We start from the raw sequence: 144,179 nt of genomic DNA on the forward strand, positions 1-144,179 counted from the left end.
ATTGGAGGCCTGAACTACTATAGTTCTGATGATGGCACAAATGGAAGAGAACTAAATCCAGGCTCCAGTTGCCACCATAGCTCAAGTCCTGACAACAAAGAGGGTGGCTGGGTATGGAGAAGCATGAGTGGGCACTCCAGGTCTTCCCCAAGTTTCCCATGAGGAGCCTTTAGGGGAGATACATGCTCTTATACACTGCCCTCTGTGAATGTGGAAAGTGACTATAAGGACAATTATCACACTTGTCTCCTTCCCCTGTGATAAGGAGCATCTCTAAGAGAGAGAGAGACGGAGAGAGCAAGCAGGTATCTCACTCAAACTTCTTTGTTCTGCTGCAGCCTGTATTTCCCCAGCTTTGGTGAAGCCAGTCCCAACAAGCACCAGCCCTGACCTCACTTCTCTCTCCATCTGCCCCAGGGGCTCAGCCTCACTCTGTGAGGAAAGTCAGGGCTGTGGCCCAAAAATCAGCATGTCAAAACGTCAGCCATTGTTTTTGTAAATAGAAAGGAAGAGCCCTTGGTCAGAGGCCAGGGTGATGCTCGGAGCCCACGCGTGCTCACGGACTGGTGCCACTAGTCCAGGTGGGTGAGCAGCAGGCAGCCAGGCAAACCTCACCTGCAGCCAGGCTGCCTGACTTGTGGAGAACAAAACCCTCCACCAGCTCTTCCAGAAAAGAAAACAAAAGCCTTGAACAAACCATCCCCGGGCCATTTCAGCCAGCAACAAAGCTAACAAGCAAATCAAACAGAGAAATATCCCAGCAGACCTCAACTGGCTGAACAAACAAACGGAGAAACTCAGGTTCCAAAGAGCAGGGGAGCTGGGTTATGAAACAAGATTTTGGATACAAAAGGAAGCTTACAGCTATCGCTGGTGATTAGACATGGAAGAGAAAGGTCGCTCTTGGGTGTTAGACCACACTTCACACACACACAGAGGTTATTCAATCAATATTTGTCCTGGAATCACATGTGGCAGAAAAAATTTCAAGTGAATGGTCAGCAGAATTTAATGCTTGCATTCATTCATGTTGTGCTCTTGGATGAACATGTGTTTTTATATCTAGTACAACCTAAGCTTTAGAATCCAGGAGGTTTTTAATCAAAATACAGTAAAATCTTGGAATTAAACACTACATTTGTATATGCCTTTCAATCACATTTTCAGCAGGACAGGAATACCTCATTTATGATTCTAGAAAGGGATCAGTGATAGGAGGGAGATTATTTGAATCTCCAAGTTCTGCAACTAACAGGAAAAATAATTCAGTTAGGGCTCCAAAAAGACAACACTGTCCACAGAAACCTCCCCAAAGCAGAAGGGAGGGATTTTTCCTGCCATCCCTGTGTTCTCTGGCCATGCTGCTGCGCAGGCATTAGGGGTTTTATTTAGGGTCACAGCAGTAACAGCGAGAAGATATAACCCTCTGATGAACAAGCAGCTGTTACCCCCTGCCTTTGTGAAAATAATTATCTCAGGTTGAGGATATTGTTGTCTTGAATCATCATATTTTTTTTATCCCCCTGTGAGTTTGTCACAGATTGTTTGCTTATATTCAGATCATAAGGCCATGGGTCAATTTTCTCCCCTCAGCAAGAGTTAAAGGAAATTTGACCGTAGGTGCCCTAACCATGGACTTTAGAATTTGGTTGCAAATAATAATGATTAAAACACAAACAAAGCAAAACAAAGTCAAACCCCAACTCTCTTGCCTAGTGACTTAATTACAAAATACTTGTGAGGCATGGCAGAACATCCAGTTTGGGTTATGGTATACCTGATGGGGGGCATTCAGAAGACTGCCACAGGGGCAGGATACCTCTAAGTCCTTCCAATAGTGTCATAGTGTGACTGAAGTGAGATATTAATGCTGTCTAAGATTGTATAGAGGTTAACTTCAACTGCACAGGGGAGGAGAGCCCCAGAACATCATAGAGAGAACAAAGGCAAATGTAGGGTGGCTGCTTCAAGGCAGCAGCTTTCTAGAAGTTAATTTTAATATCCTGTCTGGAAATTCACTGGAAAAACAGCTCCATTGGCCCTGGTCAGGAAGAATGAGAGGGTAGAGATTATGTTCCTCTGGCAGTCGGTCCTGATGAAGCACAGGAGAAAGCATTGCCACGTCCAGCATCTGACGGCTGTGCATTCTTCCTCACGCAGCTAATGCAGAATTTAAAAAAGCCGTAAGTTGGTCCCACTGTGTTAAGGATGGCTTTGATGGACTTCAGGCAGCGCTGCTGAAACCATCTGCTGTGCATGCCAGAGGAGATGCTGCAGGAGGGCAGGGCCCTGAGGGGGAAGCACTGCCCAGGTCAGGGACCACGTCCCATTCCTCTTCACAAACCATTTTTCTTCACCTGAGCACCTGCTCCCCTCTAAAACCCCCCTCGGGGAAATGCTGGTGACCCACGCTGGTGTTGTCTGCAGAGAGGAAACTCCCTATTCAAAGCAGGACACCCTGGCACAAAATCGGGTTTATCCTGCAAACGGGCTTGCAGGTTTCACACGGGGATTTGTTCTTTCTAGGTTTCACCCACAATAGGCTACTGAATTTATATTTTGTAACACTTGTAAGGGACTATCAAAGCAGAGAGGGAGAAGAAAGATTGTGAATGTGATTTGTTACTCTCAGAGCTTTGGCTCCCACTCTGCTTGGCACTGAGCACTGCAGTGCCCTGTCTCACTGGTTCTCTGGCTCTGCATTAGGGCAAAACATCACAGATTCAGGCACAATTAAAATGATGTTTCATGGGAATCACTCAATGCTCTGTAATGTATTTCCTTAAATAGCCACAGATTTGGCCTAAAATTACTTGGCTTGATGCCCTTTAGAAATGTCCACTTCAGAAACAATTGCAAGCTGAATTTGAGCATTTGAAGTTCTGGGACTGATGACTCTACATGCATTTGTCTTCCTCTTTCCTTTATGCACCATCATCCTCCTGCTTCTCTCTGCAATCCAGGTATGCTTTGTACAGAGCAATAAAAACAACATATCCCTCACCTATCTTGTTCTATTGCCAAGCAAATACTAAAGGCTCAAGACCAGCAGATGGCTGTTCAAACAAATTCAGGTCTTATCGAGCCTGGAAAGGATTGACACACCCATGTTTTCACTGTGTAGCTCTCCCGTGAGCTGTAAGGGTTAATCTGAAGACAGAAACTGCAAATTGTTTTTTCCAAGGGCAGAGTATGCTTCATGATATAGTATCAAATACTGCATTTGGTCCACCAAAATGCTGATTAGGTGTCAGATGGTTTAAAATTCCTACACATTCTAAGAACAAAAGTAGAGAAGTGACAACATGTCATTCCTGTTTAGAGCAGCATGAAATTTAAACCAGGAAACTTCTTGATGTTAGAAAGAGGAATTTCAACACTAATTGAAGTTCTGCCATTTTTAAACATTTCTCTACACCCTGTTCCTCCTCAATTTTTTTCTCACAAACATGCTTACGCCTCCCAAAATACACAATCAGTCAGGTGAAAGTGTACAGGGAGGTGGCACCTCATGGCCTCTCGTGAGTTGCTGAGGTGGCCAAAACCACCAGTACCACATAAATCAGTGTAGACAGCTCCTGAAATGTGCTTCATGTTTCTCAACACCAAGCGTCAATCCCACCACATCATGACCAAAAACCTCCTTGGATGTTTTTATTGGTTCCTTAAACATAAAGGTTTCTTGGGCACCTTTAGGATTTTCTTCTTAGGGCCTCCTCACCACCCTCTTCCCTAAGGGTGACAGGGGAAATGGCACTCACAAATGGTCCCCACGCCTGTAGCATGTTGGTGTCTCACCCTGGCCCCTCAGAACCTCATGCAGGGTGCAAGAGAAGCTGCATTGATGCGACAGCAGCAGTGAGGCAAACCAGGGCTATGTAAGCAGAGACAAGATAGAGATGAACCAGGAATAAGAACAGAGCTAGAGAAGATATTTGAGCAGTGGTTAAGAGGGGTCTTATCTTGGAGTGATAAGACTCTGATTGGAAGACACAGCTCTGACATCCTTGTTTCATTTACTTCATTAGAAAATTGGTATTGCTGCACTCCTAGTACCAGATGGAACATAATGAGACCACACTTGCCTTGAAATCTGAGTTCCACTCTTCCCCCTAACTTCCAGTCCATTCATTCATTACCTGCTGGCAAAGAACTGCAGGTGAAGTTCTGTTTCCCTCACATCACATAAAAACTACTTTGCTGGAAATTGTAGCAGCTTGGAGTTAAAGGCAAAGCACAGATACCTTTGATCAGCTTCAGATCAGGGAATGAACAGTCGGAATATAGATTCAAATAAGAATTCATCTAGCTGCAGCAATTGCTCTGGTCTCTGATAAACCGGTCAGATGAATGCTTTTCTTCCCCAGAATCCCTTCTTTTCAAGGCATAGCATAGAATTGCAGAATATCCCAACTTGGAAGGGACCCACAAGTATCATTGAAGTACAACTCCTGGCCCTGCACAGGACACACCAAGAATCACTCCATGTGCCTGAGAGCATTGTCCAAATGCTTCCTCAGGTCTGTCAGGTTGGGTGCTGTGACCATTTCTCTGGGGAGCCTGTTCCAACCTCTAGGTGTAGAACTTTTTCTAATATTTAATCTAAACCTCCCCTGACACAGCTCCATGCCAGTCTCTTTAGTTCTGGTCACCAGAGAGAAGCAATCAGTACCTGCCCCTCCATTTTCCCTTGTGAAGAAGCTGTACACTGCAGTGAGGTCTCCCCTCAGCCTCCCCTTCTCCAGGCAGAAAAAGCCAAGTGATCCCACCCACTCCTAGTGTGGCTTCCCCTCCAGATCCTTCCCCTTGGAGCCTCCTTTGGATGCTCTCTGATAGCTCCATCATTTTCATATGTTGTGGTCACACAGGGCTCAAGGTGAGGTTGTCCCAGTGCAGAGCAGAGCAGGACAATCCTTGCACAGCTGGAGACGCTGTGCCTGATGCACCCCAGGACCTGGCTGGCCCTCCCAGCTGTCTCATACCCAACTTGCCATCAACCAAGGCCTTCTTGTCCCTTTTCCACAGTGCCACTCTGCAGAGTTTCATTCCTGTCTCTATACAAATGCAGGGTTGCCCTGTTCCAGGTGCAAAATCTATCACTTGCCCTTGTTAAACTGCGTACATTTGGTAATAGCCCAGTTTGATGTCACCCCATTCACTTTGCACCCTTTGCACCAGACCCATGAGCAGCTGCTCACTCATCCCATGATGTGTTCATAATATTCAAGAGAGCTTTGATGTTCCAGGGTTTTCTTCTGTAAGCATTGTTCCTCCTATAAGCCAACATTAAGACAACATAAAACACTTAAAATATACGACTCGAGACCTTGTTTGCCATAAGAGATCAGCATTTAAGGCAAACATTAACATAAAGCCAGACTCCAAAGTGCTTCCTCCCACAGAACAGTACTTAAATCAAGCAGTAGTCTCATTACAGCCTATGGGATTACTCCTGCAGTAAGGTGCTTTTCAAAAAGGACAGCATCACTAGGCTGCAGCTCTGAGAAGTAACACTGTGGTTGCATGGAGGGTGAGAACAAGCTTTTACTACCTAGGATGTTCTAATTAGTCCTAATGATGGTTTGAATGTGACTGATTGCATCTTGCCTCATTGGCAGAGTAGAAAGGAACTATTTCAATCAGTTTTGAAAATGAGTGAATTTAATTAAAATATTGCAGAATGCTTCATATTTAGAGAATATTTAATGTTGTGCTAAAAAACAAGTTTTTAGCCAGGATTTATGTACTCTTGCTATAGAACCCTCTTGCTTTGAAGGAGCTTGTTCCCATAGGAACACAGTCACACTGGCCACATGGAGACAGCTCAAACATTTCCAAAATCAGCCAGCAGAATAATTCTGCTGTGTATTCCTTCTACTGCTCTGGTTTGAGTGTATATATTATGTCCTATTATATCTAGTTGGAATTACATGCCCACAGGGCAAAGTGAAATATATATAAAAATATATCCATATACATATGCACAAACACAGAGAACCAAAATCTTGGTAATTCTTTTTGCTGTGTATCTGAACTATTCCTTTTTCTTTTCTTTTTCCTGAGGGACTGGCCCAAAAACCAGCCATCTCAAAAGACTTTGAAGTAAATTAGAACAAAATTATTCATTTTTGCTTTGGAAGAAGGAATTACCAGTGTGTCAAACACCCCAACAGAGACACCTGCAGATGCACCAAGCATGTACCAAATGCCATGCCAGGAGAGCTGTACCCTACACTGCCATTTCTTTCCATTTCCTTTCTGGCCCCTAAATAAGTTTTATTTTCTCATAAGTCTTAGGATGGATCAGACAGATTCTTTCCAGGTCTTACTCTTTCCAGGTCTTATGTCTTCACAACTTAATGAATTTATCCTTTCCTTGGGGCTCGAGGAAGCTTGAATTTTAGCCTTTCAAGTTGAATGCCATCTCTCTCTTCCCTTACTTTCTTCTACACTTGAATGCTTCATTTATTTAACAGCCTCATTGATCTCAACATGAAAATTATTACACCGAGGTGGTATTCAATTTGAGCAGAGAAAGCAGAAGACTTTGGACCTGTCTTGCCAGGGGATTGCCTTTCCATTTATGCAATTTCCATTTGTTGCCTACAAAACTTTCCTGTCAAAACATTCAGAGCACAAATGTATCCTGTTTAGACCAATTGTTAGCAGCTTTAATTGATATCAGCCTATGTAAAACAAGTATGTGTCAAGCTGTGGTTACTGGCAGTAGGATTGAGCTGCTTTTCTCCCCTACAATGGCAGTAAGATATCCCACCCCACAGGCAGCCCCACCTGGTGCAGCTGGGGCACCCGTGGCCATTTCTCTGCAGGTAAATCTGCTGCTCCTCCAGAGGGTGGCTGGACTCCCTCCCCTTGCAACATGAAGGCAAGAGGAAGATTTGGGAAATGTTGGCAGCAGCACCACATGAGCGCCACAGCCGTGGCCCAGGGCTGCAGGGAGCAGTGGAAGACCTCTGGAGGGCTGTGGTGGGAAGCCTGTGACTTGACCTGGCTGTGATGAGAACTGCAGCCAGGCACATGCCAGATCAGAGGTGCACAGCCTTTGGCAGCTGACAGGTCTGGGGAGAGAGAAGCTGCCCATCATCCTTCTCCCACCCACCCTGCAGCTGGAGGCAGGACCCGTATTCCCCTGTCACCTAAGTCACTACCACTTCACCTTCCTTCTCAGGATCCCAGTCACTTGTGTCAGCTTTTCTGACCACCCTGGAACAGAGGCAGAGCTGACCTGGCTGGGTTTTATCATGTTGGAAATTTGCCCGTGGCAAATATTTAGCTGGGAATATTGCTCAGGGGATCCAGGCAGGATCTGTGCCCTATCCTAGGGGCAAGGTAAAGTGGCTGCAGACCCTTGGGACTCCCATGCAGGTGGCCCACGGTGACAGACCACAAGAATGCAGGCACAGGTTTTATTTCTCCCCTCTGACTGCTAGCTTTCCACACCAGCCTGCAATGAGCACTGCCCACTGAGGAACTTCCAAAGTTAAAATGGCTCTGAAACCTCCTCTGAAATTTTGGAATGAACCAAGTGTGGTGCTCATGGGATATCACGTTGCCTGCAGACCGGAAAATGCCACGCAGCTGAACGCAAAAATCCAGCTTCTGCCACCAGAAGTTTTCCGTTTGCTTCCTTCATTCCCCTTGGAGTCATACTCCTTGAATATTTTCAAGAGGAGAGAAAAAAAATCCTTTGAACATTTTTTTTCCTTTTTCTTGTATAATAAATATTTCCAGTCAAGCTGAACTTGTCGGAGAGTCTCTGAAACACTCCACCAGCATGTCCCTCTGGGAACTTTAGATTCTATTTATTTAGTGCTTTTATTCACTGAAGACCATGTCTGAGAAGGTGTCAACAGTGTTTTCCTTCTCATCCAGCTCCTTGGTCTGACTGTCCTGTGAACTGGAGGGCTTTCTAACCCTCAGCAACCAGCAACCTTGCCGACATGAATGTTTCAGAAACCTGCAGCCTGTTTTAAAATTATCCCAAGGTGATTAAAAATTAACAGACACTGTGACAAAGACGGATGTTCTTCCAGGCTTCCCTCTGAAATCTTAATGTCCAGTGATTCTGTACTTGATTCCAAATTGCCCCAGAATGGTAAAGAACAGGATAAATCATTGCTGTCACTTAGTGAAAACCTTAAAGCAGCTCTTCTTAGGAATGAGCCATTCCGTTCTGCTGCAGTTAGAAGTTGATTTTTATTTACACCACTGCCTAAGGTGATTTCCAAGCAAACAGAACATTTGCCCCTTCTTCATTTCAATAAGGATGGCTCCATTTTGAACCTCACACCAATGTTAACTTATTAGGACACTAAAAAAAACCCCAAACCCAAACTCTGATTTCAAAGAAGAAAACTGCAGGAAGACAAGGACAAACAGAAACAGGGGCTGTTTTCCGTACAAGTGCCCACAGTTTTTGTTTTTCAAGAGAGGGAGGAGCTATGTGGCCCTGTTTCCATTTAATCACTCCAGTAGGAGCCAGTAGGAGCCTGCAACAGCCACATTCCAGTTGCAGTTCCTATATGGCCACCTTCCTTGTTTTGTCTAGTTATCCTGCAAGCTCACTGAGACATGGGAGAGTATTTAGCAGCACCCAGTAAAATGGAGCTTCCGGTTCAGTTGGGTCTTTAAGGGATCCAATAATATATAAAGTGAAAAAACCAAAATAACAAAAAACAAAAAACCTCAAAGCCAGCTTGAGTGGAATGAGGAACTTTAAAACTTCAAGGATGCAAGAAAGAAGCAAGGAGGAATCCATGCTGGATGTGCAAGCCCTCAGCCCCCCTGCTGTGTGCATGCATCCCACCCGAGGATGACATTTTTTCCTCCTGCAGTATCTTCTTCCCTCTCCACACATGAACAGGCTGATCCTTCCTCCACTCCGTTTATCCACTCTGCACCTATGGTCCAGCAGCCACCTCCAGCATGCTCCAGAGCAGCTGGGAACATCCCTCCCAGTGATCCTGTAGCTCTTGGGGGCTGCATGTGGTCAGCCCCTTCAGCAAGGGTGGAAGCCTGAAGTTTGCTCCACGAAGATCTATCTTCACTGCACTGGCAGTTTTAGCTGCCTAGCTAAAGCCCCTAGCGAGCACATGCGAGGTATGATTCCAAAGGCTTAAAGCTGGACAAAGGTGGGTGGATTTTGACAGGAAGACCACACCTTCTTAACTCCCCAGCCACACCCCAGAGACAGAAGCCCACCTCTTGATTTCTTATCTCACTGTGGGGTTGCTCAGGTATTTCAAAGGAGAGGTCATAAGAATTTCTGTTGGTGAAGTGATATGTTTTTCATGGTCTTGCCCTTGGAGCTCGCATAACCATTTTGACTAGTTTTCCAAGAAATGCTTGGCCTGAATCAGATCTAGCATGGATCTAGCAATAAAAAATATGAAATATCTTTAGTGAAGGTGCAATAAGTTGGAGTAATGACACAGAGGCCAGTTTTGACTAAACTAGACTGCCCTAAATTCTTTAGGAGACAAACAACTATAAAATTAGCTCTACCAGCCGTGTGAGCACTACCAGCTTACCAATGATCTCAGGAACTCTTCAACGCAAACACAAACACCACGCATGCCGCAGCTCTGACATCCAAAATAATTGGCAGGTGGGGTGCCCTTACCATCCACACCTCAGCTGATCAGAGAAGACACTATTTTGTCTTTGCTGAGGGCACCTGTTTCTCTGTGTGGGTCCTGCCCCACAGTCACAAACACGGCTCCAACCGTGATGTTCAATGCTGTCAGATTTCTCTCACTTTCCCACTCCTGTATTTGAATTTGGGTTCATGTCAACTTGGCAATGTTGGCACCTACAGTGGAATGATGCAAGCAAAATTAGGTTCTGCGCAGAGAGGCAAGCATGGACCAATCCTACCCAAGGAACACTGCTTTTCCGAGAAGGTGACACTCTTCTTAGTGTTGAAATTGTACATTTCAATTAGCAAAGGTGACCCTTAACAAGCAAAACATTCAGGCTTCTGAAAAATCACCACTGAAAAGCACAAGTACTAGCACTTAGCATTTCCGAGAATCAGGCTAAATTTACAGCACACTGAAGGTTTGGGCCTGGCACTAAAACAGGTCTTGCTATCCAGATGCAGTATTAGTCTTTTGTAAAGAATTTGTACTGTCTTTATCCAATTTCCATTCTTAACTATGGCTCTCAGCGAAATTTGTTCAAACTCCCCCAACACTTTTTTCTGCCAGACACTCCTAAACAGAAGGATTATTAAATTCACATTCCAAATCTTTCTCCAATGTTACAATTACTTTCCCTTTTTGAAGTGCAATTCTCTTCTGCAAAGTAAAGGAAAAAGAAAGTATTTATAAAGGTTGGATTTGGATTGTTTCTACAAAGTCTTGCACAGCAAGATTAGAGTACTCACAGGCTGCAGGAACTCTGCCTGGCTATGGGGATCTGACAGTGATATCCAAGACCACTGGTCATAAAGATCTCTGTTCTCACCCACAGGAGCATTATTGCCAGACACTTTTGGTGAGCTTTGCGTAACAGCTTTACCTGACTGAGCCTCACAGTCAGAAGACAAGACTGTCAAAATTACAAGGAACAATTGCATTTACTCTTTCTTCCCCAAGCTGCCTAGGTCCTGCAGCTCTAACAAGTACCAGTGACAATACGAAACTTGTTTTTGTGCAGAGGCCAGTCAAGAACTAGCCTGGTGACTCACACTGGTGACTCAGGACCGGTTATTCCCGCAGAGTTAACTCTCAGTATAACACAAATCTTGCCTCTAATTCAAATTCTGCGTGAACTTTTCAACTCACCTGCAAAGATATTTTTAAGTTTACCCAACTTTACCTCAAGGTGTGTGGCCTTTCGGACTGGCTTCTCACATCCTGCTGGCCACGCACTTGCATTGCAGCAGGACTGCACTCACACCAGTTAAACTAAAGACAACATGAGGATTCTGCAGGTGTTAACTTTCCTCTGAGGGCAGGTATGTAGTGGCAATGTTTCTCTAATCCCATTCCTCAGAGTGGTAAACTGCTGAGCTTTTGTTTTTTGTCCAAACTTCCTCCATCCTCTTCAATCTCTACAAAGTAAGCCTCTCCATCGCCTGTGTTAACAGGCCCCCCAAATTCCATGCTGCCTCTCAACACCCACAACCAACGAGTCTGTCTTGCAGGTCTGGGTGCACTGGGTGAAAAAGCCATCACGCTCCATCACTCCCATTACCACTTGTCATCTAACCGGTTACATAAGCCTGTGACCTCTGAAATAAAAACATTTACTTGCACTTGGGTAGAGCTGGTTGGTTGGAAGAGAACTTGGAGAAGGAAATGATTGGAAAAACAGTCAGAGAAGCAAGTTTCCAGAATGTGCCTTTTTGGTTTTCCTTTCAACTTTGCTATTTCCTCTAGTCAACCACTGCTACCCCATCAAACAAAAAAGTTTCAACCAGCAAAATCAATTTGTTTAACATTTTCACATATCCTCCAGCATACAGGACTTCTATAGCTCATGTGATTGTGTAAAGTTTTGCTCAGCACAGATAAAGAGGACATAAGAAACTGGAAAAAAATCCACATTATGTTGTGCACATTAATTTAAATTTGCTACTAAATGTATAAATAGGTCTAGAGAACCAGGTATTTCTCATGTGCCTATCATCTTTGCACTGTGGTACCCTGCTTATTATCAAAAATAGCTTCACTTCAGACTGAAAAAGCAATTTTTTTTTCTTATATGTGGCTTTCTCAAATGGGTTTATTTTCACTTGCAGTAGAAGGTTTGTTTTAAACAACCTTCGCTGCAATTTTCAGAAAAGACAGTACTCTCCAGAGGCAGCTTGGGCATATTAGACCATGGGCACCTGTTTGGGTCCATGGGAGTATTTTGGCTGGTCAGCACAGACAAGCACTTTGCAAAGTGACAAAGTGAGCTCAGATGGATCAGACAGGCCAGGAAGGACCTACAATCTATCCTGACCCCTCCAATTTTGATGCAAGAAGGTCGATAGGCTCACATAAGTGTTCCTGATCCCAGAGACTGTACAAAATGGTTTTGTAGAATTCAGGTGTCAAAATCATTGGGACGCACATGTGGACAAGGGAAGGGGTAACATTTCCCTCTGGGTCAGCTGTAGAGGAGCTCTAAAAGAGAGTTTGTGGTTTCATTTAAAATAATGCTTTCAACAGAGAGCAATTTATCCCATCACAAGAGTAATTTTGTGAAAGGAGTGCACACTTCTGCACTCATAAAAAATGTCCTAACTTAAATCAACCTCTGATACCCCATCTGGCATTTTGGTGGTGATTCTCCCAGAGAGAAGTTGAATTTGGGAAATCTACACCAGCACTCAGTTGCCATATAGAATTTTTGAGCTGCAGAGGAAAATACACACTGTTGCTGCTGCCCCTCAGGAATGCAAGAGGAAAAAATCCCAGAATATATCTTACTTAGTTCTAAGGTGGGAGGCCTGAGTTTCATGACCTATTTACCATTTGGTAGCAGCCCCTGGACCAGGGGTCAGCATTCAGCAACATACCAACTAACAGGCTACAGAGATGTGACATTTTTCTGTGATCCAGGAGTCCTTCTCCAGAAAGTCCTGAATTCTTTTAAAAGTGGTAGTCTCAAAAGAAGCCTAGAACTCCCCCGCAGGAGCCAAGTGCATCAGTGCCCTAACATCTCACTGGTTGCCACTGCAGGGACAATGCCTTCGGTCAGAAAAAGGCATTGCCATCAAATAAAGGTGACAGGCCTGAAATTCCTCAGCCTTGCTCTCCAAAATAGAAGTTTGAAGGAACCACTTTGCAACCACAGGGGTACAGAGCATCCTTCCAACAGATGGGACATGTCAGTTAGGCCTTTCTGTGGGGAAGAGAGTTTAGCAGTCTGGCCTACCCACCTTCCATCCAAATGATCCATCCTTGACATGCCACAGGGACAGGTACAGAAGTGCCCTCTGATAAGAAAGACAAGATCAGTGTAAACCTCAAGAGAGCAAACTGAAATGAGAATGTCTGTCTCAAAACAGCACTCACCTACCTCTCTAAGAAGGTGTGATCTCGAAAAACATCTCTTTCCTCCATCATTCCCCGCTCCCTTCCTCACTGCTTCCTGCTCAGGATGCTGCTCATGCAGTGTCCCTACCACATAAATAACACACCCCAAAGACTTGGTGCCTAAATTCGCAGGTTGTGGTACTCAGTGTTAGTAGAGGCCAAAGGTTCAGAAAAAAATCCAAATCACAGAACTTGATTGTAAAATTTTTGAACCTTCAAAATAGCACTTTTTGAGAGGAACACATGCCTGGGTCTATAGCTTCCTCTAACAATGGGACTAGGTTCTCCTGTCTGATCAATCTGTTTTTTTTTTTTTTTTATAATCATCAAATTAGTCAGGTTTTGATAAAATTGTAGGGGACATCACAATATTTTTTGACAGTTTGGGATGGCTTGTGAATCAGCCACCAGCTATAATTGGAATGCAATACAAGCCATTGTAATGCTTTATGGAGAAAGCGCGTGTTGCTATCTTGCGACAACCATATGTTCCTCTGTTTGTATGTGTCTGTTATCCAACCCTTACATAAGCCGTTGATGAAATTATCATCGCAGGACGAGCACACTTGTAGCATGGTTGAGTAGATCACAATAAAGTAATGAAGGAATGAAGGAGCTTTATGCTGAGGTGGGACTGGCCGCCCGCCTTCGCAAGGCACAGCTGCAGACAGAGGCAGCGAGCAGACCTGCAGTCAGCGGCTCAACAGCCACCACTTTGGGGGCGACACCAATACAGATATTTGGGGCTTGGGAAAGGGCAAAGTAAACGTGCCTTCTCTGGTGCAGGGGAGAGGGAAAGGCTGGGGAGGAGGTTGCTTTAATGGTTTAGGGAACCCGTGAGATGTTACTTGCACACACAGGGGCACTCGCACGCCTCAGACTGCAGCAGCAGGGGCAGCAGGGGCAGCGGGGGCCGGGACAGCCCAGGCTTGTAGCATCGCAGAACGCACCGTCGACATTCAAGCGCATCCCCGGGGGCCGCTCCCCTTCCCCGACTGTCCCCCGTGCCCATCGGGCACTACCAGAGCCTGCCCCGGGCACCAGCCCCACCCGGGAAAACCGGCGGGCAGCGCCAGGGCCGCTTGGCACGGCACGGCTGCATCCCGGTGCCGCTCCCCGTGCTGCTCCCGGTGCCGCAGACGGGCCGGGCCGAGCCGCATTCCCGCTCCGGGGCGGTCTGTGCCGGGCTCCGAGGGCCATGTGCCGAGTACTACGGGCACAGACTCCACCTTCCCCGGCTCCCGCCCGCCCCCACGCATCCAGGAAGGGAAAAAGAGGAGGAGGAGGAGGAGGAGGAGGAGGGAAGGGGGTGAAAGGGAAGAAAAAAAAAAGAAAAAAAAGAGAGGTTGAAAGGAGGGAGCTCGCCGAGACCCACCCTTCTCCCTCCTCCCCCGGGCTGCTGGCCGGGCTTTTGTTTTCCTCCAGCGCCCCGTTTCCCACACGTGATTGCTGTGTTATTGCACAGGGCGCTCGGCGGCGCGGCTGCTGCACCTATAAATACGGAGCGGGCGGGCGGCGGGGGCCCGGGGCAGCGCGGCGCGCCCGGGCGGAGCGCACCCCCCGACACCCCCATGCACCCCGCGGGCACCGCGGCGCCCATGCCCCGCCGCCCGCCCGCCTGACGGGCCGGCAGCGAGAGGCAGCGCCCGGCCAGCGGCGAGGGGAGGGGGAGCCGGCCGACAATGGCGGCGGCCGCCACCGCCGCCAGCCCTGGCAGTCCCGCCGCCGGGCCCCTGCCGCCGCCGGCGGAGCCCTGCCCCAGGAAAGCGCCGCAGCCGCCGCCGGGGCCGCCGCAGCCGCTGCCGCCGGCGCGCAGCGACCCCCGCCGCAGGCAGGCCGCGCTCTCCTTCCTCACCAGCATCTCCCTCGACGGGCGGCCCCCGCCGCCGGGCAACGACGGCCCCGCCGCCCGGCCCCGCCAGGCGCAGCCGCCGCCGCGGCTGGGCAGCCCCCCGGCGGCGCCCGCCGAGCCCCCGGAGGAGGAAGAAGACGAGGAGGAGGAGGAGGACGCCTTCGCCGCGGTGCAGGTGCCGCCCGCCGCCTTCCTGGGCGCCGCGGTAGCGGGCAGCCGCGGCCGCCTCAACTCCTTCACGGCGGGGGTGCTGCCGGCGCCCTTCGGCCGCACCAGCCCCCAGGGCAGCGTCGGCGGCAGCGGAGAGCTGGGGCAGACCGGCCCCGCCGCCGCCTTCGAGCTGCAGCGGTCCCGGTAAGCCGCGCTGCGAGGATGAAGGATGCTCGGGATGCGGGGATAAGGGATGCGCAGGATGGCGATGGGCTCGGGAAAGGCGGGCACGGCCGCCGGGCGGCCGGGAGAAGCCGTGGGGAGGGAGGCCCGATAGCCGCGGGGCGGGAGCCTCCCTCCGCGGGGTCGGTCCGCTGCCGTCCGACCCGGGGAGCAGCGGCAGCGGCGGGGATGTGCGGGCGTGCAGGGGCAGGTGAGCGGGGGTGCCCGAGCCTCCCGGGCGGCAGCAGCCGCTCGGTCGGTCCCGCCTGGGCGCGAGTGGCTGAAAGTTTCTCTCCCGTCAGCAGTGCGGGCGTGCGGCTGCACAGCCGCCGTGCCCCGCCGCAGCCCAGCCCAGCTCGCAGCGGCTGTCACCCTGCTGTCCCGACTGCTGCTGCCTGTGCTGTAGACAGCAGGCTGGGAACCGGCTCGGAGTCAAGTGAGCTGTAGCCAGGTCTGGTAGCCCACAAGGGGGAAGGAAATCTTTGCATCGAAATCCACGGATTACGGTGCGAGCGCATGGTTTAAGCGGCGTCTCGCTACCACCCTAAATAAGCTCTTTATCTCCAAGCACTTTGTGTTCCTCCGGGTCGTTTCTTGCCGCCGGGTACTCTTTTGCCTTTTAATTCCCAAGGGAACCACCTCACCTGCTTCAGCTCTAGAGCTGAGACTTCTGGCTGAGAAGGTGCAATCATGTAAAAATGTGTGAATGCCTGTGGATACAAAATCACCTTCCTTCACTTCCTCAACAACATACTCGGATACCAAAGACAGAGGGGGGGAAGAAGCAGGGAAGAAGCTGGAGGAAATGAGGAAATGACTGTGCTCCCCAAGCCCACATCGGCAGCCACTCCCACATTCCCCATTTGCCACACTCCCTCCTTGTTTCTCCCTTGGACAAATAGGTAGACTTTGAGTCACATGTTATTGCAAGGGTTTATAAGGGTAATTGAGCATAGATCGCTGTAGAAAAGTCCCTTTCAAAACCAACTGGCTTGGAGGAATTGGAGGTATTCCAGCTAAGTTATCTTAGCTGCATGTCCCACTGTTGGTGTTTTTTTTTTGTTTGTTTTGTTATTTTTTCCCTTCCATCTGGGTTGTATTGGTGGCTTTTTTGAGCCCTTTTTCAGGTGCTGTGCTAGTGGGAGCCCCACCTTCCCAAGCAGAATGCCTGCTGGTGGGTTACCACCCTTCTTCTCCAAGTCATGTGCCTCTTAGTTTTCTGCAGTGACAGCCCTCTAATTGCTCGGTGGATCACCTGCACAGCTGTGTCACACACTCACACACGCGTGCATTTCCGTCTGTGATGTGATTCTGCCCACAACCTTGCAGGGAAGAAGTGACCCATGATTGGGGAATTGCTTTACTACTCTTGAACTTACTCAGCATTCAAGAGACTGGATTCTTCTCAACCTCCTTAGTGAGTTTATTATTGATGCAGGATTCCAGTGTTACTTTTTTGGATTCCCAAGGATCATCCTTGGTTTTCCTTTGTTGCATGCTTCGATCCTGTGCTTGGTTCTAGGAAGGATTCTTAGATCTCATCAGAGTCACTTCACTTAGCCATTCATCTTCCAGTTATTTCTTTTCCTTGCTCCTTTCTGTCACTTTCTGAATGTTTCCTTCCACATTGTATGTGGGGTTTTTTGTTGTTTGTTTGGATTTTTTTAAAATTACATGAGAACAGAATGGAGTTTAAGAAGGAAAGGTAATTACTGTTCTTGTTTACAACCTAGAAATCCAGAGTCTTGCAAGTTCAGCTGCCCTGCTAGCATGCAAACAAACTGAAGGGATAGCCCAAGTCCATGGCAAGAGAAGTCACCTAAGGGAACCTTTCCAGGATGCTCCTGCAGCCCTGCAGCGGCTGTCATTTGTGCTGTATATTTTCTTGTGAAGCATGCTGCCAGTAAAATGCTGGTTTTCTCATGCTCTTTTGTTGTCTTGAGAGCTAGATTCAACTGTGGTGGAGACTTTGAATTACCTCACTGACAAGTATGAGGCTCTCAGTTGTGGCACTTGCCTAAGGCTGACGCTGGTGCAGGAGAGCTCTGGGTAATATCCCCTGCCTTTGCTGGCTGTCCTGATGCTACACGTGTGCAATCCGGGCAGACTTTGGCCTGCCTTCAATAGATCTGTTTCTGTTCTGGAAAAGATACATATTTTTAAAAACCGGGAACAGGCAGCTGCAGACCAGGAGGTTGCACAGAACGTTAGCGCCTCATCTTCTTAATGAAAAGGTGTGGTAGGAGCTCTGATTGCTGGGTTCACCCTTGGCTGCAGAGAAGTTAAATCACAGGCACGCCGGGCTGGCAGAAGCCCAAGAACAGAGGGCTCCAGCAGCCCTTCTGCTGCTCTCTTAATGGAGAGAAAGGAGCCAAATCCCCAGCACACAGCCAGCCCTTCTCAGGGCGACAGGGTGAAAGTCACTGCACCTGCCCAGGGGCAGGCATTAGCTCATCTTAAGGATGATGCAGAGAGGAAAATCAGATTTTTTTTTTTTGGTAGTTCACGTGTGCACCGGCTGCCTTTCCTCCCACCCTTCTGCTCTCCTTGCAGTGAGTGAGCTTGAAATTGAGTTTGAGGAGTTGTTTGACAGACTAGTCCTCTGTGCTGAGACGTGTAAGTTACAACGTGAAACCTTTTTCTGTTACAGTATCAGACAAGACAGGTTGCCTTATGTTGTTATTTTTGTTTAATTTTCAGAAACCATTGTGAACATATAATCAGAGTTCCCTGGCTTTTTTGTTTGTGTTAGCAGTTTGTATAATTGCATACTAGTTTATATTTAACAAGGTTATCATTAATGTGGTTTGGGTTTGTGCTCTATGTGTATTCACGAGAAACAAACGCTACAAAAAAGGAACATGGAGCTTCTAGCTGCTTGGAGGCTTGTATATAATTATATGTAAATGGCAAAAAACAGGCTTGTTCAGAAATTGGCTGGTTGATGCCAAAGGCTCCTGTCTTCCTGCAGAAGGAGTTTGTTTCAATTTGTGGTAAATAGGTGGACAAGGACATGAGTTTAGTAGAAACTAGGGTCATGATTCATATGAAATCATAATTCATTTTAATAGCATAATCTGAATTTAGTGAGGAGTTCTGTGAAACCAGGTCTAAACAACACTGGTTTAAAATAATTTCACATCCTGTGGATTAGGTGATGGTCCAGGTAGCTGTTTTTGTGTATGCCTAGAATTCTTGTTGTCATTGTTTTCTTTATGAAAAATATTGCTGTTTCCATATGTGAACTTTTCTTTTCCAGAAGGCCAGGTAGTTGGAAACAAGTACATGCTCTTTTTTTATGTTGCTTGGGTTTGGATTTTTTTTCTGTTTTACTAAGGAAGCAAATTGGTGATTGGATCTGGAGTTCAAGCACTGCTTACAGTTGCATTTGTCAGTGTCACCATGTCAGGTTTGAAGGCAGATGGGCAGGAGAATTCCTTCTGGGAGCAGCAGGTGCTGGGAAGGGAGGAGAGAGGATCTGCTGAGTAATCACTGGGGAGAGGTCCACTCAGAAGGACTCTGAGGTTATCATGGTCCAAATAGATTTTTCTTCAGAATTTAATGACCTACAATAAATATAACTTACGGAGTAATTCTAAAATTAATTTACTGTTAGTAAAGCTTGTGAAAATTCAAATTATTTCTACCTATTAGAATGGACAGAACTGCATTTGGGCCTCAGTATTTATCTTGGAGAGATGCAATGAAGGGAGATGCTGGAATGGTTGACTTGCTTGACTTTTGTAGGGTTTGCAAAGTTCCATGCACTGTTAGTGCTGGAGGAAACCTCCAGCATGCTGTTTAGGGCTGAATCCTGCCATTAAGTATTAGTGGTGGAGAGCTGAGAGGTCAGAATCCAGTTCTCCACAGCCTTGGGCAGGTAGGCAGCACTGTTTCAGCCCACAGCAGAAGATGCCTCCAAACTGAACACGCAAGAGACAAAAGAAGAGTCTCTCAGAAACAAATGTCTTACAGGCAGAGTCCTGAACGAACAAAGAGTTGGGGGCACCCTCCACCCCATAGGGTCATCCCAACATCAGGAGGTGGCTTGTGAGCCACTGGAGGCACATCAGCCCTTTTGTGTGTGATGGACACTCTGCTATTCACTGAACCTAAAGCCCTTTGGGCAGCCTGAATTTCAGAATGATGTATACAAGCATAGCATGAAAACAGCGATTTAATGGTCTGAGAAATCAATGGGAAGTGCACATGCCAAACGAAGTCTTTTCTTAGGTGTGTGACCTTGTATGCCACTGATAGCTGCTGGCTCTAAAGAAGGGGATGCTTCTTGACCTCTGCTGTCACTTCAGGAGACTAAATGCCTGTGCCACCCCGAAGGGGCAGTGTCCAGCAGCAGGGTTAAGACTCAGGTTATAAGGACTGTTTCAGCAGTAGCACACAAGCTCCTCCATGAGTCCTGTAAGGAGCACTGGGCACACCCATGTCCTTCAGCACGAGCACGCTGGGAGGCTGGGTCCTCACACCAAGAGCTGTGCAGGGGCAGTCACTGATGCTGCTGGGTTCTCCAAGCTGTGCATGGCCAGCCCCATATCGCTTTCACCACCAACTGCTCTCTGCCACCATTTCCCTTGTTCAGGGCACAGATGTTTGTGACTCTGTTATTTTCTTTGAATCTGCTGGAAATGGGGTCATCTTCAAGGTGTTAGTTGCAGTTGACCAGTGGTTGAGAAGTCATTGGAGTATGGTGATACACAGATGGATGGACAGCATAGGTGCAGCAGCCTTATTCCCTTAGTACACAAGCTTTTAAAAACAAATCCCACAGAAATTTGCTCTGGCCTATTTTAGGGTCTTATTATACTATTTAGTGAGCATCTCTGTCATATGAAAGTTAATATTCATTAGTCAAGGAAAAAAATCCTTTGCTGTCAATTCTGAAGAGTAGAACAGTAGGACAGAACATGGTGTTCACGAGTACTAGGGACTTAATTAGAGCTTCACAGAAGGACAGATGCTGAGAGGCAGCTGTGTCTGCCAGAGCCTTGGGACTCTGCAGGTTTCAGAGTGAGGCAGCCTTAGAGCTGGACAGGCGAGAGATATACCTGGAAGGGTGCACATTAATGCCTGTGAGGAAACTTGGTAACACATGAAAAGTAATTTTTGTTTTGCCTGCCCTCACTGGCTGCCAATTCAAAGCTTTCTAGGTCCAGCCCTGCCATGGGATGTGCTGTGGTTATACCATGCAGGTGCTTGGCTGGATGCAGTGACCCCTCATTAGCTGCCAGGAGAGCAGAAGGAGCAAATTTCAGCAGATTTGCTTGTGTGGTGGGTGCATTTCCACTGCTTGATCTTTCTTTTCATTCTTTTCTTTACCAGCAAAGGTCCTGTGCAGGCAGCCAAACTGGCTAACTTTCCTTAGAAGCCTGCTACACAGCTTTCATCTGCACCATAATAGTGTTGAAAGCACCTTGAGATGATGAAGATTGGCAGCAGCTATGTGAGTCACTAGCCCTCCAGACCATCACAAAAACATAGTTCTGTGGTAGATAAATAGGATTATGACAGATCATAGTTTGATGATAGCTTTTGTATATTAAGTATGCTTTAGTCTGCAATTATTATGACTTTGAGAACTCTTCTGGAGGAAGATACCACTCAGCTTGGAACAGTTCAAAACACCTAAAACACAAATATGAGATTGCCAAGTGTGGTGTCTGAAAAGAAAAAAAAACAACACCCCAGTCCTTTAGTAATTCTGTCATTTCCTTGTTTCAAAAAAGTAAATATCAGGTGGGCTGTCTGGAGAACTCAGTAGTGCAGCTAGTATGATGGAAGGTAAAGATGAGAAGCAGAGCCAAATCTTGATTTATTTATTTTCTTTAACTTTTTTTCTCCCTCTGATTTCAGCTGCACTACTCTCGTAGTGCAAGCTCTTCACTACATAAATGAAAAGGCTGCTCTTTATAATTTAACTTAAAAATGCACAAGTTTACTTTTATATGTTGGGATTTGGGTACACTGAAACTTCTGTAGGCACCAGCTTGTCCCTTGAGAAGCGTGGGAAAGCAGATTTTATTTGCAAATGGGACAAGCTGGTGTCTACAGAAATCTATATGCAAATATCCACAGAATTCACCCCTGAACATTTGCCAGTACCTCTGAGGGTATACTCAGCCTTTATGACAAACTCTTTTCTGGACCCAGAATTGCTATGGATGGCTGTGGGGCTGCCACCAGATACCAGACTTAGCAACGCAGCAGGTGCAGCAAGACACAGAACTGGCTCTTTTCACAATCCAACTGAAAAACCCCTTGCCAGTTTGCTGTGAGAACTATTCTTTCTAGAAAATGGAAATGACATAATTTGGCATATGGAGAGTATCTGCTTGCTGGCCTGTCGTTTGCAAATAACATGCTAAGAAATTTAAGGAATGGTATTTGTTTTCGTAAGAAGGGCTTTCAGAAGTTTTGGATTTTTGTGGTTTGGGTGTCTTTTTTAAAATATTTTTTTGATTTTTTTTTTCTTTTGTTGTTTATTGATGGGGAGGTTGGGTGTTTTTGGTTTTTTTGGTTTTGTTTTGTTTTTGGGCTTTTTTTGCAGCAAGGGTAGGATAGAAAGCCTGGCATAGCGTTTAGGGGAAGAAAATTTAACAGTAGTTGGAGAAAATGTGATGTGCAAGTGGGAGACTTTTAAGACTTTTGGGATTTGCTTTTCAGTATGCAATATGCAGATTTAGGGGGATCCATACTTAAGGAACTGTGAGGTTCCTTTACAAGGGCTACTGTGTTATATTCGTAGCAACTGCTTTCCTGTCTTCAATGCTAAATGTATTTTCTGTTCTCATGATGTATTTCTAAGCCTGGACTGCTTTTAGCAGCAATGTTTCAGAGTGTTTGCCTAAGGAAGGTTTTCTGTTGTGGAAAATAGAGAAGTGAATGAGAAGTGAAACAAAGGCTATCTTCTTTTCTAGAAGGAGTATTAAAAAAAACCCAACATTTCACCTCATCTATGAATATAAAGCACAATTGCATGTTCTTAGCAAGCAGTGGTGTTTCCCCCTGTGTTGTTGTAGATCAGGTTAGCAGTTTTGTGAAATTGAGATTTGGGGAAAGATTCACTCACCACAATTGAAATATGTTTTCCACTCATTGTCTCGGATGACAGAGGAAGTTATGTCCTCTCTTACAAGGGATCCTGAAAAGCCTGGGCTTTATGTTTACTTATACATGAAATTGCTCAGTTAAATCAAGCACCAGTGTATGATGTTTTGCTAGTAAGTGAATCTCTGCAATATCAGGGATTTAACTCTATAGTATTGGTGGGATTAAAAAGTGGAAAGCTAGAGAAGTTTATCATAATTTTTCAGTCAACAATGGATTGTGTTTTGGTGCTCCTAGAGATAATCATATTACCAAGGTAAATATGATTAAGTTTTCAAATCTACATGCTGTCAAGGCAAATCAGACATAGGCACATCAGTTTGTAGGTAAAGGCATTCAAAAGAAACATAAATTTTTTTGCAAAGAAAAAAAAATCCCCTTATTGTGTAGTAGGAAAAATCTGTAAGGTGACATTATGATGACTTCTTTCTGCACCATGTAGCTGGAACTGAGCTGTATGAAACAAACAGGGATGAAGGTCTTGAGCTTGCTTTCCCTTTCTTTGGGCTTTGGGTAGGATGCTGGGTGCCAAGGATTCATCAGTGCCACTGGGTTAGCAGTCTGCTTGCACTAAGCTGGTTTTTTTTGCCATCCATGTGCTGACTGCTGTGTGTGGCTTCACCCATGACTGTGCAGGTCATACCTGCAGATTTTTTTTTGTGTATGCAAGGGACAGAGAAGTGATGCTAGGATGTGGTGGTGGTGCCAGTGCAGCCTCAGTAGGTACCAACCACAGGCACCGTTGCTGTCCTTGTTACTTGTGTCTTCTGCAGTATGGGAAGGCTGGTGATAGGTTTCTCTCTACCCTCTCCCCTCTGTGGGGCATTCCTTTCCCATTCCAGGATGAAGAAAGAGCCACTGCAGGTAGCTGACAGGGTTAGTAACTCCCAGTACAGAAATTGAATGGAGAAATGTGGAAGGCTCCGGCATTTCCAGCATTGTTTCTGGTAGGTCTGCCATGGGTGGAAGTGCAGGGAGGTGTCCCAGCCTTCCAACAAGATTGGATGACACAGAAGTTCATATACCAGAGAGGGGAGAGAACTCAAGAGACCCCAATCTGAGCTCTCTCTCTTTTTGACAGGAGATGTACATGCTGGCACAGTGGCATGGATTTAGTTTCATCACGACTGAAGGGTCAGATATTATTACCATTGCTTTTAGGGATAACTCACAGCACTGGAGCAGTCTGTTGCCCTCTGCAGCTGCTAGCAGAGAAGTGGATTCTACCCCCAGCCTTATGGTGTACCCTTAGAAGGGTGCAAGCAGCACAGCTACACCAACCTGCTTCAGAAAGAAGTCTGCTGAATTTGAATTTCCTGGGTGCATGGTGCTGAAGGAGGGTTGAGCAGAACCTCAGTGCCTCGAGGAGATGGGATGCCTTTGGCATTCAGGGAGGACCACTGTGGCAGCTGGAGAGTTGTCTGGTTTCATGCAGTACCCCCAGCACCTGTAGGGATGGAGAAACGGGGAGCCAGGAGGTGAATGTCACAAAAGGCCCTTTGCCTTCAGGCCTGTTTGATCACCTACATACATTTGCATATGCTAAAATGCAGCCCATACCTGCAGTTCATAAAGCTCTCTTTGCTCCCTGTTCACGTGTTCTAGGAACCTGCCTACTCCCTAGCCTACTGTACTCAGCCTGTGTGGAGGGTGTAGCATAAAGCAGAAGCTAGATGTCAGCTGTGGTCTGAAATGTGTCTGGAAAATATCTTTCTGGGTTTTTAACTCGCCAGCTTTATTCCTCGTGTTCTGTCAAACTTTTATTTCCCTGTTGCTTCTGCACCTCTGTTAGTACCTACAGATCCAGCATAAAAGAAGATGAATTTCCTCCTTTTCCAGCCAAGGTTGCCATCAGCTACACCTAGAAAAATGCAGGGTGACAGAAGTATTGCCCATGGGGTGTGGTGGATGTGCACAACAGGGAGTGAAGTCCTCATCAGGTGACAGCTACTTGGAAATGAAGACACCCATCTTGATAGCTGGGACGTGGGCACAGTTGAGGAGGTTTGGTAGTTACAAGCACGCTCCATAGTTCCCTGAATTCATTTAAGTGAACAATACCGTTTCTGACTGCAAAACACGGAGATGCTTCTGGCTAATAGGAAGAGAGACAAAACAGCTTTCAGGTGCTACAGTGCAAAGTGCAGTTTACGCTTAGGTAGGTGAGTCGTGCAGGTGCTGCACCAGGTTATGTAAAAAGGTGTGGAAAGCTCTCTGCTGTTAATAGTCTGTAAAGCACAAAGTGTTGTGTTTGTATTTTTGAAAACTGAGTTCACCTAACCCTCTCTCTTCAGTGTTGTGGAATGTCCTTAATTTTATGAGGCTCTTTTCCTAAAGCAAAACTGGGGTTGATTTTTAATTGGTGGTGTTCACTGCTTTGTAGAATCCCATCTTTTAGCATAAGCTAATCCAGAAGAAGTGGCAGCTCAGAGGTGGTTGCTTAAAAAGGCAGAATTATTTACAGCAGAGCACAAAGTGCCACTGTAAAATACCTCCATTGTGACCTTTGAGATTTGTTTGGAAAATCTGTATTTTTCCATGTGCATGACATGCCTAAAGATAAATTATTCTTCTGTTTTTGAAGGCACTCCAGGTACTGCAGAACTCGAGAGCAACCTTGCAAGTAGCGTCTGCTTACATTGTTTTAAGGAACAGATTTCATTGTCTGAGGCTTTTTGCTTTTGTTTGTTTTAAAGAGATTATTAGAAATACTCATTTCTTGTTTGTTCATTCATTTCCTTATTGATGTAAGGCTATTCAAGTCAAAGGTAATGCTGGGGTGCAATGGGGAGCAACTTTGAGCTGATGCGTTTGAAAATAAAGCTGGCAAATAGTATGTATTTTGCAGCACCCTTAAACAGGCACTTTCAAGGCAGTGTTTTCTGTTGCTGTCCTCACGCTCTGTGGGAAGGTTGAATAGATGATGTGAGTGGAAATGTGTATATTCTCGCAGAGTGTTTGTGAGCTCACAGGATTCCTTCTCCTGGAAGATGTAGCGTTGCAGCAGGAGCGAGGATGTTTTTGCCAGTGCAGTACCGGCGCTGTGCTCAGTGCTGTACAAAATGCCATTACTCCTCCATATTCCTTAGGAGCGAAAGCCCAAGACCTGTTTAGTGCAATAGGTCACTGCAGGAGGGTGTGGGTTGTAGCTGGAATTCACTCCCTTTGGGAGGATGGGCAGAGAGCAAAGAGGCTGGCCTGAAAAAGCGCTTGTAAGCCACTGCCTGTGTGCCGAGATCAAGGCATCTGAAAATGAGCAACCTCTGAATTAATTGCAGGGTTGCTCAGGTACAAATGAGAACAGGATTAGGCCTGTCTTTTCTATTTTAAGTGCAGAGGTAGTATTTCCAACCCTTCAAGCGATTGCATATCTTGAATATCTTACTGGATAAATGAATGTGATAGCAACAGTCAAGGGTGACATGGTCTTTTGTGTAACTGGTGCTTACCTTGCCATTATTGCAGTTCTTTGTTTTGTAGGGTTCCCCAGGAATATTTCAACATGGTCTTGTCTGGCTTTTTGTTTGTTTGTTTGGGGTTTTTTTGCATCGTTTTCATGTGTTAGAAGAAACTATCTTTTGAGAGGCTCTTGACCCTCACTTCCACTTTCCCAAGATAAGAGGTTATGGTAGTGAAGTCCCTGGTGAACTTGGGGGGATCTGTTTTCTTTTTACTGATTAGTCATGGGCTCTCTAGATTTTCATTGTATAATGTGTTAGATTCTGCAAAAATGGACATTACTTTTTTATTCAGTTGTTCACATTAACAGACATATTTCCTGTCTGTTTAGTGGAAAAGGTGAAACAGGAAAACCAAAATTTCAAAATTGTTTGTCACATGTTGATGGCAGTTTGTGAGCTTGATCAATGTAGAGGTCTGATGTCATACCCAGCATGGTTTTACCCTTGTCCAGGGCTTATTTTAGATGTGAACATGTAGTGACTGAGGAAGTAGTGGTTTCTGTTTGTGTGGCCTGGCAAGGGGGGCTCATTTTTTTAATCAAAAGAAAATAAAAACCTCCACTTCTATACAAAATATAGCTGATTTCACTTTCAGTGGAAGCAATAAGGCAAAAATTTGCCTGTGACTTCTAAGTAGCTAACAAATGAGCCTTCACATTGTATCCCTCCAGAGATTTGGCAGGGGGAACCACACCAAGGTTTTGCACAGAGTGGGAGGATTGTGGTCTTCTCTTGGTGCTGCTGTCTGCAGCTTCTCACCCTTGTAGGAAACACATTTGTTTTTCTTCCTTATCCCAGTCAGATGCAAGTGGTGTTTGGCAAGCACATCTCTGCACTTATCTGCTCTGACCCATCCAAGCACAAACCCATTCCACTCTTTCCTCCATGTTAGACAAACTCATTATTGTTCAGGTCTGAGAAGCCAAAGGGTGACAGCAGCAAAACAGTACAAGTTTTGCATAATTTCTGTTTTTTCCTGCTGCTGTAGGGGCCATGGCCCTCATATTGTGGCACTTAGTTCAACTTTCTTCCTTTGCAGAGACTTGTGGGAAGGAAGGAAAACCTGATGCAGGTTCTCAGGCAATCAGAGGGACAGCAACAGAGGTGTGGTTTAGGTTCCATATCTGGACAGATTATTAAGGTCCTGCTGCTTCAAAACAAAAAATAAAGGCATATGTCTCTCCTGTTTTCCAAATAGCAGTTAGCAGATCCTGCCAGGAGAGGAAATCTTGACAGTTCTGATTGTTTCTCTGTCACAGGTAGCTGAGTGCTGTTCTGTTAGCACCTGCATCCCTCATCTTACTCATTGAATTTGTGAAGATGGTTTCCTGCAGTCAGGATCAAGTATCCCAACTACTGCTGCTGGTAGCACTTCTCACTGCCCACAACAGCGCCTGCAGGGAACCTCAGCACTGGCTGCAAACCCCATGTCTGCTCCCCTCCCCACTCCTGCACCCTCCTGACACCTGCTTGCCCTGGAAAGCTTCACCACAGGCACGTGGTGGTGGCCATCCCATTACCTGACCATCCCTTTCCTTGCTGGCACTGTCCTGGCAGTCTGCAAGGCTACGCAGAGCCTGCTGGAGCGTGGCAGGGGGCTGGAGTTGTCGCTGTGAAGGCCTTGGATGTGCTTTTCTTCAAACAATAGCTGTGTGTCTGCATTATATTTGTTCTTATTAGTACAATCAAGGATGTTTATTCTGTATTCATAGCTGTATTTATTCTTTATGAGATGCATGAATAAGTTTTTCCGGGTGTTAAAACAGAGTTTTTCCTGTCTAGAATTGCAGCAGTTCTACTCCAAAATGTGGTTTTTGGTTTTGTTTTTTTTTTCTTAAAAACCTTCCAAGCATGTATGCTTGTTGTGGTTAGCTGAAAAATTAGTTCATATGTTAAAAAGAAGGGAAGGAATACTCACTCCTAGGGCCTCTTTCTCTATACCGCTTCTCTCTATTATGAATACAGAAAAAATTTTGTATGCAAGCAAGTTCGAAAGGATGCTGAAGAGTTTGTCTTCATGTGTTACTATATTGTCATCAGGAGACTATTTTCTGTGTATTGCTTACCCAGATATTACATTATAGATAATTTGAAAGCTTTAAATGACCAAAAAAACTCTACAAAAGTGTATATTTCATGGGCTCCTACTTAAAGCAAAGAGAGAGGCATTTACAGATGTACATTTTCAGATGATAAAACGTAATGTCTGGGGGAGGATTACTGAATCTTTAATTGCCTGTCTGATATCCTCCTTGGAGGATTAAGTATTTTTGGTAGCAGCTTTGTGGTCTGTACCCTGTTGGCTTAATATCTGTCATAAAGTGATGTAACTGTTACTGGCGCAGGTAAAATTGAGCTTGTGTTCGGCTCCCCGGGAGGGTGTTGTGAATGGGAAACTGTTGTATATACATAATCCCATTAGTCAATATTGTTGTTCAAAATCCCTTTTTCTTTTCCTTTCTCCTCTCACAACAAAGCTCCTAGGTCTGTGGTGAAGTGAGTGTTTTGTGACACATTTTTGAATGGGCCTTTTGCCCTGCATTCAGTTCTTTAATGCAAGAAGCTTTACCAGGAAACAAGAATCTCTTTCTTCTCTGTCTGTGTTTTTTCAGCTTGGGGCTGCAATGTTGAATATGCAGACAGATACACAAGTCAGATGATCTAAGATGTGTGATATTATGAGGTTATCCATTTCACATGATTAGTATCTGTACTGGAGTTTTTCAGCCTGCATTTCATGTCTGTGCCATCTAAATATGTCTTAATCCCTTTTAAAAGATAGATTTTTGTGTGTTTTAACTCACCCTCCAGGCTGTTATAAAAGTAAATCTTCCTTGTATTATATTTAGTGCCATTTCTTGGAAGAGGCAATTTTTAAAATTTGCTTTTGTCATTGATAAAAGGCTGTATAAAAATAGAGCCTGATCCTGCAAACACTTGCAGATCTGCTCAATCTTACTCTTCCAGGTAGCTTGTTGCCTGTAGCTCATAAAGACATTGCCAAAAATAGGCACATTTGAGTAGTTTTGTAGTTTGATTTGAGCATGAGCCCCATCAGCTGAGGTTTCTGCAGAAGTGCATTATTAGGCATGCAGCTAGTGCCTTGGTTAAGAATACTGGAGTGAGTTTTTATAGGATCTGAACAATTTATTGGTATAAGCGACTTCTTTGCACTACTAGGCTGGTATATTTTAAGACCTTAGCGGGAAAGTTTGAGATATTCTTGTAAATGAATGTGTGCAATTAGTTCTTGTAGTAACTGAAAGCTGAATGTAGCCTGTAAAAATACTGGACACTAAATCTGAAATTTGTGGCAGAAAATCGTTTTTATCAAAACTGGGGTTAAAATGAGATTTTTTTCAAGGCACTTCACATTTTATATTTTTTAAAATATACTTAATCTAAGAAGACATGATGAGCTGCTATCAAACTTTTCTCAGCTGGTTTTACATTTAAGGATTTTGTTGTCTGTGTAATGCTGCTTATTGAACAAAGACTTTTCCTGCCTGGAGGTGCCTCTAGGTGATTTGGGGCAATTAAAGGGATTAGTGGCCACAAAGCAGAGGCTCACTGAAGCAAATATGTTCAAAATTCCAAGATTTTATTTCACAACCCAAAGTATCACCTTAAACTCAAATAGCTGTTAGGTTAAGCCAGCTCAGAAGTGTGCCTCTGCTCTGATATTAGCCATGTTTAATTTTTTCAGCCTTCAGAACTACACAGCTTAATTGATTAGATAGAGCAGAGAAGCCAGATAGATATTATCCATTTTCAGGGACTCAAACTTTATTTCTTTTCATTCTGTATAACATTTTAATATGTTTTTTCATGATGGTTGGAAGCATTAGCAACATTTCTGAGTCACATGACCTGATGAAGGGTCCCATGTCTCTTCTACATCTTTGTGGCAGAGGAAGTTATTCCAGTATTTCCAGCTCCAAAGTCTTCCAGTCTATGGTAGAGGCTTTTCAAAATTAATGGATTATTGAGAAGAGGTGGAGATGCTCAGTCTAATCCCCTTGCATTCTGCCATTTAAAAAAAAAAATAAAAGAATGTACCCCTAAAGACCTACATAACAGAAGGCAGAAAATAATATTCATTAAGGTTCACAGAAATTCATGAATGTTTAATACATTTTAGCTTTTTGTTGTTTAAACAAAGTCACAGGTCTCTCATGTCTTCCACTTTCAGAGAATCAGCAATGAATACTGAGTGCAGCATACGCAGAGTCCTTGTGTATATGTTTTCATGGAGATGAGGCTCTCTGGAAAATACTGGATATCACAGTAGACGTGGTAACACCTGTGCCCTTTGCACTGCTGCTTTTAGTGGCTGCCTTGGTCCTGCTGTCGTGGGAAGATGCAGCTGCTGGGGCAGCTCAGGTACTAAAGTGTGCCCCAGGAGTAGGGAGGGCTGTCTGGGGAGTTGCCTCTGCACTGGCATCTCACACAGCACAGCCAGGGTAAGGTAGATGTGAAACTGGGAAACAAGCCACCACACCCTAATGATCACCCTAATGTGGCTCCTGAGTTTATAGGAGGAGGTGTAGAGAAATGCAAGGGGAATCTTGCATGCATCCTTCTGACTCTGCTCGACTCTGTTCTCACATCCTCCACCCATCCAGTGGTATTTGAGGGCCTGCATGTGTGGACAGCTTTTGTTCTCTTCTCCCACAAACTTGTGATACTGAAGTCCTTCAGGAAGGACTTCTGATTTTATTTCTGTTTCTTATTACTTTCCTTTTTCAGAGAGGCAATTGCCTCCTCTTTCAAAAAAATGCCTTTCTTCTGTGGATGTGACCCAGGGGCACCATTGCCTGTCTCAACGAAAGCAGCCAGCTGCTCTGGGGCATGCCAAATCCCCCAACAGCTTGTTAACCTGTCATGAGATGGGGTGTCATCTCCTGCTGGACTGAGATGTTCAAATCCAGCTTGAGCTTTTTTTGGAATTACCTATTTTGTGGTCGTACTGGCAGCAGTGCCTGCTCACCGCCTGCTCTTGCCAAAACTTGTCCCAACAGCAGCTGCTTGCTTTGTGGTGGCTGTGGGGCTGACAGCTGCCCACAGTCCTGGCTTTGGGGTATGAATCCAGCTGTGTGGTGTCTGATTAAAATGCCTGGGTGTGGTTGACCTAACAGTCTTTGACAATAACACATTTATTGACAATAGTAAATGCACCTTGAAAACTGAGCAGTGGCACTGCAGGATTGTCCCAACACGTAATGTTGGGATGGGACAAACAGCTACCCCTTATTCTTGGGAGCCTTATTTATAAGAATTTCTCCCCAGTTGTTGCTGTAATCTGTGAATTGCAATAAAGCTGTCCCTCCTCCCGAATATTCGTGAAATTAGGCAATTCCATGGCCAGCTTCCCAGTCCATAGCTTGGGAGGTTGGTGTTACTGAATTTCCTTTCAGTTTCTGATTTTTTATGTGTGTGTGGTCTGTCAAATCATTTGCCCATGGAGTCAGAAGTTAGAGTGAACATCTTTCAGATCAAGATAAATATTTTTGAAATTTAAGATTTGGTTCTGTGCAAAGTTTAATGGACATTTTGTTATGCTCTGGAGTAGTTCACTGGGCTTCAAATGGGAATTAAAACTAAATGCTGGGAGCGACAATTGTCTTCGCAGAGGATTCTGCAGCCCAGCAAAAGATGCTGCTTCAGCTGCCCAGCAAAACTGGCAGGGATAGGGTAGATGATTTGCAAGAATAAAGGAGGGTAAGGCTTTTTTGTCCATCTTTTTCCAGGGCAGAGGAGAGGAAAGAAAAGAAAGTAGCTCCTGTTGCACTTTATGTATAAAGTGGAGATCAAAGCTATTGGGAGAAATACCAGGTTGGGAAGGGGAAGCAGCTGTTTCCTTCTTCCACCCACTTTCCTCTTCACTTCCCTGTCCTCCCCCATAGCTGGGAGGATCTCAAAATGCTGCAGAGATTTGGGCACAAAACCTATTTTGTGGTGAGATATGGATTGTGAGGGTGGTTGGGGGATATGGCTTCATGTAATTTTTCCTACGTTTGCAGTAAGTGCAGATCTGGGGGCAACATTCCTGAAGCCTGCCCTAGAGAGGAAGGGTGTTGTGGTGTCATCCTTGTGTTGCCCTGGGAAACTGAAATTTTGTTGACATAAAAAGTGTTTCTTGACTGTTCCTGTTTAAGGATAGGATAGATAATGTGGTGTTCCCTGGTGAAACCTCGTCACCTTTGAAACTTTTTTCCTTTTCTATCCACCACTGGCTTGCCTGACAGCAGAAAACCTTCTGCTCCTGCTCTAGTTACAGCCTGGAACTAGTGGCTGAAACAATTTCTAGAGAATAAAATTAAGAGGTAATAGAGGATAGAGAACAGCATGGCCACGCTTCGTGCGTTATCTGTGATGCCTAACAGCTTCTTTAATAGAAGGCAATTCCTCTCTGCTGTCCTTGTGTTAGCAGGACACAATCCTACAAGAAAAAAAAAATTGGATAAGTGAATATTAATGAAATCTGTCATTAATTATCACCAGAGCAGACTGTGGAGAATTGGGTTGCATTTTCAGTGGATTTAAATATAACTTTGCTTATGCAATCCTGTTAAACATTGTTGAAGTATGTCACTGAGAAAGCTCATTATATTTGCTGTATAAAGATTACGACTTTTGGGGGAGATTAAAGTTTTAGCAGCGGTTGCCATCTTTCTTGTGGTCACAACAGCAACCTGTTAAATGTGGAGCAGGGGGGGGAAGCTGTGGGTAAGCCAGATTTTCTGTCTGTCTGGAAGAACAACCTTTAAAGCTGTTAAGCCAAACCAGAGGAAACTCTGTGAACTTTTTCTCAGGAAGCAAAATTCTTCAGAAAGGGGGCATGTTTAAACAGTGGGAAACATTCTTTTGTTTTCCTGAGTATGTATCTTTTGTATCATATGTGCAGATCAATGTGTATGCTTGTGGGTATATATTAAAAAAAAAATCCTAAGCGAAACATTGACTTCAGGCAAATCAAAATGCTCCATTCCCCATGGAATAGATTTTTTTTTTTATTTTGCTGTGGATGCTGTCAAAAATAAAAGTAGAAAGTCGTAGCTGGGTGTCCGAGGAGGCAGGGCTGCCCTTGGCTCTCAGCTTTGGTGTGCTGGGGTGTGTCTGAGGGGGCTGATGTGCAGACACTGCCCTGCAGGGTGTTTTATCCACCCTAGGCAGCGCTTGCTCCAACAAGTCATCTGCCAGTCTAAGTTAAAGCAGTGTCTGCAGATCGATAGCTCTAATTAGACACAAGGCACCTGGTGTATCAGTGATTAAAAATAAAAAACATTATGACTAGTTATTGTACAACTTGCTAGAAACCACTGTATAATGATGGTACATTTGCCATCAGATTAGGTCATGAAGCAGCTTTACTGCAGCTTGGAAAATTAGGATCAAAAATAGTCCTCTGATTAAAACTTGAGCTTTTGAAAGCTCTTCAGAGAAGAAAGATATGCAAATGCAGATGTATGGGAGAAATTAAGCAATCTGGATATGCATGATTATTGAATTTAAAGAGTAATTGATGTAACCACTGTGCTACTCCTTTCTCACAGTCACCCTGTCTTAATACAATTAAACAATGAAACATCAGAATGATCTGGAAATAAGTTGCCTAAAATACAGTCCATAATGGCTCAATGTCTTCATCTTAACACAGTGAACTTAGACATTTCTGTGGTCATGCAGCTGTTCTGCATGTACCAATGTCAGCCTGCAATAGCAGTTTTCTTGAGTTAGATTTATGAATTTCTCCCACATTTAGAAAAAAACAAACCCATAACTTTATCACATATTTATCAGCAGTCAAATAATTTCTCTTTGAAACAACATTTGCTTTCTGATATCATCTGGAGTTGGTCTCCTCCTTTTTTGCCCTTTGCTGCAGCAGTATGATTCCATCAACCTCAGGGCATCTGCAGGTCCCTTACATCCTTGTCAGGCAATTTTTAAACACTGGGGGAAAAAAAGAATGTTTCAACAAATAGGAAAAAAGTTCCAAAGGCTGGATGTGATCAATATTAGCCACAAGCCTGTTTGGCATCTCTATCTGTTGAGCTTGAAGGAGTCCAGCATGTTCCCTGTGACTGTTTCAGATGCTGCTCACTGGCTGAGTTGAAGGAGGTACCCATAGCTGCAGTGGAGGAAGGTGTGAGGACAGCCACAGCTATGGGAGCAGCCTGCTGGGATGCAGGAACAGTTAATCACTTCTTGTGATTTGAGGATTGTTTTGTGCTGATCCCATTGAGGACAGCAGATCTTTTCCTCCCACACAAAACCCAATAGAAGCTGTCACTAATCATTTGGTGCTTCCCTTACCTGGCTGGCTGCAGGAGACCTTCTGCTGGTGTGATGCAGGGGGTGGTAGATGGCTGAAGCAGCATGGTGCCTTTTGGTCACAGCATCAGCTTATTAGTATAAATGAGGCTGTTTTAAACCAATTTGGAGCTGTAGTTTGCAGGAGGTCTGTGCAAGGGCTGACCTTTACTTTGCTTAATCTTACTTTGATGTCAGGATGTTCTGCAGTCTCAAAGGGTTAAGTTATCTGTGAAGACAGTTTCTCTGCACATCAAGCCTACAGTTGTGGGCTGTTCTGCTCACATGGGAGGTATCAGAGTTTGATAAATCTTGATGGTATTCACTTTTTAAATCCTGATACCCATTTTAGCTGAAATTCAGCGCTGTGTTTGTTGACATCTGTTTAACTGATGTTTGTTTACCCCTGGCCCCAGCCCAGTTTTGTATATTAAAAGTGATGCTCTGTTGAAGCAGATGTTGCCTGTTGTCTGTGACATGGACTTGATTTATGCTACTGATTAAGGGCCATGATCATGGTGAATCAGTTGCTGCCTGCTCCATGTGCAGCAGCTCCTGAAGCCTGAACCACCTACGGGTGTGGTCTTGGAGAGGAGCAAGGAATTACAGGAAAACATAAAATCAACTAATGATACAAACAAGCAGTGTCCAGTAGGATGTACCTGAAGTTCAAACACGATGTACCCCGAAGTCAGAGGTCAGAACAAATCCTGTGCTTATTCAGAAAATTGTGACAGGCCCAGCTGGAAAGGGCAATGGTCCCGGCAGTGAGCACACTCCAGCTTAGCTAAGTCAAATTCCCTTGCCTGTTTATCAGTGTTCCTAGGCTGAAAGGCTGATAGAAAGTGCTTCCTGATCAGCATGATAAATGGAATTTTGCATGATAATTATGTTTACAGCAGGACAGATGTACTAATAACACGTTCCCTAAAGACTTCAAATGAGCTATAAAAGAATCAAATCTCTGCTGAAAATGCTGGCAGCAGTATTATTAATTGTGTAAGTTACAGATGATAATTGTCTTGTTTCATTTGAATGAGGCAGTCAGCTATTAATGGCTTGTGCTCTGTAGTACCAAAACAGCAGACTGCGCAAAATTTGCCAGTCTAGATAATACAGTTGTATATTAGCAATGCATCCTAATGGACATACTCTGGTGGCTAGGGAAGGGAAGAAGTGTTACAGTTAATTTCTGATGCTGTTTCATCTCTTCTATCAAAATACTTGCTTATGTGCCTTCAGGAAGAGAGCTGGTTTTTCTTATCTACAAATGGTTTGATGTAAGACAATGCCTGCAGTAAAAAAACAAGCTCTCTTTGTGGTTATTGAGGGTTGAAATGGAGAATGACTAATTAGCTGTCTTGTTCCAGTCACCTCTTCCACAGTTGTGAAATGAATGAAAGTCTTACCCTTGTTTTTATGTGTGAGAGATCCCGCTGTTGTGCAGATCTGTTACAGAGCATCCATAAGTGTGCAGTGGCATAGAGATACGCATACATATGGTAGAGATGCAACCTGAAAATTTGTTAGTAGTTATCAGGCCTGATTTTTAAAATACCAGTAAAATTAATTTCAAATTGGAAATCATAGTAAGTATTGCACTAGGCTTACAGTTAAATAAAGATCTTGTAGGTAACTAACCAAATTTAAAACCCCACTGCTGCAAATTGAATTACTTTTTGTGACATCCTAATTCATTTGCATTCCCAAAGCATGTTTCATTTCATCTTGTGTAAGTTGAGCTGCAGATAATATCCCAGAGGAGCACAGTTCTCATAGTCCTAACCTACATCCATGCTCTGGCTGATTAATCTGTAAATCCTTCAAAATTTCTCTCCCTTGCTATTACATCAAAGCATGCCTGAGTGAAAAACATGTGAGCAGAATCCTGAAATGTGTTCCCATGGCATGAGAAGGACCCTTTGTGTGTTTCATTAGGCAATACTTTGGGATTTTTATATGGGGAAACAGACGGTTGGCTTTCTAAAGAGTGTGAGATGTGTTCCTGGGTTAGCAAAAGAGAGCCGATGATCTGGAAAAACTGCCTGGAGATGCTTTGTAAAAATTGTCCTTGGTTCCTTGTGACCTTTCATCAACTTAATTCATTGCTAATGAGCTGCAAATTCATTGTAATTCATTGCAGAGCTTTAAAATTGCTACTGAGTCAGATGACAAAGTGCCTTGTTTTATGTTATCAAGAAAAGTCCTCTGACTGAGGGAGGACTAGGCAGTAATGTAACTCTGAAAAAAAAAGTCACAGACCCTCTGTCTCTAAAGGCTGCTGGTGGAAGTGCAGAGATTTTGAGAAGAGAAAGGAAGGGGAAGACCAGAAAAACTTAAAAGTCTTACATCTGCCTAGTTTCTATCCGTATGCCTGTTCAGCCCAGGGAAATGGTAATGTGATTGATTTGTTCCACGGAGATAGGCAGAGCCTTTAAAATCAAATATATCCATTTCTGCATTGGCTTAGTGGTTTTTCTTCTTAAAGCCATTTTAAAAGTGAATGTATGTAAAGAAATTAAACACCAACAAGAAAAAAGACACACACAAATAAAAGGTCTCCACTAAAGAAGAATTAAATATGTCATGGCATTTGGCATTCAAAGGTCTGCCTAAGGTTGTACTTAGCATGGCTACAGTTACAGCCTTAACACTACTCTTCCAGACCCTGGAAATCACTCAGACTAAGTCCTTTCAGACTAAGTCAGCAGAACACACCTCAGCTTTGAGAGAACCAACCACCTCATCAGGTCAGAGTGCCATGCCAGGTGTTTTTCAGGTCTGGTACTGTGATTCGGTCCTGTACTTCCCAGATATTTGGAGACAGAGACCTCAGGCAGCCAGCTTTGACTGCTGAGAAGATTTGATAATGTTGAGTGGTGCTTTATGCCCTTCTGAATGCTTTTTCAGTAAAGCTGTTGGCAAGGAAAGGTCCTTCATCAAATTTGGGATTATGGAAGCCATACCTGCCTCAGAAGAGGAGGAGGGAGATGCTCTATCAAACTGCCTGGGATTTTACAGTAGTTTTTAGACTTTTTGTGCCCACCTCCTGTGTGTGTAAATGTCTGAAGTAATGTGCAGGTTGTATAAACTCACCGTGGCTTAATGTTGTGTTTGTTTGTGACAGGGAGAGCTCAGTAACTCAGGTCCTCCAGACTTCCTGTAAGGTGAGGGTGTGACCCCGTTCTCAATTAATCATTTCCACCAGGAGACGGGTTTGCAGCTACAGTTAATTGTTGGTTATTTTGCTTTAATGATTGCCTTATCTATTTATTTGTTTAGATGCACTATAGATTAGATCAAACTGAGGGCTCAGTACACGTTTGAAGTGAATCACTGCGAACGTTGGGGTTGGTCAGCCAACATCTACCCTTCCTCATTTCATAGTATGAATGCAACGTGTCTTCTGGGTGTGCTGGGGAGACACTGAACAAGTCTGGAGTCATCACTGAGGTTATTTGGTACAGCAATCAGTGGTGCTTTAAGGGGGCTGCCTGCTCCTGCATCTGCCAGAGCTGCTGCCTATGATCCTTCTGGCACAGCATGAGGAAATCAACACATGGGAATACAGAAAAAGTGAAATTTCTGTCCTGTACTGCATTCTAATGTAAGTCCCCTAAACTATTGTTGGCCAACTTTGTCACTATGAGATGCTATTTTGTCATTCTGATATGATAAAGTATCAGTAGACTCAGTCTAATAGAGTGCTCTGGCAATTTTCCTCACTTTTGATGTGTTAATGAATTTGTTTTTAGAATAAAGTAGAATACAATATTGCAGTTGGAAAGGACCTGCAAGGATCATCTAATTCAAGTGCCTAACCACTTCAGAGCTGACCGAAAGTTAAAGCATGTTGTTAAGGGCATTGTCCAAATTTCTTGAAGTTTTTTGTGGGTTTTCTCCCTCCAAAAACTGATTGAAAACTGCTACCTCATTGCTGAGTACTTTCTAGCCAACTAACTTGTTGGCACCAACAAAAATTCCGTTCTCCAATAATTACATAATTTACTAAGCAGGAGATTGCTGAGATTACGTTTTATAACCCAGCACTGTGACAGTATGTGGGGAATATAAGAAAATAAAAGACCATACATTTGGGAACCTTTCAAGTCTGCATGTCCAGCTGTTTGTGGGGTAGCAGAGCAACATGTGTTCCCTGAGTGAGTGGGGATGGTGCCCTGGAAAGAGGCTGATTCCAGCAGAGAGTTGGGGAGGTGCTTTCTGGCCTCTGCCAATTGCCATGCGTGCTCTTGGGGGCGTATTGATCCCGGGAAAGGCAGTTCCCCAGCCTGCAGATGTAGGCTGCTTGTGCCAAGTCAATGAAATATTCATTAAGGTGACTGCTGGGTACTCTCTGTTGTGAAAACAGGTGGAGAGGCTTCTGGGCCAGCTTCTCTAAATATTGGACACGACTGTACCCACCACTGTACCTTAGAAGAGAGCAATGATACAGCTACTCGACCAGATGGTACAGGTGTTATGAGAATTCCTGCAGTACTTCCTTACTGGAAGTAGGGGGAAGTGAAGGTTCCTTGTGGAGATCCAATCTCCTAAATGTCAACTTTTAAACCACAATTAGTCTTTGTGCTGAATCATGGTGTTCAGTCCATAGCTGGTCTTTTACCTTGCAGAACTAAATGTTCACAATGGCGTAAATTGGTTATTGAAAACATTTAAACTTTTATTAGAGTTCTGTACCAGGAGAGAGTAGCTTTAGACTGGGAATGAGCCAATTTTAAGCCATGCCAAGGAAAGGGCCTCAACAGAGAGAGAAAATGATCTAACCTCTGCTACGAGCAGAAAACCAGTGGCCAAGTAACAGGAAGATGCCTTGCCCATGCCACCCATGTGTCATGGTGGCAGGGATGGGGGAAAGAGAAGGATGTTTGCTTTTCCCAGAGTGAAAAATGCTGAGTGTCTTGAGTGGCTCCAGGATCTGTCCCTAATGAGAGAAGCAGGGAGGAACTGAGCTCTCCCCCTGCAAGGCTCAAGTCCACAAGCTTTTTTGCAAATATATTTCTTAGTAAAGCATAAGCAAATGCAATATTTTATGTAAATACTTATTTTTTGTACTCAAAGGCCTTTGGCATTGAAACTGACTGTGCATGAACTAACAAGCAACAAGGCATTAATTCCTGTGGATGTAATAATATTTAAAATTATGGCATTGGTCTGTCTCACCTTATCACAGATATCAAAGAGTTAAGATGTCTAAGCTATCCAATATGATAGCTGATCTCTGTACAATATGCATAGGCTTGGTCTTCAGCAATGAATGGCCAGGGCATTGACTCTTGGGTATGTAATGAGATGCTGGGAAAAGTGCCTGATCCCAAGGGTATGTGTAGCAAGTGTAGCCAGAACTAAACGCAAAGTACGCACCAGTGAATGCTCAGATTGCCACCACCTGTGCCAGCATTCATATCTCATGCCTGAAATGCCTCATGCTAATAAGCTTTCTCCTATTCCTTTGTTCTTTGTGCCCTGCTCCCACAGGGGTCTTTTCTTTCTCTGTCAAGAACTCTCTCCAGACAATTCACAGTGTCTAGGATATATTTTTTTAGCAGTGCAGTTAATTGTATGTTCAGATCTCTTCTAAGTCTAAGAATATTAAGATGTGGGATTGCGGAGTATGTTCTCCCAGATAGCACATGTGTCTGGAAGCAAGACAGGGATGTGAGGTTGAGCTGTAGGTAACCTAAAAACCACCTCAAATGAAAGAGGAAAAGGCTGGAGTTTTTAATTGCATGGTTATGTATGCAGGCTAGAATTAACGTCCTTTTTTTCAGATGACTTAGTAGTGCACGTTTCCATGTGTTCTGGTATCTACTGCATATAGCTTTGACTTGCAAGTGCGTTTCTTGGTTAATTACAGGACTTGGGGTGTTGTGGAATACAGCATTTTGTGATTTGATACATCAGAGACTTGCACACACTGGCAGTGTGTGATTTTCTCAGATACTTGGTTTAAATGTTGGTGCTTCATTTCCCTGGGATGTGATGTTTAAGGGGAAACACTACTTTTGAACAGAACTAAATATTCATTGTTTAGCAATGCACAGTTTTGTCAGGGATAAGGGATACATGAAGAATCTGCTAGATTCGTGTTAATCCAACCAAGGCTATTACAGTGTGGGTTTTACTGCAACAAAAGGACATAAAGATGGACAGTTTGTATGTTCTTTGCTGTGCTATTGTGTCTGCTTTGGCAAGCATCCTTGTTTTCATAAGGTCAGATGATTAATCTTATTGTTTGCTTCTTTCCTAGTTTTGAGTGTCTCTAATTAAGCTGATACCCATTGATGTCTTACTGTGATAATGTGTGTTAGGTTATGAGGTAATGTTTGTTCTGAAAAATATAGCTGTGGCAGTATTCAGGCATACCCAGAATAAATCACTGCACAGAAGCCTTCTGGAAGCTATCACACTGCTGCAGAGTCAGTAAAGTGAAGACAGTGAATCCGTAAATCATTGGTTAACGGTAACAGGCTGTAGATTTTTGGCGCTTCGGCTGTGAGAGTTCTGCTGTCTCTAAATGAATCTGACTGAATTGTGGCTGTAGCTCATCATTGTGGCTTGGGCAGAGCCAACAGTATGGGGTCTGGGTGCAGAGGCAACTGCCTGCAGAGGGAAGATAGCATCATTGAATCATGGAATCATTTGACCCTTAAGGTTGTTGTGTCCAACCCTTAACAAGCACTGCCAAATCCACCACTAAACCATGATGGTAGGTTTCAAACAAGATACATCTTTGGAGAATTGGGAATCTTGTTGGGGAAGGTGAAAATTAAATGTTCCCCAGGATTAACATCATGAGGTGATTGCTCTTCTATTCTCCCTAGACTAAATCCTGGGAGTTTTTTTCCTTCACTAGAGATTTCTTGAGCCACGTCTTCTAGAAAGACTGATAGTGTGTCAAGTTGAATTGTGCTAAAAAGAGCCCAAATGTCCCAAGCTCCTGTTCCACCATACCTTCTGTTTTTCTGCACACTTTTATGTGTATGTAGTGTACATAAAGTGTTTGCTTTGTCAGTTTGCAAACAGCTTGCTACTCAGCACTTGTAGTGAAAGTTCCTTATCTCTTTGGAGTGCTGGTAATCTTGATTTTATATTTGATTTAAACAGACCCAGATGGTCCCTCTGGGGCATTGGGTCAGGGCTGTGCTAGAATTTTGTGTGCTATTTGAAGGATCATGTGTGTAAAGCTACATAATAGTTTGTGAACAGAGCATTATGTTGTGTTGTGAAAAGTCAGTGGGATACTTCAGTATCGTCGTGTTTATTTTCTTCATTCTTTCTTAACTTCTTTCCTCATTCTTGCTTAATTCTTAGTTGGATCGTCCCTCTGGCAGTGGCAATGTAAGTGTTTTTCATGTTGAGATGTTACATGCAGACAGGTCAGGAGGCAACAGTTCAAGTACTGTGTATTTCAGAGCTTCTGCCTTGGATATTGTGGGAGGATGACGCTTGGAGAAGGAGTGGATGACAATATAGGTGAAATACTGAGTGCAGGGGATACCCCTGGTTTAGGAGGAATATGTATGTATCTTGGAGCCGTGTTCATGCCATAGCTCTCCTGTAATCTCTTTGTTTCTGTCCCTCTTCCTACTTATTCCCCAGAGGTTGATGGAGATTGTGGAGACATTTGGCATGGCATTATTCTCCTAGATATCACTAGATTTGAAGGTCTGTCTCCTTACAGTGCATATCCCAAGAAAGCAGGTTGTTGAGAGTCCTGCTAGCTCAGGATCTCTGCTTCAAAGACTTTCTTCACAGCTCTCTGCAGAAAACTGTGGTCTTAGACCGTATTGGCATCCTGCCTGCACATAGGTGACAGCTAAATGGAGGGCTCTTGATATGTTCTCTGTGTGTTTGGGTTGGGCTGCTGAATTAACAAAATAACCCATTTTCAGCATGTGCCAGATGCTTTTAACTCCCATTGTGGGCAGCCTTGACAATACACTGTGCAGTGTGGAAGTCCTAAATGGAGTTTGATGTTCTTTGCAGATAATGGCTCTGCTGTGTAATTATGATAGCACACAATTAAAAACGGCTTTATATCGCTTTGGGTAGCTCCTGGAAATTCTATTTCCCTTAATAATTTTCAACAGTCTCAGGGTTTGTTTTTCCTGTGTTTGTCTTCCTGTAATATTGGCAAAAGATAGGAAGAAAATGAGCTGGGACATAAGAATCCCAGTAAAAACTTCAGAGGGAGGGTGAGAGGTGACTCATTAGTGGGTCTTTCATCTGGGTTCATGCTGGGGCACGAAGTCAGGGGTCAGGAAGTGAATGGGGATTCGTTCACAGCTCATGTCTTGTATAATATTTCAGAAGAGTGTATTAATTGTCACAGCTTAGCCTGGGAGTTTGGGCAGAGGCCTTCAGCCAGGAAGCTGAGGAGGAGTTGGAGAGAAGTGGCATTGAAGTTTCCCTGGAGTGACAAAGGGGCTGGAACTGCTGGGGACAGGGCATGGCCTGTGTCTGGCAGCTCTGCTTATTCCTGCTCCTGGCCCCAGAGTGGGGGAGAGTCAGCAGCTGCATTTCTGTTCATATCCAACTCCAAAGGAGTTAGGGAAGAGAATGATAAATAACTCAAAACCCAGGGTAGTCTGCAAGATATGTTTGTAGTCATAATATTGTAATATGTAATATATGTATGTACATATGTATATATTTATTTATTTACTTTTAGTGGTTTGTTTGTTTGTTTGTTTTCATTCTACTACATGGAAGCCTAATCTTATATCTCACTGAACAGTCTCCTTGCTTTCCTTTTACTGTTCAAGCCATTTTGGTGCTGTAAGGAACAATATGAAGCCAAAATGAAAAAAACGGCCCTAGGGTTGCTGGTCCCATAGAGGATCAAGGTGATCCTCTGGCTGGATTGACGTAAGGGAACTGCAAGTCCAGAGTATGTTTTGGTAGCTCCTCAGGGAGTGCTTGCAAAGGACAGGTTGGTTTTTGAGCAAGAGCTCTTTGAGTCTGGAGCTGGCACCTCTCAGAGGGTGGATGGGTGCAGGGGGAGACTCTTAACTTACATCTCCAGGCAGGCCCTGAGATATCCTTAGAGTTATACTGATCTCACTCCCCATCACTGTAAGTTTTATGGTTACTGTCTTTCCACTCCCCTTCTGCACCTATTTGGGTGGTGTTTCTGTGTGTAGGATACATCTTTTGTGATGAAGACGCAGTGGATGTAAAGAACCCAACATTTTCAAAGTGTCAAGCAGTCCTGTGCTTTTCTGATGCTTCCAAGCCATGGAAGTATAAACACAGCTGTGATCTGAAGGTAGCCCAGAGGTTTCTGCCCCATGATTCTTGCCCATTTTGCCTGGCCAGCTGAAGGGAGGAAGTAGCCCAGTGGACATGGGAACTGCCAGCAGTCTTCAGCTCTGGCAATGTCCTTGTCTTCCCAGGTTTTCCCATCAGTGCTAATGCAACCAACAGGTGTTCAGATGATTGGCACTGGGGTGTCCCATGTCACTGCATCTCTGAAGAGATGCAGTTGTTCCAGATAGAGTGAAGAAACTTGTCCTAAAGGGGTGATTTTTGTTCTGGGAGCCAGCAGCACCCATGCTGCTGGCTTCAGCTATTATAGGTTTGTAATCCTAACAGAAGCAGGGGGGAAATTACATCCCCAATGTTCACAGAAATTAGTTGTATTTAAAATGCAGCTTTTTCTTCCTGATTTTGTAGCTTTGTAGCTGTGCTAGAAAGTCATTACACATGGATTTATTTTTCCTTATCTCTTGGATTATCATTGGCTTCCTTCCTTCCTTCCTGGATGAATTTATCCGGGGTTCTGATTGCAGCTCCTTTTTTTTTTTTTTTTTTTTTATCACCTCCTGTCTATGTGGCTTAAGATTTTGTATATTTAACATAACTGAGCTGAGTATTTTTCAGCAGCTGAGAGCAAACATAATATTACACTGATGGTTACGGTGGATATATTTGCAGTCTGCTTGTTCTGGCTATTTGCTGTTTTGGTTGTAGATCTGCACTACTTCATTTTTCCTTATATTTAGTTTCTTTATTTTGCCCTTGTATTTTATTTCATTTTTGCAACTGAGCCACGTATTAATCAGAGAGGGGAAACGAAGACATTTTAGCTTTTAAGAAACTTCCACAGAGATTCAAACAGCCGGTCAAAGATAAATCCAGCATGCAAGCAGGGTCATGAGTATCTTAGAAAACAGACATTTAAAATACCATGGCATAAAATGTCTCTTTAGTTTCTTTCCTTGGTCTGCACTTGCAATTTGATTGCAGGGTATTGGCTATTTATGAGCACATGCACAGGGAACCAACAGCAAGGAAACAGACAAAAAATATTTTAGATAGGTGTTTAAGAGAAAGTGATATAACATGGTTTTTAAACAAAACAAGTCTGTAAATTGCATGAGACTGTGACCATCATCCTACAGGGGCTGACATTACAATGAAGAAGTTATCTTCCAGTGCTGAACTGCCTTTTTCTGTGTGCACTGGCTGTGGGGAGTAAGGGTGAGTTTGGTACACCTAGAATGTGGTAATTAAACTAGAAGGAACTTTTTAAGGCTTTCTATGGACTAGCAGAAATTAACATTTTTGTTGAAACATCTTTAATTTGGTTATTAAGGGCAATTGCATTTTTGTGTGTTAGTTGACTGACATTTACTCTACAAAAGTTTTAAGCATTTTATTATTGAAATTATATCTGCTTAGAGATTTATCCCAAAGCCTGAATACTGTGTGAGTCACATAGGGCTGTTTTGTTTTGTTCTGCATATATTCTTTCTTCACAATAGAACAACTTTCCCGTAATTATTATTGAAATAGGGCATTTTTAAACACAAAATAGGTATCAACACAGCTTTACATCAGAATGATGGTGATGTGTGATATAAAACAGTTTGGGTTATTTCAGTGCAAGTGTCTACATATACCAGCTGCTATAGCATGCTAATCAATTTTTGAAAAATAACCCTTTTAGGAGTTGTATAGACAAACCCTGGCTGCTTGCCTGAAGAGAGAAAGATGATTAATTTAAATACTAAACACCAGTTGAGGTGATTAATTCTTAATGAAGTCAGTGAAAAACTGATTTTTCTTGTATTCCCTGGAAGATCCTTTCAAAAGCTTTGCTTTCACGAAATTGTTTTTTGTCCCATGTGTGTGGCACAGGATGTGACTTTGTTCACAGCAGGTAGGTTCATTAGTTGGCATTTCTAGTATAATATCCAGCTGTGGAAGGCTTATAAAATACTGGTATTTAGGTCATCTTAATTAGGCCTTGAAATAAAGATTTAGGATTAAGTGGAATAATTGCATATCCTTCATTGCGGTTGAGCATCTTCGGTGAAAAGAGGATGTGATTCCTGGACAGTATGAACTGATTCCAACAGAGTTGTTCCAAATCCGCCTCTCCGGTGACAGTGCTGGGAGTTGAAGTGAATAAAACTAATAATTCTGAGGAAAGGTGAAAGATGTGGCAGTTTTAAGCTGAGTTGGGGGCTTGCCTGGATATCCTTGCTCTCACTGCTACCTGTGCCAGCACCTTTTATGTGTGCTTCCTGGATGGATTTATCCAGAGTTATGCTTGTATTATGCCCTGGTTGGGAGAGAACTCAGGTATCAGTGCTCCTCTCCCAGGTTTGGGTGAACAGAGAGCTTCCCCCACTCCTTTGTGCCGACTCATTTGCCATGTAAGGTACCCAAAACCCTGCAAAATCAGGTGAAAATCGGTGTGAGGTCTTTCATGCCAGGAGGGGTGGTGGTGGTTCCCACCCAGCCTATGTTGCATTTGGGGTTAGCAAGCAGAATCAGGAGGCAGCATCCCTGATGCCCGGTTTAAGAAGTTGGGAGCAGCAAGGGAAGCCAGAGGACTCCAGCAGGCAATGGATGAGCAGGTGGTGAAATGCAATTGCGTGTGTTCCTGCCTTAATGACAGATGCAAATGTAGGGTCTTCAAACCCTGTCTGACAAACTGTCGGCAGTGAAGTTGAGGATGGTGCATAACTTTGGGCAAGGAGACTCTTGGAAAAAGGCTTCAGTGGCAGCTGGAACATGCACCTGGTGCTGTACAAGCACCTGGCATCTACAGGAAATACAGCATGACTAATTTGATACATTTAATATGAAGAAGGTGGCAAGGTTGTGCCGTTGTTTATCTCTCTCTGACTAACAACTTGCCAAGTATGCTTTTGGTGTTGTAACACCACAAGATGGGAGCGTGCCATTATTTGTGTTATTAAGCTAATGATGTATAAAGAGGTATTAAAAAGCCAACAGCCATCATCTGCCACATCATCTACCAGCAGTGGTGGTAGTTGAAACTTCCAGCTTTTGCTTATGGAACTGAAAAAGGAGGAGCAACTCCTCCTGATCTGAATTTCTGCCAATAAGAGTATTCCTGTGTTCTCTCTGATTATGGATAGAGCCATGGTAGTACCCATAGGTACAGGAGACAGGTGTTTGGTCTGCCTTGTCTATGCCAGCACATCCTATTTCTTAGCATTTTGAAGACGTATCCTATCTTGCACTATCTTCTAAAATCCTAGTTTAGACATAGCCTGAGGGGATTTAGGTTTGCATATTTTTCCTAAGAGGATTATGCTTCACACTTAGTTGATCTATAAATTGTTTGAGGGGTTTTCTATGATTTTCCAAGGACAGAAAACTGCATGAACATTCAAATTGTCCTGAAATGCGTTGTCTGTAGGTTAGCGATGGAAATTTGGTGTTTAAATTAATAACAAATGGAATCGCTGAACCTCGGGGTTATTTTGAACTGAAAAACATTTTGGTAATCAGATTTGCAGCACGGCTGCAGAGCAGTTGTAGCAGCACAACTGGAGGGGCAAGGAAATTGCAGGAAGGATTAAAAACTGTTTATATTGGCAACAGAGAAAACAATTTATTGTGAAAATACAACCCAGAAATAAATTAATGAGCACCTTTCCAAGCGTATAGGAGTGCTCATGACGTTCTGGAGACTCTTTGCTTGCAGATCAAGGGAGTAAGGCAGGTCAGTGGGCAAGAAATAGTGATAGTCTTTGAAGACTTTTATCATTCATACTCATGAAGTGACTGTGAGGTGCTCTGTGCCTCAGCCATGGCCCTGGGGATCGATGGGTGCTGGCACAGCTGCTGCCAGCCGGGTGCTGGGGCACAGTGCCACGGCTCTGCTGGCTGCTGCAGCTGTTCTGACGCCCATCGACGACAGAGTAGTTTCAATGATTGCCAGATTAATTCCTCTTTATATGCCTGTGGGTGGGCTGTGTCTTTCACATTCATTTGTGGTATTTACGGTGCTTTTCTGGAGGGTTGGGTGCAGTCCTTGTTGTTTTGTGTTGCTGTCAGGGTGTTTGGAGGTTGTGCAGAGGCAATGGCTGCTAAAACAAAACCTGTACTGAGGCATCTTCCCTGCCTGCTAGGAAAACTAGAAAACCTGTAGTGCTAAGATTTCCATAATTATTTATTTGAAGGTGGAGGAAGGATGTGACTCAGACATAGGAAAATGTTTTAAAACAGAGCTTAGCTCACCTGTGCTGCTCATGAGGGTGGTCAGAGCTTCTGTTTAAACTGCTGCTTTATAACCAGTGTTGCTGGCACTATCATCTTTCATCTCACTTCAGACACTCCTCACAGGAGCAATGAGATGGACATCATGGAGAAACAAGTGGCACTTGCTTGGTAGAAAGTGCAAGGGGCAAAGAGAAGTGTCCCCTATGGCAGTGTGAAGGGCAGGCAGTCTCTGTGGATCTGTGTCTGCATTATTTTGTCAAAGCTCTGTACTTGTAGAATTGCCAGCTGTACTGCAGCACATGTGGGACTGTGTTAGATGGTTGTTAAACCCTTGAAGGAAGGGGAGCACAAACTGAGGAGGAGCTGTTGCGAAGCTGTGACTTCTGCTTTGCTGTAGCAGCTTGCATGGAGTAAGTTTGCTTCTGGGTGGAATCAAACAGATTAAGATAAGCAGAACAGAACAAAATTTATTAATATCCAGACGTATGGCATGGCTAGTGAAGAGTGATTTCTTTACTGAGTAACAGCTCTGAGGACTTTCTTGTGCCCTCTAATCAGCAGTGATGTTTTGTGTTCTGCTTTCTCTGCAGACGCCGGCTGATCTCCCAGCGATCTTCTCTGGAGACTCTGGAGGACATCGAGGAAAATGCCCCACTGCGGAGGTCATTTTATTTACTCTCTCTCTGGCTTCTTGTCTGTAAAGCACATGCATGGGCAGGCTTGCTCTCCCTCCTCATGTTGAAAAGTAGCTGGGTCTTTACACTAAGATAATCTTCATAGTGAGTAAAAGTGCTGAAGTTTCACACACCCTGTGAGGTAGTGGCTGATAGGAATTGCACATTCCCTGGCTTTAGGTTATTAAACAAAAAAGGCAGTATTTAGACTAAATGTCAGGAATTAAAATGCCAGATTTGATTAATGGAAAAGTTTAGTTGTCACCAATATGAATGACTGGCCCCTAGTCAGTAGTAGTACCCTAACATCTGTGGTTAGCATCTTACTTAACAGTAAGTTTTTGAAGGCTAGTATTTTTAATGAATTTTTACTGTTTATTCTCTCAGCACATGCAGACTTGTTTTGGTTATACCAGCATTACTGTTCGTGTGTTGGCCGGTAGGTTTGTGACTGCTGCCCCGCTAATAAATCTGCTTCCATCTTTGTTATATTGGCCCTTCAGTGCGGTTTGATTTGTGCATCTGGGAGACCACAGCTTCCTTCTCTGGGGACCACAGTAATTAGTCGCTAGGCAATCCTCTGGGGTGATGGAAAATGGAGCAACTGCTTAACAGTTGAGAAACTGGCTGGTCAGTAATATGACCACTGCATGGAAAGCTTCCAGGTCAGCTGTTTGGCAAGACGGCAGCCTAAGTTTGCCTGCCTCTTTATCCTAGGACCTGTAATCCAGCTGGTTTATATTGTGTTCAGCCTATAGCCTCGTTTATCCACATGCAGATTGGCTGTCTCTCCCTACCTCGAAGCAAAGAATAGCAGAGACTGTACCAACTGGCTTATTACCAAAGCTTGATTATTTTTACAAAGCTTACTGTTGCATGCTTACCAGCATGTTATGAAGCGTTCCCATAAGTGATTCAAACATGTATAATTGATAAAAGATACAAACAAAGTATGGTTTGCCAGGCAGTATTTTGACTTGCTAATTTGCAGAATTAGTGGTAGAATGTCTCTCCTGGTGCCATTTTTATGTGAAGAAGCTAACAAGGCTAATTGCAGTCAGAGGGTGAGGGAATCTGAAGGCCTTACAAGCAGGAGGAAGGCAGAAATGGCAAAGTGATGGGGTGCCCCGTTCAGGGTGTGCCTTTGTAGCACGATGGTGTTTGGGTACAGCAGTAGAGACTGGCACAGAGGTCTGGTTTCAGTCCAGCCTAATGACCTCTTGGGCTTAAGAAGCTGCTGAACTCTGCCTGTGCAGGGGAGAGGATGGAAAAGATAGGTTAGGGAAGCTTAACACTGAGGGTCTATGCTGGTCCCATGCACCAGCAGAGGATGCTGGTCCCCTGGGTGCCACGGAGGATGCAGCAGCCACGCTCCAGCCCTGGCTGGACTCATCTCCTGTGAGCGCCTGCGAACCCTGCCTTGCCTTGCAACAAAACAGCCCTGAGATGGAACAGAGAACGCTTTCACATGCACTGTGGTTTCAGCTGATTAGAAAGAGCAGGGCTGGAAGGCGGGGGGAGGATATTGCTGTTTGTCTCATCTCTCCTCCCTCTGGCAATTTCTTTCTGTAACTGCAATTTAAAAAGCGCATTCAGATGTAAAATAGATTTAAGGCTTAATGTTTTGAAGAACGGTTATTTTTTTTTCCTGGGGTAGTTTATTTTATTTTCAGTTGTTTCATATACTGTCAGGAATGTGAAAAACAATATTTAGAGTTAAAATCAAATAGGAATTATTCTTGCAAATAGGAGATTTAAATTTTTCTAAAATTAAAAGAAGAAAGAACTTCCCTCAATGACTCCTTTATCAATAGCTGAGGAGCATACAGAAGCGTGGGTGTTGGTGCGAGTGGGGAAAATTGCATATTGACTAGGTTTTGGTTTGGTTTAATTTTTTTTTCTTCTGAAAGCCTGGGCTAAGCTGTCATGGGAGATTACAGAAAGTTTTACTTTGCTGATTTTTTAAAATGATTTTTAAATGAAGGGAGGGGGATGGTGCCTTTTCTTATTATTATTTTAAATATTTTTTTTTGTTTGAGCTGTCACGTTTCCAGACTTATTGTCTTTATTGTTCTTGCTGATTCCTAACACAGGGTGACTTGAATCATTTGTCTCGTCTTTCCTTCCTGCTTTTGTGTAGACTTCTTGGCGGGACAGCAGGGAACTGAGAACTTTTTTTTTTCCTTCTCCCTCCCCTCCCTTGCAACTGATTTATTTTTCAGATGTCGGACACTCTCAGGATCACCCAGACCAAAGAACTTTAAGAAGGTTCATTTTATCAAGAACATGCGGCAACACGATACCAGAAACGGCAGGTACTGTGCATGCAAAGGCTGCTTCTGCAGAGGCAGCCTGTGGGATGTGAGGGAAGGGGCAGGATCAGCATTCCCCTGCCAGAGCACAGCCATTGCCACTCATCACATATCTCCTAATGGATGGATTCTTTGAATGCAAAGAATCTGAGAGGGTGAAGGCTGCAGTGCATGCTCCATCCCCCAGGGAAGGATGTGTCAATGGAAGTGCTAGCCCACAGATTTTAAGACCTGTGTCTCCTTAATTGCAAATAACGTGTATAAAAGGAAATTCTGTGATGCTGTTGTGAATTCTGTGATTCTGTTGGAGTAAATTGGGCATAATCTGGTTGCATTTCTTCGAGGATGTTACCACGTTCTAAGTGTGAGAGGGGCACATAGCTGAGCCTGTATGAACCAGTTTAGCAATGGTTCAAGAATACTTCCAACATCTATTAGTGGATACAGCGTGCTGGTAAATGCACAACCAAGGATGATTGTGGCAAGGTGAAGCATGGGATCCTAGCTTCCACTGCAGATGTAGTCAGAGAGGCTTCCAGGGTATGTGTGAGAGGTGCACCTCTGTTTGCAGCATGCTCTGAGCTGGGATGTGAGCTGCCCAGGTTACAGCCACAGGCACTGGTGGGACCTGTACAGCAGCCATTGGTTGAAACCTGGCTTACTTCAAAGGCCTGGTGTTCCCATCAGTGGAAGGTGTATCCATCAGCAAAATGAGTTCTCCATTGTGATATCATCCAGCTCAGAAGTGAAACTGGCTCCTCCCTGCTTATAAAGAATATACCTGTCCTCTCTGATTTTTCTAAAGATAATTTCTCTGTGTGCCTCATGATTTCTTTGCTCTTGTTCTTCCCCATCTGAATAGGTTTGAGCTATGCCACCTGAAAAGGTTGCGTTTAGACTATCACAGTGAGAGTTGACCCTTGCACATGCCTGTTCTCATGACACTGCCATTGCTGAGAACCATGGACTCTGATGGACTAATTTGTGCCTGTAGCCTTTGATTTCCATCAGATGTGGAACCCTGTCAGTAGAAATTCTAACATTACATTGAACCACAGGTTTTATGAATTGAATTCTGATTGGTGTTACTTGGCTCAAGAAAAATTTTCATCACTACTATTCTCACATATACAATGGAATGCAGTGAAAGGTAGTAATCAACATAAATGTTGCACAAGGTGGCCCTGAGAGATTTTAGAAACAGCTTTTCGACCCAGCTTTTGTATCAAGCAGACACATGCAGAACTGTTGACTTGACTATTGTCTGACTAGCCTCTGATTATTGTTTTTTAGCAAATACTTGTAGAATCAAACACTGAAAAGCAGCCCTTTAATTTTAGTCCATTTCATGCATAAGTAGATATATGCTCTGGTAATTTCTTATGGCAAAAAATATACTTACATGGTATTATGCAAATTCCACAGAGAATAAATAATTTCCGAGATGTTTATATAAAATGTAGGCATAAACTTGATAGAAATATTACCTGCAAAAGAATAAATATTTGATTTGTAAACTCTTTACATCATGTTTTGCAGAAAAATATTTGTAGCATATATGCAACATTTTGTCTTAATTCATAGATCAGTCATTATGTCTGACAATATAACTGAATATTTTTCTTGCTAAGAAAGCAGTGAGAAAGCTTCCGTTATTCAACTGGCTTCTTATCTTTATGAGCAGACACAGTTTTCCAGAATGTTTCCACAATCATAATAAAGATCACTTTATCTAGAATATAAATACAGTAAGAATAAGAGACACAGTTTTGGCAATAGTTTTCATCCTATGGTCGTAAAGCCACAATGGTACTAGCTGAAAATAAAACACGGAGTTAACACTTTGTGTCACCCCTATGTCTAGCAGTTAAGTAATCTGAGTGCAGACTCTATTATTCCCAGGGGTCTGGATGTAGTCACTGGAGTTAATAGGCATTCTGGATGAAAAGGACCTCTAGAAATACGGGTGGATCTGCTTCATGTATTCATCCTAAAATCAGCAGTGTTTCTGAGTACCTTAAGACCTTTGAAGCTGGTGTCCTCTGCACTTCTGTGTGACACAGAGAAACACAAGCGTTGTAAATAGGAATAGAAAACCCTTCTGGGACTCCTTTCCATGCCTGAGACCTTTTCCCTGGTGGCTCATGCATGGCAGTGCAGGATGCAGATGCTGAGCTGCGCTGGAGTCAAGGCTCTGAGCTCCCTCCAAAACCCCTGACCCTTCTGTCACAGCATGTCAGTCTTCCATGTAAGATGAGGAACCCAGCTTTGAAAACATCTACATTGTATGTAGTTTTGGGTGGTGAATTTGATGATTGGGCTTTAAAATAGCCAGCACTTTCAGAAATTGTTTCACTGGCTTGTGACTGTGTTGCAGCAAAGAAAACTGCAGTGTGAGTGATAGCTCAGGGCTCCTCTCTCCAGTAGCTGCCCTTGTTTGCATCTCTCAATCTGTAAGGTGATGGATGTGTCCTTGTCCTGTGGCACTGAGAGCTCTTCCCCTCTCAGCCTCAGGGATGACACGTGTTGAGCAATGATGCTCTGGGTCCAGCCTTTGGCAGTCCTGCAGCAAGACAGAGGACCTGCTGTGGTTAAAATAAGAGTTCAGCTATTTAACACAGAGAAAAAGCTCGTGCAGAAAAATATACAGACTGGAGCTTAATCATCCAGTCCTTGTAAAGCGTGCTGTTGATAGTTGTGATCACTGGTTAAACTGGTTTCTTTGGAATTCTAGGTCGTGGCTTATTAAAGGAGTTAGAAAATTAGGTCTCCTAAACTTTGTTAGCAAAGCAGTCTTGTAAAACGGCACAAAATAAATTTTCCCATTTAAAGACAATGACAAGTCAACCCTGATGTACAAGCTAGCACAGGTAGCCAACAGCATATGGTTTTACCCACATTACTCAGCAGGTTTATTGATGATACCCTCCATAAACACTGAAGCAGAAGATTAGCAAAAACAAGCCGCAGAAATGGCAACCTGAGCAAGCTGAACAAACAGTTACTGGTGAGAGTGGGACAAGAACTACTCTAGAGTTATTGTCTATAGCAGGTATAAAAAGCAGTAAAGCAGCATTCCTCTCCTACTCCCATGCCACTGTTTTCTCAGTTTTTGTTAGCAAATACATCTAAGTGAAGGCCAAACACTATCATGAAATGTCTCTTTTGCTGCTCTCTGAATTGCACATGCATGCAGACTAAGAGGTTGATGATTGGCAGCACCCTCACAGTTCATAGTAACTCTAATTGCCGCCTTCTAATCGCTTTTGAACTTCTGAGACTCCAAAATGAGGGCTGCTACCCTGACAATATCCATAGTTTGTGCGTTCACCTTTGTGTGTAGGGCAACAGAGCCCTGGCAGTCAAAAATCATCAATCAGGAATGAGAAAAGAGGCTGCAGTATTCCACATGTGGATAGTATATATGATGTATATCGCATTGCCAGATGGCAGCCTTTTGGTGGAACACAATCAAACCTAGACAGATGCTGGGGAAAACAGACATTATTCTTCAAGTCTAACAAATTACTGATTCTGTTGAGAGCTTCATGCTCATTAAGGTTTTTTGCAGTATATACTTCATAAAGGAATTGGAAGATTAACTTTTATAGCCTTTGCACATTGCCAAAATTCTCCTGCAAAATAATGGTTGCTCTGAACTCTAGTAATTAGTACAACTTTTTGGTGAAATGTGAGCATTAAAGAATGTGAAGTGGTTTTGAACATGTCTAGGTAGCACAATTGGAATCAAGGCATGTAAACACTCTCACACAGTTTCTGAGATAGCTCCTTCAGGGGTGGGCAGGATTGTAGATGCCCTTTGCTGAAGAGCTGAAATCCAGAAAATACTTTTCTCCCATAAGCAATAATTTTATTTTCTTGAACAGCAATGGACTTCCACCACAACTTCTCCAAAGCATACTTTGTGGCAAGTTTCTGGAATTTCTGCCCCAGCAAACCATTGCAGACCTTCTGAAATTTTTTTACTTCAATGCATGTCATCAGATCTATACATGAAATGCCGTTTTATCCCTCCATGATGAGCACATGACCACTGCTTTCCCTGCTTCCTTTCCAATCCAACTTCTAAAGCTGGTTTGCATCACTCTCCCTTGGCAGCTTTGCAGATGAGGTTTTGTGGCATCCTGGCAGTGGAGGCCGTGGGCTCCTCTCATGCTCTGCCTGGGAGATCTTTGTGTAAAGAGGATCTGCTGGCGTGTGGAAAGAGAGGCAATACTTGGGTCCCAAGGGAAAGAAACCTGAAAAAAATAGAGGCTGGGCTGGTGCTTTTTATTTCCTTTCTTGTCTGATTCCCTCTGATACACATAGTTCTGTGGTAACTTCCTACTGTTGTCTTTGCTTGTGGACATGGAAGCACCAGTTTGTTTTTCTTTTAAGTATTAAGAGTCGAGCTGTATTTTTAAGGAGGTGTAGGGCGTTGGTGGAAGAACTGTATTTCCAGAAGCAACCAGAGGGAGGGGGATAATGTGCTTAGTGGGTACTGTGGTTTTCCAAATTCAAAGATGCTTTCTGATGTCAGCCTGCAAACCTGTGCCAAGTTTCATACATCAGCAAACAAGGCTTCCAGTGAACAAGCAAGCTGTTGTGAGTAGCAACCATTCAGCAGTAAGCAGTGGCAAGCACAAAATTATTCATACGCCAGGATTTTTTTGCTTGTGGATTGCTGTTCTCAAGTGGGAAAAATTATTACTCCCTGCTCTGTAACTCACTGCCGCACTGTGAGACCATCTTGTAGGATCTGAAATATTTCCCTTAGGTAAGGAGTGTTACAGTATTCAGACAACAATGAAATTGTACTTCATCTGCTGCAGGAGAGCTTCCTAAAGCTGTATGCATGTTTATTATTAGAAACCTTTCTTCATTAAAGGGTAAATCCCTCATTGCTTTCAAACGGGCTTTAAGGAAGAAAATAGGATTGCTATAACGGAGTAATCCAGGAGAAGGAAAATCGATCATTCTGCATTTTTCCAAGGATTATGTGCAGCAACTCTCCTGGGGAGCTAAACCTTTTCCAAGAGCGATGACTAAGCTGATCCCTTAAGGAAACAGTGTTCTAATAACAGCATAACTGGTATGACATTCATAGGTGCATGTGCAGGTTTTCAGACAGCAAAGAGCAAAAGAGCTTGCTAGGGTTTATTGTCCAGCTTTGACCAGTGTAGGACAAAGGATGAAAAACTTGGGTAAAATCCTCACATACAGATCTGTGAGACACAATGTCAGAAAAATTGATGTTGGAGAGTGGAACAAGGAAGTTCAATAGCCCTGACAGCCAGTGTAGTTGTAGGTCCTAGCATTTTCACCACAAGTGGAGATTTTTAGGAAGGTAAAATATCAGTAAATTCTAACACTAATCAGGTCAGAAAACATCACAAATTGCTGTCACTGTGTTTCAGAGGAATTCGAGATGGTGCAGCCTGTTAGCCACCTTTAGAGGGAAGAAGGGTCTGTTGTACAATGATTCAATTCTTGGTGTCCTGAAGGTAATAAGGAAAAAATTTGTAAGCAGTTACTTACTGGCATTTTATATCTTCCTGACCAAGCTTCTCTTGGCTTCTTGCAAGTCTGCATGTCCCAAAACGTTAATAATGTAGCTACTGGCATTCCATTCTGTTTTGTGGGAAGTGGGTCTTGATGTGGTGGTGATGGGAAGGTGGTCTTGATGGGAAGGTGGTTTTGATATTGCTTAATATGTCAGAGCCTGATGGCTGCAGGCAGCAGTGTGGCTGTGTTAACAGACAGGTTGCTCCAAGCTATTTGATTTAAAGGAAATGAACTCTATCTGAGCCGAAACCAGGACAGTATCACACAGTGACTTTGCAGATGTTGCAGAGATTTGGAGACTGGTTAGAAATACAAGGCATTTGCTCTAAGAGTGTCCTGGATTCTGAGATAAGCTCTCTGCAGGCAGATGATGTATGATTTCATGCAGCCAAATCTTGGCTGCCTTTGAGGAGCAAAGGCAAGCCATGCTTAGAGGAGGAGGGATTCAGCCCTGACAGTGACTGAGACAGATGTGACAGGGAACTGTGGGATCTGTTATGCCTGAGTGTCAATGCAGCATCATAACCAAGAGGGGTAATGTGATTATTGAGCACAGAGGCTGCCAGAGTGTCATGGCTAGACACTGGTCTTAAAGGTAAGACTGGAAGATGTGCAACTTCTGAGGTCAGGTATGGTGCCTGGAGACAAAGAAATGTGATGGGGCAAAACTGGAAAAGACTCAAGGAGAAGCTTGAAAACAGTGAAAGGATCTGAAAACTTAGGATAATAGCAAACCTAGCCTGACTGATGGATGAAGAAGCATATTTCAGGAAGTAAAGCTGACAGTCAAGAGGGTCCTTTGGTTTAGCACAGAAAGGTCACAACCAGCAGCCAGAGTGTGTATCAGTGGTAGTTGTTGGTGTCTATCACCTGGGTTGCTGCTGGGTTTGTCTACTGAGTTTCAGCCATTGTAGTGAGTTGACAGAATGGCCCTGTGCCCTCTGTGGGTGGACTTCCTTCACTAGGAAAGCATCTGTCCAGGATTCCAAGTCACATATTCAAGACAGTCTTCCTAGAAAGCCTGTAGAGGGCATGGGGCTGTGCTACTCATTCACTGCTCATTTGCTGCAGCACAGGCTTCAGCACTTCTGTAAGGGCTCTGTAGCACAATATCTGTGAGATGTAAAAGAGGACAGAGAAATCGTCCATTATGGAAGTTTTATGGTTGCAAATTCCTCAATGGTAACATCTATTGCTTTGCTTATTGTGGTGGAATTTTTAACTTTTAGTCTTTGATTTCTTTTATTTTCTTTTATATTTTAGAATAGTCCTTATCAGCAGCAGAAGATCCTTCTGTAGCATATTTTCAGTGCTGCCATATCGAGACTGTACCCAAGTCGGGTATGTATATTTATACGTGTACTGCATAGTCTTTCTGGGCCTGCATGTAGATCTGGTAACAGACAACAGCATGATGGAGGCTAATGCTTTTACATGTCTGCTCTGAGAAGAGATAAATGCTCTTAGTTGTATTTGCTTTGTGGGCCATTACCAGGTTAAAACTACAACTCTCAGTCCCAACTTTATTTATATGTATTGTGGTATCTTTGATTATTAAGCTGGACAAAACTACCCCCATGAAATCAATGTTCTTGAAAAAATGCACTTTTTTATTGTTCCTTCTGGCTTCACTCATCTTTGACAAAACAAATACTCTAGACAGCAGGACTTTAATTGTATAAGCCATCCTAGCTTTTTCTTTCCCCCACGCAAACATGGTGCAACTGTATCTAGATTTCTAGAACTATAAAGAAATACTTGGATTTAAACAGAATACTTTTCTATTTAATACTTTTAGTCACTGGTCAGATCATTCAGTCAGTGAAAACATTATTTTGGCCATAATATTATACAGGTTCATAACTGTCTGCGCAGCTGCCTCATGCGCTGAGATACTGTAACTCTGATAAAAAAGTTCCTTTGGAATGAAGTAGTGCTCCAAAGACTGAGAAAGCTTTTAGCTCTTCCACTGAAACCACAGAAGTGGAAGAAACTGGATTTGGCTGGAAGACATGGTCTGGCAGGCTCTGATGGCCAGCTGGGTGCCTTTAGAGATGCAGTGCAAAGCTGGGATTAACAGTGCTGATGGGCAGAAGCTCTGTGACCCTGGGATAGTAGGGAAAAGCATGGCCACCATGCCCACTTGCCAGAGACCTGAAAAGTCCTTGTGGTTGACTCAGTGACTGCAGAGCACAAAATGCGTGGGAAATAGTCAGTTGATACACTGAGAGGGGTTCGAAAGACACACAAATCATCTACAGCCAAATCCATACAAAGGACAAATTTGTCACAATCTCCTTGTTCACCAGTAATTAAAAACAAAGGGAGATTATTTTTAATGCACAAAGGAAAGGAAGCACCTTTGTCAGAGGGTTGACTCTGTCTGCTCTCTCTTACAGTAAATTTTTTCCCTTAATTAAACTGTGATGACACATCAGGCAAATTCTTGACAGACTGGCAGATTCGTTCTTTGTTCTTGAGTACAGTGTCATTCTTTTATGGTCATCATCCTGTGGAAATTGCCTCTTTATTGAAAATTGAACATATTTTGAAATTCTGATGACTGGTTATACCTCCTAAATTACAGCAGTAACGAGCCCAGCTGCAAAACTAAATATTATTTCAGCATGTCGTGTCTTGTATTGAGCTTGCACAGCAAGAAGAGCATGGGATGAGAAGGTAGCAAGTTCCAGTACACAACAATCCAACCCTGTTCCCTTGGCTAAAAAGCCAAGATTTAAAAAATGCCCTCTGTCTTTCTTCCAGAGCATCAGAGGAAGAGGGAAACAATTCAGTGGTACCTCCTTCCAGGAACAGCTGGTGCAAAGAACAGATGAGGCAGTATAGCATAAACTGTAACCACTCTGTTCAGGCTGCACAGTGCTTGCTTACTTGCACATTTTGGATGTGAAGTGGTGGCGGGGGGAGAGACACACGATGCTTTTATGAAGTACTGTAATGACAGCATCCTTTAGTTTTGCTTTCTCTGAATCCCTGGGTTGCTGATGTCTGTCCCCAGGTAAGATGTCCCAACAGGTTTGTGTTCTGCAAACATCACTGAATAGTTAAAGAAACACGTCGTTACAGGGAGCCATGGACACATCTGAAAGTAGAACTGGAGAAAGCCCTGGCAGGAGTGGGAGAGTAGGAGGGATGAGCAGGCAGGAGGGATTGCTCAGTGTGAGAGGAGCACACAGTGGAGCTGCTGCTGCTTCTCCACCTCTGCTCAGCTCACAGGCACTCTGACCAGTGCAGAAATCTCCAGGCACCACTGTTTTGTGGAGGCTACCAGCCCATGTTGTACTCCAGGCAGTGCAGGAGAGCTGTACTCTACCAGTGCTGGTAGATACAGTCTGCAGGAAGAGATCCATTATAAAAACGTGGTAAAAGCATTTTTTGAAGTCACAACTCCATGTACTTGTCCTGTATGGATGGGGCAGCATCACCCCTCACCAGTGAGGTGTGAGAAGTGTAGTCTAGACCCTAGACCTTACTTCCTGCCCTCCATGCAGAGGTCAAACTACAACAGCAAGAACTCTCCCCAGATCTTCCAAACCATGTTTGTAAGTGGCTGTAGCAGTGCAAATGGAAGTCTGGGGAGACACCCATAGATGTGCACAAGGGGATGAAGTTTAAGTTGCTCCTGGAATAAGTTTCCTAAATGCTTACTTTTCTTCTTCTATCTAGACCAGCAGAGCAAGTGTGAGAGCAGATACAGCCAAGTGAAAGCAATGTAAGGAAAGCTTCAATGCAGGTCAGGAGCTGAAGGAGGTGCTGAGCATCTTGCCTGCTGGCATTCCTTGCCCCACAGTATCTCTTGATGTTACAGCCCAGTCATCAGTCCCTAGGCAGGGTTCAGTGGTAGTTAAAGGGGATGATGTAGTGATGTGAAAACACTTGTAACAGTGCTATTGTCTCTATTCTTAATTTAAAAGACACAGAGAAAGATTGTCTAAATGTTTGGCTTTATGACAATCAAAGCCACTATGTGATGCACAGGTTAGAGGCAAGTGCTAGTACTGCAGTTTGGGTTGTGCCATTGCCTCTCAGTTCTCAGTGTCTTGGAAACCTTAATGGATAATGGGTTCCTCTTTCTTCTTTAAATATAATATTCCAAAAGATGTAAGATCTACTTCATGAATGGTGTTGAAACTGCCTTGGTATCCACTTCATATCTTGCCACAGATAAGCATTAATCCCCATCTAGTTCTGTAAAATGTGTTCACCTCCCATTTTTATCAGAGGTGTATGCGTGCATCCCCTGAGCTGCTGTGGCACACACATCCTCTGTCAGAGATTGGTTGTCACTGTGGAAGCTCACAGCAAACGGAGCTGAGCCTTTTCCACTTCTGGGACAGGGGAAGATGCCTCAGGTCAGCAGCAGGAAGCTGTCCTACCACACAAACCCTCAGCATGGGCATGTACACCCACATACTGACCTGCTCTGTGCCCTCAGAGGGGATTTGTGTCTTGGCAAACCAAAGAGTGAAGCCATTTGCAAATGGATTAAATAAGACTTGAAGGAATTATTCCTTTGGAGATGGGCTCCAGATGGTTTGAGGTGAATTGGATTTCAGCCCTTTGAGACAGGAGACAGGGATCAGACACAGCAGATATTATCCTTTTAGCCATTAGGCAGGTCATGCTCCGGACACTTGAGTCCCTAAAGAGGAGCTGTTCCAGCCAGACTCTCCAGGAACATTCCTGAAGGTTTCTGCCCATCCCACTCCCCAGTGTGGTGTGTGCAAGGGTGCTCTGTGCACCCACCATGTGGCCCCAGCCAGGATGGAGAGGAACCAGGTTCAATTCTGCCTACCCTGGAAAATGCAGATATCCTGGGCAGGGAAGAAGGGAGTCTATTCTCCATTGCTTGCTTGTTCTGGAAGCTTCTCTAGGCACTGCTTCTCCATCAGCTTCCAAGGATATGGTGCAGCCCTGGCAGTGCTCACAGATGTTGTCAGAGTTGCTCCATGTGGTCAGCAGCATCTGGTGGCCTGCAAAAATGGTCTGCATATGCTTGCAGCCAAGTGAGAGCAATCCAGTCCTCGTTAGTATAGCCTAAGCAATTTCAGACAAGGACAATGGCAATGTTTGTCTGTCACTGTTAGAGGTGTTATAAAGGAGGAAGAAGGTACTGTGTTGTTTTTCACCCCAAGAATAAAAGGTATTGCAGTTAGTTGGGTTTACAGTTCTGATGTGTGGGAGGTTTTTTTTATCTTTAGCACACACTATTATTCTTCATGATTTAAAAACATGTTTTGGAAAAGATACCTTTTAGGCTTATTTTTATCAATGGCAAAGCATCCACAGATTGAAATCATACCTATTCTGATGATATGTTTTGTGATATTGTAAGAACTCTTTTAAGAGCTTCCAAGTTCCTGTGAAGTCCTGTTCAGAAGATGAATCTGGAGGACCTGGGGGAGGAGGAGAGCTGGCAGGATGACACAAATGCAGCACTGCAGCCTGGTTAGTCTTACATGGAGCACTCAGACCTGGGCTCACAGTGACTGACTGACAGCAAGGCTGCAGGTGATGAGCTACAGGACAGAAAACTCAGAGCATCAGCTAGTGCACATCCTTATAAAGATGGCCAATTCACCTTATCTTTTATTCTTTGTGGCATTGAATTCATTAAGTGGTTAGAAAGTTTGCTGCAGCAGGCACAGCTGCTGAATATTGCTGTATTGACAAAAATACAGGTATTAATCTGAAGAAACTTGCCTCCAGCTAAAGGAAATAATGCAGTATGAGTAATCAAATGGATTGAAGCCCAGGAAGCAGACCATTCTTCTGAAGGAAAGCAGCAAGTCACTAGATAAAAGAATTTTTGTCCTTCTCAGAAATACTACTAACCAGCTTCATCCAGTTTCTAAAGATAATTTAACTAAATGATGAATTTAACTAAATGCTGGCCAGAACAATAATATGTTCAACTCTGCCAGAAGCAAGAGGATTTCAATACCATCACCCCAAATAGTATCTAACCAAAATGATCAATTAGTCCACAGACCTGTCATTCCCAACAGCTTTCTTTACCTAAACTCTGCAATCTTTGTTCATATTTAGTGTTTAAACTGGCTAAGAAAGTCATATGCAAAATGAGGCAAAAGGAAGGACTCGTGTGGTTGTCTTGCTGCCATCAGTTATTTGGCAGATTAGTGAGTGTGGAAAACAGGGCAATATTTACAGGAGAAATGAGAGCATGTAAATTGCCATATGGATAGTAGCAATAAGCAGACAGCAAAGCAGGATACTCTTACATCCTTCAGATTTGTTACCAAGTTCCTAGCTCTACTTCCCCAACAAATTTTGTATGCAAGGCAGTTTTGATTAAGTCATCAATCTTGAGTGCTTTTCCTGAACACTTATCATTCTTTAGGCCTGGGGAAGAACAGCTATCTGTTTTTAGCCTGTGACAGGGAAACTGAAATATCCTTGCATTTCTTGACCATTGCTCATTTTCCCTGCTTTGCACAAGTTGAACAAAAAAATGAAACCAAGCACATATTAGCTTTGCAGAAAGACACATAAATCTGAAGGTTTTTTTCTCACAGCAGGACATTTCAAAACTAATTATCTCATGTATTAATTTTATAGAGCCACCATTGCTCATTCTTGTGAGTTTTCCAGTTCCCTTAGATAGAATTTGACCACTGAATCTCCAAAAGCTAGTAAGTTTAAATTTTGAACTTTTACTCTATGTTGGGCAAAACACCAGGAAAAGAGCTGGCATGCTGACAGCTAAATATCTTTAGAGAGAGAAAAAAGAGGGTGGCCCATTAGAGCCATCTTTCCAGGAGTTTCATTGCTCCTTCTCCCTGTGAATTGCAGCTGGAGTTGTTCTGGCAACACTAATGACATTAGGATCTGAAAGCTCTTGATCAATTATAGCAGGCAGTCTCAGGCAGCGGGAGATCTGCTGCTGGTCTGACTGGCAGTGCATCTTTTCCAGAGCTGTCATTGTCCTTGTCTCTATAAACAGAGATGATAAGTAGAAATTATTTACACTGACGGATGAGAACAGAATCTTTTCTTGATGTCTCATGAACCTCTTTTGCTTTTAGAATAAATCTTAGCAGTGGGGGTGGGAATAGCTAAGCATAAAATACAGGCACAGAAGGCTGACATCTCTAAACAATTATCAGATTCCTTTTTGCAATAAGCAGAAGGCTTTTTCATGTATCTAGAAGTCTGTTTAATATTTCATGGACTCCTAAATTATTCACTGGTTAGAGTGCTCAACTCTTACTGTCATTTAAAGAGCAAGTGCCCAGCAGGAGTGTTGCATGGGACTTTGTAGATCACGTCAAAGCATAACATTTGGTTCCTTAAAGAAGTGTTATATTTCCGAAGGTAGCAGCATCCAATTTATACTCTGTTAATCCTGGCCTGGCTAATAAAAGACGTGATGAGATTGCTTGTTTTGATCCTTATCTGTCTGCTCAGTAAAACTTTTCACCATCTGACAACAAATCTAGGATCCCACGTCACCTCATATGGTTCCAAGAAAATCTGTGAACGCTGTTGGATGGAGAAACTTCCATTTTTTTTCTTGCTAAGGGAACTACCCAGCCTGACTACACAAGAGTGCTGGTCACACTCCAGTGCTAGAGACTTTCACTGCTGGGATTGAAGCCACTCCCTGGTGGGTGGCTCCAGTGACTCAATGGGTCCCCACCTGACTCCTCACACACCCCATTCAGACCAGGTTTCCTCTCCAGTTCAACCCCAGGTTTCCCATGGCAAAGTCCCAGATATCTCATTCCTTAAAGTCATTTATTCACAGAGTAGTAACACAGAAACAGCCCAAGCTGGTGCCTCTGAGGAGGATCCCAAACCAGGGAACCCCATGGCTTTTATACCCTCACAGTCTCCAGAAGTGTCCTCTTCCTCCTGAGTCTTTGGCTCCTGCCCCCCTCTCTGTTTCCATCTACCTTGCTGGCTCACTGTTTTTCTTCTCCTTTTTTATCCGAAGGCTCTCACTGTTTCCCAGTGTCCATTCACCTGGCTGGTGTCACCCACCAGCATACCCTGTGTTATCCCAAAGGCTGGCAGTTCGTGGCTTCTTTTCTCAGGCTCCTACCTGGAACTCTGCATTTCAATCCGCATGTTAATCTGCTGCTGTGAGCCCAGCTGTTTGTACCCCATGTATTCCTCAGCATTCTGTAGTCATGGATAACTGAGACAATATGTTTCGTTTTGAGGGTGGTTTCTAATGCTGCTCAGTGTTCCAAAAATGGTATCCATGAATAGAATATCTAGAGCTTGGCATTGCTGTAAATCAGGGTAACTCCCCAAACTTTGTCAGAAACTGGGATCTAGATTTTTGCCTCCCAAGGGAATGTTATCCCTGATCTTCTCATTTTCTCAAGCTTTCCCTGCTCAAATAAAGTGAAGGTAGTAAAATTAAGTTCCCATGGTTTATTTTTGGTTTTGGGTGTCTGCTTGAATTCCTTGAAGTTTCTTAAAAAGCATTTTTGGAAATAAAGCAGGAAAATCAAAACTGAGGAAGAAGAGGAAGGAAGTTTACTTAAATGCCTCTTTGGCAAGGACCGTTGTTCCTTCTCTGCATTTTCTATGCACCATTTACTGCTGGATAGTGGTTCGTGCAGTTCCTTAGTCCCATCAGTAATTTAAACAACTTAAACACAGTGAAAGCTTGATTTGTTTTTTTTCTATGAAGTACCTGTTCTGTGTGCTCCTGCTTTGTGGGACTTGACTCTTGTGCCATGTAAGGATGTATCCTGAAAATCCAGGTGGCAGTGGATGGCCACATTGGTTCAGTGGCTGTACCTAAACAACTATTCTGACCCTTCCCCAGGCATGACTCACCCATTTGGAGAGGTCTAAGGAAAAACATCCCCCAGATCTTTCCTAGTTGTTCTTGGGATGTTGGGGCTGTATGGAAGAACCAGCTGTGCTGGAACTCCCCCCAACAGTGGGCTGGCAGCCTTTGGGCTTGCTCTCCCAGCAAGGGCTTTGCCAAGCTCCTCTTGAGCTTTTCATCTTTGGTATTAGTGAGGGGAAAAAAAAGCTTGTTGTGCAAAAAATTTTATTAGCTTGCTGTTGATAATACTGATAGGGAATTCAAAAAGGATACAGTAAAGTTGCTTAGGAATTCCTTACGAGGTGTTAACCAAGATCTTTTACTAGAGAGGGGAGAATGTGTATAAGCCAGGATGAGCCTTTCCATTTATACGCTCATAAGAAACTGCACATTGTTTAGTACTGATTTCCCTCAAGAGAGGGAGTTTAATTCTCTGTTTTATGGACAGATTGCTCTCCAAACAGTAACACTTTATTACTGCATTTTACAACACAAGCAGTCATATACTTTCTAGAAATACAGAACATATGTGAAGAGGAACACCCCAAGTAGCTTTTGCAAAACAGGGAGAATTACTGCAGCGTTGCTCACAGGGTCCTGAAAGGAGAATCCTTTTTAGAAACATCAGAAAGATGGGGGAATGGAGGCATTAGTGTCCATCGATCTTCAGCCAATGTCCAGGAATCATTCCTATGTGTGCTCGCACTTGCCAGCTGACCCTGCTCCCTGCCTCAAAAGCACTGATTTCTTTCTAGTCCCCAGAGCTGCTTTTTATTTTTTAAAGCTGCTGCGCTGACTCTTCAAAGGGTGATGTATTTCCATTTGATGAATGGCAAGAGTTATCTATCCATGTCTGTTAATTACATGGAAAAATTTCTCCTTGACATGTTTTCAGAGTTGTAACAGCATTATTTCTTGCTCTGTGTCTTGAATGGAAAGGTCTTGAATGGAAAGCAACTGCACTGTTCTGATTTCATGTAGTTCAGATATTTGTTTGCATTTTGGGGTTCAGGGGCTTCCTCAGGTTGTATATTTGTTTCACAGATAAGACCTGCTGAAATAGTTCCAATTTGGCATTTATCTCTATGAGAAGTAGTTCCCTTAAGCACTTTCTGTGCAGGAGCAGAGAGGCTAATATCATGCTTCTGACAGAGAGTTATTTTTACATCATTATTAGTCCAACCCCTCAGTAACATGATATCAGGAAACAAGAATGATAATATGACACTGTGCTAAGTGAACTCCAATCAAGAAACTAAGAGGACTTTTTAGGATTAGAAACTTGATACAGTCTTTTCCTTTGTCACTGAAGTATGTTTTCCAGAAAACAGAAGTTTGTATTTTTCCAGCAGTGAGGTACATGACTTACTGGGGACTCAGGATAGCCATATTTCAGAGGAATAAAATGTGTGATAGGTTGGAAAGACAAGGAAAGAGGGTGTATTGTGTGTCACAGCAGGAGATGGCCAGCCTGTGACTGGGTGAAGAGCTTGCAGGGCTTCTCCTGACCTCCATGTCAGCATCTCTCCCATCTGGAGTTTCGAGCACACGCTTGGACCCTAGCAGCAATCAGCCAGGAAAATATTGCAAGATAAATATTATGGAGTTTTATACAGCTGTCATTTGTGAAGCACAGATTTGCTCCTAGTGTTTTTTACCTCTGCTCACAAGCTCATGAAGGCTAAAGCATGAGCTACAGCCTGCTTGTCTCAGGCATCTCATTTATCTCCAAATGGAAGATGCCAGGTGGTTCAGTCTTCCTAAAGTAGATCCCTAAGTTTCCATGCCAGGGTTGTGGAAAACTCAGAAAGGAAGAGCAGAAGGGTCACTGGGCTTTTACCTCTCTCCTGTGTTCTCAGAGGCGCAGGAATCCTTCCTGGAATCTTCCAGGAAATTACCTCTGTTTCACGTAGGGCAACATGGGTTTGTGGTCTGGGAACGTCTGCCTGCTGGATACATGGCAGCCAAGTGTTCAGGCTGGATTGTTGTATCTCACCTGAAGTGAACATGACTTTCAGCTCCTTCCCAGTGCCAGGTTCTGTCAGAGGTACCCAGCAATGGGGAGCCTTGCTCTGCACCACAGGCTGGAGTATGAGCTGTAACCGTGAACAAAGTGGCGGTTTTCTCCATAAAGTGTTTTAGGCAACACAAGTGCTTCCCATAGGAACAGTTGTCTGGTCTGTGCTTTGCATTGGCATGTGTGGATTAATGCCACACCTTATTTCAGCATTTGGTGGTGGAAGGTGAACAAGGCACGTGTATTAAGAGCTGTTTCTGCTCTTCTTTCTGCTTTCCAGGGATATGAAGCTGGATGGTGGACGCCAGTGCCATTCTACTGGAGTGTGTCTGAAAGAGATAATTGGTCTTGAAGGTGTGGAGCTCGGAGCAGATGGGAAGGTGGGGATGCTTCAGTTTCTACTCCCTTAGATTTTATGTTATAAGGGGAAAAAGTGACTTAACTAATAACGAGCGTAAATATAACATGCTGTGTAACACAGTAGTTAAAGCACAATGTGGGCAACTGTAAATAAGCTTAGCAGAAATTCATGAGGACTGCCCAAGCTGTCAATGCAGACAACTCTGTATCCTTGAAGAAATTAGCCTCTGGCAACTCTGAGTGTGTAAAGCATTACTAAATTGCACAGCCCTCCCCTGGCTCTAGCAGGAGGTATCACTGCAGGGTATATTGTCAGGAGCTTTAGAATAATTTCTGGTGAGAGCTGCAGCTGCAATTCTATTTGCTTTCAATTGTATTTAATAACATTTTGCTTAATATTTTTCCAGAAAGCAGGAAGACAGTGGCACTGTCTGATGACTCTTTCAAAATACAGGAGCTCATTCACTTGAATAGAATAAGCAAATATGAATCTTTAGGGAAGTGATGGATTTTAAAGAAATATGTAGAGCAGAGACAGTTTTAATCATAGAAGAAAACATTTCTTCCTGAAAGCCTGATTTACTTTCTACAGTTCAGTTTCACTCAGTCTGCTGTCATATATGGATTTAAAGGCCCTGGGTCAATGCTGGTACACATGTTGTGCTCACCTAACCAGGTGTCAGGCCAGACCACAGGCTGTAAATTCCTGAGGACAATCTGTCTGCTTATAAATAATGAAAGCTCACATGTTTTATTTGATACCTGTTCTGACCTCCTCGTAAACCAGTCTAGAGTCTCAAGCTCAGGGTTATTTTTCCTTCAATGCAATGTTATTGTTGGAAAATGAGCCAACAAGAAGCAAGGCATAGCTTTTTCTTGGCCAGGGGTACAAGCAGAGAATCAGTTCACTCTAAAAATAATTTTGTCACAAGTTACTCATTCACACTTAGTCCATGTTGGGAGGGTAGTAAATGATCTCCCACAACCATTGCTGTGAACTGGAGCTCACTTATTACATCAATAAGATTCTGCCAGACAAAGTCCTGAGAAAGAAAAATAGCAGAGAGAGAAAGTGCTTTGGTTTAGCAATGTTTAAGTGATTTGCCTCTGGCAGCTGTGTGCTAAGGGACCCGTATAGATGATGCTAGTTCAGTAAAGAAGCTGCTGAAATGTGCAACAGAGAACGCCCACTGGAAAAAACCTGACCAAATTGATATATTTTTAAATCTGACCCTTGAGTAGGATTTTGTAAATCCAATGTATTAGAGCTTTTGTGTGTGTGTGTGTGTGTGTGTGTGTGTGTGTGTGTGTGTGTGTTGCTGAAGAATTAATGCCTTTGCAAAAGCATTTTTTGCATGGATAAACTGACTGCACTGAAGCAAATGTAGGTGACTGGTTTTTATTCATCTGTGCCTAACTACTAAATCCAGAAAATCCTCCATTAATTTGGCTTCTCTTGCTTCCAGTTGAAATGTACCAAAGGCATCCCACTGCATCCAAGCTGGGCTGAAAGTAACTATCTGTCCATTCTGACTTTTTTTTTTTCCAGACGGTTTCTTATACACAGTTCCTGTTTCCCACCAATGCTCTGGGAACTCGGAGGAACACGATAGATTCCACCTCATCTTTCTCCCAATTTCGCAATGCAAGCCATCGTAGCCTTTCTTTGGGAAGAGCTAACAGCACCCAGGGGAGCATTGATGCAGGTAACTTCTCAAGTAGCTGGTTTTAATATCCTTGGGTACTGTGATGGTAGGCAGCTATTGCAAAGGACTGATGTGTTTTAGTCCCCCCCCATTAGCTTAAATTAAATTGAATACAGTCTTCTGTTGTGAGTGAACACAGCTTATTCCCTATTTGCTTAGAAAGCTTGCTTGTGGAGGATGGAAGTTGAATAAACAAGCACATTGGTCATATTGACAGCCCCGATGGCACCCGGCGTGCCTCCTCCTGTCATCAGCCTTGTTTGTTCCTCCTGCATCAGGCTTGTCCTTACCTTCCTTTGCTATGGAAAATTTACAGTGGCAACACAGTAGTCATGAGCTGAAGGTGTAAATTCCACTTGTGACCTTTGTTAGGCTGGAAAGGGCTGTGTTTACAAAACCGGACACAAAACATAAGCCAAAGCACTATATGCTTAAAATATTTTGGCATGATAAATGAAACAAATCAAAACATCTGCTTGAACAGATGAAAACTTGTTGCTAGGAGTAAAAGTCATTGCAGAGCTTTATATAATTCTGCAGTTCTCTAAGCCCTAAATTCACATTTACCAGGTAATTTGTAAACTCTAGGTCTTCTATATCTTGGCAAATCACATTAGTATAGAAATGCTTTGAGTTCTCAAGACATAGAGTAATTTTTCATCTCTTTAAAAAATCTTGAATAGGGATAATATTGTGCATTATCTGTGAACTCCTTTGCCACTTCTGTTAAGTCCAGAGATTTCTTGATGTAATGAATTCCTTTCAGAATTCTATATCTAAACTGTTGTTTTGTAGGTAGCGACCTGGGAGACTTTGTTGAATATGACCCAAATCTTTTAGATGATCCCCAGTGGCCATGTGGCAAACATAAGCGGGTTTTAATATTTCCTTCATATATGGTAAGTGATTCTGTGTAGGACAGAGAAATTCCGGTAACAAAATTCTGAAGGTTGAGGTTTTGTTTGGCCGTATTTTAAGAAGACTGCAATTATTTTTAATCTGCTAATAAGAGCTGTTCAGAATGCTTTGTTCTAAATGACAGTTACTTCTCAAGACATGTTAAAACAACTCATGCAGGTATTACAAGAGCAAACACTTTTATTACTGCTGTATTTCATAAATGCTTTAGATGAAAGGCTTGTTCAAACAATGCACTCATTCTCTGGCATTCAGAGGAAAATTTATACTTCCTCAAACTGGTAACTATTACAAAATAGGAGGATGCCCATTGGGGTTTTTCTGAAGTCATGAAGCTACACTGTGTTTTGATGCTAATCATTCACTCCTCTGAACAGCTTTGTTTCCCAGGTATTTATTTCACCATGGGATGATCCTCCCTTTAATTGCAGCAATTACGAGCAGAGTCTGTATATTTCTCTCTATATCCAAACCCTTAACAATACAGACTCATAACCGGTCTCTGCTCTGACTAAATGCTTTCTGTGGTGAGAGACTTCTGTAGCCTTTTTTTTTTTTGGTTGCTCCAAGTCAGTAGATTATTTTGGCAGGACTGTTGCAAGATGTAGTGCAGTCATACACATGTGAGCATGTACCTGTCTGGCTTGTACATCCAGAGTTATAGTAGGCAGCGGGGAAAAGATTTTTTTTTCCCCAAGTGGTGGCCTACTTGTTTATCTATATACAGATATGACAGGATTTGAAACACTGAGGATTTGAAACACTGAAGTGTTGTCCATGTTCTCATTTAATTTGATATAATAAATAAAGAAACTGCTAATGCATGTGAAGATATGGCCTTTGTATGTTCTCATCTGCCCCCCACCCCAGGGGTAATTTGGCTCTTAGGTACTCCTTCCTCAAAATAAGCTCCAAGTGTTTCATGTGGATGGAAGATTATCTTCTTGCTAGCAGGAATGTTCTGTCTGTTGAGTTCTAAGGTCGTGGTTATTTTATTATTCAGTTTTCAAATGGGAAGTCCAGAATGTGCTCTGCTTACTTGCTGCCAGTTTTCTTCTAAGAGCTGGTGACTTATTTTTTGGCTGCCAACCCACAAAGTGACAACCTTTTATAGCAGCTGCATCTGTGTGGGGAAATATTTGTCAGGTTTTGATATGGTTACTGTCATGGACAAGGAACTGTCTTCTCTCAAGGAGAAAGACATTGTTAGCCAACATCCAAAGGGAGCATAACCCTAGCAGTCATGGCTGTTTTTCTGACCTTCCTCAGGCTGCGAGTGTCTGCCAGACAGTACAAGTCCCCTAGAGTCACCTGAGATCTTTGATCCCTTTTTAACTTGATGTTCTCATGGACATGGTTAAATGAGTCAAAATGGGGCAGCCAGGCATCCCGCAAGGGAGTTCTCCATCCAGGAGTGGGTATTCAGTGCCATTCTTCTCTGTGTATTGGTTGGCCACGGCATTTCAAAGTCTTATATTTGTACTTCTGTTGTAAAAAGGAGCTGCCTGGGGATTTGACAAGGGATGTGACTAGATGCCCTAAAGGTGAAAAATGGACTTCAAGGACAATTGTTAAAATCAATGTCATTGTTTATCTAGAATATATTTGCATTTGACAGGAATCTCCCTTCTTTTTAATTTTCTCTATGATTATTTACTGCTGTGTCTGAAATTATGTCTTATTTGACAGATGAGGGTTTTTTCATGAATTTACCTTCCAGACTTCTTCAGTACTGCCTGAGGGTCTGTGGGACTCCCATCTCCCTTTCTGAAGGCAGGCGCTAATCTAAGCAAGGGCTGAAGGCCATTGAGTGCTCTGTCTCTTCTGTCGAGGGGGACCACAGGCAGGTGCCAAGGGCTCTCTCAGCTGGGGTTTTGCCTGCCCGCAGCCGAAGCAGCAGAGCTGTGATGCCCTGCAGGAGCTGCATGGCTCTGCAAGAAATTAAGGGGCAGATAGTTGTTCTTCAGTGCTCAGCTGAAAGATTTTATAGGGTGCTGGTGCTTCCTGTAGCCAAGAGAAGGGAGAAAAAGTAGTGCTGGAGTGTCCTGGGAGCTTGCAGGTGAAGTAGGATTTTTCAGTTTGGGCAAGGGCTTGTGCATAGAGCTGAATATAAGGCCATATTGGCTTTGTAGGAGACATTACACACATCAGCTTTAGACTTTCCTAACTCTACTGGCATTCCCTCTCCCTCTCCCAGCAGTTCTCATCAGTGTGAGCAGGAGCATAATAGGCTTATAATTTCAAGTCGTTTTCTTCACCCCCCCTCCCCAAATGCAAAAATCAGCGTACTCTGCAATTAAAGCAAATTGCAGTCTGGGGCCAGCGAGAGACCTGTGCTCTTTTCCTGGCCATGCAGCCACTGCAGCAGTGCCAGACCTCTGCCAAAAGACCGCAGAGGCCGGGAGCAGCCGCTGTGCTGGGCAGAATGTGGCTGGAATTGCTTCCTCTCACAAGTCCCCGAGCAGCTGAGAGCAGCTCTGATGTCAGCGCCCAGCATTTGGCTGTGCGTGGAGAGCTGCAGCTTGTAATTAAAGTTTCGTTACTTGGCCAGGATTTAGCATTAATGCTTGACAGCTGCAAGCTTGTAGATATTCCCCTCACCCCTCCTTATGGATGTCATAGCAATTAATGGGGGGAAGGTGTGGAAGAGGAGTGGATGCTGGGCTGCGTCACTGCCTGCAGGATAGAGCTGCATGCACTGATATTACTCCCGTGAGCCTGGCTTGTGCTTTGCAGGCCAGGATTTCTCCACTGGGAAAGCTCTCTTGAGGTCTGTGTGAATGCTGCATCAGTAAACACTGCAGGTTTTATCCCGAGGCATAAGACTGACAAAATGTGTGGTCCAGCTTGGAGTTTACTCAGAAATATGTGCAACTCGCACTCTATGTGCTCAATTTTTGTCGAGCCTGAGTTTATCATCACTGTCATTGACTTTATAGTCTTTTAATTTTACTGAGCTGAATTAGCCCTGACTCTTGGAGAGAAGTGTTAGCTGCAAGTCCTCAGCTGTTTTCAAGGAGGAGCTGAGCTTCCTCCTTGAAGAGAGCACTGGGGAAGCAGAAGTGCTTTTGGTTTGGTCTTGTTTTTTGTTGGGGTTTTTTTTTTCCTTTTGGTGGTTTTTAGGTTTTTTAGGGTTTTTTGTAGTGAAGTCTCAGGCTTAACTGAGTATACACTTCCCTGTTGCATATCTAAAAGTAATACCCACTAATTGCCTGTCAGGGGACAATTCTGAATGTATTCTTCAATACTTTCCCAATACAAACTCTATGGCTTTTATCAGTTGTATTAGTTGTATTTAAACTCTGGTCTGCCCTGGAGAAATTATTTAATTTTGTGTTGTCTTTGCAATCTCTGCTGCAGTATAAACAGTAAGAGGTAGAAAAAATTCATGCTGGGTGGAGGGGGGGGGGAAGGGAAACATCATGTCATGGTTAACAGATGTCTTCCTGGCTGATACTGCTAAAACAGGAATTCATGCAGATTCTTAAATCTCTCTAGAACAGGAACTTTATCTACCAGACTAAGCATTAATTTCTTTCCTTGAATCTCATGTTGACTAGCATACGTACAGACTCATCAATGCCTCCCCGGTCTCTCTGCGTTCTTTCCAGCGGAAACTCCTTCTGTGCTGAGCTAGAGAACTCATTCTCACCAGGCTTGAGGCTGATCCTGCAGTCCTGCTTTTGTTGGTAACACAGAAACACAACAGCATGTTAGCTGGTCACTGTGTGCTGCCAAAACTTGCAGCAGAAGAAGAAAATCCCAGATCAGCAGCACATTGACTTTGAGTGACCCATCCTGTAGTTGCATCCCTGAAATATCCATATATCTGTGCTCAAGGCATACACGTGGAATTAGGTTTGGGTACTGAGCTACAATATCAGTGTGTTGGTATAATTATGTAAAAACAAATTGACATCTCCACACCACTAATAAAAGAGGCACGTCACAAAACTCTGCAGAGCTGTTGCAGTGCCTGTCTGCCAGCCTGCACTTGCCAGGTACCGCGTTAGCAGCGAGCACAGCCGAGCTGCCTTATTTAATATTAGTCCTCCAGTGTGACTTTAAAATTAGAACTGCTTGCTGCCCTGGCCCGTTGGTCTAACAAAAGCCCTGCATGATGACATAATGCATTTGGTGTCTCGTTCCCCTGTTCTCTCTTTCACAAGGAGCACCAAGGTCAGGCAGACTCCACCACAGCCAATGTCCTTCAGTGCTGCCACCCTATTCTTTGAGCCACTTCTGTAGCTGTATATTAAATATCTCCAGACTGCTTTTTTATCAGCTACTGACCTTGTACCCAAAAGTCCCAGGGAGCAAAGGATAGCAGTGGTAGATAATCATGTATAAATCCTGTGCTCTATGCATTTGATGCTATATTTGGCTGAGACTCCAATAAATAACTATTTTGATAATAATTCCAGAGTGCAAACAATATAAAATAAACTGGTGTCCTTCTATGTACTTAATTTCAAAGAGGCAGTTTTGAGACTGTCTACCTTGTGAAATTCAAAATCTTTCAGTTTAAGGTCCTTGAATGTTAATAACTTTGTAACAACAGAAATATCTTATTTTAGTCTAGCTTCCTTTTTTAGAATTATAATTATAATTCACAATCACTCCCATTTTCTATCACAGTTTAAAGTCACTTCTGTATCAGAATTTCTCATATATATGCATTGCATTAAAGTAGTCACAGAGTGCAGTTACTAACTTCACTTCTTGTGGGGCTGAGAACTTATCAGTGACCTACCAAGTCTGTTTCAGGTATCAGTCTTCCATCTACTTTCTGTGAAGTAGATTTATCAGGAGTACACAGTAACAACAACTAAGAGAACCTATCATACATCTTTCATTTTATTCACCTATTTTATTCTGATTTTATCCTTCTTAAGCTAAGAGATAGAGGCATCCAAGGCTAAATCATCTTTTACTGGTTGCGTGCCAAAGTAGGATTTATTTTCAACAATATTTCATCCTGCCAGTCTTACCAACCATTTCAGGCATTCTCTCTCCTCCCATATTTATGAAAGTATATATACAGCTTTCCTATGAGAAAGCAGCTGCTTGAGAACGCTTGTGAATAACAGATGAGCTGAGCTCCAAGTTCAAACTGCCAGCCATGCAAAAACTGTGCAGAATAGAGACTTGGGCCGAAGCGTTTATCATGCTGTCCAGGCATCTGTCAGCTACCATATATCAAGGTTTTCATTTGTCTTGTGCAGCTTCCATTGCCAAAGTAAAATATACATACACAGATTTGTATACAGAGAACGTAACAGAGCCCACGAAGGAGTATTGCTGAATGCTGAACTGGAATGCGTTCCGTGCAAATAAGCTGTGAGAAACAAGACAGACGGTTCTGGATGACAGAAGTTGAAAACATTGGAGATTAGGCTATGAGAGAGACAGTTTAGTAGTTCCCAGTGCTTTGCTCATGTGTCTGACAGCTCTGGGAGTACAGAGTGCCTGCCTGGTAGGGAATAATATTATATATAGGAAAGCATGTTTGGATAGAGAAAAGCTGTGCTCCTTTTAGGGAAATATTTGCAAACCCTTCATGAAATTTGGAGCATCAGTATTGATCGGAAACCTGACCCAGGCAATACCAGAATTGTCCTGGACAGACAATCATGTGTTTTTCTTCACATGGCAGCTTCATGTGGGACATACAGACAGCTCAAGTGCAGTGGCATGGCCTAAAACAGGAGAGAAGCATAAACTCTGAGCAGGGAGCAGGCAGAGAAGGATGACATTGTGTCCAAGCCCTCCCCTGTCAGATCCCAGCTGGTTGCTGGACCACCCCAGAGCTTTCCTCCATTCCCTTACTCGTGGGCAGGGGCAGCAGCGGGGGTTGCTGCTCAGTGCCAAGCTGTTTGCAAGGGTGCATAAGGTGCCCTGGGCAGGATCAGGATTGGGGACCATGATTTCTGTGTAGCCTTCTGTGTGCTGTGCCCCAGCAACAAGGGAACTCAGGTGCCTGGGCAGAAACCATTTGAAAGGGTGACTGATTCGATCATTCAGCAGATGCTAATCCAGCATTGCTTTTAAACTGCCTCACAACAGATATTTTTTAGGGGTGTTTTCTTCCTACCTGTCTGCTGGGCAGAGTCCTGCATGCACAGGATGCATTTCTGTAGGTACCAGCTGGACAAGCAGCATCCTGTTGTTCAAAATCCAGCTTCTGCAGCAGCTATGAAGGAAAAAAAAATCAAGGGACAAAAAAACCCCCCAAAACTTGCACAAATCCTTTTCTGGAGAATAAGGGCAGTTAGCTGAGCTCTCCAGCATGGCACTGACAAGATGAGACAGCTGCCTTAGAGCCAGTGTGTTCAAACATGCTGCTGTTATCCTGTTACATGAATCAAAACCAGCACACACCAGCTTTCATCTGGATTTCATTACTGTGATTTGTATCGTAGAGACTGTTGTCTCGCAGGAAGCGGCAGTATTCAGAGTTGGAGAGGGGAAGATCCTTATCAACAGGACAAAATTGACAAATCTCCGTGTTTAAAAATAACCGTACCTCTTTACTGTTCTCAGTTTTAAGCTGTCTGCTTAGTCTCAAGCCTTTGAGCACTTTGCTTTAAATGAAATTTTTAAAAAGAGCTTTTTACCTTCTAAAGAGAATTTATCTGAATTCTGGCAAACCTCCCACAGGCTGGAGGAGTCCCAGGTAAAACAAGTTGGTGCCTGCAGAGCAGCCATGGGGAAAGGTGCATCCCAGGGGGCTGCTGCTGCTGAGTGGCAGAGCCCAGGGCTCACTCCTCCTCTGCACAGTGGTCCCCAGAGTCACTTGTTGGAGGTGAAAGCAGCTGAAACTTTCTCTCTGGCACAACTTCTGTGCAGCCCTTTAGCTGAGCCTGGAGGATGGACAGGCTCTCCTTCCGCTGCTGTGCTGTTTCTGTTGGGAAGTGTTTTCTGTTGTGCACACAAGTAAAAGAAGATAACCTGGAGAGAGCTAAAGGCAAGTTAATTAAGATAAAACTATGAGCTCTGTGGCAATGAAGAACAAACAATGGGCAGTTAGGTTTGTAGTGAAGCATGAAATAAGGTGTCAGGTAGCTTTGCACAAGAACACTGAACTCACAATTTGTAGGATTGCCCAATACTGGTAGTGACAGAAATCATCTTTATATTTAACAGGATGTATGTGGTTAGTGTCTGCAAGAGCAGCATGGACCCATGTTTCTATACCCTGAGGAGCAGATAGCAGGGATCTAAATTAGATGTGGCTTGTTTCAGTGTCCTCTTGTAGCAGTAGGGAGAGGAAGTCTCTTTAACACATAAAACTTCCATAAAAATATCTGAACATCAGCAGTACCCAGCTTGCTAATGATAACTTTGGCAACAAAGGAGTAGGCAGGCAGGCTGCAACATTCCAGGGAAAGAAAGGAAAAGGAGTAGTTGTTAGGATCTTAATTCTGCTTCGGAGGTCTGAGCCCTGCCAGGTGAGATGAAGCACGTGAGAAGCTGTCTGCAGTAAAGAACCATGGCTGCTCAGTGTGTGCATACATCCTTCCAACCTCAGCAGGGCTAAAACCAGGCAGACCCACACATTCCATGAAAGGTTTTCCCACCGATCCCAGGAAGGGCAAGGCTTCTCCTCCCTGTCTTCTCCTCTCTTCCTTTTATTCAGGTGTGGCAGCACATTGCCTGCTTCAGCATCAAAGCAGCTTATGAATTTTTAACCTCAGGGGCACTGCACTGTCTGCCTGAACCTGCAGTCAGACTCATCCATACACGTGCAGGGAAGCAGGTGTGACTGAAGAGTGTTGATGTGCCAGAATGGCCCATGTTTTAAAATGTATGTGTGTGACCATAACAGCACCCCATGGCAAAAACTTGGGTTTTTTCTCTGTTATGTTTGCCACAAATACTGCTGGGCGCTATTCAGGGGAAATACATGCTCTGCTCTGTTTTAAATTCCTGATAATTCAGTACCATATCTTCTAAATAAAGTGCAAGAAAAGTTAGGTGTGTTTTACTCTCCTTCATGCTTATTTTTGAAACAGAGAACAGCATGACTGGATAAAGGGAATTGTCTACTTTCTCTTTAGAGCCACTGCACTTTGTATTCCTCAAGCCTTTCCATATATCATTTTAACGATAGAAAAAAAGCCTGAAAGCATATTCAGTCAGTATTTTTGGTGATTTCAATTCCCATGAGGATATATTTCAGCAGAGCTCCACCTTCTATAAAGGCATAACATGCAGCAAGGGTTTTGCATGCCCCTTTCCACCTCTTGCTGTTTGGTGTTAACAGTCCTTTGCCACAATACAGATTAATCAAAACCAGAAATTAGAAGGGAAATTTTATTTTGTGAGCAGGAGAATGCTCTGCACTATCCACTTTTGCTCTCTTAAATGCTTGAAGCTGTCAGGGAGCTGGATGCATGGGGACCAGGCTGTCCCCTAGGTGCCCAAGCTGGGGCTCCTCTCCACTCATGTCATGGGCAGAACTGCCAAAGCTTGGAAGAGAATTGACCCATTCCCAAAATAAAGGTTGGTTTGTTGTTGAGCTGATAGATTTTGGCCAGGTGAATCATGACAGAGAATTTGGACAAAGTGCTACCTGAACAAAGACTAAGGGAACAAGAGAAGTGCTGAGCATCCGCAGATGCAGATGCTGTGTTGACCAGGAGAACCCTCTGCAACCTGGGGAGTTTCCTTAAGTTGTAACACAAAGGAATAGGAAGCTCAAAGGAAATAGACTGTACATTTTGAATGTTGTCCTGGCTCCTTTGCCCATTTACTGCCTAACTTGCCACAGCATTACTGCCTTCCACTCTACTGAGTGACCTGCCATGTAAGCTGATTACTTATTTCATCACAAATGTAAGCTACGGCAGTCAAGAGTTTGTACCAGTGGTCTCCTCAAAGAATCAATTTGAGAGAAACTCACAGTGGGTCTCGGAGCCACATGGAGGTATGCACCAAAATCTGATCATCGTATCAACTTTGTGATGAATATTTTTTATCATAAAGACTTCTCGCTTAGGTTTCATTCAGCCACATTTGTCTTAAACTCGCTCTTAGCAATACTTGGAGGATGCTCATGAGATATGTATTGTCCAAGGCTTGTGCTGAACAGGTCACTTGTTTTGTCAGTCACAAATAAATATTTACCCTATTTCAGACTTAATTTTCCTGTCTACTGAAAGCATTGGGACTGACTGGCGCTTGTTTGGTATCCGTTGTTTCTGGGAATTGAGTGATCTTCTTTGTTAACAATCTAAAAGAGTAATTCTCTCATGACATGTGTTACAGACCACGGTCATAGACTACGTGAAGCCATCAGATCTCAAGAAGGACATGAATGAGACCTTTAAGGAGAAGTTCCCTCACATCAAGCTCACCCTCAGTAAAATTAGAAGGTACGTTGCAAAGCTCAATAAGGCTGCAACGTGATGCAGCTGTCTCACATATCAGTGCAATTCCTGCTGTACATGAAGGGAAGCACAGCACTGATTGATCTTCCAGGAACAGTGACCAGCAGAGTTGCAGAGTAAGTCAGATGATTGCTTTGATTACTGGGATGAATAAACAGGATAGAGGAATGTGCAAACACGCACTGGTCAGGTGTCAAACACAGCATCTAATGGGATGAGGATGAGAGCTGGTCATGCACTATATTAAAATACCCAGAAAAATAACACAACAGATTCTCTAAGCTCATGGCACTTAGCTTAAAAAGAGACTGAGGAAAGAGAAGTGCTGACTTTTGTGCCTTGGCCAGAAGCAAAAAGAGTAGTTGGCTTCATAACAAAGTTGTAATATTCCATCTCTGTTTCTAGTGTAGCAGGCTAGACATATTGCTCCACTGAAGTAATGATAATTTCATTTGACCCTAGTGGCCAGAAGGACACTGAGCCACACTGCTCTGTAACCAGACAGTGCTGCAGTACATGGACAGAACTGTCAGTGTGGATTTGACCGACCATAACCAGCAGCAAAAGCTGCATACAGAGCACCAGGAATCAAAACATACTTACTAAACAAATGGTATGCAGCATACGACCTCTGATAAAATATTGTTGCTAAAATTATCAGAGCTGTTTTGGTTACTTTTATAGTTTTACACAACTGTCTGTTGGGGGCAGTGAGGGTGACTGGTGATGTAAAAATGTAAAAAAAACAGCATAAAGATATCTGTCCAGTAAATTATGTTTTCCCTTCCGTTTGAGTAAGCAGGAATCTCTGGCTCTTAGGGTGAAATGAGAAATGCTTTAAAATCCATCTGACAGCATACTTCTCTGGTCTCTTTACTCAGCTTGAAGAGAGAAATGCGCAAGCTTGCTCAAGAAGAATGTGGTTTTGAAGAGCCCACAGTGGCCATGGCCTTTGTCTACTTTGAGAAGCTCGCTCTCAAGGGGAAGCTGAACAAGCAGAATAGAAAGCTTTGTGCAGGAGCTTGTGTTCTTTTAGCAGCCAAAATTGGCAGTGACCTCAGAAAACATGAAGTCAAGCATCTTATAGATGTACGTATCCATAGGACTCCAGTGTTCCGTCTGTACGAAGTGCCAGTGTGTGGTCTCTGCAAGCCTATTTGTCAGTGGACATGCTCTCCTTCCAACTGTACAGCCAGCTAAATATCTTTTTTTGTTACACATTTTAGTGTCAGTAGTAGTGATCAATGTCCCTGCAAAGGCATGGGAAGCTTGTTTGATGGGATAGAGGCCCCTGGTGTCAGATACTGTGAGGTTTGAGATGTACATGACCATGACTCTGTCAATACAAGGCAACAGGTGAACCCCCAGGAAATTAATTTTTCTTTTAATTATGTTTTCAAGAGTGTCAGTAAGGATTCTCCTTTGGGAATTAAATGCAGATACTAATTTCAGATGGAGTTAAATAGACATTTGTGTTTCTTTTATCAAGTTCAGCTTTTGGGCAAGAAAACCTGAAGAGGTGTTCCCATTAGAGCACCTCACTCTAGATGTTTTTTGTAGAGTAAGATGTTGGTCTTCTACCCACTTCACATGGAAGGGGTAACATGGGGGTGTTATGCCATAATCCACTGCAAGCACCAAGGTACCAGTTTGATTTAATGCTACAGAAAGTTAGGCTGGTGTCTTGGTGTGTGGCTACAACCAGCTCACTCAAAGGAAGAGATATGGGAATGTGGTTGGGGGACAGGACTGGACTCATGCCCTCCTCCCACAGTCACAGAGCTGGGTTGACAGTCAGTTTGTTAGAAAACCCTCCGAATAATCCCCCCAAAAAATCAGCCAAGTGGGAATTGGAAGATCTGGCCTCTCTTGCTATCTTGAAACATTGGTCCATCCATAAGACACTGAGCTTTGCAGTAGATCCAGTGGGCAGAAAAACAGCAAGTCAGGGATGCTAAGAAGAAGATGAGGGGGGGAATATCCCTGAGCAGCTGGTTGCCTACTTGTAGCATCCAAATCCAGTGAAATCAACAGAGCATATGGGAGGTTTAGTACATTACAGCACAAAAACAACTATAAAAACCATCTCATCCCCCTGAGGATAGCAGTTTCTATTACTCACTGTTCTTGTGACACCTTCTGCCTCTGAGGTATTAGGATCAAATTGTGGCAAAATTTCCCCAACAGGGCGTTGCAGCACAGTCTAATGCTGAAAGGAAAACTAGTGATTTCAAGCAGTGCAGGAAATTTGTGGACAATTACAAGATGCATGTCTTCCATTACACAAGTGATTTTGATGTTTGCATGAGGCCAGGAATTTCCTGTTGCTGCAGTGGTAATCACTGTGATTGCTAGAAGATGTATCTGCTCACAGTGGAATGAGTGAAGTGACGAATGTGTCAGAAATAGCATGGCTGGCTGAGCTCTGTGAGTTCACCTTCACAGTAAGGATTCAGTACATCCAGTTCACACAGCTCTGATTTTCTAAACTGGAGCCATGCAAGTCGATCAGGACAGAAGTTTAATGACAGCAGCATACGTGTTTTGAATATGTTGTTTATGTCATTTATGTGAAAACTCTAGAAAGGCAAACCCTCATTCCATTTTTTCTTCATTGACTTTTTCCTCTTGGCTCTTCCAGAAACTGGAAGAGAAGTTCCGGCTGAACAGGCGAGAGCTGATTGCCTTTGAGTTCCCGGTGCTGGTGGCCTTGGAGTTTGCTCTCCACCTTCCCGAGCACGAAGTGATGCCACACTACAGACGCCTGGTGCAGAACTCCTAGCACTGGCTGCCCAGCGGGGAAGGGGCTCCTGACTGTTCCCGCTTGGCTCTCCTGAGCTGCAGTTACTACTGGAAATGCAAAATCAGACTCCTAACACTTCACTCTCTCTTCTCCCCCAAAACAGTTTTTCTGGCTACAGGAAATACTGCATTGACTCTTGGCTTTGACGAATTTATGTATCGTTACTTTCTCAAAGCAGGTGAAGACTGAGCTGTTGGTAAATAGTTCATGTGCTGAAACTGGGTGGCAACTGACCCTACCTGTAGGAACTACAGCTATAAAAGTAGGCAAAAATTAGAAGGGCAGCCTCCATGACCACCCCTCTCTCCATCACACAAACCCTGGAAGCCCACTGAGTGCATTCTCGTAGCGCTTTTTCTACACACCTGCTGCAAATTCCAAGAGGACTTCTTAAAGTGGAAAAGCTTTTAAAGAAGATATCTTCACTGTGTCAAAAAGAATGTGCCAATCTATTTTTGTATCAGCAATTGAAAGTGCACTTTTTCCTGTGGGGTATTTGTGTGTGTATCCGTGTGTGTGTGCGTGTGCGACACCGAACTGATCTCAGTCCAGGTGGTTGGCTTAGCTGTTTCCAAGTGTATCAGTTACTGATGGTGAAGATCAAGGTGACCTTCCACGTTTACTTCTTGAAAAATGTAACTACTGGAAAAGTGGTAAATGGGATCATTTTGGACACTTGGGTTTTTTAATTCTCTGATCTTTCCAACATTGTACCTTTGAAAAGATTACACTACTACTGCGAGAGAAGGATCAGCAACTGACCTTAAGTTTTCAGTCATGTTTGTGGTAAAGATGAGAGCATTAGTATAAGATTTCCATGTCATGTTTTTTAAAAATATCTTGTGTTAAGCCACATGCATATTTTTAACCTTCGCACTTTTCCCACTGTGGAGATGGTTAGACTTGCACTCTGTAGTGTTGTATTTCTGTGCTCTATGTTAGAGTGCGTAATAAGCACATTTGTTGTGCTCTATCTTAAAACAGTGTTTTATTAAAAAAAAAATAAAAGAGTAGGGCTCAGCATATAACGGGTGTCTTAAGGCTCCAACAGCAGGGGCATCAGCCATTATAGTTTTGGGGTTTTAATTAGGATTGACTGTGCAAAACCTAAAATCTGTACCCATTGAGATTCAGTTCCTTTAGACATTGCAGTACTGGAGTTTTATGGTAAAACTTCTTGCAGCTTCCCTGGTTCTGACTGGACACCCAGAAAGCTTAAAGGCTTTATTCAAGCTCCTGATGCTATATCCACACTAAGCTAATGCCATGCTGATGGACACTGTTCAATTGCTGTTATCATGCGAGATCCCACCCCTGTCCAATCTTCTCCTGTGCTGGTTCACTTAACAAACCTTGCCCTCAACATGCCCCACATGGATCTGCTGAAGTCAAGTTTTTACATTTGTGGTAATTATAAAATAAATAATTGTCTCAGCTGTGAGATTCCAGCTGAAGCCTTACCTCTCTAAGTTTGGGAGTGCTTGCTCAGAGTATGGAAAGGGCTTGTGAGCAGAATGTGGAGAAGTGGGACATAACAGAGGATGCAAACACACTAATGCTTACTTTCTTTTGCTCTTAATTTAATCAGTTTTATTATTTCCTTCAGTTAGGCCAGGAAACATCCAGTTTCTTTACAAGTTTTGACTCCTTTAAATGCTAGTATTTAAAAAGCCTGCATACAATTGCTCTACAGGATCTGGAAAGATTACACATCAGGACAAACAGGAATTTGTTTGATGCTATTGCTCTACCCCCATTCTAAAGGGGAGGGTGACTATGCTAGCTTACAGTTATTACTAATACTTACCTGATTACTGGTATAGATACATTCCAACAGGATTGGGGAGGAGGGGGTTAAGAGAAAAGTGTGCACTTAAACCTTCTCAGTGTAATGTCCTATGTCACTGCAACCCACGTGTCACTCAGCCAGCTGCAAAGTGAGGGGAAGGGGGCCCTTGACAGCACTCTTACACCCTCCTCCTCCTCCTCCTCCTCCTGGCCCCAACACAGCCAGGTAACTGTGGAGCCAAGAGCCTGGAGTGCACCTGGAGCCTGTGTCTACCTTACTGGTTTATTCAGACCAAAAAGGCGATGGGCATAGTGTGGACCTACAACCCAAAACAGTCTGTGGGTCAGCTAGGAAGGCTTCCACCCTTGGCTCTATCCCTTTCCACCCAAATTGTGTATATACATTCGAGATTTGTTTCTGATTGCAGAGATCTGTTTCTAATAGCTACCACTCAAGGCTAAGCAGAAGATTTACCTTTCCACAAAGGCTTCTACCTTTTGCTTTTGAATCTGATCTTTTCTTATATTGCTTTATAGCATTGCAGGGAAAAAGCAAATTGTGATTTCAAGATGCAGACTAAAGAATGACAGTCTTACAGTAGTCTTTAGAGATGCTATTGAATCAAGCTGTCACATCTCTTGCCTTCTGTGCTGCTACCCAGCCCTGATCTACAGTTTACATGGATTTCTGGGATGAAATCTGATTGCTGGAGACTTTCTGCTTTTCATTGTTATCGCTGTTGTTTTGGGGGCGGAAAAGGGTTTCAGAGTGATGTTCAGTTACAGTTTGAATGTGGAATAAACACTTAAGGTGGTGATGATGTTGCACTGTTCACTTAGGAACGTATATAAAGCCATATGTTGCTAGATCTCAGAGCACAAAGCTTGGTCAGTACAATTATGATTAGGACAGTGGGCAGGATTTGCCCCCCTTTTCTGCCCAACCCTGGGAAAATTCAGGCTGAAGAGATAGAGAAAATGTGTACCAAACAAAAAACATGTTGATTGTTTTCCTTTGTCTTACATGGCAATGAGTGTTGATTTACAAATGATTTTAGGTTCAACTTTAAGTAGTTTGGGAAAATAATCCATTCCATATAACTTGTTCTGTTTTGAAATTATATACCGTACACTCTACCATGCAGAGTTTATTCCTTTTCTTAAAAAAAATGAATAAAAGTTTTAAAAAAATTGAAAAACACAGACTCTTCCACCAGTGACAGTATGTAAAATTATTCTGTCTCTCCTCTGTATGTGAAAAGGGGTTTGGTTTTGTCTCCCCCTGGGACACACAGCTGCTTACTAATAAGCCAGTGATGGGATTGCCAAAGGGCCCTGGCCACCTCCTGGTGTTCAGCTCCCTGCAGAGCGCTCACTTCAAACATTTTTCCTCCATTCAAGATCATAACCTTTTTCCCAGACCATTGTTTTGAGTTCTTTGGGGATTTTAAGCCTTTCTTTTTCAGCAGTACCTGGAACTGCCAGAAGCAGGGTCTCTCAGTCCCAGCTCTCAATATGCCAGAGGATGAGGCACAGGCGGGCTCTTCAGCATTCCTTGTATCTCATGACCCCTTGTTCACAGGAGAATTTGGAATATGCTACTTTGGTTTAGTCTGGGTGGTGGTGAAACTTACACCCAGTTGTAGTTCACAAGCAGCTGCTTCCTCTTCAGAGGCTTAAAGTTGTGTTTTGGACATTCATGTGTTGCACACCCAATTTCCCACCATGTGTTTGCATTCAAGCTATATTTTTTACACCTAAGACACCCCCTAAATTCAATGCCTATCTAGGGGGTCTCACCAAACATGCCCATTTATTTGTATTTTTGTTCCATGTGAATAAAGTTATGGGGAAAGTTTGCCTCCCTACCTTTAAACATCACTCCAGAGAGCCAAAACTTTAAATCATATTTGTAACAACATGTACATAACCATGATTTACACAGACTCCAGAACATGCAAGCTTACAGAAAAATACTTGGCAACCATTTTCCTAAACGACTTACTAACTTGCATTGGCTTATTTGGGATAGTTTGTAACATCTTACTGACACAACTTCAGCTAATTGCTCCATCCTCCTAAAATATGGAGCATGAGACTTGTGTGGAAGCGGTGAGGAGTGGTTTGCTAAGAGATGATTGCACCTTCCCACGATGCTAAGGGATTTTGGCACCAGGCCCCACAATAAACATGTGAAAATACACAAACAAGGTAAAAGTAGTTGAGCGAGGCGAGAGACTGAGCAATCGAAGTAACAATGCCAACATCACTAGCTGAGGCTGAAATCTGTCCCAGGTTGCACCTTTGGGAAGGGAGGAGAGTGTGGGAAGCAGATTTGAACTTAATTTGTTCATCTCCCATTGTAAACTCTTTACTGAAGAGGGAGAAAAAAAGAGGGGAGAAAACCCATCAGATGCATCCTTTCACAGAGTGTTGTATGCAAAGCAAAAAGGCCTTTGTGAAACCCTAAACTGATACTTCCCACCAAATTCATGTGAACCTGTAACAGCCAGAGACCCCCACCTCAGCCTGGAACCTGATGGTCCAGATGAGCTCCTCAGCCCCTGAAAAAAAACCAAGCTCAAAGATCAGTAAGCACAAGACTTCCATGCTGGTTTGCTCCCTTCCTGGAAGGAATGCTCGTGGCAGTCACTGGCTGAGGAAGCAGCGCACTCGTGACGGCCTCCCCCAGCTCTTCAAAACTCAATGTGCTCTTAACTAAAGAGCCACTCTGGGTGGGGAGGGAAGATAACACGCCAGGAATAGATCCAGAAGAATTGCAGAGCTGAACAGTCTGACAGGCTGCGTGAGGAAAGGAGGAATGGTTTGCAAAATTATAAATATGTGGAAAACAGCAGGAGGCTGTGGTTACTAGTGGTATTTTTTGTTGGCAACCAAACAAGCATGAATTTTGAGGTGGAATTTTTGTTAAAAAAGGTAAAAACCTAATGAAGAAACAGGAGCTGTGAAGTTTTAAGAAAACATATGAAATGCTTTTATTTCTAAACTGCTCTCATCCCACTCAGTCAAAAATGACTCAATTGTCACCATTTGAGTTGGGCTAATGGTCCGGAGCACGATATTTCCCCAATCCCTCCCCACTTGCCAGCACATCTGTAACCAGAAGCCTGAAATCCAATCCCTTCTTCACATTACCCTGCATCTGGGAGTGAGAGCACAGCCTGTGAAGCAGTTAACACCTGTCAATTAAACTGCCTCATGCAGTCCTTTTTAATTGGGAAAAATGCAGGTCTGTCCTCAGTGCAGGGCAGGAGTGCACGGTGAGCCTGGTTCCCACCTGGATACATCAGCTGCTTCTTAGCTTCATGCTGGGATAAGACCTGGCTGGGCACCCACCCACACCCATTCACCTTCCCTTGAAAAGGAAACCCACAGCACTGACAAGAAGGGAAGAAAGAGATCATCACCACAATTGTCCACAGTAACATCCCTAGAGGAAAAGAGAGAAGAAAGGAGAACTGAAGCAGTGACTATCCACTCATCATCATCATCATTTTACTCAGCATCATCTTCACTTTCATGTCTTCTTAAGAACTGGGCCTCTCTTCTCCCAGCAGCTGTGAAGGGAGTACGAGGTTACTGAATAAACACCATGATTGAAATGCAGCCATTAGGAACCTTCCTTCTGCCTTCAAGGTCTAAAGTGAGCTATTTGAAGAGGGCTCAGTCTGAGCTCTGGCCTCCCACAATGCAGCCCAGGCACTGACTGCACTGGGGCTCCTCATGGAACACCAGAATTTCAGCAAAACATCAAAGCACAGACTTACACTTTTGGGGTGGACAAAGTCCAACACATTTCCAAACATCAGTAGGTCATGACAATGTCAGTCTCTTCTGGTTGTGAACATTTTTTCTAGTCAAAGCTAGACCAACTCCAGCTTAAAAAGCAACCCCAAGGCATTTACATAAATTACATGCAGATCTTCCAAAAGCACAGCATGTTTTTGAAAGCTCAATATTTAATTCCTTCTTCCAGAGCAGCATCCTCCCATGAGCAGCAGAGACTATGGTATCAACATCTGGGGTGTTTCCACAGGCCAAGATGACAGTGCACAAAAACACAGCACCAGAAATGCAAAGTGCTCATCTCCCACAACAGCCCGGGAGGTTCATTAAAGACTCTGCAAGCCGCCATCTGCTTACCAGGGCAACCTGTGTATCTGTACAGAACGGAGGTGAATTAAGACAATGACCCACATAGAAGGGAAAAAAGAAAAAATTATATTGGCTTTTTGTTTGTTTTTTTGGTTTTTTTTTGTCTAGTACATAACCTTTCATTTCCTCAAACCTGAGAAATATGCCAAGTCAGACATTCAGACATCCATCAGTCAGTGGAGCATAGGATGCATTGCATTCAGATGTACTTTCCAAAGAATATTTTTCAGTTCACAGTTTAAATTATGGGTCATGTAGATGGATTAAGACCTAGATCCCATTTCCTTTTTTATTCCTTGTTGTATGCTCTTCTCTTGACTGCTGCTGTTTAGGCATCTTCTTTTCCATTTCCACCCCCCACCCCCCCATTTTTGTTCACTTTTTATTATTTCAATAAGCACAAAGATAAACAGAAAGAAGCTGATGCAGTCCTGGGAGTTGGGTCTGGCTGACTCTTTCACATGGTGCATCCGGAGCTGCAGACTCCACCCTTTGTCTGATTTATTTTAAAAGCCTGCTGTGTCCATTAATGGAAAGTTGGACCCTGTTCAGGCTGTGATGGTGTCCATGGACAGGAAAATGGAAAGTTTCAGATTAAAGCTGCAGGAGACCAGGAAGAAAAATATCTGGAGAATTTAATTGATGGTGGCAGTGCAATAATTGCAGACAAATATTAAAGAAATGGCAGTCTGTGACCTAAAACAGATCCTTGGGTCACAAGGAGGGGAGCATGAACGTCTGCAAGGCCACAGGGCTGCAAAATTAAAATATTCCTCACCAGCAGGAAGTTCAAAGACTTTGCAAAATTGAACACATAGGATAGAACCTCTATCACTGTGATGTTACATTTGCTAATCATCCAAGCTATTCACCTCTTAAAGATGTGAGACATAGTGGTAGGAATATTGGAGACATTATTCTGCAGTTTCATTAGAATAAACAGCTTAGAGAAATCACCTTTACTGGAAACATAATCAGACATTGGGGAAGCCTATCAAGACACATGGAAAATAATCTATGCCTGGGTTGCTGTCCATGGAGTAGAAAACAGTGAATCAGTGAAGAGACTTTTCAAATCCCAACCAAGCTTAGAGCCTAGAAATGGGATTCCTAGGGAGAAAAATAAATATATTAAAAGATCTAAAACCAAGCAGCTTTTAAACCCACTGATTGATATAATAACAATACTGTCCTCGCATGAATTTTTCTTTTTTTGCTGTTAACTGTGTAGCAATAAAGTAAAAGTATCACTGCAATTATGGCTATTTATATGAGACTACTATAGAATACAGGACAAGATGAAAACAGTATGATGAAATGGAAATCTAATGCATTCTGCAACCACCACCACCCCAAATTCCAAAACCTTAAAGAGTGACCTAGCTGAAAACACATGCCATGGTCTTGCTTTATTGTTTGTTTTTAAGCTGTTACATGGAAAATTATGACAGAATTCTATACCAGGAATATATTTTTGGAGTGGTCTAAAATATTTCAGGCTACTTGGTACCTTCCTATTAAGGCAAGACAGCCAAATCTCCAGCCCATGAAAGAATCTGTCGTGAAGTGAGTTCATGAAACCTTTCAGAGAGACCAATATGATTGAGAGCATATTCTCTCCTTTCCCTAAGAAACACAAACACTTGCAAAACCTTTCCAGTCTTTACTTTAGGATGAAATTATTGCATGGACTGGGAAGTGGTGCAACATAATATTCCATTATTTTTCTCCTGCTAGCTGAAGTCGCAGCCTAAGACATTCCCATCAGCACAGCCATCTGTTTACAGGAGCTGTATCTAGCCTGAAGCCCATAAAAAGTGAAGAGAGGAACATGTTTGATAGAGCAGATTTAATTTGCATCAGTTAAAAGATTTGGCTTATTAGCTCATGGTGCAGAACACGGTACTAGACCAAAGTTACCTTTGGTCTAAAATACTCTCCCTGTTTTCCCATGATCTGATGGAGCCCCAGATGCTGGCAGCAAGAGGTTACACAGCCATCTCAACTGTTTTCCTCTGCACATACTCCTTTAAAACTGACTTTCTATGGTTTTAAAGAGTGATTTGAAGCAAAATGGTGCCTTTGTGTCATGTTTTCAGAAACAAGAGTAAAACAACATGAGAGAGATTTTAAAGGGAAAGGGGAAGTTATTCTTTAGCTTTTACACTGTAAAAAGGAGGTTAAGGGATGCTCTGTCAAAATTTTCAGTGGCACTGCCTTTGCAATTCAGCATTTGCTCTGGTGAGCTACATTGCTTCTCTCCAAACATTTCTGAATCACAGAGGGTTTGTTTTATGGGTTTGTTTGTTTGTTTTAACCCAAAAGAAAACACCATAGTTGAGTTTTTTCCATCTGAGAGACTGCGGTAAGCAAGTTACCCATACAGACGGCTATTCACAACATGAGCCATTCAATTCTTTGCTCAGCAATTTTAATATTCCCCTTTGAATACAGCTGAACCACATGAAATTCTGTTGTGTAAGGCTCTCCTTCAAAGTAGAGATTTATTTTCTTTGGTAACAGCTCATCAAGTCTTGAGGCTACAGCCATCTGTGTTAATCTGTGCACAGTCTGTTCTTATTCATCATCAACAATAAGACCAAGGAGCACCCATGCTGAAGACAGTATGAACAGACAACTATAATAAAGAAATAAAAGTTGCCTTGCTGAAATGTTTAGCTTCTGTGTCTATCCTACATCCTAATTCTTTGACCATAACTGGAGGCATCAAATGAGGGAAAACAATTAACTTCACCCAAAAGAAACATAATGTTTGAAAGAAAGTTCAACTATGTTTTCTGAGTGGCCATTATGGGAGTGATTTGTTGATCTCAGGCTTTGGTAGTGGGACAGCCAACAGCAGAATGGAGAAAATAAGGACTTGGATGCTGTTTGCTTCTGCCTGCTAAAATGTATTGAGTCTCTTACACTACAGCTAAGGGAATGTTCTCTACTAATTGTAGCTTCCTGCACAAGTAGATGGGGTTGTTCAAGTGCTGGCAGGGGAGATCCAGGGCAATGCCTGCAGAGTCACATAATAGCAGTACCTCCAACTTGATCTCCACTGGCACTGAAATGGGGTTGTCACTTCTGTCGTTCAGCTTAAATGGAGAAACGCACTGTAAAGGCTGATCATGCAGAGCATCCTTGGCAACACGCTGATTATCTTTTTCCTGGTATTGGACTGCCCACAGGGTTGCAGACTTACAGGCATGAAGGGTCTCAAAATTTCTTCTCTCTGCCCAAACCTGAATGAACTTAATTTACCAACTTGTGAACTTGTGGCAGTAACTGGGACAGAGACCTGTTCCCTGAGAAGGCAAAGAACAGACCAATTTCTAGGTAATCAGTAAGGGAGAAGAGACTCCTTAAGAAATGTTTGAAGCCAAGTTAATCCCTTGGTGTCCCAGAAGGTATGTGACAGAGGAACAGCAAAAATCCCTTTTGGTTCCTGTCTCTAGCTAGAGCTAGAAGGGACAATTAGCCAGGCTTAGTTTCCACAGTTTTCAAAGGAAGGTCTGAGAAATGTTTGCCTCGAGAAGTTTCCCACCCCAGTCAATGAGCGCTTTCTGCTTTTGTGATGTGACTGCTAATTAAGGCCACAGGTCCTTACTGTAGACATCTGCAAATCTCTGAAACATTCCTGCTTCACAACAACTTCATGCCTAAAACACAGTCCTTTTAGCAGAAACTCAACCCTCTTGTTAGTCTAACTGCTGTCAATGATGCTTCTGTGTTTATGCATAGCAAACAACATTCCCAGCTCTCCACTTTTCCTTTCCATCTTCCTTGCCTAATGACTCAGTTTCAATCTGAATAACCGTTTCCTCCAAGCAACTTCAACCCTTCTCCTTATCAGTTTCAAAAGGGTTGTTTTATTCAGCCAGCTTGCTCCAGGCAGGTGCTGTTCTTACATGGTATCACAAGGCACTGGTTGCCTGCAACTCCAGCATAAACAAACTTGTTGGTGCACCAGCTTTCCCCATCAGCAGTGGTACAGAAATCTGAAGTTTAAGTGTAAACAGGGATCAAACTCCTACAGGAAAATGGGCCTGGCCTTTGATTCCCAAGTTGTATTGGTATGAATCCTAGGGTAGAGCAACCACTTCTTCACCAGCCTTACCTGTGAACGTGCCAGTTTTTCTCTCTCTCAAAGCTATGTTTGTCAGGAGTCAGCTAGGGGACTGCTGATGGCAAACAGGAAGCAGAAAAGCTTGAGCAGTCACAGGGTCTCCCACAGTCACATCTGTGAGTGCAGTTGTGGGATTTTCCCCATTGCCAGGCAGGGGTACAGACAGACTCACACCCATTTTGAGATATTCTTCTATATACAGCCTTCTCTACATGGGCAGCAATTTCACAGCTGAAAAACTCCTGGGCTATATGTTTTCAAACCTTAATGACAGAACAAAATCTCAAATTTGCTAATCATGCTCCCAGTGTGGCTTTCAAAGGGGTTTTGTATACTATCAAATCAAGAATTTAGCATGCTGGCTGGCTACTCCCACCTACTATGGAAGCCAAGGCAATTATTATTAAGTAGAAGAGTAGCGTGACTCCTTCCCATCACAGATACTAAAGAGGAGGTAGATTCGCTATCTTGATGATCAAGAAGAGAGCCCAACTTTTTCAACTGCATTATTACAAAAATCAGTCCATTTTATAGAAGGAATCAAGGCTTACACAATGACACTTCAGTGTAAAAAAGGGTTAAGCTTCTCAAACCAGGCAAATAATATGGAAATAGTTACACAACCTTCACAGGCTCCTCTAATTCCTTTTTGGGACTAAACAGACATGTATTTGTAATACACCCTAATTAAAAAAAAAGCAAAACAACAAGCCCACAGAGAAAAGCCCCAGTCCCCACCCTCCCAAACTAATGAATAAGAAACACATTTTCAGAAGAAAATCTCATCTTATTTTATCTCCTTGTACAAAAGTATTTCAGTCTCAATTTTTTCAGTCCTGCCCTCAATCTCCTTCCCCTCACCCACGCCTTTTTTTCAAACCAAATGAGCCTGTCCCTGTGTCTATCCTCTGGAACAGGATTAAAGTTTCACACTGAGCCTGTTGCCTGGTTCACAGTAGCAGATGATCTGTTTGAAAGCTGTTCATTCAGCTCTGGGCAAGGCAAATTTGCCATGGAGTTTTCTTCAACCCATCATCTCCTTTAGTTTACAGGAGCTGGAGGAAACCTTTCCTCAGCACTCAGTATAGCTCCCAGCAACTAACTTTCCTGCAATACCTACTAAAACATCCTTTTCAAAGTATGTGCTATGTTGACATCACATTTTTAAAATTATTTTAGAGCTTCTTGTTTGAGGGTGGGAAACAAGAACATATGTATATAAATACATATATACATATATATATATCTACTCATCCACCGACTCAGGCATAGGTATTACAAAGAGTAATGGTAAATCAGGACTCTATAAATTATCAAGTATTTTAACAGGTCCAGAGTGTCTTTTAAAAATAATTTTAATAGTTTTCCTATCAGTTTTTGCTAAGATCACTTGCTCTGCAGATTTTCAGCTTCTATTGAAAAACTGTCATAGATTCTCTGCCAACACAACATAGCAATAAGCAACAACAGATTCACTTCAGTGTTAAGTATGAGGTTCATTTAATTCATTTAATACCATTTTCTGCTGGAAGCTCTGTTACAGCTGCCAGATCCAGAAGATTGTTTCAAAACAGAATCCCTGTGGCCTGCATTTTTGTAATCCAGTTGTAGTCCATATCCAGCAGCTTTACTCTTCAAGTTTTCTTTTGATGGCACTTGGCTTTAAGCAGACGCTCTTTATGATGAAGGCCAGCCACATGCATGAGTCATGCCACTGCAGTGGATAATTCAAGCTTTGTCCCAATTATTTTGTAAGAAAAAAGCTTAGAAGGTAAGTGTAAGCAAGGTAGGACCAAAAAGGTATGACATGATTCTGGACCATCTCTGTCAGTGGTTTGATCAAAACCAGTAGATGTGAAAAGGCCATGATGGCACGGCCTCCAGCACCTGCTGCCTCTCAGAAAGGCCAGTACACCCTAATTTTTCTCTCTAGTCTCATGTGTTGACAACCCAAGAACAGTAAATTCCTTAAATGATGGATACTGATAAATCTGGAGTGTTTTGTATCAGCTGAGCTCCAGACCCATTGCTTTGCATTTAGGCATTAATCGGTGTCATCGCCTCTCTGTGACCTAAAGGAGCTTCTCCTTCCTCAGAGCTGTGTGTTTGGCACTTTGTATTTCTGACTGACTGCAAAAAAAGGTCAGTTAGATATAAATGGTCCACCTTTGCATATTTCTGCTCTAAATTGCTTAACACAACTGTTCACTAGTATTGCAAAATCCGTTTTAAGCTTGAACGTCTGAGGTTTCCTGCTTTGAAGATCACTTTAACGACCGTGAAATGTGTTCTTTGTCATGCAGCATCCCTCCTTCTGCTTTCTCAGGAAATCACCAGGTTTGCTCTACTCCATCCCCTCCAGTCCCCAGCCTTTGCAAGCAGCCAGTAGTGCCTGTCCTGCCCACACTTCTCCTCTGCTGCCATTGCCTGCCCACCCAGGGCTGTGGGGACCAGGGAGCCCAACCAGCTCTGTGTCTCTGCTCCCTTGGGTGCCACTGGTGGGAACATACACCTTCCCAAGGGCAGTGGTGGGGAGCCAGGGTCTTCTTGGTGCCCTCCCACAGCTGTCCTTTAGGTTTGCATGACCTGCTCTGCACTAGCAGCTGAGATGCCATCTCAGGGCTTTGCGAGTGCTGCAGGTCACCAATTCGTGGCTGGCATCCCCAGCCCAGCATACATGTATTGAGAAAGGCACCACTTGTTCCAACAGCCAGAAGATCCCCAAGAGTCTCTCCCCACCACCTCTGGCCCTACCACAGGGCTGACCCTTTGAAAGCTCACTGTGAGCAGCACTGAACCAGCCCTTGGCTTGGAGGCAGATGCCACACTGGAGCCTGGTTCTGCTGCCTCCTCGGCCAAGCCTGAGCAAGAAGGAAGCCAACTCATGCCTTTAGCACCTTAAGACAACTCCAGATATGCAAAGATAGATTTTGAAGGCCACTGAGCTCTCTTTCCACCCTAATCTGAGTTTTCAGCAAGATTGATGAGCCTCATGGCACTCTGCAGAGGTCACTCACCTGAAGCAGGTGGGGTTGGTTCAGAGGGTGCTGATCTAGTTGTGTTTGACAGAGGAGACCAACTCCACTGCTGACTGTGGTTCTTTGATTTGCTTATATAGCAACCAGTTTAAACCTGAATTTTTTACTTACCTTCAGCAGTGTCTCAGAAATGCAAGTGCATTGCACTAAGGCACAAAACATGCAAGCAAAGGTTAAACAGTTCAGTGTTGTTTAACACAAGTAAGTTAAATAAAAAAGTAGTTGCCTTACTGTGTAGCGGGATACTAATCCAGTATCTGCAGGGACTGAATTCCCCCAGAGTCCAGACAACCTAAATGCCTGTTGCAGCCAAACAAGCTGCCTGCAGCCACACCAAGATGCCCTCTGATCAACATGGTACAGCAACCCTGGCTGCTGGTTTGCCTCTGCCTTTCCACTGAGACCACCAGCAAGACAGCAAATGGGTGTTGTGCCTTGGTAAATTCCTATGAATAGCATAGGCAAGATAGAAGAAGCAAAAAAAACCAGACTGCAGCCTATCCTTGAAAGTTATGCAAGAAGAGAGGTACACAATGAGCTTTTCCCACAGCAAGGATTCCAGCTACGATTGCAAAACCTCAGCAATCACGCAGGGACTCTTCCATGAGGTCTCCTAGGGTCACTATTCTCTTCAAAGTCAGCAGAAAGGTGGCACAGCAAGGATCCTACTGTGTTGCCACAAGTGGCTGGCAGAGAGAGTTGTCTGGGGAAAGCCAGAATGCTGCAGCCATCAGTCCCAGGACTGTCTGAATTTACAGACTGGAATTTACAGACATGGAATGCTATGAGGAGCCATGGCTGGCTGTGTCATGGCTCACTGGATGTGAGTATGGGCCCAGCTTCCCATGTGGCTCATGCTGGTTTCAGGACTAGTGCTCAAGTTCAATCATTTGCTTTTTCAAGCTTGTCCCTCTCTTCCCCCTATCTTCCCAAATCTGAGTTTTACCACCTGGCAAAAAAATGGGTCACACCAAACTCAAGCCGGAGTGGGATCCAACAAACATGCCCATATAAAGAGACCTTTTGTGATAAACTGAGACAAGTTTAGGTATAATATAGACCAGAGTACTTCTCTTATTAACTTCTCTTTGCAGCATTTTTTTTCTGAAAACCATCTCTGTCTAAAATTCTCCAGTCATAGAAACTGACTGCAAATATTTGTAAAATTTACCTTCTTTGGTGACCTATGGTATTTTATTTGAAAATAAAATGAACCCATATTTTCAAACCCATCTGGTGGAATTTGTTAGATTGAAGCAGATATGCCTCTGGTAACTGTAGCCTTATAGAAACCATGTGTCTTCTCTAGTCTAGTCACCCAGTTTCTATCTACAGAGAGATTTGCACCTCTGAACACAACAATCTATTCAAGAAGAATCATCTTTGTGAGGGCAACCCTCTTTCCATTGACTAGGAAGGAAACTTGGCCAACTTAGATTAAGGGACTACACTTTACATATCTAACATCATGTGAGACAAGTCCCTCTCCTCATTGAAGATTTGTTATCAAGTTCCTTTTACCATTAGACTTTTCCCACAATATAAACTCATCATTTAATATTACTTTCACATAGATTGCAGGCTTTAATATATCAAGACTAATTTCTAACAGCCATTAAACAACCAGAAGTGAAATTATTTTAAGAACTCTTGAGATTAATTTCCTTACACTCTTTATGACATTCATTCAAGGTTCATGTTCTTTGTTTCCTCTTGCAATAATTTAAGAGCCAAACCACTGCTGGGAACAGTACGTGTCCCTCCACCCCCTCCAGCTGACAAAAATTGGCAGAGTTCAAGAGAAATCTCAGTGAATGGGAGAGAAAAAAAATTCACAAAGAGCAATCGCTACAGATATTGAGATTTATTGCTGATTTTCCTTTCTGCAAAGCTGTCAAACTGCCACAGTTCCAGAAGGGGATTATCTCCACAAGCCCCTTGGCCTCAGTCCCTGTGCCAGTTCAGACAACATAGCTAGAGACCTGTGTGTGGCAGCTTGCTGCTTACAGAACAGTTGGAGGCAAAATCCATCCTTCCAGATCCCGAATTTATGGCAGGATCTGGGGTCTGACATGGTTTGGTCTGACCTGCTGTCTGCTTCAAACAACAAAAAAAAGCCACCGGGAGCATCCAGTGGGGAATGCTGCTTTTCCTGAGTTTAGTTCCCTGTGCAAGAAGCTGCTACTGAGGGGTGCTCACACAGAGCCATCAGCATGAGACAGTGCAGTTTTTCCTTTACCACATCAATCTGATATAGTTTGTCTTGTGCTTGAGGCAAAGGCTCCTTACCATCTTTGCCAGCTATGTTGCTCCCTTTCCAGCACTATTAATAGCATAGGTTATTTTCTTAATTAAAAAAAAAAAACCCAATAGATCCCTTTCCTCATGTTTGGTTGCACTTCTTCATTCCAGCTGCTCCTTATTTTTTCACGATAGTGTCTCTAGGCTGCAAGTCAGCTCTTTTCCAGCTGGTTCCTCTTTATGTGCCTGTCCTTTCAGTGTAAACAAGCAATGCTTCTCCAACTCCACCGATCACAAGGCTGTAAACAAAGTACATCACAAATTTAGCATCATGCAAGTCCTCCTACAAAAAGGTATTCTTTTATCTAAACACATTCCAACCTAGAGACAGTAACCCAGGTGATCTTTTCATGTGTCTTGCTAAAAAAATGCTGAAACCCAAAATATCTTATTTACGTGATCTCAACAGAAACAACCTTTCTTTCCTGTGTTTTAGGGCTGGTGGTATTCAGTGAAAATGCATAGACAGGAATCTACATGGAGAAGGTTGCCCCTAGTTACAAGAATAGCTGCAGACCCCCACACTAGCAAGAATGGGAAAGGAAGGCAAGACTGTTTGAACCTTATTAGCCTAATGATTCCCTCTTGCAATTTGTTTGTGTTCTGTCCTGAAAATTTGCCACTTGACAGCATCAGGAGGAGATGTAAAGCCTAGGTTTTGTGGACATGTTGAAATCTGGGAAAACCATTCTGTGCTGGGGTGATCCCACTGGCATAGAGCAGCCAGTAGAAACTCCTGTGTTTGCCTTCCTTGGTGAGGGGAAAGGAGCTGCCCCAGCCAAAAAGGCACATGGGCCCAAGCACTTCTTTCCTGTGCTGCTCACAGCACAGCTGTAGCACTAAGGCTGCTCCCCAAGCCCAGGAGCAGGGCTCCAAGTCAGGATGAATGGTTTTTCACTGAGATATGCTATCAACCCATTCACTGCATGCAATAGTTAATAATCCCCAAGTGTCCTCTGTAATCTCTCACAGTTGACAGGAATATGCTTGGATGCTGACTCTTCTCCCCTTTTATAACAGTGCAAAGCTAAGTGTACTGACCTTTCATCTTAGCCCCATGGCTTAATTAGCTTATGAAACAGAAAAGCTCCTTACTGAACTTTATAAACAAAACAAACTTCTGTTAAGTTCGTTTCTAAGAGTACTCTTTTTTTTTTTTTTCTTGGAAAAAAAAAGCACATAAAGCTGAAGGCTCTTTAGTCTAATAGCATTACATTCAGTTAAATCTTAGCTTTGGTGAGCTGTTTTAAAAACCACATAATTGCCCTTGTTCCTGAGAGGAAAAAAAATATTGTATAACAGCAGCACAACATCTTACAATTACACAGTAAACAGCCCTGGAAAGTGGGTGCTACAGAGAGCCTGTGACGATCCACTGGCGAGACAGAACAGCTTTGGTGTGGAATTACTGACAAGGAGCAAAAGGCTGCAAGGGTTGCAAGCTTTTCAGAAAGGGTCTAAACCACTGAGTCTGGTCACCTGCAATCACTAACAACTTCTGAGTGCTTTATCTCTGGGGAGGGTTAACCCCCATGTCTTATTTCAGCTCCAGTTATAAACACATCATATGCATTAATTCCTTTGGAAGCTAAGGTTGGATAATATATTCTTTATCCTGAAAGAAAAAAAACCCCAAAACACTACATATGGAAGACCTAAAATCAGCAGAGACTTAGAAATTTTTTTCCTGTTTCTATAGCTGTGTTGTTTTCTAAATTTTTAGCAGAGACATTAAAAATAGATCTCTGACATACCATTTCAAAAATCAGACTGGCAATTGTGTACAAAAGATAGTTAACTGCCCAGCCTTGCTCTGTAAAAAGATGCCTGCACTTGAACTGTTCTTTAATATCATATGTCTTACATCAGAGAAGAATCCCTTTCTGAAGGATTTGAAATTGTGAGATCCACATGCCCATGCAGTCCAAATAGAAACCATTGTTATATCTTCAAGATGAAGCAGAGCAAATCCACGCTAAATGCCAATCTTTGATTTTTACCTTCATTTTCCCATCTGGAAAATCATCCAGCTTCTGTATCTAGTGGGGTGACAGCTAACTACACTTGCCCATAGATCAAAAATTAACATATGATATTGTCCATGACCACACTGGACCAGCACTAAAATCCTCACTGATTAATGTTCTCATGAGTGCTTTGCAGCTGCTATCATCCAACAAACTATTTCCAGAGCTTTGCTGATACGTCAAGGCACTGCCAATGCACAAGCACTAACAGAATTAAAATGTTGGAAATAAATAAATAAATAAATAAATAAATAAATAAATAAATAAATAAATAGATAGATAGATAAATAAATAAATAAATAAGTTTTCTTTTTGAATTATGACAATCAAAGTGTAACAGTGGCCCAAATTTTCTTTTAAACAGATGTATTCATTATGTATTGAAGTTTCAATCTATACAGGGCAAGTGGCGTGTGTGCAACTCTATGGGTCCATGTGCTCACATTAACAAGGTGTACATTAATTTTTAGTGCACAAGTCAGTGAATACAGACATATAATCAAAGCCTGCCTCCAGCACACACATGACAGACTTTCACAAACACATGTAAAACATGGTGAAGAGCAGCAAGTAAATGGCCTAGACTAGGAGTGTGGTAGGTGCACTGACATTGGCTAAATCTCTGACATGCACAGGCAGCATGCATTTCCTAGAGCTAAAAAAAAAGTCACAACTTACTTTAGCATTTAATATTACGTGTGTGCCTAAAATACAGATAGGAATGCATATTCACACATAAGTAAATGAGGCCAGTCTGAAATGGAGATTCTCCTTTCTCTAAGGCTCTTATCACACCTGAGGAAAGGATATGTTAATTCCATTCAGTGCAGAGCTGAATCTTTAGGATGGCAATCAAACTGAATGAATCATGAATCAAGAGCAAGAAAGGAAGCTTAAAGCTTTTCAAAAGTAAGTAGATTTTTATTTCCATTAACAAATCTGTCCTCAGAGACACATGCCTAACCCCATATCGAGAAGTCATTTGCATGGCAGCAGCATTCAGGAGCATCGACCATGCTCTGTGATTCCCTTTCACTGTGTGCTATATAAACATGGATCAAAAACACTGCCTTTGATAAAAGGAGTTTACACTCCAATCCTTTATATTGCTACCTAAAAAATTCAGGTTAGGTGATTTGTAACGTGTGGCCACATATTACAAAATCCAGATACAGTTTTGGAAAAAGTTTATTATCATTTTTTTTCTCCAGTTTAATCTTATGCATTCACAGTGCACAGTGTGTTAAGGAAACTTGAATGCACCCTCTTGGTTAAAAAGATGCTGTCAGCAAACTCTGAGTCCTGTGTTTTACTTCCAGTTCTGCCACTAAGTTGCAGTATGACTTTGAATGGTTCATTTATTTGCCTATTGGATCCATTTGCCTCACTGTAAAACATGCTGAGTGAGTTGTGGTGAGGCTTAATGTCCAAAATGTCCATGTTCTCCCCACAGAGGCAGAAGAGACACGCTTCTATTGCTGTACTGCATCCATCATTGCACACCTGTTTCTCCTTACATTCAAAATAATACTGACAGGAATAGAACTTGACATTTTAAAGTATTTCCACATGAAGCACTGTGTGAAATTCATCTTTACTGTTAAGCAAAAAGCTCATGTAGGCACTTACCAAGAAATTGTTAGTACATTGGCAGTCATGACAAAGAAGAACGGTGATAAGCTAGCAGTGATAACCTGTTAAATTGAAAACAAGTAAAAAACACTTTGTGAACTTGTGATATCACAAATGAAAACTAAAATACTTTTGTTGAAATTTAATTTCCATGTGCGCAGTCATGTCTTCTTTTAGTTGGAGAGGATAGTATGATAGTCACACATCACACTTTGATTTTGACTTCGACAGAACCCAGGACACAGCAGAGGCAGGGAAGGGAACCAAAACAGGGGATCCCCCTGTCACGTATCCTAGCTGGCCTGGCCCAGAAGCCTGCTGGCTTTTACTTTCCAACAGCAGACTGGGGAGATCTGTTGAATCCCAGGTTTGAAAAGCCTTATATTTCTGAGGAGAATGAGGGCTTGAAATGTGTTTATAGGTGTATAAAAACCAAGCAAAAATGAACAGGGTATAGGGTTAAGAAAAACAACACAACCTCAGTAGGTTTATGCTACAAATCTCTCATTACCCCCAGGTGTCCTGGGCTGAGAAAAAAGAGATAAATTACTTTATACTTTCCATGTACTGATCCCAGAAACAGCTAGATCTTGACATACAATGGTTTGTAACAGATCCCTGCCTCAGCAGCCACGGAGCTACCACATCTGCAGCCTGCGTGCAGTTTGGGATGTTTTGCTGCCAGATGGATAATGTAAAATGGAAAGAGTTCAAAGAACAGTGACAGTCATTAGATGGGGGGATTGATTTTCAGTCAACAGTTAGGATAAGCAATGCCTGTGGGAAAGAAGACTTGGTAGTGGTTTACAAAAACTTGGGAAACACAAGCACTGAGGAATGAAAGGAACTATTTCGGTTAATACAAAATTGCCCAAGGAAAAAGATGAAATTAAGAAACAAAACATTTAAACAATTATCAGCTAAGATTTCCTAATTATTGTTTGCCTAGTTGTCTCCCAGGGGAGACAGCAGAAACTTCATTCTGTAATCTATTACTTGTTAAAGCATTACTACATGTGCACAGTAGGGAAGCAAATGCCATTTCAGAGCGGATTCTGTGCAGCAGAGCTTGGACTTGGACTGTTAGTCAATACCTGCTACATTTGTTATAGCCACATTTTAAAAGACAGGCTCTGAATCTGCCTGGAGTGCAACCAGTGCAGGAGTGGCAGGTGAAGAAGAGAAGGCTGTGTGTCCTCTCTCCAGCCCCCTCTATGAATTAGGTGGAGAGGGGCAACCATCTAAATGGAGCAGGGAGACTGTGCAATGGCACAGGAGCAAAGGTATCAGTGGGGACTACACAAGGAGTACCTCCTCTGGCCTCTTTGGGGATGTTTTCTACTTTAGGGAGATTCAGGTGTCAGGTGGTTTTTTCCTTCCTAGGCATTACCATAACTCACACCATGACTGTTCTCCATGTGCCTATAGCCCAGGCCCCTGCCAGAGGAAATGAGGAAGGAGATGGACTTGATCCAGGTAGGATAACACAAGACTGCAGACCCGCTCCATCCCTGCTCAGCAACCAAATTGCTGGTACCAATACAACCACAGACACACCTCCTGGTAAAAACTTCATCTGACTTAAGTGTCTTCACACTGCAGTGTACAACACAGGCAACACCGTACAGCTGTAAGCCAACAGAATAAGTGAGCTCCTACTCCTAGGGAAAATCAAAGACATGTATCTACTCCTGTAGCCTTGTATCTATACATGTAAGCAAACACACAACTTAACATATATACCCAAAAGAGACTGACAGAGGACAAGGACAAATCACAGAGAGTTATGCTTCAAAACTCAAGATAATATTGCAACTGTGCACATTCAGTGTCCTGTCTCATAGCCCTCTGCAGACAGAGAGAGCTGACAACTCCAAACAGTGAAAGTTAACAATTCAGGAGTTGAATCTTTCATGCACTTTACCTAAACACCAGCTTCGGGGTTGAATGTCCATTAGTTCAACAACAGTGCTGTAAATTAATTTGCGTCTTGTTCTAGTGGGTTCTCCCCTTGCAAGCAGTGCAGCAAATGCACTGACCTACAAGGAGCCATTTCCCATTTACTCTGGTGTGAATGCTTGTGGAATTAACTGTGCTGAGCTTATTTTAGGTTAATGCTAACTTATTACATAAAAATATACAATACCAATTACTGACCATGTAAACAGAAACTAACGAAGGGGTGGCAGCTGTGGTACGTACAGAGCATTCTTTTCCTTAAGCTCGTCTCCCCAAAGAAACTGAAGTGCTGTATTTCAGAAGTGGCACAAGTTAAAGTTGTGTCACCCACTCCCTTGTTGAGTCTGTTTATTAGAAACTTGAGAAGAGGCCAAGAGCAGAGAAACAGGCATTCAAGAAACCTCCGAAAACAGCCCCTATCAGAAACAATACACCATTCTACTGTGATCATCCCAAACCTCTGCAAAAATGCAGGCTGTAGCCTTTTGGACTATTATAGCTGAACACTGTTGTATTTTTGAGAAATTATGTAAGAGTCTCTCAGTGCCAAAGACAAACAAAATGTGGGCTGGAAGAGCGCATGAAGTAAGTGTGCGCAAGGAAAGAAAAAACAAATCACAAACAAACCAAAAGGAAAAACACGTTGCTAAAATGTCTACCTTTGATGGTTTATCCAAAAGAAGAATATGTTTAAAAATGAAAAACAAGTTTTCAGAGAAGCTAACAATGTAATTTGTTTCAGGGGAAGAATCTAAATCCTAGGTACACAGGAGAGAAGGCAATTTTCCTTTAAGTACATTTCAGTATTATCTGAAGTGTTTTAAGTGCACATTTACTTTGAAAAAAACACCCACCTACACTGATGTTCTGAATGGCCTTCAAAAAAACCCAAAAAAATCCAACAAAATAAATTCACAACAAGCTAAGTGCAGTCATCTCTCTTTCTTCACTTTAAAGGTCACAGTTGTCCTCCTAGGCAGATGCTTTAGTAAAAGGAATTTAGTAAAAGGAATGAGCCTTCAAGACAAAAGAAAGCAAATTAAAGGGCAAACTAAAGTTAATGATTTCCAAATATATTTTGATGCTGAACCTTTAAAACTAAGAGGTGGAAAGGAAAATTTTAATTAGCTATAATATGCCTATTTTGAACAAAGCTCCCCAAGATTTTGACATACAGTCACAAATTCTATCAAATGATACGGGCTGGATGGTTGAACACCAACTATTCTGGAAACAGCAATAGCTCCTACTTTTAAAGGAACTGTGACCAGTCTGTATTATGAAAGCTACTTTAAAAACATTCATACCCTAAAATTTTCTTACAAAATTCTGAGACAGCTTTCCGTGATTAGGAAAAAAATTCAAGCATGGCGTAACTTAACAAAATATTTCCATGTGAGCTGAAATTTTTCCTGAGAAATCATTTCAAACACTTCCTTGCATGAAAAATCAAAACAAAACAAAACAAAACAACCTCCCCTCAAGATTGTTACTTAAAATAAATCAGTCTAAGTTTATTGTCATTCCTTTTTATTGTGAAAACAAGACCCATTTGAAAGAGCAGTTTATTAACACCTATTTGCCTTGATTCCAGCTATTCCTGTAGTTCCAAACACTGAATTATTCACAAGTAATTTTAAAAATTATCGAAAACCTTGGCATTTAAAATTGGGCCTTGTACCTCAACCAAAATCAGTTCTAGCTCTTTACATATGTATCAGCACAGCAGGAAATAAGTGCATCCTTGTAATGAGTACTTATCTGGGGTTAGGTCTGAGAAGAGTGTTCTGATCTCCCCACACAAGAGATTGGGCCTGAATAGACAGGAAACAAAACACACAAATACTCTGGTATTCTTCGCATAAATACTCTAGTACAAGCGCTGAACAGGAATGAGGAGAAAAAAACAGCAACTCAAACAGTTAGAGGTTCCAAACTTATTGGTTGCAGAAGATTCTCAAATTCAGGTTCCCACATAAAAGGTGAAAACTTCACGTGTCCCCATTACTCTGGGAACCTGACACAGGCTCAGGTGCCATAAAACATTCCACACACTGCTTACATTGCCATTTACACTTAACAAGCTCCTATCAAGGACAGCACAGCACTCAACTTCAGGGTTCAAAGAGATAAATTCAATTCCAGAGCTCCAGAGTTTGCCCCTTACCAGGCTGAATTACTGGCAACTAGAAGAACAATGGCATCATTGAAATGCTCGGTAACAGACTGAGATCCATGAAGGAGAAATAATCCCATGTGTGGAAGAACTCGTTGCACAGTAGGGACAGATTCAGCACACAAAATCACCTTTGCACAGGAAAAAAGTAGGCAGAGGAAAAAATGTGCTCTGATGTGTCCACTTTTCCTAAATCTGCTTTTGTGATTCCTGAGTGGAAGGAGGCACAATTACCAACAGCTTTAAAGGGTTCCCAAGGAACTTTGATAAAGACACCACTGCACAACTCTTGACATGAATGATTTCCCCCTTTCTCCCTATCACTTTATGGTCAGATAAGAAAAAAATTTCCAAAGAGAAAGTAAAATCTGTCTCATAAATGTTGATTTAAAAAATAGGGGGGAATTGAATAAGAGATTAATTTAGTTTACAGATAACAAAGTAAAAAATGAAGACTGGAGAATTTCTTGCTGTAGACCTTAAGAACAGGCAGGATAACTCTTGAGCCAGCTTCCTCGTTAGATGTTTTCCTTGAACATATAACATCAGAAAACTCTGATAGGTCTGACACGTGGCTTGAAGATAGGAGATGGCATCCTAAGGGTTCCTGGTCCTTGGCAAGGCACAAATTTGGATCCTGGGAGACAGAAGAATGTGGAATTCTGCATTTTTTGTTGCCTTTGCTTTTCCAGGCTGTGGTTACCCCACAGCCTCTGGAGTGTCCAGTCTTGATCGGTTCAAACCAGACATCACTGGCCAGATAAATGTGTCGTTCTTGACCAAGCTATCATGGATCCCTTTCACCCCTGACTTTACAATCATTTCAGAGAAAGACTTTCAGGCTGCAGAGGCTGGCTGCAGATTGTGAATATCTAGCATTTCAGAGTTGTTCAGGAACATGTTGTTTATATAGCCAAGAACACAGATGAGGACATTTTCAAAATTTAGATTCTGATTTAATCTTTCTATCTGGAATGCAAAGATATGGTGGGGATTTGGTCCTGACATTACTATGATTTGTTAATATTACAACTCTACTCGTGCATTCCATATAAAACTATGTTTTCTCTGAAACTTTTAAACTACTAAGAAGTTAAATGTCATAGTTCTCACTGTGAAGTGAACACAGAATACTTTACAAAAGTTTTCTTTAATTTGTGTACACAGAGCCAATCCTTGTAACTTCACTCCCCCAAACTGCCAAAACCTCTGTCCTTACAGAAATGTGTATTTTTTCCAAAGAGAGCATTTTGAAACAGCTCATCAAGTTCACTCACTGTTCAAAATAAATCATTCTGTTTACCATCGGGTCATCTTCTCAAAACATCAGGAAAAAGATTCTGATGTACGTAACCTTTGTTTTCATTCTGCTGTCGGAATTGAAGCAATATCAAGCTTTTTATAGACATAATATTTGTTTTGTCCCTCTTCTGCGTGGTTTAACCAGATGCTAAGATAATCATCAAAAATCACCAGGGAAATGGTGTTAGTGCCACTGAAAACAGCTATATGAAGATAATCCAGTGCTACCAAAAAGATAAAAAATACAGCAGGCAAGCATCAATAACAACACAGAGTTTTTTTCTTGAGGGAGAGTTGCTGAAATAATTTCACGGATTTCAGAATTACATCTCTTTTGTACTTATGTTTACTTCAGAGTAAGCATATGTTACATGTGCATGCAAAATGTTATACCAGGAATGGAAATATGTCCAAAAACCCCAAAAATCTTCAGGATAGAAAAAAAGAGCAACTAATATTTTAGTGCTATCCTTTGTACTCATTAATTCACATGAATTTTCAAAGTTTTTAGTACCATTTCTCTTTATTTGCACACATTTTCCATCTCAGGTGGTCTACAAACCATTTCCATCTTGCTCTCCTTTGCTTTCCTTCATCCAAATTTAAGACAATGAAACACTACCAGAGGGTAAATTCTCTGCACCTTAGCAAGAATGCTTTCATTCACAGACATGCAGCAGCTACAGAACCAGATGGACAGATGAAGGCTGACACAGCCATTGACTGGGACAGCCAAATGCATGGAAGAACACTGAGGTAGTGGCATCTCTGCTGTCCAAACCCCGACTGAAGTGGTCCTGCATGTGCTGACAAGTCTTTTTGAAATGACCCAGACTTGGGAGATTTTTATAGAGCAGGTGCTGACTGTGAGGTTTCAAACTGCAGAAAGTCAGCAATGAGCAAGGAGAGCACCAATGGCCCCCTGTAAGCTCACTGATTGGTACTGTCACTGGAAATCTGCCATTAGTTGGCAGCAAAAATCCCTGCTAAGGATGACAAACATGGTACACATCCTCCCTGATAAGAAAGAGAGGATGGGACTAGAACTAATGTCAAGTCTGACTGAGTTTCTGGCAACTAGGATAGGGAAAAAACAAAGTATGTAGAAAAAAACCCCTATGTTTTTCCTATGAAATCAAATAAAGCACTGTTAACAGCTGCAGATACTGTGCACAGGAGATGTCCTCCATCATGAGCAGAATTAAGCATCTGAATGAATCCTGCATGCAGAAACAGACCAAAATCAAAGTAGCATTTGCTATTTAATTTTAGGTCAGCTTTGGGGATGATCTACCACAGAAATAAAAACTTCCCTGGAAGCTTTCAATTATATTGTCTGTTGCAATGACAGAAGTTTCAGTGAAATCATTAGAAGATCAAAAGCTCTTCACAAATTGTTTTTACAATGCCAAGGTCAATCTCTGGTTTACAAAAATACAGCAAATTCAGGCAAAATTCCTCTGATCAACTCTCCTTTAAAGTGTCCTCTCCCTGGATATTCATTTAGTTGTATTAATCAATACAATGAAACAAAGTCTGAGACTTTTCAACTTTGTTCTGAGGGTCTGTTGTTACCAATCAAAAGGCAAGACAAAAAATGCTGCTTAATTTAAGGGCTTCAGGTGATAATGCAGCCCCTGAAGAGCACTACTAATAAATCCACTGACAATCAGCCACTCAACTTTTTCCAAGGAAAAATAATGACGCTTTAACCTTGAACCACTAAAATAATGCCTCTTCCCAAATGAAACAGCAATGCTGTGATTCTGCCTGTAAAGCTGAGGAGCCCAAACAAGGGAAAGAAACAATTCAAAATGAAATAGATTGGAGAAAAGGGGAAAGCAAAACAGGCTTTACTCTCAATTCTCCCCATTAGTTTAACACTAACTCGAACACATCTGCTGTGTTACCCTAAGCCTGACCAAAGTGCAGACATGCCCTAAGGGTTTTCATCCCTTGACAAACTTCCCTGGAGACTGTCAGTCTATGAAATCAGCAGACAACACAAGGAGTTCGTGCCTTACAGCATACTTAGGTGCACACTGCTCATAGGAGGGCTCTGCTCAGCTCTTCTGAAGGAAGAAAACCCTTTAACCCTTCTGAAACACAAGCTGCTCCTTAAAGGACAGCCTGGTGATGCTGGCACCATGGCAACAGTGGCACCATGGAAACAGTGACAGTCAGTAACTTCATGATCCACACAGCTTTGATCCAGCCACACAGAAGTTTCTTCAGCTACTGTGAATTTCTTTGAGAATGTTTATTTCATATTTGCCTAAATGCCTACACTCATCTCCATCTTCTCTAAAGATTTTTTTGTCAAAGGGGGTTTTGGTCACTCTCTTCTGTCCTTTTTTTTATATTTTATCTTTCGTCTTTTTATGGTTTGGTTTGGTTTGGTTTGGTTTGGTTTGGTTTGGTTTGGTTTGGTTTGGTTTGGTTTGGTTTGGTTTTTTTAAGCATTATAAAAGCATTGATGGTAAATTCCAGGGTTTAAGGACACAATTAATTCAATGTATTGTGGCTCAAAAGCAGCCAGAGTTTCAACATGCCTTAGCAGTCAAATGCCTAATGATAATGCTAATGCTAAAACTTAGTTCTAGTGTCTATCTGTGTGTGTATATCTAAATGAGTCTACCGGGTTTTTTATTGCAATAGATTCTGACAAAGCTTAAAATTACCTTCATGTTATGTTTAAAATATGGAATATACTAAAATCAGAGGGAGAGCATAGATCAAATGACAGACAATCAGCAATTTGCCCTCGAAAATATTTTCATAGCAAAAGCAGAACAAATGCTTGCCTCTAGAAAAATCATCAGATATTTTAGGGTGGTTTCTCTTTTTTACATTACAAATACCTAAACCAATAATCTCCGTACTGCAGATGAGTATTTATATATATTAATGTTTTGACTGCTATGAGAAAGTAGATTTCTTAATTAGCCCTAGTATGTGTTTAGAGGGAAGATAATCCTCTGTATTTCTGTGAGTAGGAACCTATATGCAATTCCAGTATTTAAAGAATTAGGTGCACATCCTCTATTTTCTATCACATTTGTGAAGATTTTTTCCAGTGCTATTTTCTGTAAGTTCTTTTTGCTTCCAGGATTTGATGACAAATAAAACCATGATGCTGATCCTGCACATGCAAGGTGGGACTAACAGGTGGTTGCATCCTTAAAACTTCCCAAAAGCCATTGAGTATCCTGTTTTACCAGATTAATACATAATTAATGTGTAATCCTTTCAGATTAATATGCTATAGTAACTAGTTTTTAACCCTGAGAATCATGTGAGTATCAAAAGAACTGCTGAACTGCTGTCTAACTTCATAATTTTCTAATTCCATATAAGACAAAAGTGGCCGAGCTGTTGTGCTTGTACCATATGCATGTCATCAGTAGTTTGGCTGCAGGAGAAAATGAACCATTAAGGTTGAATTTCTTGCCTTTGAATCACTTCTAGAGGATCCTCTGCCTTCACCTCTTTGAGGTATGTGACACCTGTCTTACAGATCCCAGCCATACCAAGACTTCAAATATAGCTCACAGAGAGCCATTTTGACTCTTGGCCTTAATTTTCTTGTCTCTCCACTTTTCTGAACTTTACAACAGCTACCACAAAGATATGATTATTATTTTATGTTGCAGAAGCATTTTACAGTGTGAAAGTTCAGAAAGGAAAAAAGGATATGTGGATTATGGAGTATAATTAATAAAATCTATGTAAGAAAATTCTCCTCTTATGAGAAACAGGATATCATGGTCATATTTACAATGATCAAAGAGGAACAAGGCAAGAAAAGACTCTTCAGCAAGACCTACATCTACTAATGTATAAACATGTATCTCTATATGCATTTATACATAAATGTGTACTATATATATACACACCACAGAAATACATAAACATACACGACTGATGAGATAGGATTGAACTATTACAAGCACATTATAACTTAATCTGCTTTCCTCAAAAAAAGTGAGATATCAAAACTCTTTGCTCCTTGGAAAATACCACATTGGGTTGAAAATTATGGTGGTGATTTCTTTCTGAACACCAAGTAGCCACTTCACACTGCCTTCACTCAAATATAAAGGTCAAACTTTCTGATTAAAGGCAAAGTCAAAAGACGAATCATTTGCCCTCTACTATTGGAGATGATGGCCAAAACATCCATGTCCCTTTCTAAGACTAAGAGCTCAAGCAGTGATATCAATCTCCAGCCTACAAAGTGGCTATAGTACAGAACTCAACTTTAACAGTACCTCTGCTCATATTTTAAATATTTCTCTTAAATGTGCTTGTCTGTAATCCAGATATTGTTATTACTTTCAGAGTATTAAGGACACAAAAGAAACAGCCAGCACAATTCTTGTAATTTCTGTCCTTAAGCATGCTTTGCTGATTTGGAAACAGGATCAATCATGATCCAAACAGGTGTGTGCACATACACCAGACTAACAGCATCTGTTCAGCTCAGTTCTGAAAAAAAGAGGCACAATCCACACAGTTGAAGCTTTGTCAAGTAAGGATAACAAAATTCATTTAATAGGGGACACAAGAAGGCTTCTTTATAGCAAATAAATTTGATTTTCTTTGAATTTGTAGAGAAATATTTTGTCCATTCTTGTTATTTCACCAAACTTGAGACCCAACATCCCCAGTTTCCTGTAGATGCTTCATGCATTATAATGCTTAACTGTACTTTTCCTGTATCTTTTCAGCCTGTCAAGAAGTCTCTTTTGCTTATATGCTGCCTCATTGCTGCAAAGGCCTTAAATGGCTCCTTTAGCCTCTCCCCTGAAACCTCTAAGTTCAGAAGCTGACAGGGCAATGTGATTCATCATCTTGTTCATATTTAATGAATTATTAAATATTTGTGTAATGGAATAAGTATTTCAACAGCAGCAACAACAACAACTGTAAAATGTTCTACTTGCTAGGATCACAGACAAAAACTGGATTGGACTATGATAAGGTTTAATCAAGTACTGGATGATGATAGAATTTATGATTCTCCCCTAATGCAGCAAGTCTGGCATCAATGTGCACATCAGAGAAAAGGAGGTATTTGTGTCTTGACACTAGTTGATACAAAACTTACGTCTCATGGCATGCAATTTATCAGTATTTCCCTTTCTTCCTAGAAAAATTTACATATAATGTCTATTATTGCTGAAATTGTTCAGTTCATGGAACCTAGTAAGCAGATCCAATCCTGTAAAAAATATACACCTGTCTTTATTTTTAGTCAGTCTCAGTATTATCTTCTGTTTGAGATACTAAATTTTACTGATCAGCAATATTGTACACTGTGTAAAAAAATTACTTTTTCTATCTGTTTTGAGAAATATTGATTCTCAGTTTAGGGCAGCAGCCAGCTGTACTAACCCTCTCCTGCTGCAAAATGTCACAATAAAATACACTTCATTTTATGTTAAGCTCAGTAAGTGCTAGCCTTCTGGCATTCCAAGTTATTCTTCATCTCATGAGATCATGAAGATAACTCAGGTGAAACAGCCATGATTTCCATTGTCACACTTAAGTGGTGAATTTAACAGCCACACTGACAGTTTGCTATGTATATCTGGCAAGAAAGGAGCTGCCTCCTTGGGAAGGAATGAGCTCAGCATCTGCCTGTGCCTGTCTTCTTCCCAAGTGCTGGATGCCCATGAGTGGGCATCAATCAGGAACAGTTATTATAACTGCCTTGCAGGAGGGGATGCACTTCCAAGCTCCTCGCAGGTGAACCATGACCTCCACAGCAGCTGCTCAGTGGAGGCTCAGCTGGCATCCAGGAGAAAAGAAACAGCTGGTTCCAGCAGACAGAGCGTACAGATAGACAACAGCTAGGCAGATAATACCTTCACAAAACAGACCAGAAGCCTGAGAACAGTAAATGCCCTCTGAGAAGCCTGGCAATCCAGCTGCAAACTTTTCCACATAGGCCTCAGGGTGAACACCCAGCCAGCTGTGCACTCTACAGTCACTGCCATAACTGGCCCAGAGACCCAGGTGGGGTCTAGCCCAAGACTGATCACATCTGGAGCCCTTTGCTGTAAAGAGGGTGGTGAGTGGGATGCTGCACACATTCTCAGAGATTTCTCTTCCCATGCTGGATTGCCTGAAGGTCTCATGCTGAGCGCTGCAGACTGAGGTTGTTGTCAGTTTAAGATCTGTGCGATTCTTGAGTGCATCTTCAAACCCCTCCTTGCCCCCAGTGTCACTGCTGTAAGAGAACAGACCTTGTACATGCTGCTTTTCTTACGCATGGAAAGCCAAAATGCTGCTGAAAGGGTTCAAGGGGGCTGTGAGAGCCAACGAGGATGCCCAGCTTATGGGGAATATTTTAGTGAAAAGAAATGCAATGCAATTACCAATTTTTAAAATCCATAGACACACCTGAAGTGCCTATGCTCCTTGCCAACATTATCAGATGTAAAACATTTTTCTGTCATGACTAATTCAGAACTCTGTGGAGGAGATCAGCAGTATCAAAATAGCATAGGAAACTTTGGAATGCGTAATCAAACTTTTTTTTAAAAATCTGTTAGCAAAAATAGCAAGTTTCCATCAACCTCTCTCCCAGATGACACTTAGAGTTTTGGTATTTCTATGCATGTATAAAGTCCATTTCCTATTGTATTTCCCATCTCACGGCTCCTTTGGGAAAACCTAATTCATAAACAAACAATTCCCAGAGAAGATAACTAAATCTCCCTGCTGACCCTTTTCCATACTACCCAACAATAATAACAGAGGCACAGTCTCTGCATTTCCATTCTTTGGTGTGTTTATACTGTTTTAGTAATGATGTAATGGAAAGAAAGTGACATGCTATTATTACTATTATTATGCTAAGGATTGCAAGGAAGAATTGGTTTTCAAGGTTTTATTTTTCCATTTAAAAATGACAGCCTTTCCAGGGCTTTCTAACCATTAAATGTTACAAAAGGTCAAAATATTCCATCAGAAACTTTAAAAAATGTGGTACTTGAAAAAATGTTTTTTTAAAAAACATTTATACAGCTGATCAATTTTGAGCAATGCCTTTTCTGAGCAATGTCACAAGGTTACACACTGTGGGCCTCAGCAGTCTCTGTGTGTCCCATGCATGGGAAGACAGTGACAAAAGTGATATATATACTCTTGGCCTCCCATTTCCTCCAAAAAGAGTTGGGGAAGCCTCTGCAAGGCAGACCCATTCCCTTCTGACTCTTTAGAACAGCCATCCACAGCAACATGCATGGAGAGAAAGCTAAACTCTGCCCTCTTCCTCTCCATGCTGGCTGTGTATAGGTCAAGAACAGCCCACAGTCATCTCCTGAGACTGTCTCAAGCCTATGTGACTTCCCTGAGTACCACATATTTCAGGAACAGAACATAATCCATTTAGCCTGCCTCCCCTAGAGCCCTATGGCTGTTTGCTGACTTTTGTTGAAAGTCAAAATCTAATCCTTAAACAGGTGCACAGAGTTGGACTGAGAAATGAATGCACTTGAGGTTTGGCAAAGAGTTGATATGAGCTGGGGAGGAGGAGAAAGACACAGAGACCTGCTTCAGAGAGCAGCAGCTGAAGTTTCTGAAGGAAGCCACTTGAAGTGTGACACCCAGTGCCTATCATTGGAGGTTGAGGCTCAAGATCTGTGAGACAACCTGGAGACATTTCACCCACAAGGGTATTTAAAAATCAACAGGGCACATTCTGGAAAGAACAAAGAACCAGCAAAGCAGAAGAATGTGGCTATATCTTTCTTGTTTTTGGAAGCCCAGCCTTAGCTAGCTTTGGAGCCTTCTACATTAGTATGTGACAGAGTGCACAGTTCTCCCATGTAATTTTGGCATTTACATCAGTGCATTAGCAACGGAAATGACTCCCAAAACAGTTCTCATTCTTTTGACTTCTCTTTGTCACAATAATGATTCATCTCCCAGCCTCAGGTCTCCATATGCTAGCAACTCCAGGAGACTAAATAAAAATATGGAAGACTAGGAATCTATTATGCAGAGGAACAAATAAACCTGCATTCTCTGCAATTCAAAATTCTGTTAGATTCGAAAAAAATTACTTAGGAATTTTCATTTTGTACTGTACATATAGAGATGGTTTGTCAAGGCTAGGAATGAAAAAGTATCTTCAAAAGACACACTCCAAGCTCACGGTTCTGCCTTTACATTTACATTTGCATCATTTACATTAAAGAATATGCCAGTACTAAATATACACTTTAAATGGATATCATAATAAATGAAAAGAAACAAACGATTTCAGAGCATCTCTTAGGGCTCGAAGTTAATGTCTGCTAAGACTATGTTTATTATATTAAGCACAGCTGAAAATTGTGCTGCAATACCACCCCAAGTCACAACACATAACTTTGTGTGACCATGTCATGCCCAAAAGCTGGCTTTTTCAGTGGATACACAATTTCAGCCATTTACACCACTCTCACAACACTAAAATTTTCCGTTACCTGGTGATTCAAAATCTCTAACAAGTCTCAGCTGTTCTTACAAGACGGCTTCCTTAAATTGCAACAGTGCCCCAGGGAGCCTGTGTCACTTAGCTTAGTGGCCGTGCAGCACACAATGAAGTTGTTATGGAGACTGATGTCTCCCCAGCAATTATATGGTGTAATTAGTGTTGGCTGCTACAATGTAACTATGAAGCTGTCTCCATGGAAACTACCCAAAACCAGGTATTTTTAAGGTTTCAGCAACTAGTCTGTTTTTACAGACCCCTACAATGCAGTGAAGTTCACACGGACTGCCTTCTCTGCTTGAAGCTCAGCTGAGAAACACATTTTCTTTTCCAAGGTATTTGCATAGTCCCCATGGTGACTCACAGGAGTCAACTATGTGTAGCAAGAATAAATGTACATATTTCATACAGAGAGGACCGATTATGAAGCAATAAGGATTTTTACAATTTTTAATTGTCTTCATCCATACATATGTGCACATTCACATGCATGAGAGTGCACAAGGTGTGTAGATGGAACAAGTTCAATTCTACTTTTATGAACCCTTTCTTGGAATCCTTGAAAACTTCAAGGTCATGGAACCTCCCTGTCTCAGATTAGAGACACACTTCTAACCACATTGGAGCCACAAAGAGCTCCTGCCAGTAGAGTCCAGATGGGTCTAGGACACAAATCTCCCTCTTTCTCCCAAGGTTTTGGCTTGCAGCAGCACAGTTTTCCCAGGTTGGGTGAGCAGAGATCTTGAGAGAGTCTTGCATGAAGTGCAGGATCTTTGCCGAATGAAAACGCACTGTGTTTATGGAACTTCAGTGGGAGTTTATGACATTTTTGCCTAAAGCTTTATGAGGTCCAAGACAAGAAAGCAATTGGATTTTCAGCCAAGAATCTCACTGTCACTTTTGCCTGAGCCAGCAGCATGCAAAGAAGACACTACTTCAGTCTACGAAATAACCAAGTGCCAAGTTCCAGAAAACCAAACACATTCTTTTTCTAGTTATGATATACATATAAAAATTTTAAACAGACTTTTTAATTCCAGAATCCTGTTCCATTAAGTGAAACATAATGGATGAATAGAGAAGAATAAGGGAGAGACATTTACTTCAGCAGGTACCCATGGCAGGACTCCTTTATAAATTTCCCGCAAGTAAATAGCTCCCAGCAGAATATATTCTAGCACTTGCATGCTAAACAGCAGTGAGAGAGAAATTAAGAGGTATACAAATTGAAGCACATGTTTTGGCAGAGGCTTTAAGATTGCAACAATGTGAAAAGCATGAGTTCATTTTATTTCTCTTGGTTGGTTTGCCCCTGGAATTACAGCAAATGAAATTCTCATGTGAAATGCTATATGTGAAGAGAAGTGCAGATAGCATAACCAGGCTAGGAGCCCCAGAAGACCTGCAGTTGTGGCCTCTCCATTTTCTGAGAAGCAGAAAAAAGAGAATTTCTGCTTTAATAAAAACATCAGTACTTTCCCAACCATTAAGATGGATGTCATCAATTATTTTTGCACTGACACAAAGAGGGATCTAGTCTATCCATTCTCTTCAAGACACCATGGGGAGCAAAGAAACAAAAACACAGACACAAAATATAAAATCCAAGACTACAGGAGTCATTCTGAATAGCAGGAGGGATTCTGAACAGACCCTATATATTTAGGGGGAAGACTAAATCTGCTGGGGTATAAGTACACTTGGTACACAGAACCCACAGATAAGAGATGCTTTCAGACACTTCCGCAAAGCTGCTTTCGCAATGTCTGGCAGCCAGCATTAAACACAGGATGACCTGGGGCATACACATCTAAAGTTAACAAACAAGGAACCAAAGAAGCTGTCAGAGGATGCTTTTATGTATTAGGGAGCTTCCAACACTGTTCAGATAAATTATAGATTACATAATAGTGCCTGGGATGTTTATACAGAAAACAGTTGCATACTCCTGATCCGATTATTCTACATTTCCTTCCAACTCATGCATAGGAAAATCAGTGTAAGCCTCAATGCAACTTAATTTCAGTTATTCAATTTCCTTTCTTCAGGTGAGGGAGGAAGAAAAAGAGAATTCAAAATTCACTGACCTTCCCATTTGTTCTTCCTGTTTATAACAAGTTGCTTCAATAGGTTCTCACTGGAAACAAGCTGAATTTCCTGCTACAAGTTTATTAGTTTATTACAAGTTTATAACACTAAACACCATATGGAAATATGAATTCATAAGTAACCAGTATCTTGCTGAACTTTTCTATTCTATTAATGATTTATTTATTTCTACCGCTTGACTTTTAGAGAACCTAACAGGCTTCATCACCAGATATAGATTGGCAACTTTAATCAAAACAAACTCACTGACAGCACTGTTAGAGCTCATTAGCATTCTCACCAGATGCTTCTGTCTGGATATATGAACATCTCTAGTTTTTTCTTTCCAGTATAAGACCCATGATACTAGCACAGCTTTCAAATTAAAACAAGAAATCTCAATACAGCTTCAAATCCTTGCTCTTCTGGGGATTAAATCTGCGCAAGACTATGACAAAGCATTTCATATTTTTTGGACTTCTTAAAAACTTTTTTTTTTTAAAATACAGATCAACTTCACTGATTTTTTTTTTTAATTTCTCAGGAATTTATACAGATACTACTACCACATGCACTATTTTCACAGAAAAAGTGTAGAGAGCATTTGTCACTATAATTATCACACAGGACTTTATACACAGATGAAATCTGTTCTTATCTGTCTCTCTACAAAGCAATGCTCTGACATGAAAGCTGTCAGAAATCATTACAGGGAAGAATTTTAAAACCTCATGCATTGATTAAGTTGCCACAGCCAAAGTAAAGATCATAACAACAAGTTACAACCCAGCTCCAGTTTTTGAGAGAATGAAAAATTAGAGGGCAGGGAGGCCAAATATGTGGGCTTCACAAAGAATGTGTCCTTGGACGTGCAAAGCAGAGCCGATCAGATCTCATGGTTAATTTATTGGAAATGAAGCTGTGACAACGATCTCAGCCCCAGCTCATCAGTCACATATAGGTACAAAGCATCCAAATGGAAAACAGATTTTCCGATTCCCTGCACCTCCCTAGAGGCCTGTGCTGCTGTCTGAGGACTACAGCATTCTCCTTTCTTGGCTCATTTGCAAGATAAACATATTCTGGCCTCAAACGCTGCTCCTTTCCAACTGCTGGTGAAAACTCCAGTCAGTCTGAGAGATTAAGAGGATGATCTAGGGCACTACTCAATCCAAGAAAAATGCTCATGTGGGAGCGCAAAGCTGTTATTGTGACCAGAGGCTTTTTTTTTTTCCCACTGGATCCCATTCTGCAAGTACAGATACAAATACTTTCTATCTTTATTCTTTATCCACATTAACTTCCTTCCTTTTTTTTTTTTTTTTTTTTTTTTAAGGGAGCTAGACACTTAGACTTAAACATTAAACGCTGCTTTTCTGCACTCTATGATGATTTAAGATGTGACTGACACAGCCCTCATACCTGGGCAATGCTGAGCTGGATCAGCACTTAGTTTTAACATTTTCAAACACCTGCAGGAAGTAGCATTAATGATTAGACAGGTGGAACTCAAATCTTAACTACACAGTACATAAATCTATAGTTCCTTGTAGATACAGGGTAAGGCAAGCTGCAGTTCAGCTCTTGCTTTCTGCCTGTGTCTGTCTCTGCTTTGATCTCTGTTCTAAAACTGAGGTATGGTGCTTCCAAACTTTTCAAGCATTCCTTGACTTCTAACCCCAAATCAGCTGCATTTCAGCACTTGGAGCAGCAGTTCCTCCATGCTCCTCATGCATCCTTAGACAGGTATGGTGCAACTCTAAAATAAGCCACGTAGCAAGCTTTAAAACACTAGTGGAAGACATTAGAAACACTGCTAGTGTTGATAAAATTACTAGTGCTACAGACAGATCTCATGTCTTCATTATTGTTGCCCTCCTCAAACTCAAGATAAGACACTGGGTAAGAAGCTACAACAGGAAAAGGACTAATTGCTCTGTTACAAAACCCTTCCAAGCAAGATAATTAAACCATGTATGTTAAAAACCACACACTTTTAAGGCTAAAGAACAGATTCAGTTCTCCCAGTGACACAGGGACAAGTTTTCAGTTGCTGTGAAGGCACATAATTTCATTGACAACAGGGGCTACAACAAACTTTGTATCACTTATGTCTAGAGATGGCCAAACCCCCACAAATCTAGAAACTCTTGAACTCTGGGAAAACTTTGATCCAGTCCAGACTTTATGGCTCTGATCCACTTCAGCTGGGACGAACCCAAATCTGCTTAAAATATATTTCACAACACATCTTTGCCTGCATTTTTTTCCAGTAGGTCATAAATACCACATGTAAAACCATTTACCCTCATTCACAACACCTACAAACAGCGCCAGTTATTCCAATCTCCAACTCAGAATGTTAAACAAAAACAAAACAACAAACAAACAAACAAACACCAAGAAACAATAACAAAAAATACTCAAGAGCAAGTTTTAGATCAGTGGACTTTGCTACCCAGGAGAAATAAGAAAGCTAAGGTACTAAAATCTGCACAGTCAGAATGTTTGGGAAAATTCAAACTAGTGAGAAACACCACATCACTTGTACAGTGAGGAACAGCTTGCCAAGCACAAACCAATTCATATCACTTCACTCTTGTTATCCCAAGAAAAAACATACTAATTTGACTACAGTTTTAAAAGAAGCATACTATGCAAATCTATGGTTTGGGGGGCTTGATAATGTAACAGCTTCATTCACTGTGGTACGAAAGGTGAGATCACAAACCACATCAGAAGGCTGTGGTTTTCAGATGACCTAGCTGAGAGTGATGAAATTAAGTAAAATCTAACCAGGGAAAAGAAGTCTGACAAGCTCTTTTGACTGCATTCACCACTGATAGTTCAAAAACTGAGTTATTAATAGCTTAAATCAAGTACAGCCAGACCCTAGATCAACAGATCATAGGATAATTCCAGAAGGAATGGACTTCAGGAGGTCAGACTGAGTTGCTTAAGGCTTTATCCAGTTGGGTCTTGTAAACCTTCAAAGACGGAAACAGCACAGCCTTCCTGGGCAGCCTCTGTCCTTGCCTGACTTGTCCTGGGGGTGAAAAAATGTTCCCTTGTACCTAACATGAACCTCTCTGTTTACTTTACACACCCCTACACAACACTGTGAATAGCCTGGATCTGTCTTCTGGACGATTTCTCCATAGCTACTGGGTGGCTGCTGATTCTTAAGTGCTCCCAAAGATGTCCTTCTTCCAGGCTGAACAAGCCTGGTGGTCCAGCAGCCACTCTGCAAAATGCAAATGATCCAGCCCCCTGACTTTCCCGGCAACCCTCTGCCAAACTCATCCCAGTTTATCAATATCTTCCCTATATTGAGGTACCTAAAACAAGGCCTATTCCAGATGTCGACTGACAAATGCTGAGGAGAGGGTCATGATCACTTCCACTAATTTACTGCCTATCCTATTATAAGTACAGCCCAGGATACGTCAGGGTTTTTAGCTGCTAGGGCACGCTGCTGCTTCAAGTCCTGCTTGCTGCCTACTAAAATATCAGGGTTTTTTCCACTGCCCTTGATGAATTTTCTGAGATTTGTGTTGGCCCATTCCTCCAGCCTGTCCAGATCCCTCTGGAAGGCAACCCTATCCTCCAGTGTAACCAACAGGTCCTCCTGATATGGTGTCCTTTGGAAATGTGAGTGTACTCTTACTTCTCGTTCTTCAATGAAGATGCTAAATAGTTAAGGACTCAGGACAGATGCCTGTGCCACTCCAGTTGTCACAAGACTCCAGTTAGAGAAGGAATCATTAACCTCTACCTTCTGAACCTGATCCTTCAACCATTTTTTTACCCATCTAGTTGTGTGCCCATCCAGACTGTAGTACTTTAATTTCTATATAATAATACTGTGGGACATACCATCAAAAACCTTGGTAATGTCAAGGAAATGACATCCTCAGCTCTGTCCTGCAACAAAAACACTGCGAGTTCTGGTATTGACCTTCAGGGAATTAGCTGTAACTCTTGGCTCAGGAAAGACACTGTGAACTATGGCTGGTGCACACACTCACAGGAGTATTCTCCTTTGGAAAGTATAGATTTGTATTACTGGGATTCAGCAGTCCAAACCCTTATCTGCAATAATCATCCCAGTTCCATTAGACTCAGTTTATACACAGTGTTTCATCTCAGACAATGATCCTGGGATATTGGTTACCTTAGCTCTATGTGCAGGTTGCACAGACAAGACCAAGGAAGCATCAAGGAGGAATAGCAAGAGAAACTAGAGAGATGGAGAAATTCCTCAGCTCTCCTGGGAGATGCACAGATCCGCTGTGTTCCTGTGAGGGTCTTTCTCTTACCTTTGCAAGGAAACTCCAGGCTGCATATTGCCCTGAGGTTGTGCTGCTTTTTAGCTTCACTGTGTGCAACATCAGAAAGAATCCCAACAGTCCACTGCAAGGGATGGGAAAAGCTTGTTAATGAAATCTCTTAATTTCAACTAAAATACCTCTTACAAGCATCTTGGTTTTCCTAATGAAGAACTGCAGTGTTAAGCCCAAAGCTGGTGGACAAGAAGCTTACAGGATGTCCAGTACATCTAGGGTTTTGTTCAGTCAGTGACTAGAATCTGAATAAAGTAAGTCTGCCACTCTTATGGCTGGTCTCTAATGCACTTGCGTAATCAGAAAAGTAGAGATTATTGAAAACATGAGGTGAAATATTAACTTCAGGCATTGAAATGGCTCTGAATAACAGCAGTGCTAATTTCAGCAGGAACCACACATATTTGGCAACTAACTCACTTCAACCTCCACAGAGCCTTGAACTGAAAAAATAACCACTGGAAAGTTTCTGCCTGAAGCTTTCAAGCTGTTTAAACTTCAGGAAGCCTAAATTCTAATTAGGAAGTCAAATACATCTTTACTGTATAACAAATAGATGGCTCAGTAGTTCTGGGAACAGGATGCTCCAAAGTTTTCTGCTGACAATTAAGAGAATTTTGATTCTCAAATCTTATAGGACAGCAGTCCCCCAGCACTCCTGTAGCCAAGACTACCCTTAAGGAAATTCTGTTCCACATCTCACCAGACTTTATGGAGTTGATGAGGTTTGGCTTTGGATTTTGTTTCACTTATGACATATGTACAACCCACTGATTGTGAACCAGTGGAACAGTGTAAACCAGCAAGCAGGGAACAGAAAGGGACTTCAAAATCTGTAAAACACAAATTACTGTGAGGCACAAGAGATTACAAAGTGCTGTGGGAAGCAGCATGGGAAAAGAGATAGGATCGACACAGGAGACAGGTGGTGAAGCAAAAACTGCCATGGTATTCACAGAGGATATGCTGTTCTGGACAGTGATGCCATGTAGTTGGACCCCTCTCTACAGCAGCAGGAAGGGTGGAAAATGTGGCTCCTCAGCTGGGCTCCAGTGTATCAGCCAAGTGCTGTTCCCTGCAGAATAGATGTGGTCAAGTTCCATCTCAGCTGCATGTCCAGAGAGGCACCAAAGAGTAAGGTAACTCCCCAGCAGTAGAAGGCATTAGGAATTTTTGCATTGAGCCATAACACAAGATCGTTTGGGATGTGTGTGAAGTCTGAAGCCAAAGAAGCAGCTTTGATGACAAAAGATAGGCCTGAACTCAGCAACTTGCTGCAGAGGATGGAATGCTGAGCAGTAGAGCATCTCACTCTGAGAAATAAGTAAGTTCAGTGAATTAACATTGCCCATACTTTTAAGAGTCCAGTAGCTAAAGTTTATTCCAGAGTTTCTGCCCTGCTGTGAAGGGCTTTCAGTCATGGTGATTTGAAGATATTTAGTGCAAGAGATAAAGTGAGACAGTGAATTATAATATCTAAAATATTGATGCCACAATTAACACCAATTTATTTAATTGAATAAGTGGAGCACTTTGCACCTCACCTCTCATGCTTCAGACATTCTGAAGAGGCAGTAGGTTTAGTTGCATGAATTGCCCTTACCTTACATTGCACAGATTTTCCTCCAAATCCTACATATCTACAAGGAGACTTGATTATAAAATGTAGGAGAGCAACTGAGATATTTGTTTCTCCATCTAACCATTCCCTTCCTGTAGTGTACAGTGCTATCTACTACACATGTACTGAAGGTGGGCCAATGGAAACAGAAGTGGGAAGCTAAGAGGTGAAGTTATAATGAAGACAATGACAAGAATATCTGGCTAGACAGATATCCATCAGTGTCTGCAGTTAGACCTGACTTTCAAGAAAATTAGATTTCACCTATCTACAGAACACCTAACTGCAAGTTAATTGTAGTGTGGATAGACCGCACTTGGAAAAACATAACTAAAACCTATGTACACTGGAAATTATTTAACAATCATTCTCAATATCCCCTTTCAACAGAAAATCTGGATACAAGTCAGAAAATCCCCATCAGGAAATATTTTTGTCATTAGTTAGCATGAAAATATTTTTTCTCCCTCTTAAAAAAAAACCCTTTAATTTGGTAAAAGACTGGAGGGGAAAGACAGGACTTTTTTTTTTTTTTTTTTTTTTTTTTAATTAAGATATATGGGAAACATATTTATGTTGTCCTGTGAGAATTATGCCAATGTACAGTGAACTTTTGCTACTGAAAGTAATGGAACGCTTGTTAAAGCTTTTCCTTTTTACCCAAAACAGCATTCGGCCAAATAACAAGATGTACAGGCAAATAAATCCATGTACACCCATATACTGCTGAAGACTAATACTTAGTAATCGCTGCAAACAGTAACTTTAGGCTAATGTAACTTCAGAAGCATTTGAGATGCTGTGTATCAAAGCTTTGCTACGTTGGGTAAACATTATTTTACTGGTGACTGGGAACTCTGGATCAGAACGCACTCACTCAAGGAAACACATATACTTTCAGCACATTTGAAAGTCCATCTTTCAGGCCATCAAATGCATATCCACAGACATGCAAAGATTTATTCTTTGCAATTCTACTGGCTTATGGCAGTAGAAACAAGTATAAGTAAGGCTTTATATGCTACAATTTTTTTAACTGGGAGTATAGGCTGGAAGTCAATTGAATCTCCTATTTTGAAAACATTTACATGACCCATTATAGAGAGGTTACCTGGCACAGCAGCTGCTATGAAACCTGTAGAAATACAGGAATGGAAAATCCAAGGCACTGAAGAGATCACCTGAGGGACAAAGCAATACACTCAGTAGGTGGGAAAAAAATTACCCACTGTTACAAGCAATGCAACTGCAATTACATGAACATTACCAGTTTAACATTCCTTTGAGCCTTTACAACTGGCTGACTTTTCATTTACAATGCTTTCCACATTTCTGGTGTGTTTAATGATTTCTCTCTGACCTTGCTTCTAGCCAGCTCTTGCCTTTGGTTGAAAAAGGGAAAAGGGGTACCTAAGAGTGTTCTTTGCCATTATTCAGAAAGTCCTGATTAAGCAAGTTGCCAGTGGACAGACATGTATCATATCCACTTCTTTTATTGCACTGCATGTGATAGCTCCTACTGAAACAACAGGAAACACAGACATATGGTGGCTGCTTCCCCCTCTGGCATTTGAACTCTGTGACACTGGGCATGTTGAGAGGTTTAAATAGCTTTCCCAGCTCTAAGTGCAGCTCTTGAGTACTTGCATTTCCAGGAACCTGGGCCTTGGTTGCTCTAGGTGGCAATTTCAGGAGTTCTCTGGGCTTCAGGCTCTATAGAATTGCATAAAGCTCCACCTTTCACTTTTTGAGATGCAGGACTGTTTGGCTTAACATGCATGTCTGTCCTGGTGGGAGTTTCCTACATACAGAATCTGTACTACCAGGGAAAAGGGGGAATTTATGTTTCTTTAAATGCTTCCTTCTTTGCTTTTCTGGCTGAACAAATGTCTAATGAAAGTAACAAATAAATCATCTTTACCCTCCTAATTATGAACACACCAGAAGGTAGGAACCTTAGCCACCATAAAACACCAAATTTCTCCATTTCTACCACCTGATGTGCTGCTACTTCAAATCCTGCCATGGATCCAAGCAAAGGGATCCACGTTATGAAAGCAACAAAACAAAAACTCTGCATAGGACAGAGGGCAATGCAGAGAAGGAAACTCAGTTCTATATGGACTGCTGGGACATTGCTCTGAAGAGGACATGTTGACTTAGGGAATTCTTGTTCTTTACCATGCACCACCTCAAAAACTGTTCATTGATGTCTGTCCCATACTGCTTGCTTTCAAAGGACAGCTAGAATGGTATTGGGAAATATCATGCAATATATACCAAGTTATATACCCTTCTCTCCTCTTCCTATATGATAACATATTATTGGCCATATTCAGGGCCAAAATCCTAAGGGTTTGGTTTCTAAAAACATGCATAGAAAGCAAAAGCAACATGGAAATCTCAAAAAGGAAGAACTCAGTTCACTTTACCTGCTGGATGGGATGCAGAGGCCAACAGCACTACACTAAAAAATAAAAAAAAAAATTAATTTGATACTACAGAATCTATGACATGGGCTGTAGACTATAAATTGACAAGTTTGTGTTTGTTTTTCCATGGTGAAACTTATTCCAGTTAAGTAGAATAACTGCAATACAAATATGAATTAAAAGAAAACAGAAATTGATTGGAAAGGAATGTCTGGGGTCACCTAATAAAATTTCTGACCTGAAGCAGGGCTATCACAAACATTTGATCAATGCCCTCTGGTTCTGTCTTGAAGAGGCATGTCTCAAAAACCTACCAGCACAGAGATCCCACACCTCTCTGGGTAACTTATCTCAAGGCCACTCTACTCTGCTAGTGAAGAAGTTTTTCCTTCTGTCCCGTTTTTAAACCATCTAAATTGCAATGTTGTTCCATCTTACGCTGAATATTGCATTTAGACAAGTTTTAAAACACATGAAAATAAAACCAAGTACCAGCCCAAATGATTCACACTTTTCAGATACAAGTGAACAAGAAAACCAGCTGAGACCAGTTCTTTATCTGAAGTATTACCACTTAAGTTTTCTGAGGTCTTACAAAGACCTCATCCTTTGGAATTTGAAGTATAGGTTGTACAGAGCCTTTTTTCGTGTTACTGATTTTCCTTGCTTTTTTTTCTTTTTTTTTTTTTTTTTCTGCAGATTTCTCATTCCAAATGGTTTCTAGGGTTCTAGGGTTAGAAAGCTACACAAGCATTCTGGGGCACTGGGGCACTGTGTGAAGGGATAAGCACGCACATCTCTAATGCTACAGTTTGTTACAGCTACCAACAACATACATCCGTGACAAACACTAAGGAAAAGTGGGAGAAGAAGAAAATAGTATCTTGAGAGTTTGCTTCTTGATAAGCAGCAAGCACTGCACTTATAGAGGTAAAAAGGCATTCATTAATGTTATGAATGCTCAAGAATTCCAGGCCAACTCCCTTTTCCAGTGTTAACACAGCTACCATTGCAAAACCTGTTCACTCACGGCTGGTCCCAGCTCTCTACACTACCAAGTACCCATGCTTGGTGACCCCAAATTTTGGCGAAATCTAGCAGCAAATCCTGCAGCAAAAGGAACTGCAAAGAGCATGGAAATCCCACGGCCAAGGAAGCCCTGGGGGATGCTTATCACTGAAATCAGCTGTGGAACACAGTAGGCTGAAGGAGGAAAGTGTTTATGAGGGACAGACAGGCAAGTGTTTTAGGCTTCACATTTTGTAAGTCTGAAAGGCATGGCACAGTATGTTCATATTCTCAATATTTATACATTTTTAAAAGATGTTATTGCCACAAAGGCACTAAACGAGGCAAAGCAGATCACTTAAAACAGGTAATTTGCCCTACCCCTCCTCCCCACGCATGGGTGCCCTCCCTGTAAAGGAATGCCAAGGGTAATTCACAATAAACAGGCTCAGTTCCTCAGTTTCCTGGAAAAGAGAGAAAAGGAAGCAAAGGTCTACTGTTTTTGACAGAATAACAGAGAAAACAGGAGACTGACAGGGCAAGTGAAACTGCATCAACAGTGATGAGAAGTAGGGTTAAACTATGTTTCTCCACTTTCCTGTTGAATTATTATATTTTAAACAGAAACCTCCTGAGATTGGGAAATAGAGAGAAACTTCCTTTTGCAACCAAGAGGAATTGATAACCCTAACAGACACCCAGGTTTTGGTCCAAACAAAACAACAGGAGAAAACAAAACCTTAATTGTGAAGTGAAGGGCAGGTTAAGGCAAATGGATTAGATGGCATTACAGCTGCTCTGTAGCTCTGCTCTGAATGAAGCATCAGTAAAAAAGACACGATGATGCTGTAAAACCAGATTAGGGATTCAGAGGTTTCTAGCAGGACAGCCTGGATATGAGGCTGCAGCAAAAACAAATTCCCTGCACCAGATTTCTCTGCTCCTCTCTTTTTCCCCCTGTACTCAATACTGAGGGCTTGGTCACTCGTGGTTTCCTTTCTGGCTCAAAAGAGGTTTTGTCAGCAAGAACAGCAATTTATGCCTGCAAAGCTGCCCTCCCCTATCACAGAAAATCGACTGCAGCATTTTTAGTTCACAAAAGTGACAGATTAGCAGCTCTTTCCAGAAGCCAGATGCAGTTTTGCTGCATAGAGTAAAGCCTTTACCTCATACCTTTGTCAGTGCCATTAATTCACCATTTGAAATTCTCCTGTACATGTTTTCTCCCCACCAATGGCTGCTAGGCCACCTGGGCATGCCTTTGTGAACAAATTCCAGACAGGAACAGATACTGGGATGTACCAAAACTTTCTTGCATGTTCTTCACAAGAAGTAAAAATTCTTTACCTGCCTCAGCATTGGAGAAAGCCCAAGATGAGCTACAACCTGCTTCTAAGACATTTCTGTTTCCCTCAACATGCCAGGTAGGCATCACTACCCCTCCCCTCACGCTGCCCCTCACCAGCTAAGGAGGAGAAATCTGGCCCCTCCTTTCATAAGGAGTGGGGGAACAGAAAGGAATTAAAAGAAATGTAAGATTACAAGAAAAAAAGCCACTAGGAAGTAGAACGCTAATGCAAAAGTCAGAGTGCAGAGAAATACAATACTGCAGTTTAAAAAAGGGGGTGGGGTCAAGAGGATTGGAGGATTAGAGGCAGGATCTTGGAAATACATTGACCCTCTTCTCTTCCTCCTTGCCCCAGATGCTTAAACACAAGGGACAGGGATGAACTGGATGGGGCTGGGCACTGAGAAGCAACATGACCCCTCCCTTCTCTGCATAGCACAGCTCTGCTTTCCCTCCTACACTTGTTCCTGGCCTGGCTCCCTTTTTAAAAGCCATTGAATAATCATGTTGGAAGTGATGAAGTGAGAAGAACGCCAGACTTTCAACATCAGCAAATATTTCTTCAGATCTGTTTGATTCTGGAAAGTTCCATTCATGTACATTTACTAAGGGTGTTCTTTTCTCCCAAACTGTTCCAGATTTTAAAACAAGAAACAGTGCATGGTGTGTAAGGACAGCATATGTTAGGAGACTGTTCATTTCAGTTGCACTTCTGGCAGCATCCAACAGAGCCTTCTTTTATATATATATAAATATATGTATATATATTTATTTGTACTATAACATATTGGTAGATTCTAACATCCAGTAATTTGTGGCAGATCTTTTCATCTGCTCCATGCAGGCAGTCTCTGTACTCAGTAAAGTACAGCTGTGCTTTCATACTGAACTGAGAAACACTTTGAACAGCCTCTATTACAATAAACCTATGTATTTTTCCTATGTATTAGGAAAAATTTCTTCACTAAAAGGCTTTGGAATCAAGCATTGGAATAGGTTGCCCAGGGCAGTATGTGCCCACACAGCTGCATGTCAGCTGTCTGATCGAGGTCAGAAATAAGGAGCTTTAAAGACCTATTGATAATAGTGTTAAGAGGAGAAAGTTGCACTGATACCACACTAGCAAGTTCCTTCATAAATCATAAAAACGTACACTCAGGCTTGTATAGACAAAGCCTCCAGTACACATTATACTGTCCTCTCCTGGGATCCTGTCATGGCCAGAGCAGTCCTTGAGAAGGCCTGAGAAGAGGAAGCAGCATATACCTTAGCACCTTCTAAATCACAAAATTCAGTGCTGGGCACCCTCTGACAGAGATAGTCCATGTCTGCAATAATTCTGACCCAGAGCTGCATGAGGAGTTAGTGCTTGTTCAGAGAACATTCCTTTAGTCAGTGATACTTAAAAGTAATTTTGATTGTTTTCTACTGAAATTAAGTTTGTGCAGTAAAGCTGTGTGCACACAGCTCCACACAGCTCTCAAACATGCTGAACAGCTTCATCCAGTTTTGAGCAGTGGCAGTGATCTCTGAGATAACTACATGTGCAGAGGTCTCACACAGAGATAAACCCTGCCAATGTCTCCTGCAGCAGGAGGATTTTAGCCCCATCAGACACTGAGGTGGCACGTCATGATTCCATAAGGATGAGGAGAGAGCTTCTGCCAAATTTTACATGAGTTATTTTAACAAAACAAAACTCTAAAATAATTCAGATGTCACTTATCCCATTGTCCATGGTACTGCTTGTTTTCCCTAGGCAAGATGAGATCCAAATGCTGTGGATTGTGAGCTTGTCTAACACATAGAAATATATACACATACAGACACATAGACAAATAGATGTACACAGACCCAAGACCAACAAAAGCATCCAGTTTGCCACCTCCCTTAAGCCACCTGTTTTCCAGCAAGTTGCTTTGCACCATCATCTTGTGAGCTATGCTGACCTTTAAGCCTCTTCTTGGGAAAAAACTGTGGAAGCTTTGGTAACAAATTTTTGCTCTTAAACAGATGTTGAAAATAGCCATCTTCCAATTTGCATGAATCCATTGTTGGATTGTTTGTTAGTTTGTTTTCTGTAAAACAGTTTTAAGATACATATACCACTGCACCTCACAGTTCCTTAGCAAGAAGTTTTTCCTTTTCAAAAGCTTCCAAATAAATTATCATACTTTCCATGTAATGTGGGACTCCTGCTCTCTGCTGGACACAAGTTCACAGACTTCAAAGGAAAAAGACCATGAACTAATCCAGAAGCAACCCAGCCCTGATTTTTCAATCAAAACTGAAAAATTAAGACTTTCGGCCAAAATCTGAATTTAAATATTCAGGCCTAGATGCGATTTTCAACTAAAATGACAACTGAGAGACAGTCAGGCAGCTGCCAAACAAAAACCCAATTGATTTTACTGTTTGGTTCATGATTTCCCTTCAATACAGAGAAGTAGCTATATCTCATTCCAGACTTCATAGGTTATTTCTGCATGTGGCAGCACATTTATAAACCCCATGACTAATTCTTCCAAGTTTCAATAAACACACCTACCTTCTTTGTGTAAAATTGATTTGCTTTGCATTTCATAGTAGCTGGAAAACAACAACTAGCTTAAACAAGAGCCTACTTCAAGCAAACAGATATCCAGATATTGTCCATTAATGGGACCCTGGTGAATCATAAAGGCAAAAGCAGAGGCCTGCATTACTTATTTATGTAAATAAGAGATTTGACTGAACTAAGAGAGAAGGAGATACACAGTGTTGTCTTATTGACAATGCTCACAAGATAAATGGGAATTGAAGAAAACCAACTGTCCTACACTGGTGTCCCTGATGTACTCCTATCTTTCATGTGGTCAGAAAGAGCATATACCATCTGATCAAATAGACTAGCACAACTTCACTTTTGTTATGTTTATTCCCAACTTCTGCTCCCTCTTTCACTCCTTCTGACCACAGAAGGATTTGCTTTGAATTTATAATTCATACTTCATAGTGCTCCCAAATGACTTTAAGTACGAACCCAAGAAAAGAGGCCAACATATATTAGATGTGATCAAGGATGGAAGAGAATTGAATAAAGTCTCTAGATGCCTTACTTGAAATAAAGCCTCACAAAAACCCAGCATAAGTCATGTACCCTGAATGTCCTTGTTTGTGGCTCTTTGAAGAAAGGACTGGATTTTAAAAAGCAGGGAATCTGGTCAGTGACTCAGATTCTTTCCCTAGCTACAAAATAACACGCCAGTCTTATATCTCCAAATCAGAAAAACAACTGAAAGTCAGAATTACTCAATCCCACTAATGGTGTTCTGAACAATCAGTTACTGCTCATGTTCTTTGCACACAGTACTTCTGTAATCACTACCTCCTCTTCTGGCAATTTTGTAGAAGTTTTATTTTCTGAAGTGGGTATTGCCAAGGAGTTACTCTGTAAATATTATTTCTGGAAGTGATAGATCGGCCCTGCACGTGTTGATTTAAAAATTCATAATTAACACCTCGTTACCTCCTCAGGTGTATATTGGCAAGTCCATCTACAACTGGAGCCAAAAAAATTCAGCTGCTAAGCCATTCAGCTAAGCACTGTTCTTTCAGTGAGTGTCCTGCTAAATAAATACATTTAAGTAGTGGTAGCTGTTTCTTCAACAAGGCACAGTTGAAAATGAAAACATATACCTCATAAAACCAGCTATGGTGTATCAAAGACTTATTCATTTTACCTGAATACATAGTTGATGTACTGTTGGTCCAGATCACTAGGAGAGGAGGGAAAGAAAAAAAGCTGTTATTTTTAGCAATGCACTTCATTTGGTGTAAAAGATCCGTATACTAAGCAGTAATATACAGTAATGCTGTAATATTACATTATATTAATTTTCATAATATATAATAAGGTTAATATTGGGTAATACTGACATTGTATTATAATTATATACTTTATAAACATTATAGTAGTAATTTTATCAACACTAACAAATTATCAATTAACCAACATATTAATTAGTACAGGATCCGCAATTTTTTGCTGTTGCTAGTGTCAGTAGGAGTTTCATTTAAAGTAAAGATAAAGTGAGACTGATTAAAATTCAGACCCTTTAACCAGAGATGGAAAATGGTTTTGAAATAAATAAGCTTATCCATGTCTGTATATTATACATCATATGCAGTGATGTATGTCTCCATCCATAAAGAAAACTGCAGATTACAGACACTGTGAACATGAAATGCCACCTGGCTCCAAGACTTCTATTGTGTGGCTGCAGTTCTAACATGCACATGGGATTAGTGCAAGGTTTCAAGGTGTTTAAGGTACTCAGCCATTTCCACCCTGTGGTAAGTCACCAGCTGCTGAACACTTTTGAGACTGTGTCACAAAGGGAGATACTGACAGATTCAAACCATGCAGCTTTCCGCAAGAACACAGACTAACATTTCCTCTTAACACCTGTACCAGTAATTAAGGGCTCTTTTTCCAGGGCTGAGTCATCACCCTTGGATAATATGCTGTTTAAAAGTAATTCAATGTTCCAGTTAGCAGTGTAACTATCAATAACAACATGCTGTTGTTAACAACAATAAATAAGGCTCATTTTTCAAGAGAAGTCATTAATGATTAACCAGGAGTGGCCCATCTCCTGCTGATCATGCAGAACTCCCTGCATCACAGCCATCTCTCTTGATAAAAGAATAAGAAAATACATTACCTTAAAGATCCAGGTTTCCACAACTTGTGAAATACTTTGTAAGCCCCTGTAATTGAGATGACATGTGTAATTGCCATATCGTGCAATCATTCTGACAAACAAAGCATGTTTGGCAGTGGTACTAGCAGACATGGAACCCCTCTGAATTACAGTTTAGCAACACAGCACAAAGGATTCCTAAACCATGAGTAAAATGAACCTATTGCTTCACATAGATGGTTTTCAAAGTGTTTATCAGCTCTGAGCAGTCATGCTTTGTGGTTCTGCTCACCCTTCTGAAGACAAGACATCTTCTAGCTCACAGCAACAACAAAGGAGAGACTGTGTGTGTGTGTGTGTGTGTGTGTGTGTGTGTGTGTGTACGTGTGTATGTGTGTGTGCATGGTTTTATGTGTAAATACATGCTGAAAAGTATCACAGGATGGGTTCTTCAGCCCACACCATTTTTGGGGGTAAGTTCTATGATATGTATGTTCATCTACGTGGAGCTGCTGGCTCTGAACCATCTCTCTTATTCAAAGTTCTCTCAGCTCTAGGGTTTCCAGGCCCTTTACATTCTTGACCCACCCATCCACCTCTTGTTAGCTTCCACTTCTGACCTGAGTAAAGATTTGAGCACTCAAAGAAGGAATGACACAGCTTCGGGCTTTTTTCAGACTCTCTTTTCAAGGCTTTGGTCTAATATTTTTGATTGACAAAGAAAACTAGACTATGAAAAGCAAACCCAGTAGAACACAATGAAATAGATATCCTCAACTCTGCCTCCATTACACAAGCTGAAGGGTACAACACACATCCTTTCTGTAATGCTCTGTCTTGATTGACTGTGCAGTAAGTTAGTTCATCTGATCGCCCTTTCTCGTAGCACCTTCATTTCAGTTGATAGCAAATCTAATTACACAAATAACTCCCAACAGCAATATCAACAACCCTCAAAACCAAGAGAAATGGAAGGCAGCTATATTTTGAGTATAAACATTAAGTTGGCACTTCCTACACATTTCAAACGCACAAATGAAGCATTCTGAAGACTCTCTAAGCAATTTTGCACCTCCATGACCAAGTATTGCTCTACAAATGGGACTCCTTGGCTTTGAGAAAGCAAGAACATCACTCATCACAGCAAAAAAGTATTTGAAGTGGAAAATCCATAGCTTTTACTTTTATGAAAATGAGCAAATGTTTACCATTTAATATTTCTCAAAGAAAACACCAAAACTATATCTTATCTGTATGTTAACAACATTTCAGATGGGGATCTCTAGACCTCCCTAGACAGGAATACATATAAACATATTACCTCTGCCCTGAAAATTTTGAAGTATGAGCAGAAGAAATGAAGAAAGAATCATCCCTAACCTGCAGACAAGACTTAACATATGAATGAGTCACTCAGTCAGTATATAGAACTGATAAGAATCAAATATAAGTCCCTTATTATCCACCAAAATACTCCAAAAGACAAAAATCTCCTAGTTAAATATTATTACTTTTGTTTTCTTCAGATTTTCTGGTCTGACTTTTTCTAGCTTTTCAGAGAACAACTACGATTTATCCATATCAACATTTGGTCTGAAAAAAAGACAAAAGAAAACCTGATAGGTTATGGAACTCATTGTTTGTTTTTTTTTTTTTTAAATGCATATAATTGCCTAAAACCCCCAATATTTCAACATCCTTCCTCTGGGACTGCAGTCCATGATATTTTAGTATATTTTTGTTTGATTTTTATAAAAATCTGTATGTGCAATACAGCTCCAAGTACAAGTTATTGCTTGTTTGTTTCATGTCTCTTCTCCCCTCAGAAAGAAGTCTCTCTCAGTAGGCAGCCATCAAAAATCACCAGAAAAGCTTAATGCTGATTAAAATTGTATGTGCATTTTCTCATCCACTGTTAACAGACTGCAATATGCATTTTGTTCTGTTCTTGTTTTCAGCATAAAAGCTATAAAAAGAGTGCACTTTCTTATATTTTCTGATCTTCATTCTTTCCAAGTTCTTCTTACATATAAAGTCTCAAATATCAGTAAATTTGTAATAAAGCTGGTTTCTCCAATACATTTACTCTTCCTAATTCTTTTTCTAGAAGAAAATTACTTACCAACACAGATCAAGTGAATTAGAGCCCATAAATATCCGTTTGGATCAAACTGCAATAAAGAACATCCACATAAATAAAAGCACTATCATGTAAACATACATATTGCAATTTCCCTGCAGTTAGCTTTGCACAGCAAGTATAGCGGGTGGGAGCTGTGCTAAAAAGAAAGGGAAAATGACTGAAGAAGACTAGGAAGACTGAAATTCTTCCTGTTACACTCTGAAACCTGGCATATGCCAATTATGCAGGCTCTCAGCAAGGATAATTCTATTTCAGATGTGTACACCAATTTAGGCAGTCTGAGCATATGGACCCCAGCCTATTTAGTCTTGTATTGGCAACCAAGGATGGGCAAGATGATCAGAGGACCATCACAAGCGTTTTTGTCTTGTCTCCTTTCCCCCTCTTCCCCCATGAATAGGGAAAACCAAACACTTCTGAGGAATTCACCTGGCATATTTTAGTTGTCTGCTTTCAGGTAAGAAATTATGCACCAGGAGATCCTGCTCTGCACCATGGACTATGATGAGAGCTAACACAGGTGCAACACTTCCAATGGCCATGTTCGATCAGATGTGTCCAGACAAGTTCCAGACTCATCTGGCTCCTGATATTAACTGATCTAAATGTCTTGGGTTACAATACAGGATGTGATAACAGGTATCTATTCTATCACCATCTGTTGAGACCAGGTGGGGCAGTGATCCTTGTCTCCATGGGAGATATTCTGCTAATGGGCCATCCATTGAAACCAGGTGGGGCATTGTTCTTTATCTTTGCACCCCCCATCCTTCCTCCAGGGAGTTATCTTCTCCTAATGGCCCATTGAGTCCCACTGTGTGACTGATAAAATTACAGTAATTTCACGAATACAAGCCACACGGACTATAAGCCACATCTCTGGGTGTTGGCAAACATTTCATTCTTTGTTCATAAATAAGCTGCACCTGAATATAAGCCACTCTGTCGTTCGCAGCGAGGACCCGCGTGCAACAAAGTTGCCAAATAGTAACAGAGCCGCGGCATGGCGGGGTTTACCGGCTCAGCTCAGGCTGTGCAGGCTCGGCCCACTTGGGGCTGCCGATGGGGCCAGGTGGCCCAGCCCGGCGCTGCCGCTCGGCGCGGCCGCTCGTAGCCGGCCACCGCTGCCACTGGGCTCGCTCACCCCGGCCCGGCGCTGCCCCATGGTGGCAGGCAGGGACGGAGCCCACTGGCACCTGCGGCGGTGGCGGGCGGGGACGGAGCACCCCCGCTCCTGCAGTGGCGAAGGCAGGAGGGGAAGGAGCACCCCCACTCCCACCGTGGTGGCGGCAGGCAGAGGCGGAGCCTGCCTGCTTCTGCCGCAGCAGGCGGGGACAGGAGCCCCCCTCTTACCCCACGAGCCGTGGGGATGTCAGCACAGAGCCCCCCACCTCTCCCCCACCTGAAGGAGGGAACTCCCCTGCCTCCCTCCCCCTCCCCCCGCTGCCGGCGCTGAGCTGGCCCCACCCGCCGCACAACACAGTAACCGATTTGCAACAATCGCGAAATCCTGGGTTTTACCGGCAGGTGCTCGGCTCGGCACCCTGGCTGGCACTTGTGGGGTTGTAAATGTAAGAAAATTATTCACATATTAGCCGTTCCTGAGTGTAAGCCACATTTCCGGTGTGGGAGCAAAATTTTAGTCAAAATGGTGTGGCTTGTATTCGTGAAATTGCTGTACTTCATCCCATTGTGAGATGCTTCAGCCAGGGGGAAGAGCCAAGCCTTTCTTATCAAGATAAAAACTGAGATTTTGGGACACTAAGGGAGCCCTTTTTCCACTGGACTTCAGAGGAAAACCGGATTTCTGCACATCACCACTGGACCTCCAGAGGGAAACTGCACCTTCTACAGGAGCACTGCTTCAACTAAACCACATCTATCACTGCAAGGGGACTGCAGCCACCATTTAATGGGACTGCTACCAACACCCTGCCTGACGGGTGTCAGGTTGTACTCTGACTTTGTCAGGGTTTGGAGTTTGTCTCTTTGTAGTACTGTATTTCTATTTTAATTTCCCTAGTACAGAACTGCTATTCCTAATTCCTATATCTTTGCCTGAAAGCCCCCTGATTTCAAAATTATAATAATTTGGAGAGAGGGGGTTTACATTCTCCATTCAAAAAGAAGTTCCTGCCTTTCTTAGCAGACACCTGTCCTCCAAACCAGGACACTAAAGCAAGGAAGCAGCTTTCCTGTCTCCAAAAGAGAATCTCCAATGACTAGATCTTTGCTGGATGGAGCACTCCCTGGATGTACCTCCTTTCCTTCTCAGGTAGCTACAGAAAGTGTGTACAGTGAATACAAAACTAATTCAGGAAATTCCTGAAGTACACACAACTAATTCAAACCTAAGTGATTTGCTGTAAACCCTCTTAAGAAGTAAAACTGTGGTTTCCCCAGCCACCACCTTCACCAAAGAGCTGTGTGTCCACACTGCTCAGAGGTTTTACCATGATGCAAACACAGTAAACACAGCAAGAGCAAACATTTACAATTCCCTTGCAGGAATCCTACTGTAGCTTACCAGTAAAAGCTGCATCCCTCAAATGCTAACAAGATGCCAAACTAGAGTTGCTTTACAAAGCAGAGCTCACCTGTGTGTCACACAAAGGAAGGCACACTGCTGCTGCCAGGAGGAACAGCACACTGTGGAGAAGAGAAAGAAAGAAGACCATGACCAAAAGCTTTCAACCTGGATTTGTCATCAAAGGAGAGGCAATTCTAGAAAATATTACACTGACTTGACTTATTTAATTTTCTTATTCCATATTTAAAAAGTAATTTCTGCCATCAAAATTTTTACATTATGCATTCTTCACAACTTGTGCACAGCAAAGTTTTATGAGAAGAGAAACAGTAGCAAACACCTCAGAAATTATAAAAACAAATTGTTTTGGTAGAGAATATTTTTCTTCCCTAGCCATCTGGCTTCCCTAGGCTTTTTCAGAAAGTCAGAATCTCCAATTTCTGTCTGAATGGCTACCAAAAGCTTCTTTCATTAAGGTGAATTGCCTGTTACAGCAATTCCAGCAGACCTGAGTCCATTACAAGTGACATTGTTACTCCAGAGCACAGAGCAAGGTGGAAGTGACTGGTGTTACACTAGAAATGTTTTAAGGACAGCACAAGTCCTCTGCTAGACCACTGACTTAGGCTAAATAAATTCTTAACCTGTGGTTGGGTCAATATTTCTTCAAGCTACATGGAATACACTGATGTGGAACTTCTGTGGACTGTCACTATTAATATTAACATACACTTGGTTTTGCAGCTTATTTTCCTGCTCTGTAAGGGCATGGGAAAAGACAGAATAAAGATTATAAAAAATTTGTATCCTTGACAATAATCCAGTGGTGAAGACAAGGCCACAGTAAGTCAGATAATGGAAACAACAGGAAGAAATTAGGAAGATAATGCCTCTAGTACACTAAATAATAACCCAACATTATCCATTCTAAACTACAGCTAAAAGATTACAGGATGTGGAAGACAACAAATATCCATTCTTCAAGGGGATGTGAGGGCAAAGAATTGAAATTTTAACACATGACTGGTTGACCTCTATTTGTCCCTTTCCATCTCCTTTTGAAGCCTAAATAACAAGGGCCAACAGGGGTTGGTAGTTGTGCAGCTTAATACCACAGAATCAGAAAATCATCAAGGCTGGAAGAGACTTCAAGATCGTCTGTCCAACTGTCCAACCCAGTGCCATCAGAATCACCCAGACAACTCTTGAACACTTCCAGAAATGGTGACTCCACCACCACAGCCCTAGGAAATTTATTCCAATGCCAAACCACTCTTGTAGTGATTTTTTCCCTAATATCTAATCCGAATGTCCCCTGGTGCTATTAAAGGCCACTTCCTTTTGTCCCTTCACTGAGACATGGCAGAAGAGACTGATTCCCATCTCACTATGAATGGTTCTAACAGAAATGGGTCTCATGTACCTTTCATTTCTAAGGAAGGGAATTTTCAGCAACTTTCTAACACACTAATTATCTTTCTCTTACTGTTTATGATTATCACTGGAAGTTCCAAACCTTTCCAAAAGCTTTGTTATGAGCACTGTTTTTCATTAATTTCATTTTTGTAAGGAGAAAAAACATATCAAACTGCAATTGTGAAAAAAATTAAAAATATTTAATTAGTCCTATGTTGCAATTTAGGCTCACTGCCCACAGGAATGTGCCTTACATTCTTCATTGTTTTGGTGTGCTATTATCTGAAGCAAATATAGAAGCTGGAGCCAAAACAAGTCTGAATCTGAGTAGTTTTAAAAGCTTACCTACAGACTTTCAGATGAGAGGTCTGCTGTAAAAAAGAAAGTATGATTAAAACATTAAAATTTAATTATAAAAATGGTAAAATAGTGTTTTCTCCTTTCAAAAACTGGAAAGTGATGACAGTTGATCTTACTGCACCACACACATTAAAACTTCAATGAGTAGCATTCAAAATTTGAGAACTGCTTACCAAATTTAATTTGATAAAGAAGAATCAAGATTATGGATCGGCCTATTTCACCCTGATTTATATTTTCAGAATTCTTACCACCAAGAAAACCTAAAACCAGACATGAACTTTATACCTGCTCTTCAAACTTGACTTGAATTACACCAAAACTGTGTAATATATGTACTCAAATATTGAGTTTTCCTAATTAGGTACTACCTCATACAAATCAGTTTAGATCTAAACTCATGTAATTTTCCCAATTCTTTGACATGAAACTATTCCTGAGAAGCTTCCAGTTTGGCCTGTGTTTGCATTACCCTTGTCTATGGTTCTTTTGTTTTTAAAGAGAGGAGTCATAAGCTTGTGACATAGGAGGAAAATATGAAACACTTTGACGCTAATCAGAGGACAATGACACAGGGACATGCCATGGTACAGACTGCTATGTCCCTTAGGCATAACCTTAGTGATCTCCTCTGTTTGCCAGATGAAGTAAACACTCATTTATCTGTCTTTATACAGAAAACAGTTATAATGAATGGAAGATGCCTTTCACAGCAATCCAGAGGCCACTGTAGAAACAACTTTGTGGTGAATGATTTCCCAGTGCTAGTTCACACAGCAACTCTGTAATCAGTTAGAAAAACATTTTTTTTTAAAAAGTGTAAAAAGAAGGTTCCCCAATGCAGTTTGTGAGAAAAAAACCTACTTCTTAGAACAGGGTACAGGAGTCATTCTCATTACTTTTATAGGGGCAGAATCTCAGGCATTCAAAACAAATTTAAAAATGCACCATTCCTCCTGCATTTTATGTGGAGATGGGATCTATCTGTAATCATAGAATACATGAGATCTATTATACTGATTAGATCTAAGGGCATAGTCCTTGCTCCTTCCAGCTCAAACAATGAGCTTTTTATGTGGGTTGTGAGAGAGAGGGAGTATTCATTTTCAAAAGGAAAAAACATGCAGGGCCAAGCCAGTCTTCAAAATGCAGATCAGGCTGGTGATATGTATTTGCAGTGTTTCATCAACTAAAGGGGAAAAGGAAACATCAATATAGATGCTTATGAACAGCAAAAAGCTCTCTCTGGGTCTCATTAATGAGTAGCTATTACAATGAGTCTAGAAAAGTACATGGTACTAATGCCTGTATTAAAAGAAATTAGATATCTTGTTCTGGAGCAGCTCTATGTCAGAAGTTACCTTGACTAATAGATCAATTACCTCTTTCTGCACAAACTTCTGGAACCCGCAGGTTATGACTTCTGCTGCGTTGTGCACAGTGAGGAACACCGGGATTGGCTGCCATGGGGAGAGAACAAAAATGCTCAAATCAACCCAGAGCAGTCACACACATAGGAAGGGGCACTCCTCCTAGAGACACATGTCTGTGGTTTGAGGTTTTGTTTTTGAAGCTATAAACCCGTGCCACATCACCCAAAAGAGACTTAACCCGTTTCAATCACTAGCACGAGAGCACAAGCACCTTTAAATGCAGACCCTGCTGCAGACCTGCTTGTTGTGCCTTCCACTGCTGAGTGCTCCGTCAGTTTGTTTGTACCCAGCTACCCCAGTGAGATTTGCTCCAGGTTTCTGCCTCTAGTGTTCCCTCTCTGATGCAGGATCTTCAGCCTCCACAGTAAATAGTTCTCATTTGTTGTCCCATCTCTGTCTGCTGGTACTAAGAACACAGTGTGACTCCTAGCAACAGAACTGTGGGCAAGATGATTTTAGGTGATTGCTTTCAGTTACTGCTAGGAAGAGCTGCCCAAAATTAGGATAGAAATGCAATAGTTCATACACAAATGATGTTGAAATTATACCCAATGAGGTATCTGGACACCATCCCAACATGAAATCATTAAGAAACAAACCCCAATGACAACAATAATGAATCAAACACCCATTGCCCCAGGCAAACCCAACCAGAATTAGTGGTTCATAATGCTTCCTCCAAATCAGATCCACGGTCTCTCAGACAGCTGAAACAGAAGCAATTCTCTGCTCTGATTAAAATAATCTAAAGACTAAGCCATCTTAGGAAGCAGTATTTCCTCACTCATGTATGGTATTTAAATCACAGCAGCAGGTAATGAATTAATTTCTTTGTGATGTCCAAACTTTTAAGTATCAGGTGATATAAGCAGCAAATATCTCTCAAATGTGTCTTTGTAGATTATCTGTAATTTTATTTTCTTTAACATAAAGCCAGATAAGCATAGCTCATTAAAAATTTTAAGTCATAATGACAACTGGGGTGGATCCATAGTCATAATAGTTGCACCAAAATAAGAATGAAAATCACACAAATACAACTGGTATGAAGCTGTTGGACCCAGCTTCACCAGTACTAAAAACCAATTCTCAATCCTGTTGCTGGATAACTGAGAACATAAAACCCAGAAGTATTCAACATAAAAGTAATCTGAGCTTGACACAGTAAAATACAAGAAATACCCATAAACAAGGCAAGTTGACAGCAGAATTTACGTTATTCCTTTTGTGAAAGCAATTTTTTTTGGTTTTTCTTTCCTCTCTTCTGCTTTTGGCTCTTCCAAATGTATTCTGGAGCCAGCGATGGCTCCAGTTTGCCTAGCCCACTTAACCTTCTCCATATGTCTACTGCCTTTGATGCAAGAATTTCTTAAATTTGTGAGTGAGCTTAATGCTTGTGAAAAGAAAGGTTTACTGTTTGGGCAGGCAGGGTGAATAGACTGCACAAATATCCCCTCATGGCTCTGCATACTTTTTTTAATCACCCCAGTCCTCCTCCAGCTCTAGCCCTGAATCCTTGGTCTGGGGAGATTGCCAGCACCTCTGGGAAGAGGCACAAACAGAGATTAAAGTTGTAGCTTTGCCAGTATACAGAAGTGTTTGAAAGTGGGTCCCCTTGGATTTGGTAATAAAAGTACACATAATTTCTGCTTTAGGAATGAACCCACTTAATTAAAATATGCTGTTGAGATGAGCCAATTCAGCTATGAGTTTGGGAGAGTCCACTTTCATTCTCGCTGTGTCATAAAATTGTTGTACACAAAGTTATTCTAAGTAAAGCTCCTACGTAGGATTGAATTTAGCTCCAGTACAAGGCAGCACATAATAATTATGGCTTAAGACTGTTTGTCCTTTTGTCTTGCCTTGTAAAATGGCCACAGAATTAGATCTCTAAATCCCCTTTCATGTATGACAAAAGCCATTAAGAAATATGAGATGCACCTTAAGAAAGGTTTGGGATTACAAATCAAAACTCTTCACAGCCCTTCTGCCACTCCAGTGCAGTTCACTCATGAATGACCAGGAACAGAAGGTAAATACAGTAGCTTTCAGGATGACCAGGAAGTAAGAAGAAATAACAGAGAGGATGTGATTCTTAGCTCCTCCACCATCCACGTGAGCAAGCAGAAAAGATGCTGCAGCCAAGGCTTTATTGGTGCTTCCAGACAGGGCTTTCCTTAGGGGACTTTGCTTGCCTCACACCAAAAAAGCCCAATGGAACTTCCTTTGACAAGGAAGCAAGAGGAAGTAAATGCACTCACACTGAGACAGAACTGATGTGGGAGCATGGGGCTTCAGAGCACATGCCTGTGCTCTCCCAAGATTATTTGTGCCCAAGATAAGGCCCCCAACCTTGCTTACGAGAACAGAGACCTCCTGATCTTTCCTGCTCGGTATCTCTAAGGGGATTTTCAAGGGATGACTACAATCGGAATCTGGTAAAAAAAGTCCCTTTTGATCCTCCTTGGTGCTGAGGAGGTGACAAGAGCAAGCTGGCTCTGGGGTTACATTCTGCATTGACAGAATGCAGAAGGGAACTAATGCAAGATCTGAGTTTGCAGACTGCACAACAGCAGCAAAATATTGTTATTTTTAAAAAATAAATGCTATTAATTTATTTTACTTTTTTTAAGGAAGACGATATAATTTAAGCATAAAGCATTCAAATTTCATGGAAGCAGATTTAAAATTCTGTAAACATTTGGTAAATTACTGTGATGTAAATGAATCATAAAATGGAGTAATCTAACCCTTCCCATAATCTCTTTCCAACTTTCTATTTGTTTTTTCAAATCCTGTAAAGAATCAAAACCTTCTCATTGAAATGGTTTTCATCAGTTTCCTGGAAGGATTTCCCACAGACCTCACAACCCCATTCCTCCTTTTGCGAAGTTACAGCTACAGATTTATTCAGCTTCTTCCCTACCTGTACAATTCAGACCACTGAGGATGTGCTCAGCAAAACACTGAGTACTCTGTAGAGAGGCTGAGTGCTTCAGACTGTCACAGAGATGCTTTTTGATACTTATCAGGATTGGACCACTGCATTAGCTCCATTAACAATGGATCTATTATTTAAATCCCTTCTCCCTCCTTCTCCTTCAACCCAGGAACAGCATTAAACACTATGCATGAAGGGAATGGTCTTTGTTTACAAAGTAGAGGTAATAAAGAACCGATTTCTACTGGTTCATTTCTTACCAATCTAGACAGTGCCCTGGAGCCAGCATAAATAATGCCCACAAAAAGTACTGATGCAGGAAGCCATGACAGGATTTCAGATCTGTGAAAACAATTAAAATCCCATTATTTCACCACATTCTGTTTACATAAAGAAAGCAACAGTTGCTTGCAAGGAATGCAGTAATATGTATATATGTACATTAGTTTCAAATGTGCATATTGAAGTCAGTATCTGATTGCTCAGTTTCCTCCATTTACTAAGAAGTCCAAGTCAGAAATTATTCTTTTTGTCTAATCCAAGAGAGGAACTAA

The 144,179-nt window shown here is 42.3% G+C and overlaps 2 protein-coding genes across 4 annotated transcripts in view; one reads left to right on the forward strand and one right to left on the reverse strand.

The window, feature by feature from the left end:
- The first annotated feature begins 14,734 nt into the window (after positions 1-14,734).
- CABLES1 (Cdk5 and Abl enzyme substrate 1) lies at positions 14,735-85,249 on the forward strand. The gene is made up of 10 exons (XM_033060347.1): positions 14,735-15,258; positions 48,272-48,343; positions 50,578-50,670; positions 57,496-57,573; positions 67,360-67,459; positions 68,989-69,145; positions 69,941-70,044; positions 79,334-79,440; positions 80,337-80,544; positions 82,097-85,249. Exons 1-10 carry the CDS (start codon positions 14,735-14,737, stop codon positions 82,235-82,237), a joined length of 1,584 nt encoding a protein of 527 aa, XP_032916238.1. The 3' UTR covers positions 82,238-85,249.
- An 11,992-nt stretch (positions 85,250-97,241) lies between these two features.
- TMEM241 (transmembrane protein 241) overlaps positions 97,242-144,179 on the reverse strand; it is a 56,371-nt gene continuing 9,433 nt past the window's right edge. For 2 of the 3 annotated variants that reach the window (XM_033078610.1, XM_033078608.1), the window contains 12 exons: positions 143,886-143,967; positions 140,634-140,711; positions 139,237-139,262; positions 137,543-137,594; positions 134,925-134,973; positions 132,824-132,869; positions 131,840-131,875; positions 125,762-125,796; positions 124,441-124,510; positions 121,685-121,778; positions 101,350-101,414; positions 97,242-97,932 (listed from right to left, as the gene is read on the reverse strand). In XM_033078610.1, the coding sequence (XP_032934501.1) occupies positions 97,872-97,932; positions 101,350-101,414; positions 121,685-121,778; positions 124,441-124,510; positions 125,762-125,796; positions 131,840-131,875; positions 132,824-132,869; positions 134,925-134,973; positions 137,543-137,594; positions 139,237-139,262; positions 140,634-140,711; positions 143,886-143,967 (694 nt within the window). In that variant the 3' untranslated portion in view covers positions 97,242-97,871. The remainder of the gene's footprint in view (positions 97,933-101,349; positions 101,415-121,684; positions 121,779-124,440; positions 124,511-125,761; positions 125,797-131,839; positions 131,876-132,823; positions 132,870-134,924; positions 134,974-137,542; positions 137,595-139,236; positions 139,263-140,633; positions 140,712-143,885; positions 143,968-144,179) is intronic. The other variant, XM_042779345.1, reaches the window with a different exon arrangement.

Source organism: Catharus ustulatus, chromosome 1, assembly GCF_009819885.2.
Source record: "Catharus ustulatus isolate bCatUst1 chromosome 1, bCatUst1.pri.v2, whole genome shotgun sequence".
NCBI lineage: Eukaryota > Metazoa > Chordata > Aves > Passeriformes > Turdidae > Catharus > Catharus ustulatus.

Bases quoted from the DNA above. Each gene is read 5' to 3' on its own strand.
- CABLES1 (XM_033060347.1), top strand. From the start codon at position 14,735: ATGGCGGCGGCCGCCACCGCCGCCAGCCCTGGCAGTCCCGCCGCCGGG. The intron at 50,671-57,495 runs GTACTGTGCATG...TTTATATTTTAG, and splicing joins CACGATACCAGAAACGGCAG to AATAGTCCTTATCAGCAGCA. The intron at 79,441-80,336 runs GTACGTTGCAAA...CTCTTTACTCAG, and splicing joins ACCCTCAGTAAAATTAGAAG to CTTGAAGAGAGAAATGCGCA.